At 43.6% G+C, this 144,179-nt stretch overlaps 1 protein-coding gene across 1 annotated transcript; it reads left to right on the plus strand.

The window, feature by feature from the left end:
- Positions 1–4,017: 4,017 nt before the first annotated feature.
- On the plus strand, positions 4,018–73,462 carry FGF18 (fibroblast growth factor 18). The gene is made up of 4 exons (XM_077824745.1): positions 4,018–4,074; positions 13,145–13,325; positions 42,739–42,845; positions 73,196–73,462. Exons 1-4 carry the CDS (start codon positions 4,018–4,020, stop codon positions 73,460–73,462), a joined length of 612 nt encoding a protein of 203 aa, XP_077680871.1.
- Positions 73,463–144,179: the final 70,717 nt, after the last annotated feature.

A 144,179-nucleotide genomic window follows, 5' to 3' on the forward strand; every position in this document is an offset into this window, starting at 1 on the left:
AGGAGCATTGCTGAGAGGTCACATCCAGCTGGAGAAGAAATACCGAAGAAAGGCACAACAAGCCTTGAAACAAAGTCATTTGTTGTCCAATGATTTTTCAGTATTCTCCCCTGTAAAGTCATTTTAGCCCTAACAATCCCTGAATGCAAAAGTCACATTTTACTTCATAAACTTTCTTTTTTGCTTGACTGAATTTAGTGCTTGTGAGTTACTGGGTTGAAACCCTGGAGAATCAAATTTGTCGACAGGATGGGGAGCAGGGGTACAAGCTGCAAAACCTCTCCTGACCCACAGAGACCACCTATGTAGCTGAGATGGTAGGTCCGTCTCTATGTCCTTTCAGTCCTTGACCCAACTACTGAGACTATCAATAATTCTGTAGATTAGTGCTACAGGTGAAATGGACACCTGTTCTCTAGGCTCATTTTCTATAGACTTCAACAGGCAAGATATAGTGGCATTTGTTTGGTAATTTCATTAATAACTTGGCTTGGATTCAAACCAGTGACTGAAAGATGGAAGCATTTGTAATGTTTTGGCATCATGCAATGTTTTGTTTGCATGGTTATAATCTGTAGGCAGCATGATTTTCAGCCCATGACAAAGAGACAGACTCAGGCAGAGTGATCTAGGCATGGAGAACTGACTTTACTGGTGATATGATCAGCATACAAAGAGAACTGCATCACAGCTGACAATAAGCATTTATCTGAGATTTAACTCCTGTATATTCAGATAAACAGAACAAGCAAAATCATCTGCAATAATTCTATCTGATGACTTCCCAAAGTATTAGAAACTGCTTGACTGACCACAAGTTATATAAACCATCTAAGCCCTGGTTTTCCACAATTTTCATATGAAAAATACTGATTTTTTTTTGAGAATTTGTGAATTCATTCAAGAGTAAAATCTTGTTCTTTCTATTGCTGAACCTTTTCCTTGTATTAAAGGGATAAAGCTAAAATTTCACCCTGTAACAAACTCTGCATTTTCACACGCTTGTCTCTGGTGACAATGAATCCCATTCACAGAGAAACCACCTTTTCATCTGCAACAGTTGCCTCTTTTCTTTGTGGAAAATGGCAAAATAATTGTAGATCAAATCACAAAACATTTCAGTTTCCTGAAAACTGGCACAAATGCCATTTTTTGACATTTTATGTCTGACACCTTCTGATCTCATTTTGACATGATGCTTAATATATCATGTTTTGTAAAATGAACACAGCGGGACATGTTGCTATAATAGAAATAGGATGTAAAGTGTATGGATTGGAAAGTCATGAGGGAACCTAGAGCAGATGCTGGGCTATTTGGCCGAATGCTAACCACATTTCTAAAAAAATTGCCTAATTCAGGGAGACCCAGGGTATCATCTGGGTGCCACATACAGCCCATAGAGTTCTGATATGCAGCCACTCTTAACTTAAATGAGAAGGGGAAATGCACTTAGAATGCAGGTTCCATCATGAAAAGCAGCATCTTAATCCAAGTGTGTGTTATGCAGCTGAGTTGTGTGTCACCTCTTCTGAACCCTAGAATATCCATTGCTGGAATATTTCTGAGGGGAGACAGGTTTGACCCCATAATCAACCTTCTCCCTTTCAGCTCCAGCTCCAAATGCATTTTAGTTAGAATGAATTAGCAAAGAGTTTTTAAGTGAACATCACTGAATTTCACCTTGTGCAGCAACTCAAAGCACTCCAATCAATTCTGTAACTGGTAAGCTGAAAAAGAAATTAGATTCCAACTGTATTTAATTTCAGAAATCATCAACATAAGAGATGTAAAAGCTTGAGGGAAAGGTACACTGCATAGCTGAGCTTCCTCCAGGCTTGTTGTGTCAAGGGCAGACCAGGCAGCACTCCCAAGGCAGATATACTGGGATTCTTCCCAGTGAAGTTGAGTGCTACGATATGCCATATAAAGTGTAGTGCTCATTGTAAGTGGCCTGAGGTTGCAGTGACAGCAGTTACTGTTCCTGTGGCAGGTGAGGCATAGAGCTGTGCCAGCATTTTGCATAGAACCTCACCAAAATATCATTTGGTGCTATCTGAATGGTCCTTGAACACAGACTGATGTTTGGTTCCCAAAGCCACTCTCCTCCCCCACCATCACTGCGCCTCCTCCATACCGTTGTTTTCTCCCCTCTCCACAAGCCCCAGGTCCTTTGCCCCAATACTGCCTTGCATGTCTCTGGTTGCCAGGATGCCTGCTCCCCCTCCTTCTGCCGCATTAGTTCTGAGTAGCTTCCTCTGTGCCTTCAGGAGGTGTTTGGCAGCCTCTCCTGCAGCAGGTTCTTATGGGGACTGCCAGGTAAGGGTCTCTCCCTTGAAATAGCCTAGTGGGAGAAGGGAAACACTTTAGTTGCATACATTGTCTCCTGAACTCAGGAGACATTGACCATATTCCCTGCAGAGGAGGCTAGACTAGGGAACCCCCGAAGGCATGGATAGAGCACCTCTCATCCAAGCATCTCCAAACACCCTGCAAAGGTGGGTAAGCAGCACTGTTATCCCTGGTTGCAAAGATGGGGACCTTGAGGCACAGCGAGATTAAATGACTTATCTAAGATCATGAGGCAAGTGGCACCAAGGGTCAGAAAGAGAAGCCAGGACTTCTGATGACCAGTCTTGCTCTGAACTGCCTGTTTTCTACCTTGGTTTGTTCTACACCTGAAATATTTTGGACCGTTCACCTCATAATAAGAAAAGGAGGACTTGTGGCACCTTAGAGACTAACAAATTTATTTGAGCATAAGATTTCATGAGCTACAGCTCACTTCAAGCTCATGAAAGCTTATGCTCAAATAAATTTGTTAGTCTCTAAGGTGCCATAAGTCCTCCTTTTCTTTTTGCGGATACAGACTAACATGGCTGCTACTCTGAAACCTATCACCTCATAATCTGTTCCATCAATGGAACTAAAAATTACTAGAAAGGTTTGGAAGAATAGAACCCCAGAAAGATTTGAACAAGTGTCTTTAAAATATAAGGCCGATACATTAGCCACCATGCTACACAATCTTTGAATAACAGCCCTGGGAATCCACAGGCATTGTTTTAGCCACCAGAGGGCACCATAAATGTGCTAAACCAACCTTATATGAATGACTATGGCTTTTATTCTAAATGCTTTTAAGGCCAAATAAATGTTCCCCAGTTCAGATCAAGTCCTAGCTGGAAGATACATTTAGTGAAAATGAGACTTTGTTTGCGGTGTGTTTTGTTTCTTCAACAACAGCTAAGTAAGTTGTTGGTGGGAGGGCTATATGGGAATGGGGAGGAGTTATTGTTCTGTTTGCAGGTGGGAAAGGAGGAGACCAAAGTAGGAATGGGCATGGGAAGAGAGAGGAGGAGAGTCACTGGAATTCTGCTCATCCACAAAGTTTGATGGGTTAAAATGACCCTCGGGTGACGTTGAGTAGGGTCTGTGCAAAAGCACTAGAAGAAGAATATCCCACTGCATGGCATTGTCAGAGTAATAATTATAGCAATCTGCATTTGTATAGAGAAGGCAGGGCTGCCTGTTGGCTAGAGCAGGAGGTCTGAGAGTGGACTGCTGGGGCTGGTTTCTCCGTTGTACTCGAGGAATGCTGGCTACGCCTTCAGTGGGGTGTAGAGGAACCCTTTGTGTATTCCTGATGCTGGACCTGGCTCTGTACCAGCCTGATGGCCAGCATAAATTAAAACAAACTCAGGGCTGCTTTTATACCATGTCAGCTCGACATGGCTGTTGGAGGTAGGGATGCACTGACCCTGCCCCCTTTCCCTTGATTTGCACTCACCCCCTTGGCCAGGAGCCGGGTTTGAAGCATTTCCCAACAGAATGAGAATTGGGTGGATCCACAGGCTTCTCAGGGCAGATTTGCACTGACATAGCAGTATAAATCTTCCCTAATAGACCTGAGGACTGGGCCTTAGGGCTGTCTTCCTAGGTCTCCCATTGACTCATTTGGGCAAATAGTTCATCCTTTCTGTGCCTTTAGTTTTTTCCTTTTATCCAATGAGGACGATGCTCCTAATCTGTGGTACTATTAGACGTAGGGCATGCCTATGCTTCGAGCTGGAGGTGTGACTTCCAGCTCTAGGGGACATGCCGGCAGTAGTTCTGATTGAGTCTGCATGTGTAGCCTTGGTGGCATGCGCAGCGGTAAGGGCCAGCCACCCTGTGTACATCCCTAGCATCTTGGATGGGTATGTACTTGGGGATGCCAGCCCCTGCTCCCATTTGCGCTGCCATGGCAACATTTTTATTTTAGGGCACTAGATCGCTCAGAGCTAGTTGTGAGTATGTTTCCTTGATCTGGAAATTATGCCTCTAGCTTGAAGTGCAGATATGCCCTTAGTTAGCTGATATTTGTGAAGAGCTGTGAAATTCTCAGAGGAAAAGTGCCCCAAGTGCTTTTATCAACACACAAGTTGTATTGGTAAAATAAGTTCTAAATAGAGCTGGTTGGAATTTTTTTCTAAGGATAATATTGGCTTTTTGGTGGGGAAAAAAATCAAACCCACCAATATATTTCAGATGAAAAAATGAAATAGTTTGATTTGGAAATGCCTCTGTGATGCCTCATGGGAGTTGGAGCTTGAGTGTCTCATGCTACTTTATAGGCTGGACTCTCTGGTAGAACTTCATCACCCATGATGCACCATGTTCTACCCTCTTGGAGAGGAGAGGCAGTGCATTGTGGGAATATCATGGATGTGACGTATCATGTGAGTTGAAGTCTAGCTGGGGACTTGCCCATACAGGAGAATGGGGACTTGAGTTCACCACAGCAGCCTATCCAAATAGAAATATTACAGGCTTTGGCTGAAAATGCCTCTGTTTTGGGTGTTCGGTTTTTTAACCCTAAAACCAGAAATTCTCCATGGAAGGCAGATATTTTCACTAAAACAACATAGCCTAACCAGAAACCCAGTTTTCCATTGTCAAACAGTTTTGATGGCAGATTTTTGACCAGCCCTAGTTTTTAAATAGATTTACTAAGTGGGTGCAGTTGAGGTACTGCCACCCCATACTTACCATGCAGTATAGACCTGCATAGAGAGTCGCTGAGCAGTGCTCTCGCCTCTGAGCTCCTGCTGTGATTTTGAATACATTTGCTTCTTTCTGTCACATTAATTTCCCAATGTGCTTCCAAGCACAAAGAAGCGAATATGTCATTGTTAGCTCAAGACACATCCAATCCAGTCCCACTTCTAACTAGGTTGTATAACCTGAACCTAACAACATCCTGGCTGGCAACTGACTTTGCAATAAAGAAGAGGAAACAGCAGCAAATAAATGGTGCACTATGTTTCAACATATGCCTAAAATATCCACTCTGGAGGTGGTCTTGCAAATTTTTCTAATTGTAATTGACATAGGGGAATTTTGCCAAAACCATGGAAGCAAAGCAACTATTATTAGCTACCTTTACAAACCTGGGAAAGAGCTATCTTGGATATCCTCTTGTTAACCTTATTAACTTTCATGTCTTTAGAAGGTCACAGAGAAAATCATTAATATTCAGTTGGTTCAGTGGATGAAAGGTAATAAGTATTTCCTGCTTATCAGAGTGGGTTTTGAAAGGACTTTGAATCACTTGATTTGTTTATCTTTTGAAATCAATAAGGCCTTAGTAAGAAGGATTTTGTATTTTTATTTTAAATTTGGGAAAGGCATATGATCTGTTATCTAATGAGGTTCGGGTACTCTGTTAAACTGTATGATAGGAAGCAAAAAGTCAGAAAATTCCGAAGTCCAGCTTCCAACAACAGTGTTAATCTGGCCATCTTGGGTTCTCGTATATCTCCTAACACTTCATGACACCAACAATAGCATTAAGCAGAAAGTTAAAAATAGAAAATTCTATATTTATAGAATATACAGGGTGGTGGATTAAAGACCAGATCTTGTACATGATTGGGCATAGTAAGGACTTCAGTGGCATTACTTACATGCTTAAACATGTGCAGGGGTGTTTGCAGACTTGTGACATAAGTGTGTGCAGGACTGAGCCCCAGCGTTGCCATCAGAATGGTGATTTTGTTGCTCTTCTTGGCTATTTCCTTGATTTTTCTGAACTGTGAAACCTTAATGTTGCATTAACACAGATTTTTTTCATTTAATATGAATGTGATCTAATCCTTAAAAGTATTCTTAAAATTAATTACTAACTCTAAAAGCTACTTAAATAAAAATCCTTTGTTTTTTTTAAAAGTGGACTGTGCAAAGCATGTGAGAAGATACTGTAGAGTACAATCCCTTATTGTCTGGAGATGGATAAGATGTCATCTCTAGTTTCTATGATTGTTTGCTTGAAATCAGGTTTGGGTTGAGTGGCCACAGTCTGGGTCTTTAGACAGGTAAAACAAAAGAAGCAGCTCTACTCATGGGTGAAGAGAGAGATTTCCCATGTTCAGAAATGCACACATTTCTGGTGGAGCATTTGGGATACATCACTCATTTAAAATGCTCACTGGTTTTCTTGCAGGGATATTATTTAATCTCATGCATAAACTTTTATACTGCTAGTTGTATTTTTACAATGGCTTTGTAGCTGTATATCATTATATCTTTCAGTAATAATAGGACTGTTAAATATGTATGGGACTGCTTAAAAAGAAAAAGAATGCAACAATAAAATACGAAATCTGAACTTGATACTGTCCATTTTAGTTACTAAGATTTTATTGAATATAAACAATTATTGATAATACAGTTGGTTGGAAGGATATACTGCTAGTTACTATGAGTGGGTGCAATTCTCCTTCATGGAGAGAATATTAGTAGAAAACTATTATTTTGCACACCAATCTTGCAACATGAAATAAACACAAAATTCACAACACAATGCTAGAGGGGATGTACTGTGGCTACATATTCCCTGTGACATAGAGAATCATCTTGCAGTCTTCTGGAAGCCAAATTGAAAGGTTTCTGGTCTGGTGCTAGAAAATGATGCAAGAGTTATTCCAGTGGCTATCTCCTCACACATTCCTTTTATTACAATGTTCGGAAAATGTCCTGATTTGCCAAAATTAAACAAGGGTTTAGAATTTTTTGTCACTGCAGACAACAGTGCAGTTTGGCCTGATCCTTCAAATACTTACACGTGAACTTACCTTTATGCATGTGAGCAGTCCTACTGAGAGGACTGCTCACTTAACTTTGGGTCTGAGCCAAAGTCCAAAGTGGGAAAGGCTCCCACTGATACCATGGGGTTTGGATCAAGCCCTTTACAATGTTAGCAGGCTCAGGGCCTATGGTTGCCAAAACAAGTAACATCTGTGGAAATGTGGTTGTTGAGAAGAAAAGAGAAATAGCCATCCTTTTGAATGTGATGTTTCGATGTTCAGCAATAATAGATATTAAATAAAAAGGGAAGCTCTGAGTTTTTGTTAGAGGGAGAATAAGATGCTTAAGTTTTCAGGAGTAGCTGGTAACACAGAGATACGTTTTCATTCTCCTGTTTGTTTGTAACTGCAATAAGAATACTTTTTTTGGAAAAAAGACACTTGTCTTTAGGTGACCCGCTGGACTGAGCTTTGGTGAGCAACTGATCATATGTCAGCAGGCAAATATTACTGATTCACTTTTCTGGAGACTTATGAAATGGAATCTCTAGTATGGCATACAAAAATGTACCCTGTTGTCACAATAAAATGTGCTAGATGAGGTAGTACACTTTGTTTTGCTGGGATACTCTGAAAGAGGCTTTCAGCAATGAGTAAAGGTTTTATTTTATTAATGAACAATATGTGACATATTGATTGTTGATTATATTGATAATCAGTGCAATGGGCCAGCTTCAACCCAAACTGGCACAGCTAATAATTCACCCTGGCCTTGATTCAGCAAAGCATCCCTTTTCAATAAAGCAATTAGGCACATGCTTATCTGTAAGCAGATGCTTAAATCCCAGTGATTTCAATGATTAAGTGCTTTGCTGAATGACCGGTGGGGCTATCTCTGCCTACTCTCAGACAGGGCTTCTGCCCCAGGAGAGCAGTTTTAAAGGTATGTCTTCACTGCACTTAATTCGAGTTATCTACAGTCAAATCAACTCCTCTTGAATTAGCTCATGTGAGAATGGCCCCACTGGGAAGCAACACTTCAGCTGCACAGAGTGTGTGTGTAAGATGCTGTAAATTGTGTAGCCCCTCCTCGAGGTGTGGCTCAAGCCTCCTGCCTGGGGCTTGTTGTGTTTATGGGGAGCAGCTTCTCTCCGCACATGTCTTGGGTCCTCATCGGTTCTCTTCAGTGACACCTGGTACCTCCACCCAAGGTGACTCCTTTTCACTGTGCCCATGACACAAGAGGTGCTGACTCTTGGAAAAATGAATAGTGCTACCACTGCTGGCAAGGAGTATAAATCCCCTACACAAGAAACAATGAAGTACATCACCACAAACCCCAGCAAAGAAATGATGCACCCAAAAATAACAATATGACAACAGGGGACTTTACTGGGACCATGAAAATAGGCTCTGGGGAAGGAAAGGGTTAAGGTTAACTAATCTTTAACATCAACAACTCAACATGTTTCCCACCTCCCAATACTCTCAGCGCTTCCCAGCCCCTAACTCCTTCCTGGGCACCTTGCCAGGCTGATGGCACACTGAGATTGAGTCCAGAGATGAGTGCATTGGCCAGCTTACACAAAAAGGGTCCCCTTACAGTGTCTTGGTCTCTGGGTGGGGCAGAATCCTCTCCTGGCTCTCTGGCCTGCAGTCCTGTGGAGGGCACGGCTGGCTCTCAGTAACTGGCACCAGGTTGAATCACTGCCACTCTTGATGCTGGTCTCTGCAGGGCTGGCACTGTCTGACCCATGCACTAGATCCCACAGCAGTTCAAAGATCCCCTTTGTGGGAGTTAATCAGAGACTCCCTTAGCTGTTCTACTTCTCTTGCAGTTCCCAGGCTCAAAACTGAAATGAAATTTACACTATCTGTCTGTATCAGGCTGAGCCATGTCACCCTTGAGGCAGCCTTCCTATTGGCCTCATACGGAGTATTTAGTCCATTCTGTCCCCACCCCGGACTCCAAACATGCATAAAATGGTAGTCCACAGAGCAGGACCCCCCTAGAGGCTCAGCCCAAATGGGGGTTACAGTTGTACTATAACCCACTGTAGCCTATACCCACTGACGGGCAGGCCAACTCAAGATAAAAGCACCAGCCCTCTCAGATTAAGGATTTGTATGTGTGGATGGGACTTAAATTAATCCTGCAATGAAGACAAGTGCTAAGATGTGGTGGAGCCCTGCTGAAGGAGGCTATGGCAGAGGCAAGCCACTTAACTTCTTTCTGTTGCAATTTTCAGGGGTGGCAGGTTTGTATAATTTATGGTGGTGCCCAGAACGGGTCCAAGTCCCACCCCCGCACGTGCATATTGGTGCACATAACAGAATGAATGGGGTAGGGCCGAGGGTTTTGGAGTATGGGAGGAGGCTCAGGGTGGGGCAGGGGGTTGGGGTGCAGGAGGATGAGGGCTCTGGCTGGGGCTGGGGATCAGGGGTTTTGGGTGTGGGAGGGGCTCAGGGCTAGGGCAGAGAGTTCAGGTGTGGGGATGAGGGCTGTGGGGTGGGGATAGGGATGAGCGGTTCACAGTGCAGAAGGGGGCTCAGGGCTGGGGCAGAGCATTGAGGTGCGGAGGGATGAGGGCTCTGATTGGGGGTGCTGACTCTGGGGTGGGGTAGGGCTGTGGATGAGGAGTTTGGGGTGCAGGCAGGCTACCTAGGGTCTGGGGCCAGAGAGGAGGACTCCACAGTCCCCGCAGCCCTCTCCCCGCCAGCTGCACGCTCACCCAGCACCGTCACTGCACGTGCTCTTAGGGGACGTGCCCCTCTCAGGTCCAGGAAGCCCTCTTGCCTCCCTGTGGTGGGTGCCGGGGGTGGGGGAGGGATGCCATCATGTGTGCGCCTCCACAAGTGATGGCTGCCACCGGTACCACTCCCTTTTGTAGCTGGCAGTGGCCGGCGATGGAGCACAGGGTGGAGCAGCAGGACAGACGCCCACTACCCAGGGCACAGGAAGGGATGCTCCCAGGCAGGTGCACAGGGGCAGCAGGCGGGGCCAGGGGAGGTGTGCAGGGGTGGCAGGTAGGGCCAGGGGAGAGACCCAGCCCCGAATATTGGTGGAGGCGGACCCCTGGGCCCTGAATTTGCTAGAGCACGGGCACCAGGGGACAATATAACTTGTTGCCCCTGGCAGTTTCCCCATCATTCCAGGAGTGGAGTGTGAGGGTTAATTAGCTGAAGAGTAGTATGGAAATATTAATTTAAGGCCCCAATCTTGAAATCTACTATATGCAGACTGATCCTTACACCCATGCAGACTCTTATTACAACCAATATGACTCCATACACGCACAAGGGTCTGCCCCTGCAGTTTAGACTACAGGGACAGTGCCCAAGTATTGTCATTATTAGGCATATAGATGATCTTAAATCTGGGTTTAATTCATCTGGTATTTTGTATTTATTAGAAACATCTCCCAGCTTCCTCTTCTAAATTTGAGAGAAGAACTCTGCTGTAAGGGGATAACAACAGAGGCTCTAATCCTTCAAAGATTTATGCATGTACTTACTTTTAAACACAGTGACTAATCCCATTGATTATAGGACTATCAATACGACTACCCACAGTGCATAAAATAACTCATATGTACAAGTCTCTGCAGGATCAGGGCCTATAATGCTCCCAGTGAGCTGTACACATTGTTCAAGGAGACTGGGAAGCAGTTATGGTTTCTCGCCATGTGAGTTTGTGGGCTAGTGAATAGGGAAACACACGACTGATGTAGAAATCAAACTTAGCCAGGGTAAAGTGGGAGTAAAGCTATGCCAACATAATGGGTATTTTTGTGTGATGGTACAGTCCAAATCTGGCTTGACAAATTTGTGGCCTTTGTGAATGGAAGCCTCCCCCACAAATCCCACCTTTTTATTTTTTTCTAGAAAAATCTGCAACTCATTAACATGTGGTGAAAGCAATGCAACAATGCAATCTTGATTGTAAAATCTCATTTAAATCTTAATATTATGGAGCCAAAGTCTTTACTGCAAAGCCCCTTGCTTTTGTGGTGTGAGGCAGAGTGTCAACATTATTTGAACATCTCTCTTTTGGTAGTTTAATTTCCTTTGTTAGAAGTTTCATTTGGGTGAGTGGGGTGGGGAAGAATAAGAAGAAAGGGAAATTGGGCTATTGACAGTGCAGGCCTAATCTTGCTCATTTTACTCTCACACATAGCCCCTATGATTTGGGTGAGTATGATGAGCAGGACTTGATTAGTTCAGGGTGGGAAGATCCTTTAACCTTGTGTACTGTATAGCATGTGGATGAGCCTGATGTTGCTTTTTAATCTGCAGGACGTTGCTTCTCGCTGTTCCGTTTTCTGAGAGTGGGAATTATTGTTATTGTTAGTTGAATAATTCCTTCACTGAGTTTGTCACCTTGAATGGGAATGGGACAGAATTGGGGCTTACCTAACCCTTTTCCTTTGTGAGTGGCATCCCTCTGGTACATACTTGCTCCTTTTCTCTTTGATTTATACATGAATTCTACTGTTTCCAAGCTAGAAGAACCAGATTTTTATGGCCCAAATCTATTAGGCACAGAAGTAGCATTTCTCCGTTGGCTGAAAATCACCCCATTGTAGAGGGACAGCACAATGCCTGACCATCACTAAATTTCCACTTGTGTCCTCTTTTGCTGTAAATTTCACCCCACATGCAGGTGGTCCACAGTTTAGTTCATTAGACCCACTGACACCAGAGAATTTAGCCAATAAACTTTGAACAATGTTTGCCTTGGCCAAACTAAAAGGCACCAATGTAAAGTAGGGTTTTTTAGTGGCTCAAGAGTTCTATGCTTCTTTTGCTTGGTAGATGATAATATGCCAGACTCTCTTAATTTATTCTCATTTGAGGGTAATCTGCCATTGAAATATAGTCTAAGTCTCATGTAGACTCAAACAAAAGGTAAAAAAGGCTCCTCTGGGTATCATTAGATTTAGATACCAGATTGATTCCTATTTTTTGCCAGCTACTTCTCAGGTATTTGAAACTTGAATTAATGCAAGTAATTAATGTCTGGGGCTGAAGTGTTAAAGGGACCTTGATGATACTTCCTCTCTGAAACCCATTCAGAAAGGCCTTCTCAGGAAAGTTCGTGGTTGACTAGTCATCTGATTTATACTGAGTTGGGATGTCTCTAACTGGAGGCAGAAATTGGTCTATGCTTTGACAAATATGGGAAAATGTAAGCTAATGCTGGATGCTAGATCTCCAGAAAGGTGTCTGCTGCCAAAAGGAGCTGTTAGTTCTTTAAAGCTGCAGTTAACTAAGGTTAGTTCTACTCAAAGAGCCAAAGGCCATAAAAATGGTGGAAAATGGCTAAGCAGAGGAATCTTGCTGATAAGAGCTCATTCTGGAAAGCCTGCTCTTGCCCTCTGGTCCAAGTGGCCTTGTTCTCAGATAGCCAGTTGATCTGGGAAGCTTAGGCAGATGCACAGGAATAGACCTTATGCAATCAACTGACTCCACTTTACTTTTAAATTGGCAGAACTGTTTAAAGTGCTACTCTGAAAAGCAGATTTTTCTAACTCAACAGATTTTTCTCCCTGTGTGTATGTAGAGTCAGATCTATTGACTATAGTGACAAAAATAGGGATTTCTCTTCCTTTTTAATTAAGTTGGCATTGCAGAACAAGCACAGCTATTGGAGCTGGAACTGGGATTCTTCCTTGTGCATTATCAGAATTGTTTACTCTGTTCCAATTACAGATCCAATCACTAACACTTGTGTAAGCCCTTTGGCAGTGGTGGAGCCTACCCAGGTGTCAATGAGCACATCATTTGAAGACCGTGGCATTGTGCAGGTTTAAATCAGGACAGAATTGAGACTGCAGGAGCTTTTATTACTGAGAATGATACATGAGAAGAAAGAAGCCCAGTTTCTTTGTCAGCACCTAGGTAGAACTTTACTCGGAGCACCTGATCCTGCAGCCTTTATCCACATGACCACCAATGAAGTCAAGCCACAGTAGACTATTTCTGTGTGATGCGCTGTTTGGCAGGCTTGATTTGTTGTCTTCGTAGGCAAGATGTTGTATCTATTTCATGGTTTATTGTCTCTCTCTTTTAATCAGATGTTCGTTGCCGAGGAGAATGTGGATTTTCGGATACACGTGGAGAATCAGACACGAGCAAGGGACGATGTGAGCAGGAAGCAGCTTAGACTCTACCAGCTGTACAGCAGGACGAGTGGGAAACACATCCAAGTTCTAGGCAGGAGGATCAGTGCCAAGGGGGAAGATGGAGACAAATATGGTAAGAATATTAACTGTGACCTATCCAGGGTTCAGTACAAAGGTTTGAAATGTGTTTGGGTGAGAACAAGTGGGAAGATGGGTCACAGCCTTGCACTAGAATGGGCTACCTGTATCTTAGCTTATGCAAGGGGTGCATCAGAAAAAGGAAGCTGTGAAATTGAATTAGAAAAGCTGTTTGTTCCTGAAACCCTTTGAGATGTCTTTGGCAAAGATGCTTCCAATCATCTTGATGCAGACCCCTCACTAGCAGGAATTTAGAATTGGATACAGTAAAGTACTGAGTGCTGCTCCCAGCTCCCACTCAAATAAACTGGAGTCAAAAGAAATTTAAGCATCTTGTAGGATGAGATCCAGGGAATCAAAGAGCCCATCATTCTAGTTTCCTGTGAGTGCACCACTCAGTCTAGCAAAACACACAACTGCATCCTATCAAAAGGAAAATGGAAGAGTTTTATGAAACTTCATCTGTGTAATCCCATTTCTTTCTCTCTTCTGAACACTGCATGTTGTACCTCATTGACTGTTGCCCTGTGGTTTGGCCCATTGGTTGATATGTCACTGCAGAAATTCATGAGCATATATTGCTTCTGACTGTGTTTGATCTACATACGAGCTTTGGAATGTAGAGTGAAGGGGGAACTTTTTGAAAATAATTCTCTCTCAGGGAACTTTAAACATTAACGTGCAGTACTTGCCTGGCATAGAGGTGTGCCACACAGGGACGGCCTCTGCCAGTGTGCAAGGAGCATATAAAGTGGGGCAGGATAAGGCCTGTGTGCTAATTGTGCCACTGCAGAAATAATTCAGAAATAGCTGATCTGTGTGAAAATGACCCCTCTGGTATTGCCAAAGCCCTAGTTTGTTCTACAGCATGCCCTTTACATAGCTAAGAAAGGCCAGGCGGGTCGGTTGCCCTTTGTTTTTCCAACATTTCTAAGTAATATGGGGTGGAGAAGACCATTTGGTTGCTGATTTTAGGCCATTAGGCTGCTTTTGTCATGTTTCTGTCCCTTTTGTGCCTGCACAGTCATCATAAATACTCCTCCCAGGCCCTAGGATGCGGAATAAATTCCAGAAGAGGAGGATGCTGAGGTCCCATAGGGAACTGGGCAGTGGCCAGGAGGGCCAATCCTGGACCTGCACCAAGTGAATGGCAGCATGGAGCCCTGTCTTTTTTGGGGTCCCCTTCTGTCATGCATTGAGGTGCTTCTCCCTCAATGACTTGCTGCAGCCCAGTCTACTCCCAGTTGCTGAAAAACTCCCTACCACCCTTGTTGTGACCCACCCCCAGTAATGACAGCCCCCCCCCCCGACCCATCTATTCCAGTTGCTAAAACCCTCTTTCATCATCCTAATAACAAGCCTCCCTGACCAGCTCCAAACCCCTCCCACCTCTAGACCGGCTATAAGGGTTGTGAAAACCTGCTCACCATCACACGTGGCGCAGGGACACTTAAAGCATGATAATCCATGTGGCAGTGAGTGGGGCCTTAGATGCAGGATGTGGCCCCTACCAGTAGCTGTGATAATGGAGTGGAGAGATGTCAGAGTCAGGGGTGTGGAGAACCATCTGTGCAGCAGCCAAAGCTGACTACCAAGGCGATGGCATAGAATTAATTATTTTCCATAAACGCTCCCAGAGGCTTTGTTAAGGCGTCACCTCTGATCAGGACCATGGATAGACCTAACGCAGGACCCTGGATCTGAGCACTCTTGAATTTTGGAACCAGATCTGAAAGTTGTTGGTCAGGTGTATCTCTAACACAGAGTCTGGAGAACACTTTTGTCTCATACCCATTGGTTGACCCTTTCTCCTGCTCCACATCCTTTCTTCTTCCTCCTCTGGAGTATAATTTTCATCATCTCTGAATCGGGCCCACTGAGTCAGAATCAGGATTAGATTTTGGGAATCCCAGATTCCCAATCCCATGCTCGTTCCTCTAGGGCATGCTGCCTGTCTTGGACTATGCTGCCTTTCATAGGGTGAAACTCTCTTCCACCTCATGCATTGGTCAACATAGAGAGAGGCAATAACGTTGGCAATGGATGTAAAAGAGAGTCACAGTGTTGCAGGGAGAGTGGGAACCTGTCTGAGAAGTTGCAACAAAGGAAAAGGTGCCCGAGCATATGAAATAGAGTCAGCTCCAAAGGCTGCTGCTGCAGGCACAAGTCTAGAGAAAGGGAAGGAAGTGTGTGGGAATCATATCTGGAACACTGTATAATATGGTGTGTTTTCCACAGGTGCCTCCAAACACTGAAGTATCACTTCAGAGAGGATGCAGGCTGGTGGGTAGGTGGGGGTAGTCTTCCCTAACCTGGGAGTTTGAACCCTTTCATCTGCCTCTTCCAGATAACACTCGAACTCCATAGCTGCTGTGTCACTCTTTAGATGGGAGGGCGGTTTAGGACTTAGTCTTCAAGTGAAGAGATGACCTTTCTTTCTGAATATCCAGCATCCAAATAATGCATTACAATGGTCCGGGGCGGGAAGAGGGGGCGCCGTTATTTGGGTTTTCAGGAAAGGGAGAATTGGCTGATTTATTGTAGGCCGTACTGTCTTGTGCAAACTTTCCTTGCCTCTTGGCTAAAGAGGATGCACAGAAATGGAGTCAAAATGAGGTCCCAGGCAGTGCTGTGGTGGTTTCAGAGCTCATAGACTTGGTGATCACTACAGCACAATTTCATGCAGCTTCAGATCAGTAAAATAACAAACCGTAATGTGTATAAGACAGCTGCTGTAGGAAGAAACCAAGATCTAAATGGAGGAAGTATGGCAGCCCAACCTCCTGATATGGGTGTGCATATGCTCTTTGTGAGGACAAATACAAGTTCTGAGGTCCATAAAATAGCTAATGTAATAATCTGGGGATTCAATTTTGGGTTTGTGCAAAGCGGCCTTAGCTCTGAGGCCAGGATCTGGCCCCATGTGTCTGATTTATTAAACAGAAAATTAAGTCTGTTAATAGAATTAATTGAGTCTGTTTAATCCTTTTAGTTGGATGGATTTTATTATCCCTTCTCAAACGTATGAAAATCCATTTGAACAGATAAGTCAATTATCAGACTAAATTACATCTAATAACGATGCCTACTGCTTTCAGAAACCCTAATTTATCTAAATATACTTACCTATCTCACTGGTGGTGGTGGGGGGGGTGAGGCTTCATTGCTGTTCCTAAAGTGCTCTGATATCCTCAGATAAAAGACGATATATCTATGCAAAAATACTGTCTCTTCTCTTAACCTACCATAAATTAACGGAAAAGACTGACAATCTGTTTACAGATTACACATTCATTTTGGATCCTTTAATCTATTCTGATGTAGTTTGCTCTGGCCCAGAAAAAACAATATTCTTGTTACAACTTATTACTACTTTACCAGGTGTCTAAGTGGTTCTTTTCATTCAGAAAATGAAATGGGCTGGAAGGAGGGGAGGGAAGAAGGACTTGGAACCTTTATATTCTAGCTCAGATAAATGGTACAGATAGGCGAGATAGAGATCAGTGACCTGAAACACTAGAGCCTTTCATTTATTTTCATTTCACAAAAGGCAGAAGACATTCTATACTGTTTGTTCACTATCTTTGTGTCCGGTTCACTTGGCTGGATGGAGCTCTCTAGAATGGGTGAAGGCACTTTGGTTCATTTGTACTTCACAGCTGTGTGATTTTGTTTTAAAGTATATTTGTCACAGTCTAAGGTTGTACCGGATGGGGTGTGTGTGTGTGTTTAAAGTTAATCCAGGAGAAGTGATTTCCCCACCCTTCACTGTTGTGTGGCAAGCTTACCACCAGTTGTCCCCTTGGCTGGTGCGTTCCTCCCCAGAGATGGCAGTATTTCAGTGGTGGGTGACTTCTGGGCGGATCACGGCCTTGCACCACTTAAGACATAAAAATAGAGGCTTAAGTGAGACCTTGTGCTGACCCTCTGACCTGGGATTAATTTTACCCATAGTGAGTAAATTGCTTATTCTTAAGGATGGAAGGTGCTATACGTAGGTTTATTATTACTATTTTATTATAATTTGTTATTAGAGGGTATTTTTCTCTAAAGCACAGTCATGCCAGTATTGTACTAGCGTGACCCTTGTCAAAATATTCCACAGGAATAACCCCAACACTCCAGTTTACAATAGTGTTTTGGGCTAGTGCAGTAATCTCCTTTATAATTGGGGAGAGCACCAGAAGTGAGGAGCCCCCTCATCCTAAACTGTCTTTCAGTTTCCAAGCCCTTCACCTTTAGACTTCCAGCCTCTCTGAGGACCTGATCCCAAGCCCGTTAAAGTCCATTGAAAGACTCTCGCTGACCTCCTTGGGTTTTGGATCAAGCCCTAGATGCCTGTGAGAAAAAGTGGGCTATACATTGTTCACAGAATATTAACAAGTCTGAGCCCTGGCAGATCCTGTCGGGAAGCAAATTCCAGAGACAAGGAGAATACCCCGTGTCAGTAGCTCCCCCGCTTATAAAGGAGGATCATCTCCAGTGTCTCCACTCACATCATCTATGGCATTATGACCCAGGGAGAGAGTCAGTCTCTCCGGTAGTCAGGTCTCGAACCCTAAAGGTTAAATCTGGCACCGGTATACCACCTGGAAACTTATGGGGAGCCAGAGCAACTCTGAGTATAGGTGCTGTATCCCCTGTGTGATGGACCACTCAGCTGTGATCACTGCATTCAGTACTAGCTTGAGCTTCCAGTTGGTGCCGGTGTACAAGCCCATGTAGAGCATCTTATAGCAGTCTAGACATCAGACACAATCCTTCCCTGCTGGAGACTTCATTTGTGGAGTAGGTGGGCTCAGTGCTCGGAGTCGGGGGCGGGGAGGGGGAGGGGGAGGCGGAGGGAAGAGTGTGGAAAGTAGTAGTATGGTAAAATAGCCTCCTGTAATTGTTGAATTCTTTCTTAGGTTTCAGTCAGCCTGTGCTCTCTGAAATTAACGAGCTGATGTAGCAGTTCTTTGGGCTTGGCAGTCTGACAGCTAGCCTAGAACTCTCTCAACTCATTTCACTAATGACTCCCATTTGTTCTCTCTCAAAGCCTGGAAACAATGCAAAATACCAGTGCCATTGTTCCATGTCGAGCAAGTCATTCCTTCCCTTCAATATCTCTGGCACCTTAAAAGCAAGTTGCCTTGGGAAAACCCATTAACCCTTTCCCTTCCTACTGTAGTTTATATTGATTGTGGTTCCCTTGGGAATGGGAGGAAGAAAAACAAACCTCCTTTCAGTGCCTGGCAGGCACAGAGTAAAAGTGTTTACCTATAAGCAAGGGGGAGATATCCCAAGCAGTTACTGTGGCTAGTGAAACATAGACATCTTTCCACAAGCATCAGTTACAAGCATGACATTTAGAAATCTGCTGTTTCCCAGGTATATGCAAAAGGACCTGCCTATCATGGTACAGATCCTCAAATACCCTGAATGAATTGTGATTTGCTCTGTAATTTATTCAGTCAAAACATCAGGATGGCTGTTTCCTATTTAAACTACGTATTGCTGCCCCCAGTCTCTTGCCATTACAGTTTTGACACGACAACAAGACAAATAATTTTTCAGAAAGACCTTTTATCTTCTAAACCATTTATTTTCGTTTACTTGGCCTGGGGGCAGAGCTGACCTCAGTGTAGCGATGATCATTCACCATGGCAGCTGTACAGTCATACAGGGCTGTGTGATTGGGCTAAGCCAGGGACGCCTTCGCTGTCCAGCTGCTGTGTTGTCTCTCCCCATACCCCCCAACATCTCCTTATCATTCTCTGTGTGTGATTGTCTCCCCTTCTAATTTGGGTGGAGCAGGCGTCCAGTGGCAAAGTTTTCCTTTGAAAGCAGGCGAGGATACACCACGAGTGACAGAGCAGCTGGATGAATTAGAAACATTGTGAGCAGACTGGCTGCTTTGTTGAACCACTAATAGTAACTCTGGAGCCAAGCCTCCCAGAGCTGGGTGATAGTCACCTTAGAGTCTATTCTGGAAGGTTCAGCAGCCGTTTGAAATATATTGTAATTGTTTTATTTGAGCCATCTGTACATTGAAGGGGTGTGTGTGCGTGTGTGTACGCATGTGTTTGCTGTGATCTGCATTTGTGCCCAGGTCGTGGGAGCTCTGCTCAGGAAAGATAAGGAATAAAAAAGCAAAACCAAGGCTTTGAAAATCTGTTTCAACCAGTTTCAGAGTAGCAACCAGTGAATTTTCAGCAGGCCCTTCCACAGACATCCACAATATTTGTGACTCCAAAGTCTAGCATACGAGTGCACAATGGTTAATTCCATATCTGACAGCCCAGATGCAGTCCACCTGTTTTGTGTGCAAATGTAGACATGAGCCTTGATTTCCTCTCCCCCGCCCCTGCCTGAAAAGTGACCAATCACTTTGGGTTCCTCACTTCTGAGCTCAACTTGAGAGACCTTAAACAGTCCTGCTTTTCAAAGGGTGGGTGCTCAGCACTTTCTGAAAATCAGGCCCCTTTTAAGGTGTCTCTAGTTGGACATCCAAAAATGGAGGCACACAAAATCACTAGTCACTTCTGAAAATGTAGGCCTTTATGCCTACAGATATATTAGGTCCCCACAAATAATGAAAGTGCAGTGTTTAGAGACCCACTGAGAATTTGGCTGTAAAGTTTTAACATGGGGAGTGTCAATGAAAGATCTTTATTTAAAGGGTTTTCCTGTTGGTTAACTCTGTATGTGTGTGTGTGTGTGTGTGTGTGTTTATAATTCTATACTGTGATTTAAGTGTTCCCATTAGAAATGTAGAATAAGAAACAGGATCCCATCTGTGAGCAATTTAAGAGGAAGTGAGACAATGGAGTCAATTGCTACTCCAGTTTAGATAATCAATACAAATATTATTAGTATAGTGATTTATCTTTCTAGGCACTTTATGAAAATGTGAATGCCAGACCCTGAAGACAAGGCAATATAATATTATCTGTTCCTGCTTTCCTGTGATTAGGCTTTCCTTCCACAGAGTTTGTGCAGCTGCCTTTCTACATGTTTTTCCCTAGCTGTGGTGAAACATTGGAGAAACAAAGTTAGGGTTCTCTCTGTTTTTGCTGATTCTGAGATGAGTTCTGGAAGATTCTGTGTGTGTTGGTACAAAAATGACGTTATCGTTTTATGCAGGAGCTGTACAGTGGTGTGTCAGTCAATTAATGGGAGCCTCCAAAATCTTGGAGACAATCTTTTTCATTGTTTTAAGCTTTGGTATTTTCAGGATCACAAAAGGGTGATTCTCCAGTATAAAGGCAGAAAGCGCTTAAATCTTGTGTTTATCGAGTTCTGGTGAGTCTTTCTACCTAGGTATTTATATCAAGCCCAGAACTGTGTGGTATCTGACTGATTTTCTTTATGCTAAATCATTTGAGACAGTGCTGATTTGAAGTAGGTTCTTGTAATTGCTGGGACATGGCTAAACGTGCCCTGAAAATAGAGCTGGCCAACATTTGTGGAATGAGAAGGTTTTTAGCCCCCAAAATGGCCTTTTTTCCAAAAATGATTTTTTTTCTTAATAAATGATTGATGTCAACATTTTTTATTTTTATGAAACTTGTTGTGCCTTTTTTCTTTAAAAATAAATAAATCAATGGGGGAGGGGAGATTTTTATAGAAAATATTACCTAAGAGGTTATTGAAATGTTCCCTTTACTGAAAACCTGGTCTTCAGTAAATGAAAAATATCATTGATTATTTGGATAACGGTTTCAATAAAGTATCAGGGGGTAGCAGTGTTAGTCTGTATCCACAAAAACAACAGGGAGTCCAGTGGCACCTTAAAGACTAACAGGTTTATTTGGGCATAAGATGCATACTTGTTATACTCAGATGCATCAGAAAAAGTGGGATTTTTACCCAGGAAAGCTTATGCCTAAATAAATCTGTTAGTCTTTAAGGTGCCACCGGATTCCCTGTTGTTTTTGTGGTTTCAATAAAAAATTTCCCCTACAATTTTGCTCAACATTTTAAAAAAATGAAAAATTGTTTCAAATCCTTTCGAAATGAAAGCAACTTTGAAATTCCAACTTTTTTCATGGAAACAGATTTTCATGTTTTAAGAGAGGAAGGATGAGCAGTGGCTGGGATGGTATGCTGGGATCCAAGAGTCCTAAGTTCAATTCCCAGCTTTGAAACAGACTTCCTGTGTGACCTTGGGCAAGTCACTTACTCTTGCTATATCTCAATTCCCCATCTGTGCAGTTATCCTCATTGTGTTGTGAAAATAAATATAAAAAATTATGAGGTGGTCAAATACTCTGGTAATGGGGGACGTGTCATAGTTTAGGTAGAACTAGCTATTTGCTGTTTCTGATGCTGATAGATCAGTCCTATTTTTAGGCCATGATAGTAATAATGTCTTATACTCACAGTGCCTTTCATTCCATAGACTCTCCAGCATTTAATGTGGAAATCTCTACAGCCACCTCTTGGATGAAACACAGCAAATATTTAACAATGCACAGCAACAGTGCACAGCAGTTTGGGACAGGAAGTTAAAAAGAATACTCTTGGAACTGCAAAACAGATTTATCTAGGCAGAAAGGTAAAAAGCATGAAGCCATTCACTGCGGCTCTTAAGGGGAGGAATAACCAATGTGTGTTTCTTAGAAATTTGGAAGAATCCAAAAAGGGAGTTGAAAATACCACCCACCCCCATCCCACCTGCGACTGTCTGTGGTTTGAACTAAATATTGTCCTATCAGCATTCAGCAACCACTAACTTCAGGTCCTTCCAATGCTGGCATTTTCTAGACAGCCTGCCAAGGAGGACACATGTAGGGTGTCTGCAGTCTCCAAAGAGTTCCCAAGACATAGAAGGCAAATCAGAAATAAAGGGGTCAAGAGGGCCTAGAGAACGAACATTTGTTTCTTGTGGCACATGAAGAGGGTCTGAGGGATGGAAGGAGATAACAGGGTGGTCTGCGGCTTGCTCTGTGGGAACATCCTTCTAATGATCTACGTCAGCTGTAGGGGGAAAATACACTCCGGCCATAATGCGTTTTCAGAACTCTTACACTAGACGGTGTGCTTTGAGCTGGGAGCCTCTGAACATGTCTCTAACTGAATGCTCCCAGCTCTGGTTGCAAATGGGTCTCTACTCTACTCTACTCTACTCTACTCTACTCTACTCTACTCTGTGTACACTGTGGCCCAGATCCTTCTGAAATCAATGGGAGTTAGATGCCTAATACATGACTAATAGACACTCTATACTACACTACATAACTAAGCAGAATCCCCACATAATGCATTAGGGAATGGTGTGACTTAGTTTGCAGAATGGCTGTGTATTGCACTAAACTTCTCCTGCCATCCTTTGCAACTAGGAGACTGGAATTAGTGTCAACAGAACTTTCTTCTCCGTTGCATTCCCAGCTGCTAGAAAATAGGGGTGCTCCTGCCTCTCTAATAAAAAGTGGGTCTATGCTATTGACACATACACATTGCACTGCAGCCCTACTTCCCTGTAATTGTAATGAGCTCAGCAGTGTCAGCCTCAGAATCTTCTTTCAGGAAGTAATTCTCAGTACATCGCAACTGGCTGGCAGTTGTTTTGGCTGGAAGGGGATGGGACTATATGGAGCATTGTCCTGCAGCCTCTTTAGTTCTTTATTATCTGTCCAGCAGTGTTTGTTGTTGATCTTAGAACTGGGATTGGGCAAAGGAGGTGGAAGGGATGTTGGGCCTCCAAGGTTGTGGATCAGTATTATGGGTTGATCTAGACAGGAGATTGGCTTAAATGTATGGCCAATGAATATAGTAAATGGGAGGTGAATAAGTTTGGGATCCAGGCTTCAAGATGGCATGGCTGTGTTTTGTTTTGTCTTTAATGGCTTTCAGGAATGGATGGGAGAGGAAACTGGCAGCAGCTGGAGAAGAGTTAGGGTGGGGGAGCTGAAGGAGCAGGTGAGAATTGGCCAGACCTGCCTGTGATCCCATTGAAGATTGGAGAGTAGGTGAGGGACCCTGACAAAGCAGAGGGGAATGGCTAAGTGTAGAACTGGAAGGATGCACAGATAAGGATTAGGAATGAAATCAAGATATAAAAAAGCCTTACTTCTTGGCAGTGTGTCTGCTTGTGCATCAGTGGTGTTGTGAGACCTGTACTGTGGTTCTCACTCCTGAAATATGGGTGTGAGGGGACGTATTGCCACGAGCCACAGAACAGCAGACACTGATATACTGTTCTTGTACCATCTATACACAGAGGTTGGGAAACGTTCCAAAAGATTCCATTTACTGCAACCTACACTGCAACCCAGACTTCCACTTAATTAAAGAAAAGGGTTTCAAAATAGTTGTGGTGAATTATGAAGCAATTTAAAGGCATTTTTAATTCTTAGTTTAAAATGATGTACCCACCTATAGGCAGTGGATCAGATCCTCAGCTAGTGTGAAATGGCCTGGTTCCATTGACTCCAGTGGATCTGTACCAGTTTACATGAGGTGAGACTCTCGCCCAAGCTTTCTTTGCCTATGAAATGATAGTTCTAAGAGTAACAGCAGTGTGGCAGCTCCAAAGTGGAGCATGTGCGAGTTAAAGGCCTTTGGATGCACCTTTTTATCACAACTGAGGTCTGGTTCTCCTCTGACCTCCACCAGTGAAGCTTCATTGACTTCAGTGTTGCAGCTCCTGATTTACACCCATGTGGGCAAGAGACGAGTCAGGCCCCTAGTGCCTAATAGCAATGGTACTTCTTGTATCTTACACCTTGAATAAGACCTTGCATTTCAGACCATTTTACCAAGTGGGAAGCAAATCAACACTATTACATTTTAGCCCGTGGTATAACTCATTGTAGTGGGGTCGCTGTGATTTAGTGCTGGCTTTTAGTCACCCAGTGACATCCGATCAGGAGTTGTCTTTGTTTTATTTGCTTCTCCATCTACATTTTTAATTGATTTTTACAGGTTACGTTTTCACTGGTGACCTGTTAGCAGGCAGCTAGCCAAAAACATATTGATTTTACACCTATTAATTTGGGGATACCGACAATGAAATCTAAAAGCCTTGTAGCCCCTAGGAAAATCAATCCAACCGGGAGGGGGGAATGGCACTGGGAGGTAATTGCGCTTATTTCTCTAGTTGCCTGCCTTGTATGTTATACTTGTCACCCTGAAACACTAAAAGCTTTGCCATTACCTGTCAACAAATAAACAAATACAGCCTATTTATAAGCCTCAGTAGTGGAAAAATGTTCATTTTATGGCTTCCAAATCTTGCTCGTTGGTTTTTACAGCATTTTATTGGTAAATCCGACCAAGTCACGGTGGCACAAGGTGTGATCCCTGACCGACATGGCTGTGTTGGCAAAAGTCCCCCAGGTAGATGCAGTTAGAGCAGCAAACTGAGCTTTTGCCAGGATAGCGTATGTTGCTTGTGGGTGATGGGGTAAGCTATGCCAGCAAAAAATGCAGTTTTGCTGGTATAAGCTGTGTCCACACTGGAAGTGCTTTGCTGGTATTGTATACCTGTATACTAGTATAGAGTACTGTACAAGCGCTCCCACTGTAGACCTCTGTCCTCGGTCTGTGGAACTGAAATCTTTAGCTTCTACTTAAGTAGACCTTGTCCTAGCATAGGGCCCAAGCCTGCTGCCTTTACTCACATGAGTAGCTCCGTTGACTTCAAGCTTTAAGGAGCTGATGCCAATTTATGAACTGTTTTGTTGATATTGTCTGGGATTTTGTTTTGTCTTTTTTTTATTATTACCAGAGGTGCCTTTCCTCAAAAGCAAGACTTCATCAGCTCCTCCCTGTGGGTTCTACTTGGAGGAAGCAGTTTTAAGCTGTGGCAGAAGTCTGTAGGAGCTTCTCTGGTGAAGCTTTCCTAAGCAAGTGCTACAAATTGGCACATGCCAGGGTGTCCTGGCTATGCCCATTCTCCAGCTAGCACTGTCCACCTTGTGGCTTCTCTGCTTAACCTTGAATCTCTTATTTCATCTTAAAGCCCTTTACAGTGAGGACTGTCCACACTAGCACTTAGGTCAGCGTAACTTATGTCACTCAAGGAGGTGGCTTATTCCCACCCCTGAGCGACATAAGTTACACTGACCTAAGTGCTCGTGTGGACAGCACTATGTCGGCGGGAGAGCTTCTCCCGCTGACAGAGCGACTGCCTCATACAGAGGCAGTTTTACTGTGTTGATGGGAGAGCTCTCCCATCAATCAGCATACAGTGTCTTCGCCAGATGTGCTACAGCTGTAGCACTTTTAGTGTAGACTAACCCTGAATGAGAAATCAGTGAGGTCTCACAACATCTTGTGAGGTAGGTAGGGCTGTGTATTCAGGGTTCATCGGCCTCTGAATAAATCTTGTTTATATGCGTTTGTTCTTCCTGGACCATATTTTTCCTCAGAGATCAAAATAATGAGTTCTGGTCCTAGATATTTCCACCACCTAGGAATTGAAATACCATGAGAAGGTCAGCTATCGCGTTCTCTTGGTCCACACATAGCTCCCTGAGGCATAGAATGTGAAAATCATAAACCAATACTTGAAGAAAACAATTGCAAACCTAATTTAGACTGCAACCTGTAGAAGGAAGGGACTTGGTCACGTTCCCTTTCTGTAAGACAGTTAGCATAGCATATCAGTGTATGCTGATCTATAAGAATACTTGTGTGCACCCATACCGTGAGGTATGTAGGTAGGTATTGGTATCCCATTTTACTGATGGCTATCGACTGAGGCCCAGTGGGAGAAGTGACTTGCCTAAAGCTTTGTCTGCATGAGAATGTTGGGAAGGAACAGACTTAAGCTAAATCAATATAGCACTCTTTAACCAATACAAAGGAGCAACTTTCTTGTGTAGACAAGACACACAGTCATATAGTTGTAGGCCATACCGCCTCAGAGTGATGCTTTTCTCCCTCTAGTGGTGACTAGGCCAACTAGACTTTGATAAGCCTGCTACCGCCTGGGCTAACACAGGGGAATCTTTTAGCTCAGGCATCAGAGGCTCACGTGTTAAGATTAAGAGGTCCCAGATTCAATCCCCACTCCTGACAACCCCCCTCCGTACCCCCGTCAGTGTTTCATAGTCATTGGCAGAGCTGGAAATAAGGCTGAGGACTCCCATTCCCCTTCTAACCACCATGATCCAGTGTGTCTTTTCCAACTCTGACTACTATAAGCCTAGGATTCTTTTGTCATAAATTGTCAGCAATACTGTTCCTGCTCCCACTGAAGTCAATAGTGAAACTTTGGCTGACTTAATTGGGGCCACTAGTAGCACTATTATGTTGGTCTGTCCTTTTTTGCACCAGTTTGTCACTTCCTACTGATTTTGCATTTTGTAAACATGGAGGAAAAAAGGGAAAATTCTCCACTTTGTCCTGTACATCTCTGCTGAACATTTTGCCTTTTGCCTGAGCATGGGGTGTGCATTCAAGTCGGTGGATGCTCTTCATGGAAAATGAGTATATAATCTGTAGTAAACAGTGCTTCTCCAGTAGGGATAAAAGGTATGCAATGTGGATTAGAGAGGCAAATTTTACCCAGAGGCACATTGGCTGATGCTTTATAATCTTCATTCATTCCTCAAGGATTTCACTCCTCTACATGGCCCTTTGGGTGATAGACATTTCTTGGCCTGATTGAAACTCTTTGGATCCCTCCCCAAACTCTCTGGGTTGCCTTAGAATTCCCGCTGTGTCTCCTATTGATCCTGCTCTCTCAGAGCTAACTTTGCAAATGTGACTTTCAGCTACAAACCATCTCCTTGCAGTTTGACCCAGCTAAAACCGATATCTGTCTCTCAGTCTCTCAGCAGGAAGAGACTGAGGGAAGACAGCAAATTTCAGCTCCTGCGGCTAAATTGTTGTGCTCTTTAGCTGCAACCTGCGTTAAACTAATTGACGACCGGCTTTAAATATAACCCCTGATCAATCAGATTCATTGATTTATTTCCCCCCTCCCCCTTACCAAGTGCTAAGCAGCTTCCAACCTGGCTCCCTCCCCAAGAATTGCAAACCCCATCCACTGTGTAATAAAAAGGATGGGATATTTTGACAGCACTACAATCTTATCAGCACGCTGGCGGAGAAAGGAATCTCCTATATTCATATGAATGTTTGGCAACTAAGAAAAGCCTCACTCAACAACAACAACAACAAAAGCTGATCCATTTTCTCCGGATGTCTTTGAAAGAGGCTTACCTTAGAGACAGACTAGAGAAAGGCTATTGATTTTGTTTGACCTCCAAACAGACTGCGGTCAGTATGATATTTTCCCTATTGGAAATGAAGCAGGACTGTGAATTTCAGTGTCAGCGTTTGTATTGTATCTGTGCTTTGGAGCTTTGAGTTCTTTCTCAATAAATGTCAAGTGGTGAGGAAAAGTAACACTGGAATACTCTCTGGATCTACTTCTCCTTCCTCTTTCTCTGCCAAATGGCTAGTTAAATATGACACGTGTTGGGACTAGAATAACATTTAGCAGTCCCATCCACTGAGCCCCAATGCAGGGTAGCGGGTTGAGCCATGAACATGAGTGACATTTTGTAATTTCCATCTTACTTTTTCCAGGGCCATGCCAGACTCCTTTTCAAGCTATTAATTTCTCTTCTGCACCAGTGCTCATTATAACACCTGGTGTTAGGAAAGATGCTGCAGATTTATTGATGAGGAGGATGCAACACTGCTGCAATCTTTATTTTTCCCTTTGGTGGAGCCTCACTAGCATTGGCCATATGGTAGATCTTGTATATTTTCCTCTCTCTCTCCCCCTCCTTTGATTATCCCCTTTCTGTATACAATAACAAACTCTCTAAGGAGCACCTCCCTGGTCTTATTAAACTCCCCCTGAGATTCTCTGCCTTTAAATGGGATAGCATTCCTAATTTGCACTTAGTATCCTGCAATTAAACCAAGTATCCCACTTTTACCTCCTGTGGTACAGTGTGAAAATACAGCTAACATTATATTTGTTAAAGAATCACATGGCTTCTTGGTAGATCTTTGCCATGAGAGGTTTCATTAAATCAACATGCTTGTTCCTTGACAACAGCCTATTGAGAGGGAGTGATTTAGAAGAATGGAAATACAGCTTGGACTACAATTCTGCAACAGACCATTAAGTGAAGGTTTTGGTCAACAAAACATTTAGACTTAAAAAGCAGGGGCATTTTTTTAAGGTCACAAGCTCTTGAATGTCAGTTTCAAATTCTCCTCAGACTCTCTTTGAGATGAGGTATATTAATCTACAGATCTAACTGTACTGAGTCCATCCCTATATTATCTCCCCAACAATAATGCCTTATACATGTTATGTGTTTGCTACTTTCCCCAACTCTATGGCAACAGTGACATGCATAAGTTTGCTGATTTCAGCATGGGCCCCAGATCAAAGAATAACCAAGTAAACCAGTGCAGATTGAGTCAGGGTGTTGGCAGAGTGTTTGTGATAGTCAAGCTTCCCCATCCTGAGGACCCCTGTTGGTACTAGCACATGAAGTTTCTAATTGCAGCAGATGCCTCGGTTCCAGTCCAAGTGGACAGCAGTTCAAATCAGCTCCAAAACCTATCCTGTCTCATTTAGAAAAATGAGTGGTCTGCATTGTCAGTGCTCAACTAGCATGCACATTTTGAACTACCTTTTAGGTCAGGGTGAAGGTCGCTGATATGAAAGTGTAAGACAGCCTGCATTGTAACTGCCTGCAGCCTATGTGGTCTGCTGACAATTATATATCGGTTTCCAACTGTAGCGCTTAATTTCCCAGAGTGAAATAGCCCTTCACCTCCCTAAAAAATAATGAATGATGGAATACGTATTCAGATAGTGTGAGCCAAATTAAGCTGAGATTACAGCCTGTGTTATGTATGTAACTATAGTGACTCCCCAGAGGAGGGCTTTAAGGGTCCCACAGAATCTTTGTTTTTAGCCTCAAACTAAACTTTTTTTCATACTTCAGAATATTCAGTGACATCAACCTAATTCCTTTGCAAACACCTCCAATAATTATGGGGAAGAGAGAACAGGGTTGGCTGTAGCCCATGCACAAACATACAGGAAAGCAGCCAACAGAGAGAGATTATGAGAGGTGATTGAATAGCTCTTAAAAAAAAAGTGTGAGTCTGCCCAAAGCTGTGCTGCTTTGCTGGACCGAACAGCATATGCCCTGAGAGATTCCATGAGCTGAGGAGTCAGTTGAGGGTGGCTTCAAGATTCATATTTCCAAACCTCCACCATTGCACAAGCAAGTTTTGGGTATGAACCTCTTTGTGTGTGCAGATGGGCATTTGTATCTGAAAACTGGGTGATAGCATATCTAACTACCCAGTGTGCCCATGTAAAATCTCCAGGCACAGTAACCAAGGGATCTTGGAAATGAGTCCCATATGGTTATATTGTCCTGTCAGACAGAACATGGGAAACACAGGCAAATAAACATACATTTGCTGAAAGTTCACTTCCCCAAGTTGCTCTTCTGAATCCCCACATTATACAGTGCTTAGTAACTATTCATTGTCCATTGTCCTTTGTTTACTGATAATACAGTAAAAAGTATCCATCTAGTGGGAGGAATAAGGGAAAAATTTGCAGTCTGACCTTGGCCAAGTCAGTTGACTTGTTCTTTACCCAAGGGATGTTATGAGATTTCATTAATTAACACACAGAAAGCACTCTAAGATCCTTGAATGACAGGGGATGTGTCCGTACAAAGCGTTATTATGAGGCCCTCTAAAGCACCAATACAGAATATTACTATATTGCAATAGCTTTCACAAGACATCCACAGTAATCAGAATGGTAAAACCTGGGAATAAGATGTTCTTTTCTTTAATTTCTAAATTGAAGACTGAGTAAGTAAAAAGCCAAGATGTTCTTGTGTATTAAATGCTCATAAGCCATTTCTATAAGCTGGGTACCAAAGTCCCTTTGATTCTCAGAGGTAATTGTACTTTTTAATTAGCTGAAAAAATCCTCAGCCCAGGATCTTGCTATATAAATTATAATTAACCCCTTGGCACTGGAAGTTGAGATTTCCTGCCCCGAAGCACTAATGCAAAACGCATTAGCAGCACTTAACGTCAAGCACTCTAGACCACCAGTGCCAAAGGGTCATTTTGCTACCCAATAAATACTGCTTGCACTTGGAAGTCCAGTAGGAAAATGGCAAAAAAGCTGTGGAAACTTGAGGGAATTGCGGAAGACAGGATTTGAGGATGTTTGACCTGCTGCTTTGAGAGCTGCAAATGCCACAGCAGGAAGGACAACATTGAAAAACCTGGTGAGGAGATGAGAGCAAGGAGAGCGACGTGTCACGGAGAGTGGTTTTTGTTAGCGGACATGGCTGGTTGACTCGCCTTGAGAATGGCCCTGGGAACGCACAATTCATACACCTAGAGTGAAATAATTGTGTGTTGCCGAGAAGGAGAAATTGCCAGACACACTTGGCTGTGCCTGTTGTATACAGAGCACACTGGCAGCAGGGGTTTGGCCACCCACTGTTCTCATTCACTGGCATCCTGTCTTTCTGTCTCCTGTTCATCCTTGCACATTTGGGGATGAATTTTAACTTTTCAAATGGGAGGGGGCCTGAAGCAGAACACCAGGTCTGAGGGATTGGGATAAACACCCCAAATATTCTCTGAAATCTTGAGTCTCCAGTTATCTCTCTCCCTTCTGGGTACCCATGCCACCCCCACCTCCAAACAACCTCCGCTCATCTCTCATTAAGAACCGTTCTTGGAGAAGGGAGAGGCCTGGTGGTCTGTTGCTCCCTGTCTTTGGTGAGTCTTCTACTGATTTAGGATGAACTGATGGCCCATCCACTCTTCTTTCAGCATCCCAGTCTCCTCTTCAGGAGCCAATAGTGAACTTTGTGGTTGCTTATTCTTTCAAATTAACTGGTTCATTGGCTTCCCCTGAACTTTCAGGTGGTGAAGTTACTCTTCACTTCCCCCACAAAAGCTCTTGTATAGTGTTGTTGGCATAGATTACCTGCCATGTTCCATCCTCAGAAACAGTTTCATTTCAGCACTGGCTAAAGTGATTTTGACGTAGATACTCTGTAAACCACATAGGGTTCCTAGCGGAACACATTAAAAAATATACAGACTTATTCTATAAGGACTCACTGTTGCTCCATCCTCTGCAGGTTCAGAAGATTGTGACCCAGTTGAACCTGTGCAGTTCCATTATGTTAAAGGCAGAGTGGGATGTGAGGACAGTTGAGTGCAGGTGGTCCACACACTCGCCATAGCATGTGGGTGCATTAGGGAAGATCTGCAGCTGTGAAAATCACCCATCAATTGATCCCACAGAAGTCATCAGTCACCAGTTACCAGCAACAGTAGCAGTTGTGGAGTGTCTCCACTGCTGTTGCATGGCCTGGAAGGAGGATTCCTTCCCCTGCTCTTCTGGAGCAGTCCAGTAAACAGCCCCACTCCTTGGAATTGCAAACTAGGTCAGAGATTTGGCTGTCAGGGCTGCATTTTAAAAATACAACTCGCCTATTTATAAAACCTCCTTGGGGTGGGGAAGAGATGCACAGAGGTGAGCTGAAAGGCACGAGGGGAGTTCCGGAGCAGGGAACCTCCCATGCTTCAGCCACACAGTTTGCCAGTGTGCCCCAGATGTGCACAATAGGAGCAGGTGAAAATGTGATCACAACTCTATCTATAATGCATTCACCCCACAATGCACTCTCACATCTGTTACAGAGATATTTTTACACTGGTAGCCTAAGATACATTTCAGCTGCTGAGGACATCTTCACTCCTCTCTGCTTAAAGATCACAAAAGGGGATAAAATAACCGGAGATAATGAGGTGGCACAATAAAGGAGGAGAGACCTGCTCTGGGGGAGTACAGAAATGAGTGCTGGAGAAGGCATGTATTTCTGAGGTTGCTTTTTAAAGTGAATTATCTGCTGGTGAAAGGTTCTGGGTTGAGAGCCCTAGAGTCTGAAAGAACTGTTTATCCATGGCATTGCCTGGGCCTCAGCATTGCCAGCTTCTCACACCCTGTCTCCCGTTAGTGTGCCTTCCCTTGCTTCGAGGATAATTCCCTCTATGAGGACTCATTTAGGTTCACTTGCACCATCCAAAGGGTCACCTTAGCACCAAACTTTTGCCTAGCAAAAGATCAATAAGCATAAATAATAATAGAACATCAATATTTAGTCAAATGAAAGGGCCACATTTTGCTCTAACTTGCTGCCCATCCAATTGAATTGGTTTCAGCTGGGTCACACCGTGTGTAAAGCAGGGCAGAATTTGGGCCTTTATTGAAAAATCCTTCACCTACAGGTGTCAAGTAGAGCTGAGTCCAAATCAAAACCCTGATCCAATCCCCACCCCACCACCCAGAATGTCAAGGAAGTTCAGATATGAAGGCAGATCTTCTCTGGTTTTGGTGGCTTTGGCCTGTCTCTGGGATAGATAGGATACATAGCAAACAACATAACACAGGTATTGTGCTATCAATGTCCAGCATCTAAACCCAAAGAAAGAACCCTGGAGATCAATGAATTCTTTTACATCTTATGGAGACATTGGTTGTGCCTCGATAGTTAAAGATGGGTTGACTTTTGCACTTAATGGCAGGGATTCACTCTCTGTTATGTACATAGAATATGGTATATCCTCTGCTAAATTTTAGTACTTATTCTTTGAGTATTGAATTAATGTGCTGAGAATTCATAAGATTGAGTTTAAAATTAGATTTAAAAGGGGTCCTTTCAGAAATTTAGCATCCTGTATCAGACCTTTTTTGTCCCAGATGATCTCAGTAATGAAGTAACAGATTCTTCAAAATTTCCATAGTTAAAATTCATCTAAAGACACTCAAACAATCATAACTCTATCTTGTAGTGACATATATATGAAAAAAATGAATGTCTTTAAAAATCAGTGTCCTCTAATGTGGGACCACAGATGCTAAAATACATTAATTGTAATTGTATGGTTATTGTCCAGTGCCAGAGGGCAGAGCTAAGGTTGTTTGTTGTTGTTGCTGTTTTTAGTGTACTGAGAGAGAATTTATTTTTACCAGGTGAATAGAATAGGGCAGCTTCCACTAAAATAAGAGTTTCATTCAGCTGGAAATACCCATAATGTTCCAAACTATGCAAGTCCTTAGAGAAGATGGACCCTATGGACCCTGGCTCTGCAGAGGGGAAACTCCTTGCTCTTCCTTTTCTTCCCTTATCCCCATTTTTTATCTGAAGATTACTGTAGCATACGTAGCACTTCACCACTTTTACTTATAATACGTTATCCTTTACACGGCAGAAGTGTGAAGGTTAAAGATCAAGGCCGAATATATTTTCGTTTACTTTCACATCCATTTGTCATAACAAAGGCTGTTTTTAATTTTAAAAAGTGAAAAAATCCTCCCTGCATTCAGCCCAGGCTGCATTAGATTATGTTACTGCCTTTTCTTTCCTGAGTTCCAGAGCCATAAGAATCCTGTTGAAGATACAGTAGCATAGTGCAACTTTCTTTTCAGCATACTTCTCACTTGCTGGGGGAAAAAAAAGTTACAATGAGCCCTTTTGAGAAAATGTACAAACACACACATATTCCCATCCGTAAAATTAATCATCATAATTTCAACTTTTATTGGAGGGTACCGAGTAATAAAACCTGCTCACCATACAGAGAAAATAACATCTTTTTATATCAGGCACAGCTTGTAGCCTGAATCCAAGCAATACTTTCAATATGCAACAGATTTCTCCTCATTAGCTTCAGTTTGGAGCCTTCACACACACAACAGTGGGAGCTGGGCAGACTGACTTTTTGGAGCATGTAAAGCCATCGTGGTGTTGGCATGCTGAGAAATTCGTGTGTTTGCAACTCCTCGGTAAGAAGATATAGTGGTGCTAACATCACACCTACTTCATAACTGGAGATGAGCAGTCAATCACCAAACTTCCAAAGATAGACAGGCAACGTGGGTCAGAGAAAATCTGATCTGACATGAACCATTGGGCAGAACTAAAATCACTTTGAGGAAGAAGATGCGTGAAGTTTACATCATTGTTGTTCTCTGGTGTTTGTTTATTGTATACATCAGCACTTCTTGGTCTCAGCTGGGACTGGAAACAAGAGAGTCAAAATACCAAGAACAAAGTTGCTCTCATGGTATTTTTCTACCCTCATGGGGAGAAGGAAGTACTGATGAGATTTCCAAACCCAAAAAGTTCAAATAGCTTGCGTACGGTTCTACTAAGCATTTGGGCCCAAATTTTAAGGTCCTTATTTACTGGTCTTTACTGAGTCAATGGGGAGTGTGTGTGAGCAAGGACGTTAGTTTTAGGTGCTTATTGAAGCATAATAGAACTTCTGAACCTTTTGAGGCTCATCCATCACTACTTCCAGACTCTGAAGCTGGCTGCTTTTCAATCAGTTTTCCTGCCTCTGTAGAAATACTGTCCACTTGAGCAGTGTGTGGAGACAGCACGACACCCTGTTGTGATGGAGGAATTTCAGTTTCTAAATTTTACGTTTCACTGTCCAGGCCTGCTTCTTAGTCACAGGACAGTTGGAGGTGCTAAAGCACAGTCCAGAGATTGCTTGTCCCTACTTGCCACGCCGACAGATTTTTACAGCTTGTGGCCTATTGCCTCACTGCCGTTCTACTGGATCTTGTTTAGCAGACTTTTGACACCTGTCTGGTATATTTTTACTTTAGCTGATGGTGAATTAGGTACAAAACATCTGCACGAGTTGCAGGGCTGATTCTCTACTTACTGGCACCATTATGATGCATGTACACCTGTGCAAAATGGGTGCAAAAGGCAATCCACTCATAATGGCAGCATTTTGCATTCACTTTGCACATCAGTAAATGGGCCTGGGGGCTCAAGGCAGTGGACAGTCAGGCCTGTAGCATGTGGCTTATAGCTTGAGCACTATCCTAAAAAAATCACTTTTAAAATTGGACCAAATCCGAAGGGCCTTACTTAGTTATTATTCTATCCTTGCTTTGGTTAAATTAATGAGAATTTTGCCCAAGTAGGGCCTGATTAAAGGCTTCAAGTTTTAGCCCATCATGTTTAAGTTCTTCAGAAGCACTGGGGAATAGTGATCGCTTAATGGATTGGTGGGGGGATAGATCATCCGTTTGAAGATCTATTCCATATTTTGGAAGATGGAGTGAGGTGGTTCTGAAAAAAGTACATCTTTGTTCCATAATTTTGTAGCTCTTCTTCGTGTCCTCACGCTGGGCTGAGATGACAGCTCTCTTGGGGAACACTGAGCCAGATTTATTCCTGGTCTAACACCATTGACATCCAGTAGAGCGACAAGTCAGGTTCATCCCTTGTGTATGTTCTGATAAACTCTTGGTGCTGACATTTTGCATTCTTATGCTTGTATCCCTTTATGTTTGAGCCCAAGTAGGAGAGAACATGTTTGGGACTGAAAAACATTGGTGTGACCGATGTTCATCATAACACTTACTACTCTACTGGAAAGCACTCCGGTACTATGGTGAAGAGGGTGGTATAAGAACCTGAATAAAATAGAATGGAAAGTCTCATGGTAAACATAATAGCATGCCTTGACATACTCCTTTAGAGAACATCTTGCCCTTGGATGAGACCCTTTGAAGACAAGTTCTTGTAAAATATGGTCAATGGTTTTCCCTGAGATGAGCTTAGCGCAGGTCTTATTGGCTTGTTCAGAGGGAAGGTGCCTCAGGTCTCTGCTGAAGCCAATGAGATGTGTTACTTGTGTGTGAAAGTGTGTGCAAGATTGGGCTCTGACTTGATAAGCTCCCACACAAATACAAGTATGAAAAAGTCAAACCTCTTACTTTGCATTGGGATTATGGGTTCTTTTGGGCATCTACAAGAAAATCTCATTGAAACAGAGACCCTTCTTTTTTAGGAATTCTACATCTGATTCAGAATTTCAGGGCCACTCCCTTTACATTCACACAGATACAGAACTGGACAGTATATTATTGGGTAAAGTCATGATAAAAAATAACATCAGCTCAAATCTTGGAGTCAGATGCACATTGTGGTTGCTTTTCACCACTGGAGTGGCACAAATCAGCAGGAACGCACCAGTGGATCTGCCTCTGGTTTTCTAACTTAACATACACTCTGTGTTGATCTTATAATTTAAGATTGCTAAATATAATGGGTGTAGGCAAGGGCTATGCACCCAGTACTTCTCTCGCTTGTAGCAGTTTTACGCCAGGGTCGCTCCACTGACATCACCAGAGTTACTCCTGATTTGTACCGGAGTAAGTGAGATGAGAATCAGGTCATATAGGCTTTACCATCTGGGATGATAATTTTTTGAGAAATATGCAAATGTACAAATATGATTTCAATATGTGCGCAGCATAGATTCTCTCACTTGTTCAGGGCCTGCAGGTTTTAGTGCTCCCCACAGACTTTATATAATGTTGGCATGCTTCCCTCTTCATTATGTCATAAACGTGGAGACAGGGTCATTCTATCATATGTTGTGGTCATGTAATAGGATTCAACTTTTCTTGGGGCAAACTGTGTTTCAACTGTTCTAAGCATGGATGTACATATGAATTCTTCCTTAGCAATACTGGGGTTTTCATCAGAAGATAGGGTCTTACAAGAAAGTAAATCTTATTTTCTACAGCTGTCACAAGGGAGAGCTAGACATGGTAGATGAGGTTTGTGGAAAGCACACTCCACCTCTGCTCTCTGCTTTAGATGAACTGAACTGGAAAGCTGCTCTCCCTTGCTCTCCCTTGCAGAAGTTGTGGTCAAAGTCAGACAGCCTCAACCTGGATTTATCTGTAAATCATTTACATTAGTTAACTGAAAAGGGTTTTGTGTGTTCTCCTCTAAAAATTGTTCACTGAATTAGTAATAATTCAAGATGCTAACCAGAAAAATGTGGGATCAGGGGTCAGATTCTGGTCCCTGCAAGGGACTTTGCTGGTAAAGCCAGTTTAACCTGCCTGCTGAAGACGTGTGTGTGAATCTCTGGGTTGCACAGCTGGCTCCATGCTCCTCTTCCTCATGGCTCCTGATTCAGGGATTGTGACCGGGGAAAGTGGGCATGGCTGCAGCATTCCTGCATTCTGGCCAAATCTGCCAGCCCTTTGGAGGACATTGCAGTGGGTGCTACTCAGAGCTACCTTGAAGCTCAGGTTAAGCTAAAGAGTCCATAAGTCAGGGAGCCACGTTTGCCCCCTGAACTCCAGGTGCTGATCATTTTACTGGGAGGGCCTAATAGAAGATCTGAGGCCAAAAGAGCTAACACAATCCTGGGTTTCAGAAACAGGAGAATCTCAAGTAGGAGTAGAGAGGTTATTTTACCTCTGTATTTGGCACTGATGCAACTACAGCTGGAATCCTGTGTTCAGTTCTGGTGTCCACAGTTCAAGTAGGATATTAATAAATTGAAGAAGGTTCAGAGAAGAGCTGCAAGAATGATTAAAGGAGTAGAAAATGCCTTGCAGCAATAGACTGAAGGAGCTCAATCTATTTAGCTTAACAAAGAGAAGGTTAAGGGGTGACTTGACTACAGTCTGTAAGTACCTACATGGGGAACAAATATTTAATGATGGTCCTCTTCAATCTAAAAGAGAAAAGTATAACATGATCCAGTGCCTGGAAGTTGAAATTAGACAAATTTAGACTCAAAATAAAACATATATTTTTAACTGTGACAGTAATTAGCCATTGGAACAATTTACAAAGGGTCAGGGTGGATTCTCCATCACTGCCACTTTTTAAATCCAAGTGGATGTTTGCATGATTTTCTAAAAGATCTGCTCTAGGAATTATTTTGGGGATGTTCTCTGGCCTGCGATGTACAGGAGGTCAGAATAGATAGTCATAATGGTCACTTCCGGACTTAGAATTTATGAATCTATGAGAGAGACTCCTCAGACATCTGGGTTTGGGGTTATCTTATTCCCATTGAAGTCAATAGGAAAATTGTTGACTTCAGTGAGCAGGTTGAGACCCTTTGTGGGTGCTTAAAATCAGATCTTGATGTGAAACATATTTGCAAGAAGCCAGTCCCCTCACCTCTGCTCCAACCAATCTTTCCCCCCCATATTGCTAAACTTATCTGTATCTCGTTTGCCTTCTCTCAGTGAAACTGGACAGAACTTAAGGTTTTATGATATAGGCAAGCCAAGCCTTGGCCTTTTCCATTGCCCCCTATATCTTCTTTCTACCATTCTGGCTCCCATCCTCCCACTCAAGGGAAATATTTGAAAGATAAGTTGGTATATTTTCTACCACCGTCAAATATCTCCCTGACTTAATGTTTTTTTAGCTGGAAGATAGCTTTTCAACATATATATATATATATATATATATAAATAAAATCCTTTTCACCTAGACATGTGAGGAATTCCACTTTCTTCCAGTGGGAGTTCTCAGGAAGGTTCAGGTTAAATGGGCCAATAAGGGAAAAGCATGTAGCAGAAGATTTTACCCTCTAAAGAATTTTTTTTTAAAATATGTCAGAATATCTAACTGTCAAAGAATTTAAACAATAATACCTGATCTACAGACCGGAGTGCAGTGCTTCGTAATATAAAGATTGCAATCTCCCTACAGCGCACCTAGAGATTAATTGGGTTCAAAGCAATATGTCATGAAAGTCCGTCTAGCTGAAAAGTACAGCAGGGGAGAAACCTACAATCCTCTCTAACTGATTCCCACAGAAAAACTAGGAAAAATTCCCTTACAAATTACCTCCACCTGTTCATGGAGATGTAGAAACTTTATCCAAGAGGTAACTCAAGAAAATTTGCATTCAAGCATTTTGTTGAATGTTTGTGGTGACTGAAAATTGTTACTGTCTCATCCTTGTTCATCTGGCCTATGTGCAATGAGCTGGTAATATCAATCCTGGTTCTGGTGGATATGTGTCCATATCACAGAAACCATCATTGTGACTGGTAGTGTCAGCAGAGAGATCAAGGTTGGAATAGGCCACTGAGACTGAATTGGCCTCTCCACTTCTAGAATTTGGAGGGCCAAATTCTGCCCTTGGTTATACCACGGGAAATCAGGAGTAGCCCCATTGACTTCCATGAGGTTACATCATTGTAACTGAGAACAAGATTTGGTCTGGTGCCCATAGAGAATCATTGAGACACACGGGCAAGATATAGAAGTTTATGCAATTATCTGTGCTTTGTCTGCATGATGGCAAAACTCCCACTGATTTCTGTGGAAGAAGGACAGAGCTTTGGTGGGTTGTCAATCCAGCGTGTGTCATGATCCCTAAAAGTAATACAAATAATGAAAAAACTCAAGCATGAAAAAGAATCATAGCTGTAAATCCACCTGCAGTTAGCTTCCTAAACAATAATTTGTATCTCACCTGGATAAAAGTTTAATTTCAGCTAATAACATTTTAACAACCGAGGAGCACAAGACCAATATTTTCAAAAGTGAGCGCCTCAAGTAAGGCTTCTAAGTCCATATATAGGCACCTAAATAAGTCTGACCTGACTTTTGAAAGTGCTGAACACGTCTTAGCTCCCAGTGAGCTCAATGAGAGTGGCTGAGTGCTTGGCACTTTTGAAAATCAGGCCTCTTATTTAGGGTCCTAAATGTACACTCAGGAGCCTAACTAAGGGCACCCACTTTTGAAAATCTTGGCTGAAATAACTGCTTCTAGAATTTGAGAACCCCTTTGTGGGTTTTGTTGGGGGCCTGTTTTTATTGGTATAAACGTCACTCTTGATGTTTTCCCATCAAGGCTGCTGCTCTCAGTTTCTGTTCTGGGTACTAATGCATGATGATGTGAGGGCACAGACATAACCTTCTGCAGCCCAGGGAGAGTAGGAGGAAAGGTAAGTTCAATTTATTTCTAAAATTATTACATTATTTTACTAGATCTTTAAACTTTATTTAAATTCTTTATTTGGCAAAAAAGAGGGGGTATCATATTTTAATTAGTAGCCGTGTCAAAGGAGAGCTAGATTAATTATTGGAAATTACTCTGTCCAGATGGTTTTAATTTTCACAGCAGGGAACCGGCCTCTTTTGAAGGTGATATTTTTCAAATTAAAATCAGCCTGGATATTACTCATACATGCTGTAGTTTGAAGGTGACGTGGTGTGTCCTCTGATTTCTAACCTACGCTGCGTTCACGTCTGTGTTCTGCCCTAGTGAAACAATCCTTTGGATTAAAAAGGTGCAGGTTGCTTATCTCTAAAATTAAAGCCATCAGAGGGGTAAGAGGTGACTGAAGGAACTGGTAATGGAATATGAAGTCTTTTCATTGTTACGTTGCCCTTTATAATTCTCAAACCAAAGTGACCAAGAGTTGTTACCTGATGGTCAGCATCACACTTAGTAGTTTTAACCGAGGCTCCCAGAACTGAATGGACACGGAGAATGAATTACTCTCTAGCCCATAGAGGCAGTGCTTCCAGAAGAAGGCTGAGGCATGCTGTCAGTGTGGAGGTAACTTGCATTGCTATTGCCTATGCCCTCCCTGGTCTGTAGATAAATGGAGGACTTCAGCCTTCAGAGCTTCCATGTATGCTATTTTCTGGTCCCTTAATTGTTCCAGCTTCTGGGCAGGGTTCCTCTGAGGGGTGTCCAAACTAACTCATTGGACACCTTCTTGAAGCAGTGGGCATTATCTGGGGTTCCCTGCCTGGTGTCGCCTTCTGGATCCCTTGTTTTGACCTGCACCCCTATCCTTGTTTGTTCTTTTTTTGTCTCCCACAATGTCAATTTCTGGTTTCTTTGGCCGCCCCCCCCCGCCCAAATGAAGTGGGTCTTGGTGCCCACCACCTCAGCTGAGGGAGGGTCCAAATAATCAGCAGTAGGTTGACCCACCAGCCCCAGTGGTCAAGTAGGTTGGTACATTTCTTAGACACTGAAATATATATAATACACATACATGTTAAATCCATCTGCTGTTAGACACTTAAACAATAATTTCTCTCTCCCTTGATATAGGTTTAATTTCACGGGATACCCTTTTAACAAATGAAGAATCTAAATAAATGTAAGCATCTGTTGAACATTTGGTAATTGTAAGAATAAAAATACCAAAAATCACATCTCTGTCTGAGCTGCAGAAGGAAATCTCCATTGAGGGTTAAAGTTTTGTGATATTTACACTGCTGAAAAAGCCAAATTCTGACTTTACAAGTGGGAAAAATATTAATGTGCTTAAATGAAACAAACTCGTATTTCTATCCCCTTGGTAAATCCTTACAGTGAACATATTTGCTCTTAGAGGGTTTTACAGTTCTGAAATATGAAGGTCAAAAAGAATGTGACTTTCTGTAGCACAGATCAAACATTCTTCCGTGTTTGGCCATAGCTGTATTTTTAGGGTAAGAATTAATTCGTATGAATTTCCAGTACAGGGCCCGGGTTTCCGTGCACTGACATTTAGACATTCTCAGATTTTATTTCTATCATGTCTGCTTTCTATTCTGAGCTCTAGAGATGGCCTGGGCCGAAAGGCCAGATCTGAACACCCCAAACTTTATGGGAGGATGTTTTGGCTTTAACCTTGGTCCTGAACTGAATGTTGCAGCTGGCCCCTAACTCTGTAATGAGACAAACTGAAATTCTGGGTCCAAATGCCTCCCCATTGTGGGGGTGGTTGTAGCGATGGGTTGCAGACCTGGATGCCAATTTTGGCCCATCTCTGACAACAAACTTGTGACATGGCAAGTGGCATATTAATTTAGAGAAGAAAACCATCCTCCACCATGGAGGCAGGGCCAGGGAAACTCTGCACTCCAACATGGTGACCAGGTTATGTTGTGTAAGGCATTAAATGCCCAGCCATGGGCAGGGTTCTAGGCTCTGCCCCACGGGATTGTCACAATGGTAGTTGGTGGGCTCCTGAGTATGCCAGGGGACACATACAGGACTTTTAAAGAGCCGGCGTCCCCATCAAAAAAGGCACCAAAGCAATGGTACTAATTTGCTCCCTGTTGTCGGTTTCAGTGAAATTGCCACAGCCTGAAGGGGCCATGAGAATCAAGTGCACTTTTGTCTGTTTCGGTTAGGGCTGGCACACCAAACATTGGCCTGTGGTAAAGAATTTAGTTTTCACTTTGCTGTTAATGGCACCATTCCTGAGAACGTAATTCACAAGACGTTTTACAGGGGGACTCCCCTCCCCACACAAAAATATTAATATAGCTTTGTTAATCTGGGCAGTAAAAGTGTGCATGTGTGTATACATTCTCAGTTACACTGATGTAAATCTGGGGTAATCAGATAAAGTTAGTAGCATTATTTTAGATTTATACCTGTGTAACCAAGAGCAGAATTCAGCCTGAGGTAAGGCGTGTGGGTTGGTCGGTTGTGTGGGGTTTTTTTCCATATGGACTGTGTCTACATTCAGTGATCCAGGTGGACACAGGAGAACTTCTTGACTTACCTCATTCATGCCATGACTTGATCTGACTGCGCTGGTAAATGCCTTTTTTTCTTCTTCCTTTTACAAGCCCAGCTTCTAGTGGAAACAGACACATTTGGCAGTCAAGTCCGGATCAAAGGGAAAGAGACAGACTTTTACCTTTGCATGAACAGGAAAGGCAAGCTAGTGGGGAAGGTAAGTGTTTCCTATTAATTCATTTGTAACATGAGCATTACCTTTAGCAGTGACTGCGAAGTCGTAATGATGTGTTCCGAACTTTGCCTGTCAACCCCAAATGAAAAGCAGGACTTGAGGAATGTGGAATTTTTAAAGCAGTCCATCCCTTTACCAACCCTTCCCCCACAATAAAATAAAGCAGCCAACCACCGGGATTTTATTACTGATGCCTTGGGTATGCACAGGTTTCCATTTTACAGTTGCATAGATTGACAAAAGATGTATGCATCTCAAAAACAATCGAGCACTCGCATTACATGATATAAATCTCTTTTACCTTGGTGGTAAAAAAAATAAATAAAATTGTTAGGAACATGTTAGGGAGGTTAGCAGTGTAATGCCTGTTTTAATAACAAGAGTCAGAATATACTGTAGCAAAACTAATATTGGAATCTGAACATCTTATTAGGGCTGGGCCCCACGGTTCTAGCATTACAGGAATATTTTATTACTTTGGATCCCAGCACAATAGAAGCATGTAACAAATTACACATATTTGCCTGTGTAGCTTAACTTCTTTGCTGAAGTCATATTTTTTTTAATGCATTAACTTGTTTTTGTAACTTACATGGGTTCTTTGTATTGCTGGTGAATCCAAAGTTAAATAATTGGGCAGGAGGCTGTCAAAGTTAAATACCACCAAATGCACATAAAAAGCACTCACCCTCTGTACCACATGAATTAAAACACTGGCTATCCCTGTGGCAGTGAAAAAGGGAAGCTGAGTTTTTTGCTTTGAGTCAACAAAGGCACTGAAAGCCACATTCCCAAATAGAAACCAGGTGTCATAGCCACTCTGGTGAGATGTTATGTACTACGGTGGTCCCAGGAGTGGTGCTTGAGGGGATGGGAAAGTCTTTTCATAGGGTGCTCTCCTGTACCTTTACTCATGCAAGTAAAGGCTACCTTAAATACTGATATCTACACTACCTCAGTAAGTTGACCTAAGCTACGGAACTCCGGCTATGTGAATAATGTAGCTGGAGTCGATGTAGCTTAGGTTGACTTACTGCGGGGTCCTCACTACGCTGGGTCGACAGCAGACATTCTCCTATTGACTAACCTTACTCTTCTCGTTCTGGGTAGAGTACCGGTGTCAACTGGAGAGCGATCTGTGGTCAATTTGACAGGTCTTCATTAGACCTGCTAAATCGACCCCAATGCATCAATCCCCAGAGCGTCGATCCGGGGGGTAGTGTAGACATAATTTTCAAAAGCACCCATTAATTTTGGGTGCCCAACCTAAGATGCTGACGACCTGATTCTCTGAAGTGCTGAGCACTGGGATTCCATTTTAAATCAATGGGATTTGCAAATTCTCAGCACCCTGGAAAATCGGACCTAGATGCTGGATTCACCATCACCTTTCATCATGAGAGGAATCATTCACTGGTTAAGGCCCTGGCCCGGAATTTAACAGAAGCACATTTGGTTCTCTGCTCTGTCACAGATGTCTTGTGTGACTTTGGAGAAGTAACATGGGGCCATAGTTTTTAAGGTATTTAATCACCTAAAGATAGGTGAAAAAGATCGTGGGATCTTCAAAAGCTCCTAAGTGCCTAACTCCCAGGGCCAATGGGAGTTAGGCACCTACGTGCTTTTGAAAAACCTACTAGGCACCTATTTGTATCTGTAGGCCAGGGCCGGCTCCAGGCACCAGCATTCCACGCAGGTGCTTGGGGTGGCAGTTGGAAAGGAGCGGCAGTGTTTCCGCAGCCACGGCAATTCGGTGGCAGCTTGTCTGTTCCACTGGCCATGGTGGCAAATTGGTGGCAGTCTCTCCCTTTTGCCGTCCACAGCGGTAGTTTTTTTCACTGCTTGGGGCTGCAAAAACTGTAGAGCTAGCCCTGCTTTAGGTGCCTAAATACCTTTAAAAATCTAGCCCTAAACCTCTCTGTGCCTCCGTTTCCCCTCTGCATGGTGAGGCTAACAACACTGCCCTGCTCACGGGGAGTGTTGTGGGGATAAATATGTTAATGGCTGTGAGGTGCTGAGGTACCACAGCCGTGAGGGCTGTGTAAGAATCTAAGGTAGATACATGTAAAGTGACTGTAAAATGCCACCATTCTGCTTCAGTGGTGTTTACACTGGTGCAAATGACCACAAATGGTGCAGGCAGCAACCAATGAGCCTTAGGAGGCTTAAGCCAGATATCCAGAAACAGGCTTATCAGATGCCACTTTTGAAAATTTAGGCCTAAGTCTTTTTCAGGACGAGTCTCTCAATTTGGCTCATTGGGTGTGAGTCAGGACACTTGTTTAGCTTGTTCTCATCATGCAATGTGATGTTTCAGTTTCTCTCAATGTGCTTTTCATGATGTTAAGCTGGCAAACACCTCATTTTAAAATAAATCTTTTATTGTAAATATCGTATCTGAGCCTTCCTGCCCCACGCCGGTAAAGACCCAGATTGCTGACAAGTTCATAAAACATGCCGCCTTGAGCAGGAGGGGGCATTGAACGTTCTGTTTGGAAGGAAAATGTTCCAGACGCGTTGCCCATATTAACAGCTTCTCAAGAGCACAAATGAAAATAACAGCATGTCTTCTTGATACCAAAGAGTGTGGTTTTAATTAGTATCATAGTTTCAGCTCTTTTTGTGGCAAGAGTTTGAGGGAGTGCTTTTTAGGCTGAATGCTCTAAACAGCTAGTAAACCCCAAGGAAAACGTTAGATAAAAATTCATGCCTGGGCTAATGCAAATCTCGAAGTACATTCTGAGAGGAAATACGAAACACACGATGATCATTTTGCAGTTGCCCCAGCATGTCCATCTGGCAATAGTGGAAATTTGAGGCAAAACTGGTTCTTTTTCTCTGCTCGTTTCCTATTGCCTTACACTGCATAATCCGTAACAATACCAACAGATGCCATCTGGCTTTGTTCTCCTCCTCAGTCAGCATTTTTGGATTCTCCCCAGTTGAAAACCTGCTTTGAATTTAGTTCTTTTTTGTTTCCCATAATCACCTACAAAGGGTATTACAAATCGGAGCAGGTTGTTGTTATTCGCAGCTGGAACGTCTGACGAAAGTGACCATTTCAGAAACTGGGCTCGTTCCCTACCTTGGAGCTAGTTATGTTGAAGGCAAACAGATTAATCCTCAGGGTTCAAAAGAGCAGCCTTCATTTTTCTTTTTCATCGACTCATTTACATCCGTGCCAGTTCTTCTGAGTCAAGGCTTCCAATGGCGCTTTTTCAGCAGCTCAGAATCTGGTGTTTGCAGCAGTGCTCTCCCTTTCTTGTTTCAGAGTGGCAGCTGTGTTAGTCTGTATCAGCAAAAACAATGAGGAGTCCTTGTGGCACCTTAGAGACTAACAGGTTTATTTGGGCATAAGCTTTCCTGGGCTAAACCCCACTTTTAGAACACGAAAGCTTATGCCCAAATAAACCTGTTAGTCTCTAAGGTGCCACAAGGACTCCTCGTTGTTTTTCCTTTCTTGTTAGTTATTCTTTGTGGCTTCACAGCTAACATTGGCCAAAGGTATGAAAAGTGTCAGAGGCAGGATTCTAACTCTGTTGTTACTGCAGGCCGCTTCTGAGTTTTCCTAGATGGGGAAACTGAGGTAGAGAGAGTTTAAGTTATTTGTCCAAGGTTAGAGAGGGAATTAGTGGTGGATCTAGGATTAGAACTTGGAAGCTGCTGGCTCTCGTCCTCAAGTTCCGCATGCTGACCCACTACCTCCCAAGTCCAATGAAAACTGGAGACTAGGCAAGTGCTGGATAGGGAATGACTGTTTTTCTGTTACAAAGTGACCTGTGCAGCCGAAAAGCAAATTGAATTGTGCATGCTCTCAAATTGCTGCTTGATGTTGTGTAAAGAAGGCCTAATTTGGTTTTTATTTGGTGGTTGGTTTCAAATATTTGTTTTCTGCTTTAGTTATTTGTTTATTTTACCTTAGAAACACCATGTCTTAATTTCCCTGTTTTCACTAGCGATGCCTGTGGCCCGCTGATGAACTAAGTGAGATTATGACATCACCAGGAAAGAGACTGAAAACAGCAATTTTGGTGTAAGGGAATTGTTAGTTTTGTTTAAATTTTGTTTTCTGGGTTGGTTTTTTTTTTGTTAATGCTCATTTAACTCAGCCTTCTGACCCACACTTGGGAGAAGAGTGCTTTATGTGAAAGATTTAACACTCTGGCCCATAGAAATGAAAGCTGAGAAAGTTTCAATTCCAGTTCTCTCATCAGCTAATTTTAGTAATCTCTCCTAGCTTTGGGATTTCCATATTAAATAAATCTGGTTTCCTGTGTGTTCCAGACAGGATGATACCCAATGGATACTATCCATTATTCGTTCTGACTGGTTTTCTCTCTCACTGCTGTGTGCACACTGGTGTATGTGCATCTACACGCACACTTTCTCTTTCAGACTGGCTGCTAATTGTAATGACACAATAGCATCAGAGAGACTCTGATTTACATCAGTTGGCAATCTGGCGCAATTATTTTAGATGTTGCTTAATTCCATGCCTCGTGGCTAACCGGACGCGTAAGGGCTCAATGGTTTTGCGAAAGTTGAATTTTTGGTGTGAGAGAGGTGAGGCCTACTTGGTCGTCTTTGTGCAGGATCTCCTGAATTCTAACCCTGATTCGGACAGTGGGTTCATCCACACTGGAGCAGAAGGTGTAATTTTCCCATGTTAGCTTTGATTGACTTTGACTGACTACCTGTGTAGTCCTAGCAGTGTGAGTAGCGGGATGGACTGGCAGCCCCAAATACTTGCCTACTTTTTCAGACAGGACCATCCTGGGGGCAGGTACCCACTCTCACCGCCCATGGGCTCGATCAGAGCTAGCACAGGTATGTCTCCCTGAGCTGGAAATTACACCTCCAGTGACTCCCACTGGGGCCTCAAACAAGTCGCTTTCCTTTCTGCTTCAGCTGTTCTATCTCAGAAATGGGGATAATAATACATATAACGTAGGAGAGTTATGAGACAATGTTGGTAAGGGACTTTGAAGTTAAGAGCTAAGTAATATTCTGTGTGCAATAAGGACTACAAAATCTTTACAGCAGGGAACGGCAGACAGTCATGCAAGCCAATGGCTGTTGGTTTGTACACTGCTAAGCATACTGGAGGTGTGTCGGTTCTGAGAACTTGAATTTTCATTTCAAAACAAGCACTGTAGATGAGGCTCATCATGCCAGGCTCCACAAGCTTGCTACACAGTGTTCCTTCTGTTGCAGAATTAGTTGCTATATAGAATTTGGGGACACTGTGACGTTTCCCCTTTGCTCCCCAATAAGGAGGGTCATGCAGCGGTCCATGGTTATGCAGCATACAAGTGTTTGGTTAGCCATATATGAATGTCACCCTGGGAACAGAATTCATGAGTTGGGCAGTGCATCTCCTGGAACTTGCAGACAAGGTGGGTTCATGTTCTAGTCTCCTGTGAACAACAGCTTGGGTCCATGCGCAGTTTGTGGACCTGGGCTGATTCTATCTGCACCACTGTAAGGCATCCAGTTCCTGCTCCCATCCCACAGGTACCTACCCCCAGCTGGTGCCCTAGCTGCCCTTCCCCCATCCCATCCCATCCCAATCTGAGGTGTCTTCTGGAAGATGGTGGTCTGACTTCCTCTTCCCACTTCCTCTCTGGGACAGAGGCCCCGTCATGTGTTCTTCAGGGGTGATGGGTAGCCCTTCCACCCATTTTACATCTTCCAGAGAGCTGTCAAATGAAAACCACTGTGCTGCCCCGTCCCAAATCTGTAAGAGTCTCTGGGGTGGGACCTCTCCCATCGGGGACTCGTGCTCCAGTGGCAGCTACACTCTACAAAACGCCCATTGATAAAAGCTGCTAAGGGCCTCAGAATTTGGCCCAGTGGGAGTTCTGCCTGAGTAAGGAGTAAGTAGATTCCTCAGGGTTTGGCTCCTTTCAGCAAGTGGGGATTGGGATTGTATGACATTGCGGGCAAAAAGAAAATGTAAGGTCATGTCCTAACAAAATCTCAGCCCCATTACATTAACTCAGCCATTTACTAAGAACACAAAATATAATAAGGTGCAGCATGTCCGTATTGTACAATACGCTGTTGTGCGCCAAACTAGCACTCTAACTTTTACCGGAGCTCTCTGAGTTTTCTTTTAAAAACCACAAGGACTTGAAATTCAAACTCCCCAGGAAATCACCTTAATATTTTCAATATTTCTTGAGATAAGTTTGGAATTGTAAGGGTTTTCTTTTATTCCCCCTTTCTGTATCTTTTATGGACAATTTCCACCTCCTACCCCTGTTCCTATTAAAGGGAATAAAATGCAGCCACTTGAATGGTCTGAACTTAAACTCACTCTACAATAAAAACAGATGAAGCAAAGTTTTACGCTACATTCAGGCCTATACTAGGAAGGCTTTGCCAGTATAGCTTTACTGCAGGGATCAGCAACCTTTGGCCCACGGCCCCCCAGGGGAAGCCCCCTGGCGGGCTGGGCCGGTTTGTTTACCTGCCGTGTCCGCAGGTTCGGCCGATCGCAGCTCCCACTGCCCGCGGTTCGCCGCCCCAGGCCAATGGGGGCTGTGGGAAGCGGCGCAGGCCGAGGGATGTGCTAGCCGCCGCTTCCCGCAGCCCCCATTGGCCCGGAGCGGTGGCTTACCCTGGTGGGCCGCGTGCCAAAGGCTGCCGATCCCTGCTTTACTGGTATATTATACTGCCAAAGTGTTCCTGATGTGGATGCAGTTTTGCTAGTATAGCTTATTCCAGCCCCCTGAGCAAACTAAGCAGTACTAGAAAAAAATCTAGTTTGCTGATCTAACTGTGTCTGCATTAGGGACTTTGCCTGCACAGTTGGTCAGAGATCACACCCCATCATAGCCCTGACCGACACAGCTATGCCGGCAAAAGACGTTTGTAATGTAGACCTGGCCTAAGAAACTTACCATTTCCTTGTGGCTTTCCAAACCAATTTAATGTTACCAGCTTGTTGCTAATACCATATGGTAAGGATCTCTGTATTTTTGCAAACTGTTGCTCAATGCCAAAGACTGTTTTGGCAGAGCTTTATCACTGAATCCTGCCAGCAGTGGTCTTTAGGGGAAAGTAATAATTTGGGGTTGTTTACATTACAGCAAATGTAATGGGGGGTTTCTTGAAGCGTGTGTGGGTATATGTGTGTGTGTGTTAAAACAGGACGGTTGGGGAAAAAGTAAATCCAACAGCATCAAAGAGCAAAGGTGTTGGTTATTGTACATGTATGCAGTCCTCGTTTACAGGAAAAGGGGTGTCTTCTTTTACAAGAACTTCAATGGAATGCTCCATGCAGGGTGGGAAAACCCCTGGAGGACAAAAGGAATGTTTTAAGGGCCAGGACTATCTGGTGGGAAATACGGGGTGGAGTTCTTAAAAGCACTCAGCACTGGCCTAGCTGCACCAGTGGGAGTCTTACTACTGACTTCTTTGGGAGCCTTGGGAAAACCCACCCATAAACCACGGATTAAACAGAAACATTTTAATATTATTTTAAGGTAATATTAAGGGTCTGATTTAAATAGAGATGAAGAAAGATTCCAAGGTAAGGTTGGAACTGTGCCCTTAACTCACATGAATGTGCCTATGCAGCATGCATGGTGCAGCATACAGGGTGCATGATTCCCCTCTGCATGTCTGCACTTCAGATCTCTTCTCTGCATGGGGATTCTCTGTTGCCGGTCAGTGTGAGTTCTGAGCATGGACCAAATGCAGAGGGTGCCACAGAGAGCTGTGTGGCAGTGGAGGTGTGCACGTGGCAGTGGAGAATTCTGCCCGTAGACCTTGAGCTGTATTGAACTCCACCCTTCTGCTTTGCAGGGGTTTGTTGCTCAAACATTTTCCTCCCAGTTCAATGTGCATCAGATTTGCCCCCCTGAGTTTGAGATTAAAACTGACCCCAAACTTCAAAGCGATGCCCAGTGAAAACTATCAGATTTCACTTGGCTTTGGGTCAGAACTGCGAATTTCACAAGGTTTTGACATTAAACAGTCAGTCTTATCAGGCTCACTCAGTCCTGGACCCAGGCTCATTCAAAAGCCCCGTAAACCCTAGCAATTCCTGGGTTTAGCACTGAGTTTACAACAAAACCAGAACCAAGGAATGTTTGATGCAATCTGAGCTTTAATCTCATACATTTTTTCAAAGTTCTCTTTTGTCATGGACTGTCCTGACAGCACTTCCCTCAGAGGCAAGGCTTGTCAGGGTTTTGAATTACCTGGCTTTTGTGAGTTTCAGTCAGGGCGCTTTATGAACTGCAGTGTGATTCTTCATATTCAGTGAGATTTGTTCTTTGTTAAGTGAGCTGCTCCTGGCCCCGCTCCCTCCTCCTTTTCTTTCTACACTTTGTCTTTACACTTCTCTTCCTTTCCCATTTTAATAGTCTATGTAGGCACCCCAAATGCCCTTGAACTCTGAGGAACTTTGGATCTGGAACTCAACTGCGGTATTGCTAACCCCAAGTGTTCAGAGATCATGAATCTGACTTCCCAAAACCATGAGATTGGCTTTAAAATGTTGAGTTTTGAACAACAAATATTTGGGTTTTTTCTTTCTCTTCTTATTTGGGTCACGTTTTCAGACTTTCCTCTGCAGCCATGCAGGCAAGAAATGTGCTCTCTCTCTTTTTGGGGGGGGGGTGTCAAAATAAAAGCGAAATTCTCATGCAACCACTTGATTCCAGAAACTTGTGATAAACTCATGAGAATTGGCAATACTATGAACTTCATAGCTTACCCCATCTAGTATAGACTGAACAGCGTCCCTGAATCCACACGCCTCTGATCTCTGAAGAATCTGGATCTGGGTCTAGCTGCCTCAATCTCTAATCTTTTCAGTGCTTCAATCATGTCCTATGTGTTCTCAAAGGGTGTGTGTGTTGATGTTGCTGTTATACAGTGTGTATGTTGTTACATACACTCAGTTTACTTGGACATGCAATTTCTGCTTGTAGTATTTGTCATCATCTTTTCCTGTATATTTAACATGTAAAATAGTGCGTAAAACATCATTGATTAAAAAAGATTAAAAACAAAGGAACAGCCCCCTCTTCTAAGGCTGTCTAAACACAAAAGTTGTACAATTTTAATTATACTGGTCAAGTCAAGCTACAGCTCCCACCCTAATATGGACACAGCTATACCAGGATAATAGTGCAAACATCGGTTTAGTGTATTCCCATACAGGAAGGGGAATAAGCTATACTGGTGTGAGAAACCTTTTATACTGATATAACTGTGTCCACATTTGGCATTGTACTGGTATAACTATTTCAGTAAAAAAAAATCATCCCCCTAACTAATGTCGTTATACTGGTACGTAAACTGTGTGTAGACCAGGACTAAAGTATCAAGTTACTGGCATGTAGTGACTACACAAGTGAGACATATGATAGAAGGTTAGTGTGAGCTTGACTCTGACAATGCCTGTTTTGCAGCCCCTGAGCAAACGCCACTGTGAACAAATTACTTATAGAATCATAGAATCATAGAATATCAGGGTTGGAAGGGACCTCAGTAGGTCATCTAGTCCAACCCCCTGCTCAAAAGCAGGACCCATCCCCAATTAAATCATCCCAGCCAGGGCTTTGTCAAGCCTGACCTTAAAAACTTCTAAGGAAGGAGATTCCACCACCTCCCTAGGCAACGCATTCCAGTGTTTCACCACCCTCCTAGTGAAAAAGTTTTTCCTAATATCCAACTTCCAGAAGCCTGAGCAGACTCAGTCTGAGCTGAATGCTTGGGCAGTTAACAAGTGCTCTGCCTTCTCTCCAATCAGCCTGTCTTCTGAATGCTTTCTAAACATTACACACCTCCACCCCACCCACGTTCTACTGGAGCATTTTGTGCATCCAGAACAGTCAGAATTAAATTGGAATGTTTCTTTCATTGATCACATGCTACCTCAAGGTACATATAGAGTGCTGAGTGTTGAATGGGTTTTCCAAGAATTCTTACTATGAATAGCATTACATCATGGTACGCTACCAGAACAGTTGCTTATTGCCCTACTGTTAAGGCCCAGTGAAACTACCCTTTGTTATATGGAGGCTGATTCATCACAACGGTGAGGTGACGTAGTACATTGCAGCGACTCCTCCAAAATGGTAGGAGTTTATATAAATAAACTGGATCTTTAGAGTATTAACATTTGCAAGTAGCAGCGGTTCTTGTCATGAGTCTGTGTTTTCAACCATCTTTTTGTCAGAACAGCTCTGATGCAGGACGTACCAAGCCAGGTTTTCCAAAGAGCTCAGCTCCGGTTCAGTCACAGTCAGAAGAAGACATATTTTCCAAAGTACCTGACACATTGAGAGCTGAGTTCTTTTGCAAACCTGGCCCTAAGTGTCACATTGGGAACTGTCAGGTGCTGAGCTCTTTTGAAAATGGGCTCCCTATAGATTCAGGCACAAAATAACTGAGTTTAAAGTACAGGAAGGGATGCTTTTTCAAAGCTGTGTAGGCACTGGGCAAATTATTTTTGCCTGTGCATTATTAATACTATTATTGAGCATGCACAGTGTGTTTGGTGCTGAATAAATATGGAAGAAGATCCAGTCCCTGCCTCCAGGAGCTTGCCATCTGGTTCAGATCTGACAAAATAATTAATTTCTTCTTCTTGATGTTACTATTTATTGAATGGCAACAGTGTGTCTGCTGCTGTACAAACACAGAGGAAGACAAGCACCAATGAGCTCCCATTCTAATTAAGGCACAGATAATAGGTATAGACAAAGCATGGGTTAAGAGCTGTCTCTTTGTGATGCAGTTATTTTTAGTAACTATCCAGGTTATCAGCTCTGAGTGACTGTGAAAAGTTTTGCGGAAGAAGGTGTTTCCAGGAGGAATTTGGATGAAGAGAAGGAGGTTGTTTGAGGCACAAGGAAGTGGAGGACTTCTGAGTGTAAGGGGCAGTGTGGAAAGAGGCATGAAGGTGAGAAGTGAAGGTACAAACAGAGCATGTAAGAGGGATGCTTGTAAGGAAATGAGAGCAGAGATCTAGACAGAGGCAAGGCTGTGCTGAGTCACAGAGGGGAAATCTTTGAGCACTCTGACGCAGAAGCTGAGATGAAGCAGGTGGAAGGATTCCAAGACAGGAGTCGCATTGGCAGACTGTCCGGAGGAAGATGATTCGAACAGCAGCATTTTGTATATGTTTTTTTACGGGGGGAGAAGGAGAGCGGGGGAAAGACAAGGAGAGACCAATATGTGGACAAGGGTTTTAGTGGCCAGGATGTGGGAGAAAGGTTGGATTTTTTGCAAGGATGTAGAGGAAGAAGCAGCAGGACATGGAAGGAGCCCAGATGTGGAGAGAGAGGAGATTGCAGGTCTTGGAGATAGGGAGAGCAGTGGCAATGATGCTGGTAGAAATGGGTGAGGCAGAGCTTGGGAGGAAAGATGAGGAAGTTTGAATCTGAGATGATCAAGGGATTTCTAGGGGGAGGTATCATAGAGGCACTCAGGTACACATGATGATGGTGCAAGTCAGAGGAGATAGTGAAATTTTCTATTCTATGTAATAAACGGACATATTGGCATATGCAGCTAAAAGGTGCTTTAATTCCATTGGGGGCCAGACTCTGCCCTGGGATGAATATCTGTGACTCTCATTTAAAGCAATTGGTGCCAAGCCTCTGATGGCCCAGTTTAGCTGACAATCTATAATAATCATGGCATGGGTTGTGAAAAGAGTAGCATAGGCCCATGCATGCTGGATTTACATATGTAGTCTCACTTGCGTTCACTGATCTATGGAGCATTTAGTCTGTAATATTCAGAGGACATGTATTGTGCACACATTTTTAGTGTTCTTTCTGTCTGGTTTTGGTCACAGATTTCATAAATGGAAGTTATTAAGCATATGTAAACACCCCTTTAGTTGATGCAGTTGGATTCGGATTTGGCTTCTTTGCCAGGTAGAATGTTTTCAATGTTAGACACTGTCAGCCTGACGTGTATAACAATAATGTAAATATTTAAGATCTGAGCAAAGCTGCTTTACATTACATTCAGTTTATATTGCCTTCAAAGCACTCCAGGTTAATACAGATACTCTTGGGCTGACTGAGGGCAGGAATTTTTTTACTTCAGCCAAACTATGGGCAAACTTTTCCTCCTGGTTCCATATTTTGGGTTGCTTATCTGCAGTCTGGATCTCAGCTCTGGGTTCTGTGAATGGGGCTTTCTTTGATTTCAGTGAGAACCCTTCATGTGGAACTGAATTTGCAATATCACAGCGCACAGGGCAACCTACAGGGCAGCTCAATGGTCTAAAGATAGTCTGAATCATATTTTAAGTGCATATCAAAGTCTCTGCCTATCCTAGGTGTTTCAGTAGTTACTACAGTGACAGGCTCTAAGTACTAGAGTACTGGTACCCAAATGCTGTTTTCTTTTTTTTAATTGAGTTTTCGCTCTAAGTTAGAGCTAAGTATTCCTATTGACAGCCATTTACTCTGTTTTTTTTTCTTTTAAAATATTGGCATTGGAATGAGAAGTGACGTACATCAGATTATATAAGAAGGAAACATTTTCATACACTCTGGTTACAGAGTCCGCTTCCCAAAACAAGAGCGGTACAACTGGTCACCAAGCAGAGGGAACTATACAAGTTACTTGGGGCCCAATCCAGATCCTTTGGAAGTCATTAGAAAGACTCCAGATAACTTTGCTGGGAGTTGGATCTAGCACATAGTATGAGTTTTAGGAGATCTTTAATAAAGCAGAAAAAGTAGTAAACTGGAAATAAAACCTAACAGGAATAATAAAAGGTAGGAAGAAGGGGAAGAGAGGGAGAGAGAGAGAGAGAGAGAACTCCTGCAAAACTGTAGCACAGGTCTGAGTTGGGGAGCACAGCCCAGGGAGAGGTGGGGAACTGTTTGTAAAGCTTAGCTTGGAAGCTCAAGAGCCCTTTACCTCTGCCTCTTTTATTGATCTGCAATTGGAAGCTGGCTGAAAACCCTTTTAAGAGAAAATATTTGATCTCAAAACATTTGAGTTATTAATTGACTATCTTCATATGCTCAGGGAGCAACTTTCACTGTAAAACTGCTAATGTCCTGGCCCTTATGTTTTTCTTAGGCAGCAGCTGAGTGTGTTGTACCCTTACCATGGCTGTGATTCTGAAAAGCTTATTCTGAATGCCTCTTCCTTCTGTTGGTGCATGGTTCCTGTTTAATGCAAAAAGTATCTCTGCATCTAGGAGAGCATTGCGGCAGGGTTGGGAGAATATTTTAGCCACTAAGGAAGACTGTTTTTCCCACATTGAAAAAGGATATTCCTGTTCTTTCAGATCAAATATTGAGATTAAATTATTTACTACAAAGTCAATCAATCGCTTTCAGGATGGAGACATTCACCCCTGGGCAATGAGCAGTGCAAGACACAGTTTAAGTGGAATGGGAGTGTTGCGTAAGTCTTGCCTTGGGTCCCTGCACAGATGGGAATTTCACCCACCCAGGCAAGTGGGTTTCCTGACCAGATAATCACCACATTCTCCCAAGTACATTTTTTGTCTCTCTTTTGCATTTAAGCATCTTCTGGGTTTTCTGATTCCCGCTTTCTCCCCCCCCCCCCTCCCCGAACGCAAATGAAACTATTTGGTGACACTTGGTAAACACCATGACGCGTTAACTTGTAGGAAACGGGCCGAGCAGAGCACTTCTCTATCACCTTCTAGAAGAGGCAGCTAATGAGACACGGGTTGTGGTGAACCTCACTGTCGTTCATGGACTGCTTCTGCTTGGCTCTCTGGAATGTTCTTGGAAAGTGAAGTCAGGGTCACTTACAAGAGAGTAATTTAGAAGGGAGGAATTTAATTTACCATCTAACCACTGCAAAAAATAACTCGGTTGGTGAGGCAATTGCAAGGCTACTTTTAAGCGCAGAAGTACAGAAGATTGCTAAAAATAGGATTTGTCCTAGGCCTTTTCCTATGTTATATTTTGTTATGTAAAGAAAGGTGTTAGGTTTTTGCAAAAGGTGATGAAGCCCTTGCATTTGCTATACACCTCCACCTCAACAGAAAGAACCTTGTCATTTCCAGACTGGATCAGCTGTTGACATTACCTTTTAAGAAAGGCTCCCAGTTTGGTTGTGGGATTATTTCCTTTCTTCATCCTTATGAGCTGAAACACAGAGATCTGCATCTGCCCTGCAGACAATCAGTGACTGCCTGTGCTGAAGCTAAACCCTACCTTGATATAAACTCAGGTGCCAATCATGTCACTAGGATGTTAGGCTGTAATTTGTCCCTTTCTGCATAGGATTGTGTTACTGTAAATGGAATCTTATAATGTACAAAGCCAGTTTCTATGTTTATTCAGTATGTAGCCTGGGATTTGCCAGACCAGACCACTGGTCCTCTGAAGCCAATGTTCTGCCTCTGGTCATAATCAATACCTGATGCTTCAACAAAAGCGCAGTCCCCCCTCCCCCCAATATATTTAGCCAAATATGTCATGTTCTATGTGGCTGGGTGGAAATTACTTTCCTACCCTTGAAGGTAATCAATTTACATCCTGAAGCATGAGACTCAGTTAGATCTATTATGTTAGCAAACATAGATACAGATGTTAAGGGTCATGAAATTATCCTCACCTTTTGAAACCCAGCTAGGGTGTTTGATTTGATGGCCTCCTGAAGAAGTGATTTCCACAGTTGACTACACTCAGTATAAAATCAGAAGTATTTCACTTCATTTACTCTTTCTGAATTTTGAATTAATTAATTACATAAATTTTCTATTTATGGAAGAGGGCAAAAGAAGGAAGTGACTGGTCTTATTATTATTGATTATAGGAATCCTTAGCACTCAATTGGAATACCTCCCCTTCATACTTCTGAATTCAGCAATCAAGTTCACCTGCAAGACTCCTTTCCAAGTGAAGCAATTCTAGATTTGCTCTTGTCACATACATACCTCTATCCTATCATACTGCTAATGGTAACCTGCCATGATGTCAGAAAGGATGACCTTGTGATAGAGCTGATGGACTGGGAGGAGGTCCTGACTTTGCTGCAGACTGCTGTGTTACCCTAGGGAAATCACTTCACTGTTGTGTGCCTCAGTTTCTCCATCAATAAAATGGGGTTAATGATACTTACCTACCTCACAAGGGTGCTAGGTGGCTTAATTTGTAAATATTAGTGAAGAAATTTGAGATCTTTGGATCCTCTGAGATGCTTAGGTGAAAGGTGCTAGAAGAGTATTTAAAAAAAAAAAAGTAACCATCTTTTCCTTCTCTGGACCTCTTCAGTTTCTTCTGTACTTTCCTTAAGATGTCGTGATCAAGAGTGGACACAGTACTTCAGTGTTCCTGGTATAGGTGTGTATATCCCCCAATGCATATGCACAAATCAGGAGTATACATGCACACATACAGGTATGCTTGTATGCACTATGAGGGTGTGTGTGTGTAAGTGTGCATGACTATTTAAAAAGTGGGTCCCAAATCAATAAGTGCTCTTGTTCAATATAACATCTTCGCATTATACTTTATATTATTTTCCATTGCCTTTGTAAGGCAATTAGACATCCTATATATATCATTAACTACTGCAGTGCACTGGCAGTCACCTTTATTGAACTGTCTGCCATGACTCCCAAGTATTTTCCTCTGAGGACACTGCAAGTTCAGAGGCCAGTAAGTTGTAGAAAGTGTTCGTGAAATTGAGTAACTCCTGGCATACAGTTACAGATGTATATGGTCTGATTTACAGCTCTGTGAGGCAGCTGAAATTGCATTTGGATCAAGAAGGATCTTTGTGGTTATGGTTTCAGGATTCCTTGGCATACATTCAGAATGCAGAGCACTGGAGATGTTCATGAGAGGTCTATCCCATTACTTCACGTAAAGGGCAAGAACATGTCTTGGGTCTGGTCTGCCTGCAGCCTTTCACTTGGGTTTCTCAAGCTGCTGGAGGGCAAGCCCTTCAAGAGCAGCCTCTGAGCATCCAGTGGTAGGAGCAGCCACAGCGACCTACTTGGAAGCAGTGGTAGATTACTGCACGGGTCAATGGGGCCCAGGTCGACAGGGTCCGTGCCCAGGGACCCCAGCCATTTGCCCCCTCCCCCGCAGGAGCGCCAGAACCTGGGTAGAAGTGGGGGGGTGTACTGGAACTGGGGCCCTGCCCCCTGCTCCAACTCTTCCCCCGAATCAGGAGCCGAGCAGTGGTAAGAGCTTCCCAGGGAGCCCAGGTCGCTGTGAGGAGCCCCAGACACTCCATCTGCCCTGGGTGGGAGCTGGGGTGCTCACGAGCAGGTGCCAGCCCAAGTCCCCGCCCCCCGGGGCATGCCGCTGCCAGTGGGACCCAGGGCGGGGGCTCCAGTCCAGCCTCCTGCCCCCTCCCCAGGGCCAGCAGAACGCTCTGTGAGGAGAGGATGCCCTGCCCCGGCTAGGTCACAGGCAGGAAAGAAACGGGCAGGGAGGACTCCTCCGGCACAGCTCCCAATGCTACTGGCCCAGCCTTAGCAGCTGCTGCACTCTGCCTGGGCTCACTCAGTGCCTGCCCCGGTCCTGCTGCCAGGCTGCCCCTGCCAGGTCCCTCCTGCTCCCAGTGATAGGTTGCCCCTGCTGCTGCCTGGGCTTTGTGCCCAAGGCAGCCACCACATGTGGCATCACTCCTCCTGTTATCTCTGGCCTGAAGCTTGCTGTTTGCGGGGGGGGGGGGGCAATGTTCCCTGCCCCCCAAACTACGCCCATGCCGCCGCCGCTTCGCACCTGCCTGAGACTACTATGCCTATGTTAAAAAGTGGGGGGGCATGGCCCCCCGGAGCCTTCAGTGCTGGCACCTCTGGGCTCCCAGGGTGTGGAGGGCTCAAATGTTCTTTGTGTCCAGGGCCCCAATAAATCTTAATCTGCATCTGCCTGGGAGCTGCTCCACTAACATGCAGCTCTCACCCATCCTGCTTGTCACACTGCTGGGAATTTCCAAGCTGTGAATAAGTTGTGGGGTGAGCCCTTTAAGAGACACCCACTTCCTTTCCTGTCACAGACAGTGGCAGAGTCACAGCCAAGAGATGCTATGGCTCCAACCTGGCCTGGGCCTACCTTTCCCCCACTGAGATTTTCGGCTTTGGGTAGGATGAGCTCTTTGACACCCCTGCAGCTGTTGGTTCCTTCACTAAACTTCTGCTAAAACAACAAAGAGTCCTTGTGGCACCTTAGAGACTAACAAATTTATTTTGGCACAAGCTTTTGGGGCTAGAACCCACTTCATCAGATGCATGGAGTAGAAAACACAGGAGCAGGTACAAATACATGAAAAGATGTGAATTGCCTTACCAAGTTAGAGGTTAGTCTAACGAGACAACTCAAACTTCTGCTAGTGTGCTGAAGAGTGGGACCCTTGCAGAAAACCATGGGTCACTGTGCAGATTCTGTACAGAGAGCCCTATGTTTTCAAAAGTGATGAGTGATTTTGGGTGCCTCAGGTTTTGGTGCTTAACTTGAGACACCTTGGGCCTGGCCGTCAGAAAGTGCTGAGCACCTTTTTAAGGCTTCTCAAATTGGGCACCCAAGAATGGAGACACTGTTTAATTCGTTGCCAATTATTACAATAGCACCCAAAATCACTAGTCACTTTGAAAATGTAGGCCATGTGTGCTCTCTAATTACACTTGGAAGGACTGGATTTTTATCTGTAAATGTCAGTAAACATGGATTTCATTGTGTACACACAAACCTAGGAGAAATATTTATGTTGATAATTGAAATTTACGATAAGCAAAGTAAGAAGGATGCTGCTTGAGAACTCATTAGAGTTTGATTTAAAGATATTAACTTTGTATATGTTGATATGTGATGTGGACAATTTGTGTTCCAACAATTATAAAGCTTTAACTTTTTGAATCTCGAAGTCTACTGTCATTAAATAATTATTGGTTGATCCCATATAATTTCCCACAACTGAAAATGTAAACAGATAAAAATAGACTAAATAATTACAACTAAACATCAATATTATCCATCAAAATTACACAAAAATACAAATCAAATTCTGCCCAGCCGATGTATAATATATAGTATGTTATGAAACCATGTATAATAATGAGGAATCAAAAATACACAATTACAAAGGAAGCCTTTTGAGTAACAGCTAGAAGCAATCATTAACTTACTGACCCTTGCAGTCCCTTCTATCCCTATGAGTCTATGATTCTATAATACTGTACCTGTCACATGGGGATGGCATTAGAACAAGAAGCTCAGTGGCAGAGTCGGTCAGAAAATGGGGACTTTTCTGCAGAAGATTTCAACATTTCTTTGAAAAAACAAAAATGTAAAAACTAAAATGCTTTTGGGTTTCAGACAAAAAGCAAAGAAATGTCAGTTTTCATTTTTTTGACATGCCCATCTTTTCCACAGAAAGCAGGCACTTTCCCTGAACTTTTTTATTTAGTCAACCCCCCCCAATTTTCCGTCAAAAAAAAATTTAGAAAATTTTCACCCAGCTCTGCTCAAGGGTTTTGGGTTCAAAATTTGTGAACCAAAGTTTTCCTCATTTTCAGATGGGTTTGCACCCTCTCAAATATCACTTCGCGATTCAGCTGCAAACAAGCCGCAAGAAGGTGATAATTAATCAAAACGGGCACATCATAGTATTTGTCTTGAAACTGTAAATTGTCCCAGTCTCTCTTGAAGGGTGTGAGTCTCACTGAACCTTTCAACAAACATGTGCTTCTAGGTTGAAAAGAAACCTGCAGGTGGGCAAGTTTCATGTAGCTTGTTGTTTGTTATTAGTTGTGAAGCACCGGCAATGTGCTCAGTTGAACAAGACACAAAATGGAGACCATCCTGAAGAGCTTCCAATCTAAGACGGGTGGGCTGCCTAACAAAAGCTTTGCACAGCTTTACATGTGAGGCTTACTGAATGAGATAATCTTTTTCAAACAGAGAAACCTTCAAACGATGGGGGCCTCTATCGCTGTACCTTGTTATTATCTGAACTGTTCATGCAGGGGTTCTCTTGCTGCAGAAGCCAAGAGAGGTGCAGGATTTGGGGGTCCCACAAAGCCTGTCTGCACAGCTGCATTTCTGAAGCATAAATAAGAATTTGCCTAGCCCTCCCTTTCCCATACAAAGCTGCTCAGGTGGCTTAGTGCCCCAGTTTAATACGGGGGGAGAGGGGTGCTGGTGTTGCACCTGATAATGCTTTCTCTCAGTCCAGTGGCACAGAGGCTCCTGAGAATTGCCTACGAGCAGGAAGCTATTAGTGGAAGTAATGCCTAGCTCGGAGAAGCACTTCTGCTACAACAACAAAGAGCCCTTTGATCCTTTCCATTTGGAGAACTTAAAACAAGAAAACAAAACTCCAATAAGACCAAGTTGGGCTGTAAAAGGAGACGGGGAAAGAAGGAGCACCAAAGAACTCGGGAGTGTAATTGTAGAAGTAGCAAATGTTTTGGCACTTTGATCTGCTTCGTGTCAGTTCAAGATGTTTCATGTTTAATACTGGAGAGCCATTCACCAAATGCTCTGCACAAACAATACAAGGCCGCCTACTGGTAATTCCAGGGCATTTGGGGAGAGACTGGCTCAAACTCAGCCCTTTTAACTCCACTGAGTTCAGTTACATCAGGGGTGACCTTGGCCTGCTGTGCATAAAAGGCTCCATTTACAGAGACACCTCATTGTGAAGTGGTAGCACAGGGCAGATATTACCTCGCTGAGCCCACTGGATAAAGAAGCTGCATCCATATGTGTTCATTATCTCATGACCTGATAGCAATTTTAAAATGTGGGACAGATCTTCAGCTGGTGTGAACTGGAGACGCTCCATTGAAATCAATGGAGCTATGCCAATTTACCCCAGCTGCGGTTCTGGCTCCTTTAGTCCAGCAGGGTTTGTTTTCTCCTCACTGCAGTGCCATCTCTCGCCTTTATACAACCATGAGGGATATATGAGAATTTTCTCTGGGAGCTGGAATATAGATCAAGCTTTTTACACCGTAGTTTATAAGAAACTTATCAAAGAATAGCTAACAGCTACCACATCTTTGTGCCTGGATTAAGGATGTGTTTAAAAAAAAATTCACTGAATTAAAATCCAAGGGGAGAACCGATGTCCCAGGAAAGGGTTTTTCTAGTACCTGGTTGTTCTCCTCACTACTGGACTGGGACACTGTCCCTCCTGTAGCCCCACCTGCAAGGATCCGGGTTGCGATCACTCTTCCCAATGCAGATCACAGAGTGAGTTGGAAGCCGAACCTTCTGACTGGTGCAGACTCCTGCAGATGGATGCATGTGTGCCAGATGCAAGCAAGACGAGGCCTGCTGCAAATAGTCTCTGCTTTGAGAGGGAGAAGGAAAGCAGAGCAACAGCAACTAAAGCATTTATGCTTTAAAGTTTCATTTGCCCACAGGCTCCCCTACAAGAAAATGCCTTTCATGTGGGCATATAGCAATGGGCTGCAGAGAAAATCACATCCTTGGTGTTAGACAGGTGGAGTGTTTGCTTCCAAACCAGCAATGCACTGTAAGATTGGGTGTCTCTTCACTAAATCCTGCCCTGTTGTTTCTGGGAGTTAAGCCACAGCTTTAACTAGTATTGATTGGGAAGATGTGTGTTTTTTTTTTTCCCCACTCATAAAAATTGTACCTGTCTAAGGTAGAATATCTATTCGTGATATAAGAACGGGGCATCTCTCTAGTACCTGATGTATCTATGGGTAGGGTAGGGTAGCTACTGGAACTGGGAAGGTGTTTTGTTTGCATAGCTTATTTTTCCCAACCCTCTTTAATGAGCACTTACTTCCCATATGCATTTTCCTTTGATGGCTTTTGACTGTGTTGTGTAATTACCTGTGATTTGTAGTGATGATGTGATATAGTGCCTAGGTGTCGTGTGGTGGCACTGTGACCGGGTGTTTGTATCAAAGCAGTTATGTCAGGTGGGGGAAAAAACCTCCATAGCTTGCCTAAAAAATGTGTGCTCGACAAGATTTGTTCCAAGGAACTGAGATTGCCTGCCTTCACTCTGGAATGACATTGCCGTTGACGGTTTGTATTAGGAGTTCATTTCTTGCCTTATTTTTACATAAACCTTCAGGCATTTATATTCATGCATGATTGCAAGACTTCTGTCTTATTAATGGGTCCGTGTCAGCAATACAAATGTTTGATAGGATTATGTTTTGAGGAAATATGAGCAAAGGGATGGTCTGGTAGTTTGGACACCAGCTTGGGACTTAGGAGATCTGGGTTTAATTCCCTGCTCCACCACAGATTTCTTGGGCAAGCCACTTAAGGCTAAATTCACAAAGGGACGTAGGTACCTACCTGCCACTTTAGGCACTTGGATCCCAGAATCAGGCCCCACTGGGATTCATAAAACCCCCACTCAGGTGCCCCCGAACCCTGTAGGTGCCTAAACTCTCTTGGCACCTAAATTTTTGCAGTAAAAGTGCTCTAGGTGCCTGTATTTGTGCCTCTGAGTGTGCGCATTGCAGCTCCACACGAGGTGTGTGAATGCCTAAGCTCCAGAGTGATGCACAAACCACAGAAGATGGGCATTCCTCTTCCTAACTCGCCTGCATGACTCAGTCCAGTAGGAACTTATGCACAATGGCTGAGGAGGGGGAGAGGAGGAAGTCCCTTATAACTTTTAGCCCAGTGGCTAGGACTCAGCTAGGATATGGGAGATCCCTGGTTCCAGTCCCCCCTCAGGCAGAGAAGGGATTTAAACTGGGATTTGTCACCTTTCAAGGGAGTGCCCTGACCGCTGGGCTGTGGGATATTCTCATGGGGGACTCTCTCATGTTGAACCTCTTCCACTGTGGACAAATAATGAAAGAATCATTGGCCAGACAGAGAGAGCAAGAATGAAAAGGACCCTGTAGCCTAGTGGTTACAGCACTCACTTGGAAGGTGAAAGATGCTGGGATCCAGTCCCCTGCGCCAATGACTTTTAAAAATTATTTATCCGCAGTGGAACAGTTTCAAGAGGCGAGCTCCACATCAGAGTGTCCCATATCCCTATGGTTAGGACACTTGCCTGAGAGGTGGCAGATCCCTGTTCAGATCCTCTCTCCCACTCAGGTGAAAGGGGGACTTGACCTGGTGGTCTCCCACCTTCCAGGTGAGTGCTCCAGACACTGGGCTCAAAGTTCCAAGACTGCTGCTCGCAGCAGCATCATAGGCACCTAATGCCAAGAGTGTTTGCAACTGAGACTCCCAAGCAGAGGGAAGGGCCTCCCCACACCCGTCTCTGAGGGAGGGGTGGGGCTTAGCATACACCCCTCATCTTGCCTTCTCCCATTGTATGCCTTAGTTGAGGAGCCTCCTAGTTAGTTATTGTGAATCCCATTCCAAGTTTCTCTCTCTCCTTATTCTTTGTATAAGGAACCCACGCACCTAACTCAGAGGTTGTGGATCCCAGAGGTTTTGTAGATGGCTAAAAATTAGGTGGGGTGACACTCAGTTCCCCATCTGTGCAGTGGGGATAAAACCCCTACCTTACAGGGGTTTTATGAGGAGAAATGCAGTAATGATTGTGAGCTGCTCAGTTGTTCCAGTGCTAAGGGCTGTCCATACATTACAGAACACATTGTTTGGTGATGTTTTTGAAGACCCACCCACCCCTTGTAACTCTTTGTGATGCTGAAACAAACACACACAAGTAAGGACCCACTCACCCCCGAATGTGTTACATGATTTATGGACAGCCCCATATACATATCTATGATAGATAATTTTCTTCCTAAGAATTGATGTCTACAGAGCTATGCTGTTTGACACTGGCTCAGGAACCGGCATGATAAATAAGGGAGGATATGATAGAGGTCTATAAAATCATGACTGGTGTGGAGAAAGTAAATAAGGAAGTGTTGTTTACTCCTTTTCATAACACAAGAACTAGGGGTCACCGAATGAAATTAATAGGCAGCAGGTTTAAAACAAACAACAGAAATATTTTTTCACACAATGAACAGTCAACCTGTGGAACTCCTTGCCAGAGGATGTTGTGAAGGCGCAGACTATAACAGAGTTAAAAAAAGAAGTAGATAAGTTCATGGAGGATAGCCATTGATGGACCTATCAGCCAGAAGCTTCTATTTGCCAGAAGCTGGGAATGGGTGACAGGGGATGACTCACTTGATGATTACCTGTTCTGTTCATTCCCTCTGGGGCACCTGGCATTGGCCACTGTTGGAAGACAGGATACTGGGCTAGATGGACCTTTGTCCTGACCCAGTATGGCCATTCTTATGTTCTAAGTATAAAATAGTTTGTCAGTATAACTGAGTTACATTGAATGTGTGAGGATGTAACACATTACATTGAATGTGTGAGGGAGGCAGATCTCCATGAGTTTTTCAGTTACTATCTAAAGATACAGGAGATAACACTCCATCCCAAGTTATTTTGCTGGCTAAGGAATGTGTCTGAGGAAGTAATAAAAGTTGAATGGGGCTAGCTTGAGAAAGTGAAACAGCCATAGAACTTGTGTCAGTTCTTGTGAGGAATCAGCCCCAGTAGCCCAACCGTGCGACTGTTTGATGACTATTGTACTCAGCACATTTCACCTCAAAGGCTCTCCAGTCCCTTATGAGCAATCCACGTACAGCAATAACACAGCCATCTCTGGGGAGGGTGGTGGTGGCCAGCCAGCACACAAGCACTCTGCACAGTATTAGGCAAAGAAGGACAAAGTAGGTTCCTAAGCCTACGTAAAAGGGTGTTGTTTAATGTATAAATGTTATAGATCAAGCTGCCTTTCCTGGAAGTTAAAGTTTGGGACTGGACCAAGATCCTGGATCTGAGCCCTTCCAATTCCAGATCTGGATCCAAACTTCACAAGTGGAACATCTCTCTCTGGTCTTTACCTGCACTTTGTCCTAGAAAGGTGCCAACCCGGCATGAAATTCACTCCTGTGCTGAGGTGTGCACCAGGCTTGTGTTATCACATAAGTCCTATTTTGTGGGCTGAAGTAGAATTGAAGTGGTGGGCAGCTTTGTGCCAGCCCCATGCACTGGTGTGAAGCTCCCGCTCCCTCACTGCACAGCAGTGTCATCATGCAAGGGACACACTGCAGTGTCCATCTCTCATGCTTTCCCGGGATTCTATACGTTTAAAGAATCTTTCTCAGAATACCTTGCTTTAATTAGAGCACGACTACTTTGTATTTAGAGTGCATTTTGCCAGCTAAGTATCTATGAAATTAATACATACTGTAACTTGGCAGGATCTTCCCACTGAAGTCTACTTGAGTAGTGTGCAACCCAATATCAGCAGCGTATGTTTGGACTGAGAATTCTTTGGAAAAGACAGTCAGCTAGAATACAGGGGGGTTTTTTTCTTTACCCTCAAACAGTCAGTTCTTGCATTTGACAGCTAAACCTGGCTGGGGCCATTTCTCTTTTCTTTCTCCTCCTCTTGAATCTTCTTAAGGGGAGTTGCTGTATCAGGAGCTGGAGGACGGGGGTGGGGGGGCGGGGGTGACTGTGTGTGTGTGTGGCGGGTGCGGCAGTGGGAGTTTCAGGACAAACAAGACACCAGGGAGCATTGAAAGCATTTTTAGCTTGGGGATTTACTGCTATTTTCTGCTAGAGGTTTAAATTGGAAGCTGCTTGTGATTTAGGAGCATGAATCTGAGGACTGTGCCACAGTTCAGGAAGGCACTTAACCATGTGCTTTATTTTAAGCCTGCGCTTAATTTTTATTGACTTCAATGAGACTTTGCCAAAGCTAGGGAAGTGCTGAAGTGCCCTGCCTGAACTGGTGCCTGTACCAAATAGCATTTCTTAGAAGCTTGTCTAGGTGTCATAGGAGGCTCAGTCAGTCTGAAGAATACAACGCACTCCAGAAAATCGCCACACTGAGGGGCAAATGCAATGCTGACATAATAACTCTTAGGCCCAAATTCTCTGCTGAGCGCCTTGGTGTAGTAACTTGGCTGGGCACTGAGGTTCTCATTGGAAGAAGGGAAATGGACTCACCTTTCAGACTGAGGATCCTCTCAGCAGATAACTCAGCATAGACTCTTTGGCCCTAGCACCCTTGCCCCCCTCCCCCCCGCACCTCCCCGAAAGACTGGAAGTTCTGTGAACTGGTAGAACTTCTAGCTCTTCTGCTGCACTAATAATCCCCACCAACACAGTGTACTGGGTGGTAAATCTCTCTTTTCTGCCTCCCCAGTTCCTACCCTCTTCTTCTGTGTAAGGGAACTGCATCAATATTGCTGTGTATTGGGCCATTTGCATCCCTGGAGGCAGGTGGTTGGTTGGATGGATTGTCCCTTACACTACAGAATCTGACTGGAATGAGAGGAGAACAGAGGGAGACCAAAATAATTTTTTGTGCACCAGACACCTTAGACTCCTTCAGGACTCCACACTCATGTATTTTACTGCTTTAATTTCGATACTTCAGCTGACTTCCCAGGAGGATGGTGGGATTTTGTTCGGTTGAAGTGCATTGGAATTGAATTTGAGCCAATTCCCTCCCTGTTGTGTCTCCAATGAAGGCAGTGCAGTTACGCTAAGTCAGTTTGGCCCCATATTGATGACATGTTCTGGCTTGACAAGAGACATGCTCATATATTCATACAATGAGAGCCTGATACCAATAAGAGTTTTGTCACTGATTTAAATGGGAACAGAACTGGGCTTTAAATGAGTGGCAACTGTTGAAATTAAGGTGACATTTATAAATTACTTTATTAATAATCCCTAAAGGATGAATAGAAATTGCTTTTTCACTTATAGATTATCTAAGGGACAGATTACATGATGTAGAGACCCTTCTATATAAGTGATTTATGTTCTATATTCCCAGTCTATCAGGGGTTTAAAACAGATGCTATAAAATCATCTGTCTGTCTCTACAACATGCCCTAGCACATATAAGAATGATTTACTTGGAGAAAAGCAATTTCTGTTCATTATCCATGAATTATCTTAAAGTACGTGTACATGTCACCTTAATTTCACATTGTTATATGATTTAGTGCCTTCTTTTCCAGGCTAAATTTATTTTTATGGACCTTATTTGCTTCAAATTAGCCCTGAACCTGGCCTGAAGTAGTATCCTCTCTTCCTACTCTTCATTGCTCTTCCTTAGACTCTGCTGGCAAATTTTGAGACCTAAACACAGAAAATACCTTTAATAATAATTTAACCCCCACCCCAACATTTTCTTCTTTTAATTCCAATCTCATCCTTGTGTATGTCTAAGCGTTCCACAAGAAAATGACATTGTAGTGCAAGCAGAAAGCCCCAAAATGGATATATTAAAAGTGGTCACATTTTCATAGCAACAAGGTCATGGGTCAAATCCAGGACCTTTCTGCAAATGTAGGGGAAATGAGCTTTCCAGTTCCCTGCTATACCTAATAGCTCAGAAGGAATTTGGTTGATTCATCAGCACCTAATTCTGTGTGAACTTGAGACTCAGCCACATTAGTGTTTAAGTTGTATTAATTATTGAAAGATATGTGCCGGGCCCAGTTTTGAGTGAACCAGGGGCTGTTTCTGGTTTCACATTGAAACTTGGTGGAATTCTGCAGTGTCAACTGTTTTCTCACAGTAGTTTTGATCAAACTCTGAACTCGAAGGATGAGCCCTGGTGAACTGAGACCACTGGGTTTTGCACAGCCCTGCCATTCCTCAAAGCATTTGTAAGCTCAAAATTACAGATAATAAAATCATGACCTTTATGTTTCCCCAAGTATGGAGGATGCTAGTTAGTAGCAGAGCTGGCTTCAACCCCTGTCAATGTGCATGGACTCTTGATTATGTAAATTTGGTGGGCAATGTATATTTCTGGGCCTCTTCTCAAACGTTTCCCTCATATGATTCTGTTTTGCTGTTGTAGAATTGTTTATGATCTCCCCTTACCTTCTTAAGGAGACAGGTACTGTACAGTTTGTGTAGCAAACAAAAGGCTTTGACAAGATGATATGTTAATGATTTCAAGTTTAAAATAACATAAATGCATCCATGAATAGAAGATCTAAGGGGGAATGGATAGTTATGGAGATTAGTGGTGAATTATGGAGCCTTTCCCCTTTGGTTGCCTCTTTGAATCCAGCCTGGGTTGGCAGTGACTCTGAGTTACAGCTGATTTTGGGCTCATATAAAATAATTTGGAGATCACAGGTCTAATGAATTCTAAACCAGCTCAGAGTGGCTGTGCTTTGCTCTTGACTCAGATTCTGAGTTTAACAGCATCTGACAAATTGTACCAAGCTCTGCAACGATTTTCTGGACAAGCGTTTAGAAGGGAGCAGACCGAAGAGTACCAGTTTCGCTCTGTGTGCTCATGTCTGTGGAGGTGAACGGCTGGTGCTATTCCCATCTGTTCTACCTGGCCCATTTTCAGACATACATAGCAATGATTCTGCCAGAGCTCTGTGATCAATCCTTTGCTTCCTGTGATCTGCTGCAGCTTCTGTGCCGTGACATGTTAATTTTTCTTGGGCATTTGGGGAATTAGTTTGCTAAGGACTGAAAGCGCTTTGACTGTTTTGTTTGTTCACACTAATAATTCTACATAATAGCTATTCAGTGTAGTATAAGCAACTTATATGGTACTTACCACCTTTGGAAAGCACTTTGAGGGCTACAGATGAAAAGCCCTATATTCTTTATTAATTAGTTGGAGCCTTCTAATCCAGCTCCCTTTGAAGTCAGTGGGAATCTTTCCTTTTGCTTAAGTGAATTGTGGATTAGGCCCTATATAATGTTCCATATTTTGTTTACTATTGTTTCCCCTTTTTGACATGAGAGTTGACGTCTGGGGGCCTGTCGGTGTTAGAACTGAGAGTAGAAAATGATGGTAGTCAGGTATTTCTCTGATGCAGTTTTGTGTATATACAAAGAATGTATGAATCTCTGTGTCTCGGAACACAGAAGGAATAAAATAGCAAGAAACAGCTTCTTTTGCTCACAGCACCAAGAGTGCTTTGTTTTTTGGGTTTTTTTTAGCCTGCACCCTGACCTGAAAAACCTCTACCCAGGGTCAGTGATGCACATTTAGCTGCTCATTCAGGCTGCCTCTCTCACTCTGTCTGTTCTTGTCTGACCTCAGTTTCAGATCTCTCATCCCGGCATCTTCCCCTATCCAAAAGAATAAATAGTCAAAAGCTCCTCAGCAGGTTCACACACACCTTTTGTCTTAGGTGGTACTTACGCTTACAGTTACGTTAATTGAAGGGTGAGTTCACACCTACCAATCTCAATGGGATATTAATTCAGCCCATAACGAGGTTTTACCCAGATCAGAACACTATTGTGAAGGTTCTGGAACTATTCCCAAAGATGGGATGGATAGCTATAGTTTTGATGTATTTAGAAAAGAAAAAGAAGTTAAAGAAAGACTTGATACAGGAGTCATCATCTGACCTGTGATTTGTTCCATAGGCAGTTCCAGTTATTCAGCAGTTGAAGGTAAAATAGCTATATATTCTGGCATAGGATTATAGTGTTTGTAGGATTTCCACTTGGCTGAAATACGTAAATATCCTATTATGTGATGCCATGACTCTTGCAGTGCTGCTGCATGTGTTGTATAAATTAGAGATTTGCCTGAATCTAAACCACAGATCAAAATGCTGCTGGAGTTCCAAATCCAGATCTGGTTTAGAATTTTGTAAATGGTCCCAGTTGTAAACTGGCCTGAACCAAAACCCTCAGTAGCATTAGTCCCAAATGGTGGGATGTTTGACATCTGAATTTCTAGTACAGGGGTGGCCAGCCTGAGCCTGAGAAGGAGCCAGAATTTATCAATGTACATTGCCAAAGAGCCACAGTAATACATAAGCAGCCCCCCATCAGCTCCCCTTGCTCCTAGCACCTGCCACGCACTGGCAGCCCCGCCAATCAGCGCCTTCCCCTCCCTCCTGATCAGCTGTTTCGTGGCGTGCAGGAGGCTCAGGGCGGGGGGGGAAGGGGAAGGAGCGAGGGCATGGCAGGCTCAGGGGAGGGAGTGGGAAGGGGTGGAGTGGAGGCAGGGCCTGTGGCAGAGCGAGGGGTTGAGCAGTGAGCACCCCCTGTCACATTGGAAAGTTGGCACCTGTAGCTCCAGCCCCGGATTCGGTGCCTATACAAGGGGTTGCATATTCACTTCTGAAGAGCTGCATGTGTCTCCGGAGCCACAGTTTGGCCACCCCTGTCTTAATATAAATGCCCCATCCTCCATTATTATGATTGCCCTTGAAAAGGAGGAAATGAGAAAGTGAGCCTAGTGCTCTGGGTACAGACCTAGGAGCTCCAGTTCTGGCTCTGATGATGGCACCATCTGTAGCCTTAGTAGCCATAGTAAAATGATGTAAAGGTAAACTTTTAAAAGTAAGTTCTTTGATGTTTGGGTGTCCATTTTTACTCCAAGATTTAAAAAAAAAAATAGAGGCCAAAAGTTAGATTCCACAGTTCAGCACCGAAATAAAGAGCCTGGGACAAGATTTTGAAAAATGTACCTAAGTAAATGGGTACCTAAGTAAATGGCCAAATTTTCAAAAATGGTAAGCAATCCGGACATCCCACTGATGTCAGTGGGAGATCTAGGTACTCAGCACCTTTTTGTGTCTCAGCTCCCCATCTCTCCAATGAGAATACCAATCTGCACATCCCAGGAATCGTAGGGCTAGTTAATGTTTGGGTTGCCATTGAGCAGCGCACTGGAAATTAAGGATGAAATTTCAAAAGCACCTAACTGGGGGAAGTTCCCCATCTTCCATGGGTGTGGTGGGTTCAATGGCAATTGGGCATCTAACCCCTAAAACATTTTTGAAAAGAGCAGTCTAAATTCTGGGGGCTGGGCTAAATGAATACTTAGTTCGTGGCAAGCTGGGGTGTAAATCTATTCTACACTATCCTGTCGCACACTAAGTGTCCTTGTGGACCCTGCTGCTGTGCATTAAAAGTTCCCAAGTGCTCTTTGATCTATCCCGCTTCGAAATGGTAGATTGACACCCCAGCTTGCTGAGAATTTAGGGTTTCTCTAAACAAACATTAAGTGTTGTTATTTGCCCTGTTCAAGATTCCTACAAGTAGCTCTTCTGATGTATGCTTCACAGAGGGATATGTTTTATTGGGACAGGCCACAATGGGGGAGGTTTATGAAGTTCAGTGACTACTTGCTATTTGTGACTTTGAAAATCTCCCCACAAAAACTAGATCCCTGTGTTAGGAGTGTTTTTAAAAAAAAAAGCACCCTTGAATCAAACAATAATGTTAATGGTTCATTTTGAATATTTCAGCTGGTATTTCTCCCCCCAGCTACTGGACTGAAAGCAGGAGAGAACAGGACCAGATCCTGTAATTGTTCTTTTATGCAAAATTGCTATTTGGCCAAGGGGTTTACAACTGACTGAAATGAATTTTCTTTCCCTTTTGCAGCCTGACGGCACCAGCAAAGAGTGTGTCTTCATTGAAAAAGTCCTAGAAAACAACTACACAGCACTGATGTCTGCGAAATACTCTGGCTGGTACGTTGGATTTACCAAAAAGGGAAGGCCACGAAAGGGGCCCAAGACCCAGGAAAACCAACAAGATGTGCATTTTATGAAAAGGTACCCAAAGGGTCAAGTGGAGTTACAGAAACCTTTCAAGTACACCACAGTGACCAAGAGGACTAAGAGAATACGACCTACCAACCCCAGTTAAAAGATAGACAAAAACAGTGTCACAATAATAAACCACAAAAAAACTGCACCAGAGGAATATTTTTACATTAAAAATAAGGAAGAAGCTCTATTTTTGTACATTGTGTTTAAAAAAATAATTAAAAATTTTTTTAAAAAAATAAAAGACTGGATGGCAAATGCTGGGGGAAGCTGTTAGGGATTTATTGTGACTTGAAAAACAAAATGAACTGCTCTATTTAAATTGACTTCTTGTTGTTGACACATAGGTGCTTATTTCTCTTTTTGGAACGGACAACTTTTCAAGCAGATCCCCAGAGGAAAAACAATTAATATTAAATAAAATAAAACCAAAGAAAACCAAAGTTCTTTCCCAAAGTTACTGAGACCCTGCCCCGAAAAATCACCAGTTTTGCAGTAATCTATTTATTGTCTGCTGCAAACTGTCCCGAGACAAGATGGTGTGTGCGGCAGTGATTGAGTTTCCGTGGAGTTCTCAATGCATCGATCTTCTGTAACCTTTCTGATGACATAAGGTGTCACGGCTCTGTGATCCTGCATTATGCTCAGTTCTGGAGAATGCTGCTAAATACATTCAAGTGACTAAAAATGACCTAATACACCAATGATAAGGGAATATTTTAAAACCAGCTATATTATATATATTATATATATATAAGCTATTTATTTCACCTCTCTGTATATTGCAGTTCCATGAACCAAGTATTACTGCCTCAACAATTAAAAAAATTATTTAAAACACATGTAAATATTGCTGTAATTCACACTTTTTGATTATTGCTATGAACTTTTATCCTTATGTCACAGCGATAGCCACTCTGTAGTTAAGATCAGAACTAGCTTCCCATTATACGCTTGATTTTCAATCCTCCCCCAGTTTTCCCCAGTAGAAATCAGTCTTTCATGGCATAATGGGCTGAGCACTATGTTGGGAACCAGGAATTCCCAGAGTTCTTCCACCACTGAACCTTTGTCCAGACTAAGATTGAAAGCTGTGTTGTTAGATCTAATGGACACTTTCTAAAACTCTAGTTTTATGCTAATCTGCCCCATAGACTTTGATGTGACCAGTTTAACATATGTTAAAGTACAGCTTGTCTTGTCTTGACTAGAGTTTTAGAAGGCATTATTTGTTTCAGGCTAGCCGATATAGTTTAATATCATACCTTTAAACCCTAGAACCTTGACTTTGTTCATGACCTTGGGTAAGTCACTTAACATTTCTGGAACCCAGTTTCTCCACATGTAAAATGAGAATACCAACCACTTATCTACCTTACAGGGTGTTGTGAGTATGAACTAGTTCATGGTTTTGTACTGTTTTTGGACAATGAAAACCCGTATGTAAATGATAAATATTAATGAGAAACATTTAACTGCAGAACAGCATACATCAACTAGGGCTGTCAAGCGATGAAAAAAATTAATCATGATTAATCATCCATTTAAACTATACTAGAATACCATTTATTTAAATATTTTGTATGTTTTCTACATTTTCAAATATATTGATTTCAATTAAAACACAGAATACAAAGTGTACAGTGCTCATTTTATGTTTATTTTTATTAACAATATTTGCACTGTAAAAAACAAAAGAACTAGTATATTTCAATTCACCTAATACAAATACTATAGTGTGATCTCTTTATTGTGAAAGTGGAACTTACAAATGTAGAATTATGTACAAAAAATAGCTGCATTCAAAAATAAAACAATGTAAAACTAGAGCCTACAAGTCCACTCAGTCCTACTTCTTGTTCAGCCAATTGCTCAGACAAACACATTTGTTTACATTTGCAGGAGATAATGCTGCCCGCTTCTTATTTAAAATGTCTCCTGAAAGTGAGAACAGGTGTTCGCATGGCACCATTGTAGCTGGTATTGCAAGATATTTACATGCCAGATGTGCTAAAGATTCATATTTCCCGTCATGCTTCAACCACCATTCCAGAGGACATGCGTCCATGCTGATGATGGGTTTTGCATGATAACGATCCAAAGCAGTGCAGCCCGATGCATGTTCATGTTCATCATCTGAGTCAGATGATGCCACCAGCAGAAGATTGATTTTCTTTTTTGGTGGTTTGGGTTCTGTAGTTTCCGTATCATAGTGTTGCTCTTTTAAGACTTCTGAAAGCATGCTCCACGCCTTATTCCTCTCAGATTTTTGAAAGACACTTCAGATTCTTAAACCTTGGGTCGAGTGCTGTAGCTATCTTTAGAAATCTCACATTGGTACCTTCTTTGCGTTTTGTCAAATCTGCAGTAAAAGTGTTCTTAAAACAAACAACATGTGCTGGGTCATCATCCAAGAGTGCTATAACAGGAAATATATGGCAGAATGTGGGTAAAACAGAGCAGGAGACATACAATTCTCCCCAAGGAGTTCAGTCACAAATTTCATTAACACATTTTTTTTTAACGAGCATCATCAGCATGGAAGCATGTCCTCTGGAATGGTGGTTGAAGCATGACGGGACATATGAATCTGTAGCACATCTGGCACATAAATATCTTGAGACACTGGCTACAGAAGTGCCATATGAATGCCTGTTCTCACTTTCAGGAGACATTTAAAATAAGAAGTGGGCAGCATTATCTCCTGCAAATGTAAACAAACGTGTTTGTCTTAGCAATTGGCTGAACAAGAAGTAGGACTGAGTGGACTTCTAGGCTCTGAAGTTTTACCTTGTTTTGTTTTTAAGTGCAGTTATGTAACAAAAAAATCTACATTTGTAAGTTGCACTTTCACGATAAAGAGATTGCACTACAGTACTTGCATGAGGTGAATTGAAACATACTATTTCTTTTATAATTTTTACAATGAAAATATTTATAATAAAAATAATAAAAAGTGAGCACTGTACACTTTGCATTCTGCATTGCAATTTAAATCAATATATTTGAAAAGGTAGAAAAACATTCAAAAAATTTAATACATTTCAATTAGTATTTTATTGTTTAACAGTGTGATTAAAACTGCACTTAATCACGATTAATTTTTTTGAGTTAATTGCATGAGTTAACTGCTATTAATTGACAGCCCTAGTATCAACCTGTTCAACTCCTGTCAGAGTAGACGGGAACCATAAATATTAGGATTCCAAGCCAATACTAGTTGATCCAAACCTTTGGCCAAAATCTCAACCAAACCAGAATGACCTGACAACCCATCTTCCAATGAATCTGCTATGCATTGTTGGTAGGACAGTAGGACCTCCGACCCTCAACAGTGCCTACCTTGAAGAGCTTCAAGTCTACATAGATGAGACAGAAAAAGGGTAGGAAGGGAAGCAGAGAGACAAGGTGATTTGCTCCAGGTCATACAGTAAATCAGAGCTGGGACTAGAACAGAGGTCTTCTGTCTCCCAATCTACTGCATTGTACTACCAAGCCTGTTGTTTGCATATAACTATGTACTAAGCACCATACAGCTAACAGTTTCTTTACTCTAGCAAGCACCTGGGTTTGTACTCCAACCGTTCATGTGTGTTTTGGGGAGGGTGAGAGTCCCATTAAAACAAACAAGTGGGAGCTGGATCTAGGGGTTGCTGCATCAATGTGGGTCCAGCCCACCTGACCAGTCCAGCAGCTAGAACTGCCTCGAGGGGTTGAGAGCCCCCTGAAAACCTCACCCCATATCTCTACTAGCAGCAGCTGAAGGCATCTGTGTAGTAGAAGTACATCTCTGCACTGCGGAGGAAAACTGAATCCAGTATTGCCAACCCCAAATGTTCAAAAATCACAAGATTGCCTTAAAATCATTAGATTTTTAAAAAGGCTAAATTCAGGCTTCTTTTGTCTTGGTGGTCTGGCGTTGGAACTATTGGGTTCACAATTCCCGGCTTTTCTTCACTGCCAAGAGCACTCGAATCTTTCTTTTTTTAAAATGGAAGCTGATATTCTCACGTGTTTCACAGAGCCGCTGGGGCTATCAGCAAATAGCATGAGGCCCGCAAGAGCTGGCAAACCGATGTACATCTGCCAGGAAGAGGAGTTCTGAAGGAAGGCGCTGAAACAGCTTTCTCTGGGGTTGTGCGGGACAGAGCTATCACAGAGGTGAAGTATAGGTGGCAGCAGCACTGGGGCCAGGACTGGAGCTGCTGCTGCCCCATAGCTCTAGCCCACCCCCGGCAGCCTCAGTTTCTGTTGAGGAGGGGAATGAGTCTCTCCCGTGTAGCAGCAGTAGCATACTTGCAGATTGGTCAAAGAGTGTATGTCGGGGTCCTTTTGGATTTGGCGTCAGTTGTTGTTTGTGTGGTGAAGGAGTTGGGGAAGGTTCAGTGGGGTTTTTTGACAAGTGCTGGGTGTAAATTTGTGTGGGTTGGTTTATCCAGGGAGATGGGTAGGATAAACAGAGAATTATAATTGTCTTGTCCTTGAGGCTTGGTCATGTCACCCAGTATTTGGGTTCTGGGGGCAGGGAGGAAATGGATGGGACCCCCACTTCCTAGGAGAAAATCATAAGGGGGAAAGTTAAAACCATTTGGAGGCTCTAGTCTTGGGCAGGAGGAATATCTTATGGGGCTGAGAGGATGGGGGGGAGGAGCAGAACTCCATTAGGATAAGGAGTGCCATGATGGGGTCTGGAAAGAGGTTTTTAACTCTTTGTATGAGGGTAAAAGGAACTTCAGCACGAACCTCTACCACTTGAGCTAAAGGGCTAGGTTCTTTAGATGGTAGCAGTAGGAGGTGATTAATCATATGGACCAGCCACTAGTGAGGAGGCTGACACACACTTTGCCATTGGCTACAAAGCTATTTGGCAGACAGTAGTGAATTAGGATTCCTGGGCTCTCTTCCTGGCTCTGGGAGGGGAGTGTGGTCTAGTGGTCACAGCACTAATTTAGAACTCCTGGAAGCTATTTGCCTGTTCATAATGGCATGTTAATAATATGCACTTATGTCCTTATTAATGTGTATGTCTAGAAGGTGGGAATGCAGGAGGAGCCTCACTTTACCAACTCTATGGACATGCACATGGACTTGGCATAGTCATGAGTTCTATTCATAGCTCTACCAAAAGTGACCATGGGTAACCTCTCAAATGATCAGTTACCTATCCCTAAAAAGGAGGGAATAATGCTTACCTTTCTCCTATGATACGTTCATGAGGCCTTGTTCAGTAAGAAAGTTTGTGACATACACAGGATTATTAACACCAGTCAGCGTAAGAGATGAGACAAAATCTCATAGGTTTCTGCTTCCCAGTCCGGTGCACCTTAGGGGAGAGGGCATTCTGATGGCAGGAGAAAGCAGCAAGAAAATGGAGGTGGAGGAAACACTCCAAAAATTGGGAGCCATAGGAGCTGCTGGCTTCCAAATATTTTTGAAAATCTGGCCAGTGGGGAACACTCAACTAGATCTTCATACTCCTCCTAAGCAGCAATTCTGCTGTAGACATCTGGCTCGCTGCATGTCAGGTTGCTCTGTATTTCTGTACAATCTATGGCAACTGATTTCCTTCTGGGTCAGAGGTTTGCAAACAGCCTTGGCAAACTTGATTAAAACATTCTATTTCCCCACTGGCTTGAGGATTATACCATGGAAGAAAATCTGTGCTTAACATTTCTCTTAACATTTCAGAAATTCTTCCAATGCCCTGTATGTGAGCTGAGGTTCGCTGTGTAGACTGTTACTTTTTAATTTACTTTGTGAATTGTGATGTGAGTACTGCTGTTGAAATAACCTTGATAGGAAAGGCAACCACAAGCCATTTGCTGAAGTAATTGATGACCGTAATGTGCCCAGAGCTTCAGGTGGGCACCTTGTAAATAAATACATTAATTAATTTAATTTAATAATAATAATAATAATAGCATATCACAGGTATTATTCTGAAGATACTGTTGTATCAAAAGCAACATTTTTCTGTCCAGAGTCAGGTAAAGGAATGCAGTGGTGGATGCAATGGTACAATGTGGGTTATGTCTGGGTTTTTTTCTCATGAATTTAGCAAGTAACTCAGGATGCTATAGCATTTTCAATGTGTACATCCATCCCAGGCCCCCAGGAGAGAACTCTGAGCCTTTGTTTGGTTCAGACAAATCCCTGACAAGTTTCTCGACCACGTTGAACAAACCTGTATTGCAGTTCAGTTGGAACGACCTGATGGTGAGTGCCACCTATGGTGTATACACCAGAGATGGATGGGTTGGAAGGAAAACCTCACATCCCGGCATCTGCCAGCTCAGGATTTGAACTTTGTAGTTGTCCCTTATCTTTATGATGTGGTAAGCTAAACCCAAAGATCCAAACACCCCAAAGACTTTGGGAAAATTTTGGATCTCAGTCCAGATTTGAACTCTGTAGCTTGGACTCACTCCTTACACTATGTTTAAAAAAAAGTCATCACAAAGGCAAAGAAGGGTAACATGTGGGTCAGCTAGTTTTGCAGTCTTTGGCTGTCCTCTAGGCAGGTAAAATCAAATATTGGTTCCCTTCCACTGCCTTGAACTATTCTGTAGGCCCAGGACCAAGATCCATACTACTAGAGGAATCATTTTAACTCCTCTTCCAAGCAGGTACCGATTATTGGCCAAGGTAGATGAGGAAAGCCATTCACAACAACATTATCATGTCCTGGCTTGTACTTCGTTATCCTTTAAAAGGCAGACAGTAGCCTAGCCATTGCACAATGTGTGTTCAAGCTCATAGACAAAATGTTGCTGGCACATGTGACCAACTTGCCAGGTAAGTTTGCAACCCCAAAGCTGGGGTTTTCAGTTCCCCAGGCACAAGCTAGTACAGTGCTTCCTGTTCAACAACACGGTATTCTTGTTTGGCCTTAGGGTTGTTGATGCAAATACAGCTCTCACCTCACTTCTCAGCATGTGCCTGCTGCACCTGGTCTATAGTTGGATTGTTGAGTCTAATTTGCCAACTTTGCAAACAGTGGGCTTTTAGCAACTCCTTCCTTCAAGCATAAAACCCATCCCTATCTAGAGTAGAATTTGTCAATACTAAAAGAACGAGGAGGACTTGTGGCACCTTAGAGACCACCAAAGCTTATGCTCAAATAAATTGGTTAGTCTCTAAGGTGCCACAAGTCCTCCTCGTTCTTTTTGCTGATACAAACTAACACGGTGACCACTCTGAAACTTGTCAATACTAAGTTTCAAACCAGCTTCATGACTGATGCCTTTCTTCCTTCAATATCATCCACTTAGTCACAGGCTGGCCTTTCGAGATGTACCCATTATTCATTTGTAGGTTAAATCAGTGAGAAGGCCCATAACAAGATCAGGGTTGCTGGTTTTCGCACTACAGAACTCTGCAGCTAACTGTGTTATATTTTATTAAAGTGGAAAGCCACCCATGCACAGAGACAGATGCCTTTAAGGTAATCACCTGCATAGAATAGTGTCTGAATCTGATAAGATTCAGGCAGAAGAAATACCGTCTGGTAGGAGTGTGGCTGTCCCCCAGGCATAAAAATGTCAACACAGCAAAGTAGTTTATAAACAGGGTGAGGAACCCCACAGTATATAATAAAGACAGAAATATCAGGGCCTGTGACAGTGACGCTGGGAGTTTTGCCATTGGTTTTACTGGGAGTATAACCATGAGACCATGACTTCATATACATAGCTTCTGGAGTCAGGACTACAGCATCCTTTGGCAAAATATTTGATCTTTTCATGCCACTGACAGTGGGTATCTTTTCGGGGCATCATATGTAGCTGAGCACAATGGAAGCATAACTTTGTGGTGAATACCGTGATGTGTTATGCTTCATAGCTGTAAGGACTGCGTTCAATACATCACCATCTTGTCTGTCACTCTTGGAATTATTTTAGCTGATTCAATCTTGCTAAAAATAAGTAGAACTTGATGTAAACCTAGTTCTGATTTAAGCAAATACACAGTCTTCATGAGCTGTCTCAGATTGCCTTGCTGGGCATACAACTATACAGGCATGTATAGAGTCTACCACAGAATAATAGTGATGTATTGCTCAGTAGATGGTCACTGATTTTCTGGGCATGTTGGTACATTCTTTGTCTCTCTGCTACTAAATGTACTTTTAGGCTAAACTAATGAAACTGAAACAGCGTTAGCAGACAGGTTAGCTTCTTTAATCCAAGAAGGTTTTGTCACCACCAATTCCCAACAATTACATTAGTGCAGCAGTACACAAATATGCTCAACAGGGGCTCTCAGTCTTTTCCATAACATGACCTGTCCAGCATCCCCACCCCTCTAACTGGGACACTCCTCCCGTTTACTAATATGGGAAGAGCTGGATGGTCATGACCCCGACAGCTGTCGGTGACTTCTGTCACCAAATTACAAACCTCTGTTCTACCATTAGTTCATTGCCTTTTTTCCCCCCATGTTCATATTCAGATCCTGGAGGCAGGAAGATCCCTGATAAAAATTAGTAACCTGTGCAGATCATATTATTTCAAGCAATATTGAGGTGAGACATTTAGCAATACACGTAATAAATAATACTACCAATGGTCGGAAGTAGCAGGTGATGGTATGGTGATGGAAGATGGCCCTAAATTTTGTTTTGCTGCAAAGCAAAACCTATGTTGCTCAAAGATGGAGACTCCTAAAGTGAAATGCTAGTAATTGTTAATTGCAAGTCTCATATAACTAAAACTCAGCTCTTCACTTATTTTCTTCCTGGGTCAGTATGAGTGTTCCTTTCATAAATAATTTACATATGTATGCTTCTATGCAGACACGGAGGGACGCCTATTAGTAATGAGAAGGTAGCTCAGACTCTTTATCTAGTCCCTCCTTGGCCTGCATGCAAACACTGTCACCAAGGGTTCTGATAAGTGCAAATAATGAGGAAAATTGTGGACATCTGTCTAATAGAAACCGCAAGGAGATCCACCAACACATTTCATGTAGGCCTCCCCGACAACCATTGGATGATTTTCAGTCTGTCCCGGTTATAGGTATACATGGGCTGGGTTCCAAATGGTGACATCAAAGGGGGGAAAATTGAATACTCTATCTTCAGCTTAAAAAAACCCCAGGAAAATCAAGTCTGAGTTTGCTGGAAGCCCTATTGGATATCTCAGGGTATTGCTTTTCGTAGTCTCTCCCAGTTGGGTTAAAGGGATTGGGGTGTTGAACCTTTAAGAGAAGTTTCCTTTTTTCATAAAGTTACCTAGTCTTTGAAGCTAAATAGGAGTTAACAAAATCAATACAGAATTTTAAACAGTCTAACTAAAACTCTTTTCCTTTCTCAGTTCCTCAACACTCACTCTCTTGAGATACCCTTATTTCACTAATTCTCCAGTCACCCTGGGATCCTCCAAGGTAGACAAAGCCTGCATTTTTAAAGGAAAAAGAAGCAGAATCATCTCAACCTCCCCCCATCCCTCTTGGCAAGTAACTTCTGGCTCAACACTAGTTTGATTTTCAGAGGTGGTGAGCACCCTGCAGTCCCGTTGAAGTCAACGGGAGTTGCATGTGCTCAACACCTTTGATAATTAGGCCACTGGACTGTGACTCCAACAGTCCCTCATTGGAGCAATGTTGGGATTGCAATGACCAGCTCTATTTAGGGTGAAACAGTGACCAGATGACATCTTGTTGGTTGCACTCTGTCACTTCTCTGATGCCATCGCAACTGGGCTGACACTAGTGAGGATGATGTTTCTTCAGCAAAGGCAGCTGGGTGAAAGCAACTGGAACCTCCTCTCGCTTCTCCTGTGATAAAGCACATGGTAGGATCAGGTACTAGTTAAATGATATGTGTGTGTTAGGGTGCAAAATGCAAGCAGAAAGACTATGGGTTGGGTAATAAGTAGCCACTCTGCAATGTTCCCTTTAATTTTTGACAGGCCGTGTGCGCAAAAAATTTCTTCTGTGCAAATTGTTTTGCTTCTGTGCAAATTTTTGTGCTCATGGTGTTTCACCGTGCGCGCGGGGTTTAGGATCTGTGTGCACGCACACATGCGCACAGCTTAGAGGGAACAGTGCCACTCTGTGTCTTCTCCTATAGTGAGGGATGGGTTGCAACTTGTTTGAGGGTATTGAGGTTGTCCTGTGCCATAGTTGAACAAACATTGCTTTAGTCTTAATGGGAGTAAAGTATAAGGTATATTTAACAGTTACATTTAGAGATGAGCCAAGCTATGAAGTCCTGTATCAAGATAGACACTTCCATCGTGTTCAGATATGTTGCTTCCAGTGTTGTGGCTGGATCCATTTCTAGGCACAATGTTACAGAAAATCAAAGTGAAAGGTTAGGAAAATGACAACTTTGTTTATAAAGCAATATCTGAAGACCTCTCCTGATGCATCCCACCATGTTACATTCATTAATGTTAGTTTCTCACTGAGACAAACACAGAGGTGGTGTGTGATTTGTAGGGCTGTTTATAACCCATTTTGAGGTAGATCACTATTAAGGCGGGGGTAGCATAACCAGAGATGGGTAAAATGTTGCAGATAAATAAAAAACACCCTGAGCCTTCATCCCCAACTGGAATCAAAAGACTTTTCTTTCCCAGGTTTTCATTTTTATTTGTGCAGTCCCTGGTGCTGCCCAGGACAGCAGTGGAAGTGTCATTTCACATCAGAGTATTAGTTTCTCGGGGGTCGCAGGTGCTGCTTGGATCATATGACTGCATTTGCACCAATCAGAAAGTATAAAAATGGTGGCTGGGATTTCTGAAGGACCCGAAGAGAATAACCTGTCTACCCAGCAGACAAACAGTGCAAACCTTTCCACTCCTTCAGGGACCTGTTTCCTGCTGAAAGCCTGCTATGTGGAGCTTAAATGTTCTTTACAGTAGTGGCAGGCTGTGGGGCTATGACCATCTTTGCTTAAGAGTGTTTTAAAGGATAAAAGCAGCCTCCTATCATAAGGGTCAAAAATAATATTAAATTAATAACATACTTGCAACTTTCGCAGGCACATGTCCTTGAGGAGCTAGAAATTCTGGTGCGTGCAAACAGATGAAAACACATGTCCTTGGGTGACTGTTTTTCATTGATTCCTTCATGCCATGCCATGTTCTGGATGGCACTGCCAGCAGCTAATGCTCCTGATTCTAAAGGGTTGGCTCGCACAGCCGGCTCTGTGGCACAAGAGCTCAAGCGAGGCTTTTGCTCTCTGGGCAGTGGCTTTCAGACCAGGCTTCTGTTCAGACAGGCAGCTTGGGGGACCTTGGACTCCAAGCACCCCCTGCTGGCTCTTGAGGAACAAGAGTAGCATTGAATGTGCAGGAACAGCTTCCTCACTCTTTGTCTGGATAAAGATTCCAGGGAAATAGCTGGGTCTGTACAGGGAACAAGGGGAGACATGAGGGTTGAGCTTTTCAAAGCACTTCAGGGGACTTAAGCCACCCATCTTCCATTAAAGCCAAAGGATGATGGATGGTTAAATTTCTTGCACTGTCTTGAAAGTTTCAGCCAAGTTTATAGCAGAAAATGGCCACGGAAGCTTTGAGCAGAAATCTTTGGAGAGTTTTGTTAACATGGCTTCATCCATCAAGCTGATCCTTGTTTTTGCTGGGGTGGTTCCTAATGTTACAGGAAAAGGAAAAATAGCTAAATCAGTGATTTCCATTGAGAAATGGTTGCAGCAAACATTGCCGAAGGTGCTCACTCTGTTAGGGTGCATTAATCCCTAGATCTGGCTACGTTTGAATCAGACATACCACTCCATGGAAGGTAAAATGCCATTTCCTCTGGGTTCAGACAGTTTGGAGAGGGAAGAATGCAATACGTGGCTGGGCTGTCTGCATGATCAAAAGTGTTACCGGACTCTGCCACACAATGTGCAATCTTTAAACCAGCTCCCAATTAGCCTTCCTTGCTAATACCATGTTCATTCCTGGGAGACTGCCCTTTGAGAGCTGTTATGACTTTGTGATTGTGCACATACCTTTATGCGCTTTCATTCTTAATCCCCTTTTCTCAGAAGCCAAAAGGTCTCCCAGCCAAAAAGGAAATCAAAACCTTTTGTTGGCTGGTTCGTAAGAAATAGGGGTGGGATGAGGGTTGTAGCAGGATCTTAATTAACCATTGTAAATAACAAGAGCAGTAGTGCCTACCACCATATTCCGCTGTGGGTTGTGATATTGTCAGACCACACAACGGTAGGTGAATGGGCAGCACAATGGCAGATGAAATTTGCTGTTGACATATACAAGGCAATGCATACGGGAAGGGGTCCTTTGAATTAGGCATACACATTGTTGGGTTCTAAATGAACTGTAATCACTTAGGAAAAAGACCTGGGGGTTACATGAGACAGCTCAACAAAAACCACGGCGCAGTCAGAAAAGCAAACAAACTATTTGGATGGATAAAGAATGGGATCTAAAAATACTGAAAAGGTTATAATGCCATTGTATACATCAATAGTACATCCTCACTAAAATACTGTGTTCTGCTCTGGATGCCTGAGCTCAGAAAGGAAATAGTGGAAAGAGGAGTTCAGACACTGACAATGAAAATGATTATAGGCCTAGAAAGACTGCCATATGAAGAGGTATTGAAAAGATTGGGGCTGTGTAGTTTAGAGAGGAGAAAGTACGGAATGGTCTAGAAAAAGTAAATTGGGGCTCCTATTCAACCTCTGTTCTAATACACAGACGAGAGGAAATTCAATGAAACAGAAAGGCAGCAAACTTTCAAAACTGACAAAAGAGAGTAGTTTTTAACATCATTATAATTAATCCATGGAACTCATTGCCACAAGGTATCATTGAGGCCAAGAATTTAGTAGGACACAAACAAGAAACAGACTTTTATGGGGCCAGGATTTTCCCCCTTCTGTCTTCAGGCCCTGGTAATATGATCATTGCAATATAGCACAGAATTTGGAGAATTCATCTTAGGCATTAATCAAATGCCAAGAGTATTAGGAGGAAGGGACATTGTAGCAGGGTTGATGGCCCCTTAAATGAAATCAGGCTCATCTCTCCTGCTCCAGTTCAGGTTTGCCCCAGTTTGGCGTAATGAGGAGGTCAAGGCTGCCCTGGGAGAATTAAATGATACAGCCCAACAGCAAAGAAGGGTCCACAATTCAGAGATCCAGAGTCCTGTGAGAGCTTTCAGGAGAGCAAAGCAGAGCTGGGCTGAGAGCTTCAGGGAGGTGAATGCCCCCGAAGGAGGGAGCAGGGGAACCAGATCAGACTGGTGAAAGTAGAAGCCAGGAAGTCAACTGGGGGATCACCTACAAACTTCCCCAGACTAAATAGTCATGGCCAGAGGGGGCTGAAGGCTATGAGCAGAAGTGGGAGATGTCTACTGGCTCTCGGAGGTGGACAGATGAAACTGGAGGGCCATAGAGGGTGGAAGATTGGGGAACGATGGAGGGGTGAGCCTGCAGATGTCTCCAGGGAAGAACTAGAACCATAACTGGGAAGGAAACAGGTCAGAAAAACAACCCCACTGGACAGACTGAGGAGAGACATGCTGAGAGATGCTGGGGCCATGCCAGACAGCTGGGGTCATGGCAAGAGATGCTGGAGCTGTACTTGGGGTTGATGGACTGTTGGGACTTGAAAGAGTGAGTGTTCTTGTTAGACTATGCTGGGGAATTGTGGTATTGTTGTGGGAATTTTTGTCATAAATTAACTCCTCAAAGGGCTATTTACATTCAGTGAAAATGTATGTGGAGTTACTGAGGAGTCCAGTAGAAAGGGGAAGCTAAGGCAGGTGCATCAGTTGTGCCATGGTCTGCCACAGCAGGGTGTCCCGGAAAGGGGCCAGTGTATCACAGGCATAATAGGGAAAGATTAATGGGGAAAAGTTTCTGGGGTGAATTTAGCACCAGCTCTCTGACAAGGAAGAGTTAGTATTACCAGGGTCTAAAGACAGACGGCATGTGAACCTGGCCCCATACGCTTCAAAGGAAAGCTTTGCTATTGATTTCCACATAGCCAGGATGTCCCCCAAGGTTTGTATTTAGGGTGGATGTTCCTCAGCACCACATTTGCCATGTGAATAGATTCATTCCTCCTTGTTCTACCTCTGCGATGTTGCATATGAATTGGCACTGCAGTACATTCTCGTGGATCAAACCCATGTAAAACTGGACTGAAGAAAGCACTGGACTGTGTCTAGCTGGAAACAATCCTGCTCCAGGAGATGAGGACTGACTGACCTAGGAGATCTTTTCTATTTCTACTTTCTATGACCTAGTCATTTCCAGAACAGCAGCCACAATGTAAAAGTCACAAATTGTGAAGTTCAGCATAAGGTGCCGACCACGGCCTCTCAGTGCTATTCTCCTGCAGGACAGTAATCCCACAAAGCAAAATGCAATGTCTCTGCTCAGATGGAATTTCTTTCCTTGAGAATTTGAAACCCCCACATAGCAGATTCCACACCACATACTTCCAGTCTCCCTCTGGTAGCTGTTTTTTCCTCAGTGAGAGCTCCATTCTATCTTTATGAACCACATCTTACATTTCTATTAGCACCTTTATGAGGAAGGACCCCAAAGCACTTTGCGCCCACAATGTACACAAGGCAGTTCCCTTGCCTTTGAAAGGCAGCTGGCTCTGGGGCATGGCGCTGTTCAGGTGACACGCCATAATGCTGCACAATAGTTTAGGACTGGAGGCAAACATTGGCACTTGCATAGCCCACTGCAGCTTGGGGTCTCCAAGTTCTTCTCCAACAGCGATTTATTCAGCACCTAGGCCAGGCAGAGCAATATAATTAGCACCATGGCATGGGTAGGTAAATTGAAGGTGTGCTTCTCTGTGGATGGCTAACATTTGCTGGAAAGCTTTTGTTTAAAAAACATAAAGCATTTGCAGCCTGATGCTGCAAACGCCTCACACTGGGAAGCTGGGCTTTTGAGTCAGCCGGAGGAAGTGCATGCCCAACTCCTATTCAAAAGAGCTTAAACCAAGTTCCCAGAAGGAATCAGACCCTTTGTTAAGGACCTCCAAGTGAGTGCCATGTGATTCTCGAGTACGCATCAAGAAAATCTGCTGTAGTGTGTGAGTCTGAGGTGAGTGAGAGTCCTTGGAGGCCCTCGGGGAAAGGGCAAAGTGCACGGATCTGGGATCCAGTGCAGGAAACAACATATACACCTCTGCATTGTATCTGGTGTAATCATTTTATTGCTGTTATTGATGACGTGGTTAGTTGTATTATTGCAGCACCTAGGAGTCCCCAGCACGGATCAGGACTGTTGCGTTTACTTTCTACCATTTAAAGGTGTGAAATCCGAATATTAAAAACATTAGAGAAACATAATATTGAAATAAACACATACCCCCCCAAAAAATAAATACCGCTCCCCAACTGGCCTTGCTCATCTAAGGTGGATGCTGGCCCTGCTCTTTGCTGGGTGACAGGTGCAACCTGGGTCTGACACCGAGGGTCAGCTGACAGCTCGCAGGGACTCTGTGCTGCAGTGAGCTGTTTGAAAAAGTAAGTCAACTTGGTGAATAAACTGAAATCCTCCCCTTAAGGTGTGGGGCCAAAAATCCTGAAGTCTTCACTCCACTTTTCCTGAGTCCGTTGAAATCCATTGGACCTTTACCTCAGTAAGGACGAAGCAAAATCTGAAAAAGGGCCACAGGATCCATCCCTTTCCTAAATACAAACTTTGCTGTTTCTTTTGGTTTTAGTCCTTTGCAGGTCACCTGGAAAGTGGGTCACATATTCCAGTGGGATGGCTCCATTTCCTAACTACTCATCACTCTCCCCTTTTTAATGTAGAGGGGGCTTCTGTGTAGCAGTGTATTGTGAAGAAGCCAGGAACAGGATTTTGTGACAGTATGTGCTTCATTAAACACCTTTCCAAGAAAGCCAAGAGGTTTGCAGACCAGAACGGAAATCAAAGCCTGTTTTGGCTCCTTCACAACCAGACAAAACAGGGCTGTGCTGTCCTTCTATGCACCAAAGAAAACCTTTGGCAACAAGTGTCAGTTAAGCTTGAAGCACCTGGAATAGCCTCAATGTAAGTGGCAATCATTTATAAAGATAGCTTGCTCCCTATTCTGGTAAAGAGTTAATAAGTCACTTCTGTAGCCGTTGCCCGATGTCCTGGGGAATGTCAGTGAGAACAGAACCAGAGTTATCTGGTCTAGAGGCTTATGAGAACACCTTCTGGACAAGATGTAAGATAATGAGCATGACCGGTTATGATCATTAAATGCTCCATGAGCGTGGTAACTCAGGTATCCAGAACCCAGCCTAATTTGAGTAATCTTTACGTTCTATCTGCTTGACATTTCCCCTGCAGTTTCACTTAGATGCAGTATTGTTTGCATCAATTGTTATGTAGCCTCACTATCATGTTTCGTTCCAGAGGTAGCTGTATTTTAGTGGCAAGTCAAGTCATACCTATATTGGGGGGCTGATCCTGCAGTCAGAAGTGTCTAGGTGGACTTTTGCACTCACAGGAAGCCTATTGACCATCCACTTACATGGAGTCAATTGCAGGATCTGGACCACAGTGCGTAAAGTACTTAGGCAACCTTTGGAGTTACATACAGGTAAGTCACTGGGCCAAATTCAACCTAGTTTAACATCAGTGAGGTCAATGGAGTTACACCACGCCTGAATTTGGCCCATTATCTTTAACCAGCTATCTTGCAAGTGATGCTTAATCCTTTCTCTCTAAACCTTTTCTCCAATAGTAAATACCTTTTTAAAAAATTTATTTATAGACAAGCCAAATCTTTCTTCAACTGCTGGCAAAACCTAAACAATTTCAGCAAAGTATGTACTGGGGATGAGTATGGATCACATTGTCTTAGGGCACAAACCAAAACCGTGGTGAGTTTTGTGCTAATTATTTTTCTGGGCAAACAAATTAAACAAACAAGCAGCGCTGTCGATTTGTAAATTGCAGTCACATTGTGATGTTTACTATTAGGCCTTACTGGAAATTTCCTGAGTTACATTTTCATTACAATCCGTTACACAGTGCAGGCGGAGATCTGTGCCAGGCATTAAAAATGGTCCCATTTGTCAGATGACTGTTCCCAAATATGACCCCTAAACTTCTTTGGTACGTCCAGGAACTCCCACTAAGAACAGAGAGACAGGCTTGAGGCATGTGGAATGATCACCATAGGGACCTGCGGAGATGGCCAAGAGAGGCAGTCAGTGGGGTGACAGCAGGAGTGAGCTGCTGGTCTTCCTTTCCCACTTCCCTAGGCTCTGAAATGGGACCTTTGCATCAGTAGCTATTTTCACTGTTACCCAAACAAGGAATGAACGGGACCTTGTTCCTGACTGGAGAAAGGGAAGGTCTGACCCAGGGAGCCCTCTGGGAATAGACGATCAGTGAAGCAATCAAGAGTACCATGCACAGAGGGATTTCAGGCTCAGGCCTGTACATTTCTGCTGAAGACCTTGATACCTTGGCCTAAAAACAGCACTGAGGGGGCCTGATCTTGCAAGGTACTGAGCATCTTCAGTCCCTGAGTATGATGGGAATCGAGGGTATGCAGCCCCTCACAGGATGAGGTCCTAAATGAGAAGCAGTTTTGTAACAGTCCTATTCAGGAAGGACCAAATCCTGGCCCTTCCTTTGTGGTTCCATCCCATGCACAGAGCTCTCCTATCATGGATCTGATGCAGTGTGGACCACCTGTGCACCAAGGAGCATAGATCCATAGATACTCCGTGTACATTCTTGTGCATAGGGGTGAAGAGTGGGCCAGGAGGGCAGAGAGAGGAAGTGACAGTGGAGGGCCTGCTTCTGAGACAGGTTCTTTAATCCATCTACCAGCATGTCTGTATGTGTATGGGGAAAGGCTGCAGAGGCCACCTCATACACTAGAGTGGAGTAGTAGCCGTGAGTGGCATTTACCCTTCCCTTGGGAAGTTCCCCAGCACAAGTCCCAGTAACTTGGCCTAGGTCCTGGAAGGAGGATTTTGGTTTAGCTGAACATGGATGACAGGCTTCTATACCCTTGCCCCAACCACTGAGCCCTTAAGGACAAGCCCTATGGAAGTTAACAGGGAGGAAATGAAGAGGGTTCTCGAGAGATTAATAGGGTTCTCTAGAAATGTACAGAATTTAATACTGATTTAATGAGGTCCTTTTCTATAGGTTTTTTTTTGAACCACCTTATAGAATTCGATAGCAGGGATGGAATTGTCTCGTCGGTTCTACAGGATGGTCCCCAAACCCTGGAAAACAGATCATATCATATGAAATCCTCTGGGAGTCAGCCAGAAGGACATGGCCATATCATAATTTCTATAGCTAGATTTCTGGAGTCCCTAGTAAAGCTAAAGGCAAGTAGAAATTTCTCTGGGTGGACTCTTCCAGCTTGCCCTCCCTCTGCACACTCAGGATAGCCTCCCCCAGCCTCCAGAGATGTCTGCCCATCAGAACTCTCTGTCGGAAACTCCTCTGGCTCAGAGGTGCAGCCGTAGCAACAGCATTGCTGCTAAAGCGTGTGTTGTGAAAGCTCAGGCCCGCCATCCCTTCCTGCCTTGTCAGACGTCCCGCCCGTCACCAAACACACCTGCAGCATCTCAATGGCTGTGCTCAGACCCATCTGTGTACATATGGCTTTAATGCCTCCCAAAAGTGGGTTTTTGGCTTCACGGAAGTATGGCTGCCAACCAGCGAATGGGGTTTGGTGGGCAGCTACCATAACATTGCTTCTGCTTCCTCTACCATCAGAAGTCCCTCCAGTATGACAGCAATAACACACGGCTGCTACAGTCCTTACACATGGTCACCCTATTGATGTTTTGCTGTGCTGTGTTCCAGGAGCGAATACCTGAAGAGCGGTGAAAAGGAAGACACAGAATTTGTGGGCAGCTGAGCTGGCAAGGAGCAGCCCAGCAGAGGGTCAGTACATTAAAAAAATGTTTCCTAATGTACACAATGTGCAATGACTGTGACGGATGAATCCATTCATTCTCATTCACCTTCTTTCTTACCTCATCACGGCAGCTCAAGCACTTTTGCCTGAACTGTGGTTTAAAAATAAACCAAGGGCTATGTCCACTTGGTTCAGAAATACTTACAAACAGCCAGGGTTCTACCTCAGTCACGCTGGTGTAAATCTGGAGTAGTCCCTCAGGTGTCATTGGAGTTACTCCAGATTTACACTGGTTTTACTAACCATGGATGTCAATCGAGTTTTTCCACGTGTGCAAGTATGTAACAGAGCTCAGACTCTGGCCCTAATTGATCTTTCAACATATTTGTAAAACATAAAGTAGTTTTGAATCCCAGTGGCACAAAGTGAAATACCTGGGCAACTGTAATGCAGGAGTGAATAAGCAAACATGTGGGATTTGCATGAGAAACAGAGAGCAAGAGAGTTAAGAAGTAGTTATAGGAGGGTGTCAGGACACCTGGGTTCTGTCTCTGATTCATTGGGTGACCTTGGAGAAATCATTGTTGGCCACTGAAGTGAGAGGCTAAAGCCTAACCCACACAAACCAGGCCTCTTGTGCTGTAGCGAACCTAATTACTGCTCAGCCCCCAGGCCGTCTTACCAGTTATATTTAGTAGGAACATGGCATCTGTTATAATGTCCTGGTCTGCGGTTTGATGTTGTTGTCAGCCTCAGATGAAGCCTCTAGGCCAGGTGAATCCATGGGTTGACCTTTGCAGGTGTTCATGATTAAACTACTGTTCAAAACACATGAATGACCTTGGTAAAACCAAACTCCAAATGGCAAATAACTAGTTAAGTGGCTGTGGATTACAGCTGGTTTGGAAATGATTCTTTCTGCCCAGAAAAAAAAAAATGTAGCAATTTTTTTTGGTCACATATTTTCTTTGAAAGGTTTCAGATTTAAAAAAAAAAAAAATCTTTTCAGTTTAAAACAACAACAAAAAATCAGTTTTCAGTTACTGACGACTGGGAAAAAACCCTGATGAAAATGAACTGTGTTCATAAGCAGGTCTGTTTAATAGAAAAATAGATGGAAAATGTTCAAGCAGCTTTAGTGTGGATTAACTTTTGCAGTTAGCTCCTGAACTGTGAACTAAGTTTCATCAACCTATTCATATCTTGTGAAATATCTATGGCTTAACATTGCTGCAATCACTGGCTGACAGAAAAACAAATGTGATATAACTCTGGGGGCAGGAACCTTTGCTTCTGTATATCAGTGTAGATCCACTGAAGTCAACAGAGAGGCAGTGATATGCACCAGCTGAAGGTCTGATCCTTAATGTCCATACTAATAAAGCAGTTCTCTACAGCAGGGGTTCTCTACCTTTTTCTTTCTGAGGCCCCTCAAACATGCTATAAAAACTCCATGGCCCACCTGTGCCAGAACAACTGATTTTCTTCATATAAAAGCCTGGGCCAGTGTTAAGAGATACCAAGCATGGCAATTGCCTGGGGCCCCCAGGACACAGGTGCCCCCGCGAAACTACATTGCTCGGGCTTCGGCTTCCGTCCCAAGTGGCGGGGCTCAGGGCCCTGGGCTTCAGCACCATGCAATGGGGCTTTGGCTTTCTGCTCTGGACCCCAGTGAGTCTAATGCTGGCCCTGCTTGACAGAACCCCTGAAACCTGCTCGCGGGGCCCTGGACCCCTGGTTGAGAATCACTGCTCTACAGGTGTCAGAGTAGCAGCCGTTTTACTCTGTATTCGCAAAAAGAAAAGGAGGACTTGTGCACCTTAGAGACTAACAAATTTATTTGAGCATAAGCTTTCGTGAGCTACAGCCCACTTCATCGGATGTATTCAGGGAAGGTATCTGATGAAGTGAGCTGTAGTTCACGAAAGCTTATGCTCAAATAAATTAGTTAGTCTCTAAGGTGCCACAAGTACTCCTTTTCTTACTGCTCTACAGGGAGAACACAGTTAAAACTGTGAGATGGCCTGTGTGTTTAAGCTGTTCATACTTAACAGAGGTACATCTACGACAGTATATATAGGTAGATAGATAGGTGAGTATACAAGTATTTGGTATGATGTACACAGTTATGCAATCTATTCTAAAGCTTGCCTTCAGTATACAGATAGGTAGTTAACACATACCTATTGTGCAAAGGCAGTTTTAAGAAGTCCAGTGTTTGCTATTGTAGTAGGGAACATAGTGTGTTTTCATGCTATTATGTTGAGTAGCCTCTACTCACAATCTGGATTTTATAGGTAGGTGTGAGTTCACGGGTGTTCAAGAAGAACCAAGGCACTGGACCAGTACACTTATTACCCCCTCGTGGTACTAACTGCCTCCCCCCCCCGCCTCAGCAATAAATTAATAAAATCTAAAAAATCAAACCCCAAATTCCCTCCCCAAGCAGAGTTTTAAACCCAAAAAGGGAGAAAAGCCAGAGACTCCATGAAATCCACTAGGGACTTCCCTAATTGCAGTTTTATGTGGAAGGTGCTCAGATACTGTGGTGATAGGAGGCAGTATAAAACCCCTTAAGTAGACAGATCAGTAGATAGACAGCTATGCACCTGAGCTGGATCACTTCTGCTCCATTAGAAGGCCCTGAAGCTCTACTGGAGCTGACAATCCCATCCTCCACCCTGCTATGCTCAGAGGTCAGGGGTGAAATCCCATCCCCATTGAAGTCAATGGGAGTTTTGCCCTAGAATTTTAGACGGTGCCCTGTAACTTGCCTTAATTCTATACATGCTGGATGTTTCCAGAAATTCACTCTCTGTGTTGTGGCTATCCGGGGGATGCCCACTGAAGTCCACTTGCTGGTGCCCCCTACAGGAACGTGTACTTCAAAGTCAACGGGGCTATTTACATTTGTACTTACTGCCCCCTGTAGTAAGGGAGCTGGCTGGTTTGGGTCCTTATTTTGGATAGTGCCTTTCAGACAAAGTCTATCCCAAAATGTTTTACAGAATTAAATAACAAATACTAGCAATGGCGTGGAGAAATTCAGAGCCCCAGGCAAGGGAGAAAGGAGATAGTGAGTCACTGGACCGGAGATACGCTAAGGCTATTCAAAACAATGGAAGATGCAGAGGAGAGGGGAAGAAATTGAGAGACTTTCTTGTTAACAGTGCAATTCTGCAGACACTTCAGAGGGCATAGCTAAACTTTTAAACATGAAAAAAGCATGAATGAACAAACACAGCATAATACTGCTGGGCTGAGGGGCCCAGTGGCTAGGTCACTGGCTTGAAACACAGGAGCCCTGGTTCTAGATCCAGCTATACTACCAACCTGCTGGCAAATCGCCTCACCCCCTGTGCTAAGATTTCCCTTCCAATCTTTTGTCTCGCTTGTCTATTTAGACTGCAAACTTCTTGGGGAGGGACTGTCTCTTACTAATTGTTTGTACAGCTCCTAGAACAGGGCCTTCATCTCAGTTGGGATTTCTGTGTGCTACCACAAGGTAAATAATATATATTTTTTAAATGTGGAATGAAATTCCAAAGAAATGAATTACAAAGAAAGTGCTGGAATCTGTATTCTGTAAGAAGGCAAAACTCCCCAGACTTGACGCCTGCATAAAATGTATCTGGGTGTTTGCTGTCTGCCCGATTCATTTCTGCTGCTGAACAGCCTCTAGTCCAAATGCAGCCAGAGCTCAGCATTGGCACACTCCGAATGAATATTTGCACAAATATTCACCAGCAAATTATCTCGCAGCAACCTCACTCTAGGTAGCAAGCGTGGGTGCGGTGAGCATGGTGTATGTTTGGGAACGTGTCCCTTTTGAACTCCTAAGCAAGGAGGCTAAAGGGTGGGGGAAGGTTTTCCAACCAAGAGAAAATCATCTGAACAGGCTCCAGCATGCATTGTTTTGTTGTTAACCAAAAGTTTAGTGAAGCCTGGGAAAAGAGGGACATGTGAAACAAATGAGAAAGGAAATTTGAGGGGAAATGAAACCTAAAATAAAAGACCTTAATCATGATTGCAATTTTGTTGATATGAAAATTAGACATGTACAAATTAGCTAGGAAATATCCAGTTTCTTTAAGGGGAGTGTTGGAGTCTGTCCTAACCTTATAAAGGGAACTCTGAGGTCACCCCAGGGAGAGTGTGAAGTAACTGTTCAGTGATGTGTTGACTTTAATGCAGGAAAGAAGTCTGCTGCTGAGAGCAATATTAATTCTGTTGTCTGCATTTGGTCTCTAGTCGTTTCTCAGTGTCTTCCCTTGTCTGTGACTTGCAAAGGCTGGATTTGAAGTGGTAGGTGGACGACAAAGTGTCATGCAAGGCAGGACCTACATGCTCTTCTGCATGGGAATTAGTTGGTGGACAACCAGTCTTGTGGCGAAAGGGATTCATTTTGCTTTGTTGGTTGTTGAGCTCTGACAGCGTGCTCGGTGTTGTACAAAACAGAGACATGGTCCCTCTTGAAAGGATTTACAGTCTAAGGAGAAGTTTTACAATTTAAAAACTGAAATCTGTTTGCCCTGAGTTAGTGATCTGGGCTGCAAGAACAGCCTTAAAGAAAAAGTAGATGTGGAACATACATTTCTTAAAATATCATGTATTTAGCAATCTCAGTACCTTTTTCATGCATTTTTATAGTTCTCAATAGGTCCAAAGCAGTGCAGACAGTAAGTAATGAATTTTCACAAGATTCCTGTGAAGTTAGCTGGAAATGTACTTTATCCCTATTTAGCAGATGGAGAACCAGAGACAGAAAGGTGAAGTAAGTCACCCAACTCTGCACAATGAGCTATTGTCAAAGTCAGCCCAGAACTTCTTGACTCCCAGGTGCATATGCTTTCCTGTAGACCACAGGGACTCCATAATGTAGACTTATTGGTACAAAAAGATATCTGAAAGTATATAGCCAGTTTTTTAAAAATGGCCTTTAATTTTGATTGCACCAAAACTGGGTCATATATGTGTCTAAATATAGATCCAGGGGCTCATGTTAAAAAAAAAATGGCTTCACCTTCAGAAGTTGAGCACCCAAAGCCAGAGGTCCCTGAACTTATGGCCAGATTCTGGTTCACTTACTTTCCTAGCCAAGCACCTTACTTCATATGAAGTCCCTTTGACTGGAAGGGGCCACTCAGCTTGAATAAAGATATCAGAGACTGAAACTTCAAGGCCACTTTTGAAAATTAGGCCCTGAACTTCTAATTATCCTTTCCATTATATCAGTGGTGCTTTTATTAGGTTTGGAGAACCTTTCAAGATTTTTGGGGAGAAGACCATTGAGATGGGAACACTAAAGTCATTCTAGGCACTCTGTCATCACTGAAAACAGCAGTCGTGAGGCTGTGTGGCCTCCTGGCTAGTGCATTAAACTGGGATGCAAGAGACCTGGGTCACTGGCCACTGGCTGACCTTGGACAAGTCGCTTGCCCTGTCTATGCCTCAGCTTCCCCACCTGTAAAATGGGGTAGTGACCTCCTTTCTAAAGTACTTAGTGATCTGCTATTACAGTTAAGAATTATTACTATTGAAAATTAGAGTTCCTATCAGCCTCCCCTTAACAAAATCCGGCTGAAGCCAAATGGTAAATGAGCTGGTACCCCATACCTGCTGCCTGTCATTTGCTATTAGAGTTTGGCTTTGCTCAATCTGTGGCACTGGCATGGGACACTGTGTGGTGTGCCAGTGTTATAGGACATGGATCATGGTTACGTGAGTGTGCTGCAGAAGCCTCTTATCTGGTGTACATTCCACTTCTGCAACTTCTGCCAAAGCGCCCAGGGCACTTGCATGCCCAAAGCAGAGGCCAGATTTCAAATGTCCTGCTCTGCCTACTCATAGCTTTGAATGTTCCCCCGATTGCCAGAGAGCCACAATGTGCGAATCCATCAGAAACATCTCTGGAGGCAGCGTGAGCAACGAAGCACTCTGACATAATTTTCACTGAAAGTACCAATCTAGCAAGTGGGACTCAGAAACTAATTAGCCCCAAAGCCTATAAAGGTACAGTGGTGGGGATAAAACTCTGGAGCTGGGCCATGAGGCAAAGTCACTTTAAAGATAATCGCTTTTGCTAGTAGATCAATGTACAAAAATAGAAAAAGGAAATGCCTCTGGACGGTTCAAGCAGATCTGGAATTACATTGCCATTGAAAAGATGGCTGTCAGGCTGGGAAGCAGAGAGCACTCTTTAAGATCTGTGTGATCCAAGGACCTTTTGATGCCAACTGGCAGAGGGTTGCAGGGATTCCCTGGGTCTGGTATTTACACTCTAGTTCACCTAAGAGTGTTGTGTGAGGTGTCTGTTGAAAGCCTGTGTCACACCGATCATCATAGCCTTTGCGAAATATATGTGCAGACAACATGTAAAGAGATAGGTACATATGTTCCGAAGACCTTGTAGTTAGAGGCAGGTTACCCAGAAGTAACATGCCTTAAGTCAGGTCCCACCAAACAGGACATGGGAGGCACTAATCTCCCTGGCTGACCTTTGTGTCTTGCAATAGAAGTCTATTTGCACACTGATTGTGGGGACTTCAGGGAAAGAGATTAATAGGATGGGGTTGAACTGTGGGGGAGGGAGAGCCTATTTACAGGTGAAGAACAAAGACCTGGTCTGTTATATCTAGGAGTGCAGAAAAATGCCCTGACATCCTTCATTTGGGGAGACAAGTTGCCAGCGGGCTTGGTCTCATGAAAAGAGGATTTCAGCTGTCCTGGCTGAAAAACCCTGTGAGGATTTGAGGTAAGTAGTGCTGTATTAGACAAGAGGGCATCTTGTTAAATTTAAGCTCTAGAAGCGTATGATTTTATATGCAACCTTTGTTTCCATTAATCCTCCTTGCTATCGTTTGAATCTCTGTTCTTTGTTAAATGGTAGTGAGGTACCTCACAACTCTGGGTACCCCCGGGGAGCGTCACAACCCGATTATATCATTGGGGAAAGAGAGGAAGGCCTGGAATATTCTAGGAAATCTGTATTTGGTTTCCCCTTGCAGTGTATCCTCAAGTGGGGCTCGATTAGGCCCTCAATTCCTCATTAATGGTACAAACCCCTCAAACCACACAAACAGCATCAAAATCAGCCAAACCAAACCCCAAATCAGCTCTGCATTTTGGGAGACATTAATAGCAAACATCACACAAAGCTGTTGCTCCATGAGAATGGGGCTCTTCTTCAAAGCATCTACATTGTTAACTCACCTTTGCTGGAAGAGCCCCCAAAGTGGGGCATTATATCACCTGTTAGGCACTCAGAAGTTCATCATTTATGGTGCTGCTTAGAATAAACGGACTGGCTCCAGTCTCATTTTTGCTACTGACTTTCTGTATGATCCTGGTTAAGACATTTAGCTTCTTTGTGCTAGAGTTTCCCCCTGTGTGAAATGGGGACACTAATAGTTACAGTCCATTGTGAAGTGCTTTGATTTTTCCAGATTAAAGGGTTCTATAAGGATAAAATATTTTTATCCTCCTATTTTAAAATAGTATGTCATTTCCTGTGTACCATGTATTCCACGCCCTTGCTGTAATAAATAAGACGCACAAGTCTCTTCATACGCCTAGTCAATAGAGAGCTGTCTGCTTACATGTGATTTCACACAGTTTTTGTCAGCTAGCTCAGCAATCCAAATGCAAAATCCTACAACCAGGGACCTAGGGTTTATTTCTGACAATCCCCAAAGAGGTTTTTATCCATAAACCAATGAATGGATTACACTCATCCATAGATGACAGGTGTTTTTTCCATCTGTGACAGACATAGTATGGAAAACCTCCATTTAATAAGTGATCCAAGAATAATTCAATACAAGTGAGTAATAAAAGTTTAGTAAAATGAAGAATATTTAACTGTTTCAGGGAAGCATGTGCAAGAAGAGAGCTAAAGCCAATGGGTATTGCTTATACAATATTGTGAGGAGGAGAGAGTAGCATTTTGTGGCATGCATCTTAAGTGACAGATACATCATATTTTATCTAACATTGTGGCCTGCAATTCCTGAGAATTCAGCTGGTAATATATGCATCTGGCTTTCCCCTCACTGAAACGCATGCTGCAAACCTGACTGCAAAATGTTGGCCAAGGGTTAGAGATGGATTTTGAGCTTCAGATGTCACAGGCAGATCTGATCTTCCCTGTGGTAAATCAGATGTAAGTCCCCCAAAACGAAGGGGAGATCTGGGGGTGCTCCAGGGAGAGAAAGGGGAGCTGTCCCTGTATCATTAGCAGAGGAAATGAAGCTGTCCTTCACTCTACTCCCCCACAATTTAACCCCTGATTGGATCATCCAGGGGTTTGGTTTGGGCCCATATCTCCACAACAACAACAGTAAAAACCAATTAACAATTATTGTGTGATCATTGATACACAGCCTGGTTGGGTTGCCTGACATTTGTCAGGAGTTTTACCCTGTTGTGTGTTTATCAATGTACTGCTGGTGTGAGGTACAGAAGGACAGCCCTGGAGACCAAAGAGGGCACAGGCATTGACAGCACAAGATTCTGTCTTGATCCTGAAGGGTAGGGGCTCAGCTACCAGAAAAAGAGACAGAGAGAGAGACTGCCCACAAGAGGATTGTGATGCAGAAACAGCTCCATTAGGAGCTGGCTGGTAACCACCAGTTCTCTTCATATGGGCCACCAAACAGCTATACCAGGGCAACAATAACTTGCAGTAACTATTCGCCTGGCCTGCACTGAAGGAGGTGGTCTATAAGTTTTTGACAATAATGGAGTCCTTCTGGATTTATACCAGAGCAAATGAGCTCAGAATCTGGCCCATTGTGTTTCTGAGTCACGCAGTATATTAGCAAAGATCTTTGGATCCTGTAGTTTTCTGCCAAAGGTAGTTTATTCCTAATATTCTGGCATAGGCTGGAGGGCTAAGCCAAGACAGAGTTTGGGTCATTATGCTAACCACAATAGCTGTGTAATAAAGAAGTGACTAGGAAACCATTCTGGGATGACAGCCACAACGAGGCACATAGCAGACAAAAGCTGTGTCAATGGAGAGCCCTGCATGAGCATAGGTTTGGGTGAAGCAATGAGCAGAGTTGCCAGGAGCCTGGATCTGGGAACCCCACCCAGAGGCAGAATCATACACGCAGATCTGCCAAGACAAATGGAGCAGTAGCCAATGTAAATCATGCTGCCATTGTCGGGGCCGTTCTCCCAGTCTTTACACAGGCAAAACTCACGCTGAAAACAAGGGGAGTTTCGCCTGACTAAGAACTTCAGGACTGGCCCCTTTGGGCTAGATTTTCTAAAGAGCTCAGGGCCTTATCTTCTAGAGCATTCAGTCAACAGCAAATCCCATTGAGGCCAGATTTTCAGAAGTGCTCAGGGCACAACGTGCTGGCCTCTTATTTTGGTGCTGAAGTGGCCGTGAGCTTTTGACAATCTGGCCCTTGGTATGCAAAGCAGTACTTGCTATTTTGAGTTCAGTTATGTTGAAGAAAAGGCAGAATCCAGCCCTTCCTTACATGTCTGATCCACTCTCCTGCCTCCATATATGACACTGATAATGATGGGGCCACTAGAAGAAAGCAGATATCCTTCCTGCCCCAGAGCTAGTCTACACTGCTGTGCTACTGGTATGGCAGCTCTTAGGTTGATGTAACTTGTGTCACTTAAGGGGGTGGCTTTTTCACACCCCTGAGTGATGTAAGTTACACTGACTTACACAGTAGTGTAGACAAGCCCACAGGTCTGACCCTAATGTTGGGAACAGAGCCCGGAATCTCCATCCAGCAGATAATTCCAATATTGCTATATTTGTTTGGGACAAAGGCTGGAAATATCAAAACTTTTCATTGAACAAAGTTCAGAAAAGTTTCAATTTGGAAATGTCAAACTGTTTTGTGCTAGGGCAGGTTGTCATTAAACTCTGTGTCTGCCTAATCCACTGCAGTGATCCATGTTGTTCCAGGTTCCTCGTTCCCCCATTTTCTCCTATGGGATCTGCTTCCCCTGCTAAACTACATCTCTTATAATACATTGCTGCCTATCCCTGTTGCTGAGCCACTGCAGTGCATCCTGGGAGGCCTATGATACACCACGATGGCACAGGCAGAAGCAGAAATATATATTGACCTGACCTGAAAAGAAAGGTTTTGATTTTCCTGATGGAAAATTCTTCTCAGATTGATCTCATCCTGCAGAAATTTAGATGTTGGTGAAACCCCATTTTCTGATGGGAAACTGATTTGTTCAGAATTGTTCATCAAGTCCTCGCAGGGATGTAGCATAAACTGCTTGCTGATGGCCAGACCCTATTTCCATTGAGCACATGGGTACTCAAGGGATCTGCTTGCATGAATAGGCAGAGCAGGATCTGTACCTGTATTTTGTGCTGGAGTTTGATCTTGCAAATTCTTGAACAGGTGGATAGTCCTTGCTCATGTAAATACTCCCATTGACTTTCCTGGAACTACTTGAATTAGTTAGGGGTGGTTGGGGGCTGGTTCTGCTCCCACTGAGTTCAATGAGAAGTTGAAACTGACTGGGATCCTGCCCCTTAATGAGCACACGATGAGGATGTAAGTGATATTAGGATAGTTTTTATGGTTCATCCATTTGCGCTGTAATAACAGCTTTGTAACTTTCATCGACAGTTCCAGCCCCTCCTTCCCTCCTGCTCCCAAGCAGAGCCAGCTGGCCGTGGGAGAACTCATGCTGCCACTCACCTGTTGCTAGGAAACGGCAGTGCTTCCGGAAAATAAATGCAACAGTACAGCCAAGGTGACACGCATGAAAATTAACAGGTGCAACGTTTTCCATCATCACAGCATTTAATATTATAAATAGGGCAGAAGGCTCTGCACTGGTGAGGGATACAGGAAAAACTCCACCTGACTTCTAGACACGTTACCTTCCTCTGCATTTGCTTATAATAGAGGGAAAAGTGTGACTTGGAGTTTTCAAAAGATGGCATTGAGAAGAAACATCAGAGGAAAGAAGTAACATGGAGGCAGGGCACTTTATATCTATGGACTTTAGCATGAAGTGTATTTATTTTAGGACAATCATAGCATGAATATATTGTTTTGCTGATTGTAATTCTTATATTATGCACTGGTTTATATAAATATGGATTGATCCGTGTCTGTATATGCAGTATATTGTAGGTGTTTAAAAAAAGATCCTAGCACTGTGTGAACATACCACTGTTTAATGCTGCAATTCACCCCTGTGTAGCTAGACATCATCTACAAAGACTCAAATCTTACTTGACTCTTCAAAATAGGGTTAAGTGAGACTTAAGCAGTGCCTTAGCTTTTGCAACAGCTCCGCACAATGGTGAATTTCACCATAAATGCAAAAATAATACAAGCCACTATAACAGTCATACAGATTATATAGTTAAGCCTTCAACAAAAAAGTTCAGATAATTTTAACTCATCCTCCTCATGCATGTGCATCATTACATAGTGTTTAATTTATGCTCACACAAACAATACAAGGTTGTACAGAGCCCTGGGCCCTTTGTACCCTTGAAAAGATTCTGAACCCAAAAGCCATTTTAAGCCCAGCTTTCCTGGAGGGGACGGCCAGTGCCTGATGCCAATGCAGCAGCGTCAGGATTCTAGCTCCTCTCACACTTCTAACACTGCATTTCAGTGAACCACGAGGAGAGGAACGCAGTGTCTGGACCGGAGGAGAGGGGGCTAGAGGCAGAAAACCAGGAGGGAAGTGAAAGAAGGAAGAAGAGAGAGAACATAAAGAGTAGTAAGAGAAATCAAGAAAAATAGAAAGTAGCAAAGATGTGGACAGGAAACACAGGGCACCTGCAATCAAACTTCCTTCTTCTCCCTCCTCAACTGGAATCTCACATTTATCCCAGTTGTCAGGAACCTTAACCCCAAACTCCTTCTCTTTGGTCTGTAGGCCTCCCTCTATCATTCTTGTTAGTCACTATCTGAGCCAATCCGCTGCCAAATTCTTTATTCCTGTCACTTCATCTCTTGTGTTGACTCCTTCAACACCAGCCTTTTTCATATCCCTTGATTCCAGTGCTCTGGCCTTTAGCTCTTCCAAAATGTGTAACCCATCTCACCCCCTGTTCCTGGAAATGGGATCATCTGTGCCTCCCCCGCCCCCTCGGCAACCTTAATTTGCTCATCTTCAAGATCTGCCAGGATTTCCACACTGTCCCACCCCCATCTCTCTTACCTCCATTCTGCAGCCCATTCCCTTCCGACTTCTGGAACATACCCTCTGGCTGCCTCTCAAAGGAGGACGGGAGAGTCTTTTCCCACATTGCCCCAGTCCTTTTGGAAGAACTTCTCTGGCCCTGGTTCAGCAAAGCACACCAGTGCATGCTTAAGTATAAGAACCTTCTAAAGTCCCATTGAAGCCAATTTGATTTGAACATGTGCTTAAGTGTTTTCCTGAACTGGGGTCTCTGGACTCTTTTTCACTTCCTATCCCAAGAGCCATCTCTTTTCCTAGGCATATAGATTCATAGATTCCAAGGCCAGAAGGGACCATTGTGATCACCTAGTCTGACCTCTTATACAGCACAGGCCACAGAACTCCTCCAAAATAAATCCTAGAGCAGATCTTTTAGCAAATCATCCCATCTTGATTTAAAAATGGTCAGTGATGGGTGAATCCACCATGACCCTTGGTAAATTGTTCCTGTGGATAGTTACTGTCACCGTTAAAAACTTGCGTCTTACTTCCAGTTTGAATGTGTTTAGCTTCAACTTTCAGCCATTGGACCATGTTCTACCTTACTCCACTAGACTGTGACGATCCCATTACAAAATATATGTTCCTTAGGTAGGTAAGTATAGCCTGTCATCAAGTCACCCTTAACAGTCTCTTTGCTAAGCTAAATAGTCTGAGCTCCTTGAGTGTCATTATACGGCATGTTTTTTAATCCTTCAGTCATTCTTGGGGGTTTTCTCTGAACCTTCTCTAACTAATCTCTTTCTAAAAACAATCAAATACCCTTCCCAGAGTCTTCCAAGTTCCATTGTGCTTAGATATTTGCAATGAATTTGGTCACAGGACCTCTTTCCATCCTGCCCCACCACATTTACAATCTTGCCAGGATGATAGATTGCATCTTATTTCCTTGCAGTTGTAGACTCCAATTGCTATGAGTCCTTCAGTGATATTTTTGTAGGGACATCAAGAAAACCTTTACGTTTTTATTGTGAGGGGCTCAGAACACAGGGGAGAAAGAAATAGCACTGGGAAAGGCTCACAGTCTTTTCTTAGGGAGCTCCCCAAACTCACTTTTGTCCTTGTTAGTTCACTGAAGGGCTTTGCATTAAACAGTTTGCTAATTTTGCCCAACGATACCTGGGAACTTTACAAAAGGGACTCTGACGTTACATGAACCTTTCAATCCAGCGATCAAAGTGTTTTCTATTGTTTGTATTACAGTAGTATTTAGAGGCTCCAAGCAGGATCTGGACCGCATTGTGCTACTGTACAGACACAAATTAAGAGACGGTCTTCTGCCCCAAATAGCTTCCAATCTAAATAGGTAAATGATCGGGAGCAGAAACGAACAGGTCATTTCACCTCTCTAAGGTCATGCAGCAAGTTAGTGGCATGTCCAGAAATAGAATCCAATTTGGCTGGGTCACAGGCCAGCGCCTGGTTAACTGGACCACATGCTTTTAGTTTCTAGTTGTGGTTCCCCCCCCTAGGTGCCACCATTGTGAACAATGAACATCAGAGCATTTGAAAAATAAAACACATCTTTGATTTGTTGGCTGTGATCAATTCTGGTTTAGGTTCTGTATTGTGAGCAAAAAAATCTGAGGGAATTTCTGCAATATCTTGCTTCAGGGAAAACCTACTCTATTCCTAGGGATGTTTATATGTAACTAGAGAGCTCCTAACTCTTGGAAGGTGAGTATTGTATTGTATTTGTGTGTGTTCTTATTATACCATTCAATCAGTAAGGGGAGTAAAGGTAATTGTAACCAGTAAAGCAGTATACAATAGCTATTAAAATAGGGTAATTACATAATTAGCACAGTAGTGGTAACTCACCCAGCATGAGCAACAATAAAACCAGACCCATGTTTTCCTTGGTCGGATTCTAGCAGGGACCCTAACTAGGCCTCAGGAATGGTTACTTCAGTTGAAACACACACGAAAAACTTAAAAGCCATCATAAAACTGAAAAAGGAGGCACAAAAACCACAGGGAAGCCAAACACTTTCAAAGAAACAATAGTAAATTAGGTGTTAAAGATATAAAAGCCTGTTCCCTAACAATTTAATTAGGTAGCATGTCTGTTACAGACATTATGCTGCTAGTTTTGAAACATATGGTAGGGCCTCACAGTTCTAAATTCACACCAGCCCCCAAGAGAGGAATTTGTTATCAAGGGCTGATATTTTTGCTGTATAGGAAAGTGTGATGGTAATCAAGTGAAAATGGGAGGTAGCACAAGAAATTATTTTTTCTTTGCAAATTTGCTTTACATTTTTTACAATAATTAAAGTCCAGTTTGAAGAACGTGCATGGTCTTAATTAGCGCCTGCTATGATTGCTTCGGAGCTCATTCCCTTTAAGAAAGAACAAAACAACAAAACTCCCAGTGAATGTATTTGAATGTTACAAACTCAAGATAAAGCCTGATCTGGTGTCCAGGACAGAAGTTGGAGGCGAGTTTAACGGCCAAAGGCCTGTTAGATGCACAGCTCAGACGGTGAGTGTGTGGTGCGTAGCACTTGTGCTCTGGTGTTCTGAAGGTTTGCTTGATTTCTTTCATTCTACCCAGATCTGAGCTTTTTTACCCCCTCTGGTAACTGGCATGTTCCCCACTTGAAAACCCAGCACATTAGGGTGAAAGCCTGGCTGCAGGGAACTTAATGGCAAAACTCCTGCTGTTTTCAATAGGGCTAGGATTCCATGTAGAATGACTAGAGATAATAGCAGTGATGTGCTGGAGGGACCTGACAGGATTAAGGGCAGGGGAGGGGGTATTCCTGGTCAAGATTCCACCATTAAATGGAAGGGAGAGTTCAGGTGTCTCCTCTGCTTCAGATGTAGTCACCTCTCTGGTATTGCTAATGGTCCCTGCTGTGGGTGAGTTTTATCTCCGAGGCTCCAAAGAGCCATTGCTCCTGCTTTGGAAGGGAGCTGACTGGGTTTAAAGCCTGGGGTTTAAAGAAAGAGACCCTGGCAGTGGGATCTCCCAGACTGCCCTTTAAAGGCTGGATACAGTGCTAGACTGCATGTTCAGGGGCAATGTTTTCAGCAAAAAGTGCAGCTTGATATGGGCTTGTTCACCCAGAGGGTGCTGACTCCTCTCTGTAGCACACAAGTCCAAGGAGCAGGGAATTTATCACAATCTAAGGGGTCATGTTTTGGTGGGATCCCGTTACTAAAATAATGGCAGCACAGCTCTGCAAGATTAAGAGACAGAGGTGTGCCACTGTACCCTTTTCTTTTGCTTTCAGAATGCACCATAGTCTGAATACTCAGTAGGAACCTCAAGGGATTATCTATCTCTATATGTGCTATGCACACACAGTCCATGCGATATTTGCAAAGCCAGGTGATAAACTGCATTTAACATGCATTTTTGACTGCCTCCCCAGGCCTCTGCCCCACTAATCAATCTCCACTCCACGCTGCTTCTGACGCTGCAAACCCTGAATCAGCTTCCCACTACTGCCATTCCAAACAAACCAAAACCCACCAGGGAAATAGCTCCTTTTCTCCCCCGATATGTGGAATTTCTTCTCCAGATCTACACAGGCCTAAGTTTCAGAATGGACAATGTGCAGTCTTGGACCAGAGAAAGGAGTAAGGACTGATCTTGTACAATCCAGCTGTGGTAGAAATGGGAGCTGTATACCATTAGAAAACAGGGATTGCCAGGATTTGCTTCCAGCCTTGGAAGGTCCAGAGAACATTGGATCTTAAAAACGCAACATCATTATGTGTGAAAAAGCTATTTTAGGTCATTTGTAGAGGCTTCTAATCTTTGTAATAGTTTTACTCAGGGCCTGTACCTTTCAGCTCAGGTGGAAGGACATGAAAAGTAGTACCAATTAATTATTTTTTCCCCCTAAAATGTTTGTAAAACACTTATTCTAAAATATGCAGCATATTCAGAATGCCATTTATAAGTAAAGCAACCATGCCCAATGTATGCAGATACAACCTTTATGCCACACCACATCATCATGCAGTCCCTAGCTAGCTGGCTAGTTTGCTAGCTCAGGCTTCGGCATCCTCTCATAAAATGATATTGCTTATCTATATCCTGCTGGTGAGCAGCATACATGGTTTCTGCCATGCGTGCGGAATGATGTTACAGTATTTAAGGGATGTTTTTTCTATCTGGTGTAAAAGTTGTAAGCAGTTAAAATCTGGCACAGCATGCCGTGCTTCTGGGGTATCTCAATGGTTGCATCAGGCAAGAGGTTGAAGGCTGTCAGGGATGGGACAGTGTGGTCAGAACAAGCATCAGGTTCAGTGGTTGAAACAGAAGTCAGTAGCCAAGAATTAGAGCCCAGGATCACAGCCCAAGCCCAGGGTCAGGACTGGAGTTAGAGGTCAGTGACAGGAGCCAAGGATCAGACCCAGGTTCCCTGGAGTGCGAGAAGCAGAGCTGGGAGAGGCGCTTTCGCAGCCACGAGCAAATGCTTTGAGCAGCCACTGAACTGCTGCTGGGCTTAGGAGTTGGACTGTTGAATCTTCCAACCAATCAGGCGGTGTAGCCAATCAGGCGGCCTACTACAGGCCAGCTGCTCTCATCAGTTGCCCAGAGACTGGCTCTGGTGCAGGCCCTGATTCCCGACAAAGAGTGAGTGCTGTAGTTAGGTGAGTGGTGGTGGGAGCTCACCATGAGGCATCATTAGAAGAGTTTTATGGAGTTTATAAAATGGCCTTTATCATAGGTGGGAGGACAGGATAAATTAACGATTGGTCACAGGGCTGCATGTTTTTGCATTGCAGTAGCACTGTGGTTGAGGAAACACATGTTGCAGTGTTGTATCTGCCTCCTCCACAGTAGTGTCACCCATGCATGGAGTGTGGCTGATGTTCCGAGTTAGTGGCTGGTCCACATAAATGTTTCATGGGTCTGCTCCAGCTGATGGGCAATGGAAGTTGCCTATAGGCTCAAGTGGTGGTGGCTCTTCGTGTTGGGACAGAAGGTCCCCTCTGCAAAGCCTGCTGCTGACTCAAGCAAGGTCAAGGACAGAAGAACTAGTAAGGGGAAGATGCTCCCGTGCATGGGAGGAAACGGTGCTCCTGATTTGCTGCCCACCGATCATTGAAAACAGGGTGTTAACAGAGTAGGTCACCGATCCATATTGACCAGCTGAGCAGGACCCATGTCAGGTGCTCAGGTACCACAATGATGGATGCATTAGAAGGATCAGACTAGAAACACAGCTGTGAGGCACAGAGATGAGAATTAAAGACTCCAAGGCATTTCTTGCTCTGTTGTCCTTGTCCAAAATTCCCTCCTAAAGCCACCAGAATGACCCTTCTCCTCCCAGAGCCACTGGCTGCTGCTCTTGCCCAGAGCACAGAGGTGGTCACATTTGCACCTCGGTGTTGTAAGTGTGCCGTTTGGAAAGTGCTTTGGGGTAGAGTCTGCTTCCTCACACTTTTTTAAAAGCATTTTGATGTCTTTTGCAGAGCTGGAAACACAACCCCAGCCAGCTTAGTGCTATGTTGGACCTTATACTTATACTCACGTCAACATGAGCAGAGACAGCTGCAAAACTACAAACAGCAACAGCAATAATTTAAACACTCTGATGAATGAAGTCTAACAACACCTGTGAGGTGCATTTGATTAATTATATGTTTCCATGCAGTATATTTTTCAGTCACTAGATGTCTCTTTGTGTTGTGCAGCATTCCAGGCAGGATTTAGTTGCTGGTAAACAAAGGAGACAAAGCTGGGACTCAAGCTGTGTGGAAGCCTGTTTGTTTTTATCTATAGTTATAGCTGTTTCCTTTATTAAATATGTCCTATTTAAGATGGACTGCAATTTTATATATCATGACAATGCAGGTAAGTATTATTCCTATATCTACAGATGGAGAAAATAAGGCTAAAAAGAGGAGTGACTTGTTCAAGGTCACACATAAGTCCAGGGAAGAAGAGGGAATAGCCCCTCCTAAATCTAGACTCTCACATTCTCCTCTAGGTACAAGACCATCCTTAAAAACATATTTTCTATGAGGTTTGGCGAAAAAGTACTTCTTTTTGGTGGAACAGTAAGTGTCCAACACATGTTACCGTCTTATTCTAGCTGAACCTTGATTGTCACTCTCAGGCTTTGAAATTTTGCTAGAGTGAGATGAGAAAAACAAACAACTCAAACCATGCAAAGAGAAGGCTATATATTTTTGTTCTGCTTTCCAAGCTCTTCTGGCATAAACAGCAAGTTCCCCCATCATAATTCATCCTCTTTTCCAGCTCATTCGTTTGCAGCCACAGCTATTTGTGACATCATCCCACATCTATTGCTCTGGGAGTTACAAATTGCTACCACTCCTTCAGCCCCAAGTGCCAAGGTGGGGGTGGGGGTCAGTATGAGAAGGGGCAGAATAAGAGATAAACACATAACAAACAGGGCTGCCACTTTCTAAGAGAAATCCCGTGCCAGCCTTCTCAGTATTGCATATAACCATAATCACTGTAATTGTGGAATGAGCTATGACCAGAGAGCTAGATCACAGCTAGATGTAGTGTAGACATAGCCTTTGGCTATGCAAGGGCATACAGGGCTCTGGGACTGACAAAGGGTAAAGGGAACCTTCTCCGATGTGCTGTTGGGGGTGGAAGGAGAGAGGTGTGTCCATGACAGCTCCCAGGGGATGTAGTTTGAGGGCTAGGGTGCATGTCTAATGCCTCCACTCTGAACCCTGCATGACGGGGTAACACCTGCTATCTGGAAGTGCATACTGCCCCTTTGCAGAGCAGCAGTGGGGTGGGTGCCATCATGTTTCTCAGTCCCAACTGGTGGATTCTTGCCCTGGCCAGCAGGATTCCTAGTGCACATGGGAGAACATGCCGGAGTCCCTGTTCCCCCTTGCAGAGCCAGATGGGGTAGGATATGTCCAACAGAGTGGTTGGCCTTCACAGGCAAGTACAGAATGTCATCAGTGTTTTGTCACAGAGCGAAGGCTACTGATAGAAAAGGCCAAATCTACCTCTTGGTTACATGTATGTGTGTAAATCCAGAGGAACGCCACTAAATCAAAGAAGTCACTTTGGATTTACACTGGAGTAACTGAGAACAGGGTTTGGCCTGTTGGCTTCAAAGTGTATCTATGGTCAGAGAAGTGAATTGTGAAAAAATGGCAACTTCTTATTCAACTAAACTGCTCCCTGTTTGGTCCTTACTTCAGTGACCAACGTTAGAGCCAGTGGAGCTGTGCGGGAGTGCGCTGGGCTCCCTTCTCCTTTGCTTGCCAGCAGCACATGGTCAGCTAAATTTGCACTGCAGAATCTTCTAACAACCTCTAATTTGGGAGGCTTGTTTCCTGGGTGGCCAAGTTGAGACCCGAAGGGCCTGATCTTCAGACTGCTCAGCTCTGGGGATGTGGCTGCTCAGTACCATGGATGTAATTATAAGGGAGGATGGAGACAACACTATGCTTCTCCCCTACCCCTAAATTTTCAAGTCTCACTTAAAAGGAAGTGAAGGAGGGAGCAGCGAGGGGGCTGAGGCTTCTTAGTACAGCTCAGGACTCTCCGCATTCCAACGTGGCTGGCATTTACCCCATTTTTCAGTGCCTCTGAACAGAGGCCAGAGCTTTCTCAGGTCATGAACCAAAACCAGAGGCAGCCACTTTTGAAAATGTTAGCCTGACTTGCCAAGGGCATGGGCAAGTCAGTGGCAAAACTGAGAAGAGATCTCAGGAAGAATCTCAGGTCCATTTGCTCACTAAGTCTTCTTTCTAGCAATCATGCTTAATCCTCAAGCAACTAAAAGTTATAAATTAGATGAGCCTTTGTTTAAGCATTTCTGGGCCGTTTTTGAGCTAGTTGTAATGCAGAGTAAACTGAGAGTTAAAAGGTGATTTGCTCTTTCACACAAAGCTAATGCAGTGTGTCTATATCGCTTGCCTAGCATGTCGGATTATAACAGAGTTTAACTTTTTGTGGTAATTACATACGCCAGGTTTTCTCTGACTGGTCACGTTTGAAGCCAAATTTGCTGCCGATATTTATATTTTCAGCCATTGCATTCTGGATGGGTCTCCATCGTTTTTCTGCTCCCAAAGAGGAGGCTTTGCGGGCTGTCTTTCTCCCCTTTACCTTTGTTCTTCCCCTTTTTAGCTTTGACAGATCAGATTTGAGGTGCAACCTGCTGCATATAGATAAAGCTGTTTGTCTCACTAATCTGTCAGTATCTCTTTCCCTTACTCCAGTCACCAACCGGTTGGCTGTCAGGAGGCTTAGTCCTTCTTGTTTTAACAGAATAAAAGTTTGCTATTTTACATGGATCACTACTATTGGGCCGCTGCACAAGCAGGTCCCCTTCATTTGTCTAGCTAATCCACGGTATCTATCAGTATCATCTGTGTGCCTGGCTAGGCCAGATAAATCTATGGGTGCCATGACAGGGGCATGCCACAGGCAGCATCAACCTGGGCTAGCCACACTGAGCACATACCAAAGGGGTTCAGGTGCGTTTGTACTCAGGGCAGCCAGCCTGGGTCCTGCTGCTGTTGCCTGTGGCAACATGGCTGCAGGACTATTTTTAGTGTGCTAGCTCAGCTGACTGCCTGCGAGAGTATGTTTGTGTGAGCTGGGAGTCACATCACTAATTCCTCGCAGCCTTGAAGGAAGGCCAGGAAAGCTGTCCTACGGCATACGCACTGTAGGTACAACTGCACTTCAATGTAGAAGAACTGTAGAAGAAAAAGCATCTCAGGCACTGAGATCGTTTTGGCATCAGGAACCAGAAGCAGAGTAAATGCTGAGGATATAAGATCTCAGCCTGGCAACTGACCTCTCCCCCATTTCTCTCCCCCCTGGAGTCTGACAGATGCCTCTGACACCCTGTTCCACTGTCATACGTGGCCATCTGCTCTCTCTGTTACTGCAGTGCCACCTGATCACCAGCGAAATAGGTGGGAACTAAAACACCCGAGATGGGTAAAATCTAGCAAAGGGTGGCTGGGTTTCAGCAATCAAGAGGGCAGGTTGAGTAGGTTAGGCTTTGCTCCAGGTGATAGCTGTGTCACTTCTGTTCCCCAGATTGCTCTGTGAAACCGTTACAAACAAGACGGGAGAGATCGGGGAAAGCGGAGATTCAGACAGAATCAGGTAGGGACAGTCTCCCATCCTTTCCTCACCCGGAGCAGTTCCTCCTTCTGTGAGCAGTCCCAGCAGAACTAGCTGTGGGAAGGCACTACTCACTTCCAGTAAAGCTGGAGGGATCTGGCCCTCAGTGTCAGGAGTGCAAAAGCGCTATCATTTAAAATGGTGGTGGTGTGGGGGAGGCAGCGACACTTCATGTTGCTAGGTCGTACCCTGGGCCCAGTTTCATTTGACGCCAACTACAAGTCAGAAGGAGTTTTGCCTGACCAAGAGCCTCAGAATTGGGCCCACTATAACTAGTCTTCCCGGAAACATTGCATAAACTATTTCAAACAGCATCTGATTTTATTTAAGATATTATTTATGCTTATGAGGTACATTTTCCCTGCAAGGGGGACCGGCTACATCAAAGCCATGATGAGTCATTGAGTTACAAAGAGGGACGGTTTGCCAGTTGTCTTCTTTCAGAGCAGTGCTAGGCCTGGGAATCAGATTTACCTTGCATATTCGCAAAGGCAGTGATTTCAATGGAAGCTTTGCCTGGGGAAGGACTGAATAAAAACTAGAGCCGGCTAGGAACCAGAATTTCTGTCGTATTTACGACACTCTATTGCATTGGCCTCTGCTGAAGGAGAAAATGTCAATGATGAAGACTAATAGGGTAATAAAATTACTATTAATCCTAAAATAAATTCTTCAGATGTAGCCAATGCACAAGCTTACAGTGCATTTTAACTATCTGGGAAGTTTAGAGAGTCTGTATTGTTCTGTTATTAAGATCATCTTGGACAAAACAGAAGTCTGATATCAGGTGCTAAATTTCATAAATTGCCTGTTTTTAAAATCAATTTCAACTCATAACAATTTACATGCAAGTGCTCAGAAATTTCACTCTATACTTGTGGAGCAAGAGCTGTAACTAGGGAGAGGACACACTCTCTTTTTCATACACAACCAGGGGGCTGAATCCCTCCTTTCAGTGCAAAACTCTGCTCAACATTAACTCCATAACGAAGTTCTGAGTGGCCCTGGTTTGCTGCGTAGAGACAACTCTGAAGTTCTAGGTGGCCACAGATTCCATACAATACTTAATGCACTGGGCTGCTCAGCCCTGCCAGGTATATGTATTATACATTGGGCCTATTAGACATGAGCTCTAGTCTTGCAAATTTACCAATACACTTTTATAGCTATGTTTATGGTTGGAATTGCTGCATGTGATGTTTACGGCAGCAGCAAAGACAGCTTTTCTTTTCATTCTTTTTTGTGTGAATTTAAATAAAGTCGGATAGAGATACAGACAAACAAACCCAAACCAAAAGTGTTAGAAACCACACTAGCCATGTTGTTTTGTAGATTCCAGATTAATTTAGCTGCTGTTGCTACCATGATGGTTTGTGTTTATGTGTGAACTATTTCATGTCCCATCCTGTCAGCTGGCACCTATGCATGCTGAAAATACAATGAGATGTCAGTAACTACATGTTGATCTGCGGCAGAGCCCCTTCGAGGGCACTAAAGCGAAGGAGTAATCATGGAGTTCACTGTGAGGGCTCTATTTATTTTCTGTTACTGACTTTGGCAGCGGCAGTGTGACGAGCACTGCTTGCAGATGCCCTGTGTTTCATGGAGAAAAATGAACAGAAATCACTGCCCTATTTTACAATAAAATCCTATTGTTTTCCAAGGCAGACTGATCTTTGTGCAGCCCCGACAAGCAGGATCGAGATGCTTAATCTTCTGCTTTGACACTATCAGCTCTTTTATTGTTCACCCCCTATAATGATGTGATGACAGCTGCTGGAATCATTCCAGTTATGAGCTCTTGTAGGCACAGACCTACAGGTCTTGAAGGATGTGGCGGTAGGGTATAGATCACTTGTTTATACAAAAGAAAACCATTGCATGTTGCTATAGCCTCCGTGCTTATTAAAGAGTGGACTAGAGGATCACAGGGCGTGGTGAATGGTTAGGATGCTGCTAGAAGCAAACTCAAGCGGGAAGAATGAAACGATTGGCATCTTTGTACATGCTGGGAGCGGTGTGATGTCCCAATCAATAATATGGGGCTCTTGTCTCTAGGAGGGTCTGGGGTTATGATCCTTTTATGAAAGGCATCATTTTTCTGGGGCTCTCAATTCCCCTTCCACTTCTGGAATATTGGGACTCTATCATTCAGGATGGGTAGACTGTCTCCCTTCATCCTGAACCTTCACCCCATCTTGAACTGAACCTAAACTAAAAAAACAATGAGGAGTCTTTGTGGCAAATTAGATCCTAACCAATTTATTTGGGTATAAGCTTTTGTAGGCTAAAACCCATCAGATGCCTGGAGTGAAAAATACAGTAAGAGTATATATATTGAAGCACATGAAAAGATGGGAGTTGCCTTACCAAGTGGGGGTCAGTGCTAACGAGGCCAATTCAATCAAGATGAAAGTGGCCTCAACAGTTGACTGTATTCTCAACAGTTGACAAGAAGGAATGAATATCAACAGAGGGAAAATTACTTTTTGTAATGATCCAGCCACTCCCAGTCTTTATTCAGGCCTAATTTGATTGTGTCCAGTTTGCAAATTAATTCCAGTTCTGCAGTTTCTTGTTGCAGTCTGTTTTTGAAGTTTTTTCGTTGAAGAATTGCCACTTTTAAGTCTGTTATTGAGTGTCCAGGGTGATTGAAGACATCAAATCAGACATCAAGAATTGTAACATTCAAAAACCAGTATCAGTGTGTTTTCCAGATTGGGCATTTTCTGCTGTTAGTGATGGTGCAATTAGAATATCTGGCAGAAATCACTGATATGATGATTTTACTAGCATTGTGCCATGACTTGAGCTGGCCCTCTGAAATCTGCAGGACATGGAATGAGCCCTGAGTTCTCTGTAGTGTTAAACCGTTAACTTACTTGTCAGCCTGCAAGAATTTGCCTTCTCCTGCCAATGTTATCATATTGTTTAATGATCTTCTTTGCTCCAACAGGCTGCCCAGTAGAGCTAAGATACCTCATTACCTTGTTAACCCCCATTTGCTTCCACGTGGTAGAAAAGGGCAAGGACATTCATTGGCAGCCAGCCTGCTTCATCTTTTGAGTCCATTTCAGAGGGTCACAGAAATCCACTTCAAGTTATTCCCCTCCTGATCCCAGTCATGTGACTCAAATGAGCCCTCTGTCTGAAGCTAATCTAACCCATTTCACTGTTTACAGCTACAGAGCAGGGACATCGGGAAGCATCAGTGTGTATGAGAGCTGGGTGAGTAATTTGAAACGAATAATTTTGGAGAGTATGTTGCCTCTTTTGTGGTGTCATCTGTGTGACTAGACTGGACTTTTCTTGTAATTTAGAAACATTTTTGCTGAATAAGTTCTGAAATAATTCATGGTCTGTAGCTCATTCATGTGTTGTTTGTCACGAGTGTTTGATTGTGCATAAAAAAACAGCTGGAATCTGAACTAAGTGGTCACCTGGGCCTGATTCAGAGCCCAGTGGAAGTCAATGGAAGGATTCCCATTGACTTCAGTGAATCAGGCCACAAAATGTTTCTGTCTGCTGATTGGATGACTCTAATAACTCTTAGGAAGAGGTTCCTTCTGTGAATGATCACAAATTCATACCTTGCTTTTGGTAATATTCTTCAGTGTTCACTTAAAATTGGCTGTTTCAGTGAACAGTCTTGCTAATAAACTCACGTGCAGGAATTTTTCTAGAGAATGAACATAAAAGCAGCATGGACAACATCGTAAAAGCTAAAACACAAGGGAAGCTGCATTTGCTTGTAAGTCATCAGGAAATGCCAAGTGTGGGGGTGCGAGAGGAATGTGAAATCAGCATGGAAAGACACTGTAGACTAAAATCATAGAGGGGTTGTCTTGCGTCTGGGGTCAAAACAGTGAGTTTTGGGGGAATTTAAGGAAAAGCAAAAAGACATTATCCATCACTGAAGGAGCAAGGAAGACATCACTTTTTGCATCCCTGAAAGCTGGATCCTGGCCATGAGGGCGGGTGATGCTGAGAGGCTGCTTTAGGTGAGAAACTTACCTCAGATAACAATTTTAGCATGTTGAAAGTTGTGGTTAGTCTCTTAGAAGTGTTATACTTTTGTTTTATTTGTTTCCGTTATTCTTACTCAATGCTCACTTGAATTTGGGAATCTTTGTTCTTTGCTAATAAATGTATGTTTTTTGCTATAAATTCATCTCAGTGCTGTGATACTAAATTCAGTGTAAATCTTCAGCTGAACCAAACAGGCTGGTGTGTACATTGTCTCTCTGGAGACAGTGAACGTACTAATTTCTGTGAGTTTCTAATGACAGAGGCTGGATACTACAGGGGAATACTCTTTAAGGGGGCTCAGGGATTGGGCTGCACCTAAGGTTAATGTGCAAGGCAGAGTAAAGGCTGGCAGAACTTCTGAGGAGATTGTGTAGATTGCTAAGTGACTGGAGTGACAGCGAGTTGACACCTCATTTAGCCCCAGTAAGGTTGTCTCTTGCAGAGTCAGAGAGTAACAAGGCAACTCGTAGTTCAGCGTGCCCTGAGAAAGTGTCACAAAGATCAAACCCACAATGCTGCTAACAAAGGAATATTTCATGCTTGCTCCTGAATTGGAGACTTAGAATTGTCCTATTCAATGACTGGGTCTCATTCCAGTGCTTCCTTTCAATCTGTCTTCTAGACAGGAAATACTGATAAAAACGGCACACAGATACTATACTCTATCCTGGCTCCCTCCCTAGCTCTGGATCCATTTCAGGATCCTCTTCTTGATTCTTCCTTCTCTGGAGACTGCACCTTGCCATGGTGGGAAGGCTTGTGTCTACCAGTGACTTATGCTGGCAGGACCACTCAAGTTGGACAGATCAGAGGATGGGGATCAGAAGAAATGCAGTGCACTGGGCCTCCAGTGTCGGTGTTAAGCGAGAGGCCAAAAACCTATCCTCGCAAAAGAGTTAAGTTATAGAAACACAACTTAGTAGCTATTCTGGCGAATAGTATGATAGACAAGGATGGCAGAACCTCATTCATTCTGTAAGCAACATCTGATGGCACAGGAACTCAATCTCTTTTGCTTAGCAAAGAGAAGGCTTAGACTGTGATTTGATCAGAGTCCATAAGTACCTACACGGGGAAAATATTTAATAAGGGACTCTTTAGTCTATCAGTCAAAAGTCTACCATGATCCAATGGCTGGAACAAGAAAAATTCAGATTGGAAATAAGGGCATACCATTTTAACAGGGAGGGTAATTAACATTGGAACAATTTACCAAGGGTCGTGGTGGATTGTCTGTCACTGACTATTTTTAAATCAAGATTGAATGTTTTTCTAAAAGATCTAGTCTGGGAATTATTTTGGGGCAGTTCTATGGCCTGTGTTATATAGGAAATCAGCCTAGATGATCACAATGGTCCCTTCCTGCTTTGGAATCTATAAGGATTCAGATTCCTTGTTCTTATACTTGTAGCCATTATCTGACCTATCTGCCACATCCATCACCATAGCATTTGAGTATCTAGCAAACTTCAAAGTTTATTAAAAAAATAGCCGTGTCTCCTTCCCTCTTCTCTATTGGCAGGAACGATAGGCTAACACTTGGCTACCTTACACAACAGCTGTGTTTGGCACAAGGATGTGGAATCTGCTGGAGCCCAGGTGGGAGCTGAGGCCAGAGTGTCTCCAGACAGAGCTGGGCAAAATTTTTTGTCTAACTTTTTTCAGCAAAAAAATGAAGCTGAGGGGAGACTGAAATGTTTTGCAAATTCATGCCTGTTTCTTCAAATTGCTCATTTAGAAAACAAAACGAAAATACCCTCCCCTCCCCCGCCCCAAAACGGAAACATTTCCTTTTAACATGTTCACAATGATTGGGTGCCTAGCCTGATTAGGTGCTGTTGAAAATCCCACTACGTGCCAATCAGTATTGTTAGATGCCTAAATACCTTTGGCAAGTTGGTCGTAGGAGCACAAAACCCATTGATTTTCAGTGACACTTGTGCTCCTAAAAAATTTAGGTGCCTCTGAATCTCTCTCCCAATGACACTGACCTGCTTTTGCTGCAGTCCTGATCTGATTCCTCCCAAACCAAACTAACTATAGGAATATTTTATAACAGCTCCTATGGAGAAGAGTCTGTAACGATATACAAGACACGACAAATCCCAGCAGTCCATGCTCAGTGTTATTCTGAAGTTAATGAACCCTGTGTGTGTCAGGGAGGGAGAGATGGAGTGGGCCAAATAGACAGTGTTCTTGGGAAACACAAGACATACCTGAAAGCAACAACTCTGAGTAGGATGAACAGGAAAGGGCTATTATTTTCGATGTTATGATTTGGTGGTATTGAAAATTGGGTTGGGGCGGACATGTCACTGTCTGGAGAGCACCTACCACATGATAATACTAACTGATAGTCATGTCATCTCCAATTAGGAGTTGTTCTTCTCTTATAAGCTACACAGACTTGCAAATGGTCAGTTCCTAGATGGGAAATCCCTTAAGGAAACTGCAACCATGGAGAAAAGTAAGATGGTGATCGTGAAAGTCTGGGTTGATGCTAGCAGAGCCACTGCTTGATGCAGTCCTTTAGCTCAAGCGGTAGAGGCATGTACTTTTAGATCTGGACATCTGAGGTTTGGTCCCCCCAGATGTCCCATTTGGAACATTGCTATAGATGGGTGACTTTGTTATGGTTGTTAGGCTTTTACGTTCTTGTTTAAAGTGTTTCTTGTGAACTAGTGCCCAGCACGATCAGATTGCTTGAATCTTTGCTCAGCATTCCATTCAGATTATAATACACAACAGTTCATACCCTGCTGGGTCCTATTACACAATTATGAAATTGCTTGAGAACTCTGGAGCTTTCTGGTTGGCTGTGAATGATTTCAGACCTGTCAGCAACCCCTGTTTCTGTGTGTGTTTGTGTACAGGGGCCAACTGCTTAGTCTAGTTGGCTAAAGACACTTGCCTTCTGTTTCATGCATTGTAACACATTTTGTACCCCCCAAGTCCCCCAAAATGCATCATTTGATGTGCTTTACTGCTATGAATCATGGACTGGATATGCATATATATTGGCATGTTTCAGAACCCCCTATGGCTTCACAAGTTCTCTCTCCAAAGCACACATAAGGGCTAGGAGACATGCTAGGGCATGACAGCCAGAGAGGAATTACAATCAGAGGGCAAAATTCTTCTCTCAGACCCATTCTGCTCTCCTGACCTGTGTAGAACTCCCAATGACATTTCTGTGTATGTGGTGGGAACAGAATATTGGAACTGCAACTCAATGCAATGTGATGTGATCCAATACAATGCTACTCCGTACAACGACTTTCACACAAGTAGAATCCCGAAGCATTTAAGTTAAATCCGACAATCATAATAAACAACCTGCTTATGATTTTTGCTTTGCTTTCTAATGACTATATGAAAGTGGGCAAAACCAGGAAGCTGTAGCAATATCATATGGATTCGGCTTTCTGTGTACTGCCACTTTAAATGCTGCTTTGGGGGCAGGCATTTTTCAAAGATGGAAGATCTTACAGATTGAGTGACATGGTCTATTTCCTTTTTGATGGAGATTTTATATTTACTTGAAATAAAACCCACCAGGAATAAAAGTACATGTTTTGCTTTCTATCGATGAGGCAGACTATCAGTATCTTCAACAAAAACAAAGTAACCACAGATAGAAAAAGAATGAGTGATTGAAGAAAAGACAAGGCAACACAACATGGTAAAAGAGATCTTGGTTAGTGAAATTGAAACTTGTATCAATAAAGATTAGAGTCCTCCATAAGAAATATGCTAGAAGAGTCTAAAAACAAAATGCATTGGCCAACTGGTTGTGTGTGGATCTCATTCTCCAGTTTGTGCATCTGTAATAAGTTCAATGCTGTTTACACTAACTCATCCAAGAATTGAAGCAAGGTCCTTTTTAAATTAAAAATAATATTACGTATGCTATTTTGGCTGGCTAAATTAAACTCATGTTCTTTGAACCTTTCCGTACTAACTCCTAGTGACTGCACTGGGCACCTACTGGTCAGTGTACAGCTAATCAACTGCAGACACATTCTCTTCTCATAAAACAATCACTTTTGATTCCAGGAGATGTTAATGCCAATGTCAGCTTCATGGAACTCTTTGTACCACCAAAAAAAAACTGGAGGTTATTCTGAGGCTCATAGTCAGATACCAAACTGTACCACCAGGGCTTTGGTTATGGGAATAGCTGTTAAAATCAGACCATTGACATTCTCTAAGGACATACTGAGTGCATTGTAAATTTGTATATGAGACTTCCCTTGGTGTTCAGTGCAATAGTTGCACCCTATTCCATTAAAAGGAGGAAATATGACTTAGTGGGTAGCACAAAGGACTAGGAGTTGCATATCCTAGGTTGTATTCCCAGCTTTGTCATTGACTTGGGTCTTGCTCCTGCAACTGCTGGTATGGCGAAAGACCAGACAAATATGAAGAGAATCTATACATGGTCGTAAGTCATATTATGGAATAGCAGTTGAGAGCTTCCAGGCCCTTGCTGGCCTTCTCCTTTACTCACAGCAGTGTGCAATAAAATAGAGGTAGAGTCAGAGCGAAGATGGATGTGTCTGAAGTTGCACAGACTTATGTGGGGAGACAAGCTCAGTCTTCATGCTAATGAGATGCTTAGTTAAGCAATATCTTTTTAGGCCTCACTCCTCTATTATTAGGTGGAGGTAACATGGCAGTTCCACAGTGCTTCCACTGATGAAAGACTGTGTTCCCTGCTCATCCTTATGCTTATATGTGCAACATTTTTTGTTGTGTGCCCCTGGGCAAGTCACATGACCTCATGAGGCCTCAGTTCACCCATTGTGAAATGGGCATCATAATACCTCTCTATTGGGGTGCTGGGAGGCTTAATTAATGTTTATAAAGTGCTTTGAGATCCTCCAACAAAAGGGCAAAATATTCCCGATGTCTTTCAGGGAGGACTATTCCAGTGCAACCTTTGAGCCCTGGGGGAGATGACTACCAACTGACAATTCCAAAATTCTCTCTTCCGTTTCTTAGGGCCTGAGAGGTGCAGGTCCTTAACTTGTGATGATTTTCCCACCCACACTCTGTCCACACTAAGTTTATTTCTATGACATTTCCCACCGGTGCTACCACTCTTTTGGTTCCAGTGATGGGAGCAATAGTGGGACCGATAATGTAGACATAGCATTGGGATCCACCAACATTTTAATCACTGTCAGTTGAGAGGCACTAGGATCTAGTGGCTAGGGTGCCAGATGGGGAGTCAAGAAGCTTGACTACTATTTCCAGGGATGCATCTGACTGGCTGTGTGACTTTTGAAAAGTCACTTCAACCCTTTGTTTCCTTTCTTACACTTTGGTTGTCTTGCCTAGTTAGATTGTCTAGCACAGGGACTCTTTCTCACAGTGTGGTAGTGAACAATGCAGCCCTGATCTTGGCTGGGACAATGGTAATGCAAATCAGTTTAATCATATAGACCTACTCTGAGAAGGGGTTGTTTAAGCATGGTGCATAAAATGTCAGTAGTGACCTAGGCCCAGATTCTCAAAGGAATTTAAGCACCTAACTCCCATTTAAATCAACAGGAGTGTGGCATCTAAATGTGTGAGGATCTCCGTCCCCAGAACGGTGTCTATGCTAGCTGTGTCATAGCTCTGATGGGGCTAAGGCAATGGTAGCAAGAATAGGGATTATTTGGCAGGAAAGCCAAAGTGTAGCTGTTCCCTAAAGATTTTGCTTGGGGCCAAATGTTGAAGTCCTCACTTTGTCAGCTCTCTCACTGAAGTCAATGGGAAAGAGTGATGGGCTGTACCAGGCCTTCTGAGGCCCCCTGCTGGAAGCCTTGTGGTCCTACCATACCCCACCCCAGAAAAGGAACAGTGGGTCCTCCAGGCCTGCCTAGAAAGGCTGCAGCCAATCAGAGTGAAGCAGGCTCAGTTAAAAGGAGCTGCAGGGGCTGAGGGGGTCAGTTGTTGGTGAGGAAGCCTATGAGACTCTCCTGGCAAGGAGGCCTAGGCAAGACCCTGCTCAAGCAGGGAACAGACAGAGAACCCTGAGGTAGGGAAGAAGAGGCAATTACATGGGAAGAGGGCCAGGGAATAGCAGCAGCAACAGAGTTAAAGGAAGCAGCACATGGCTCCTATTTGTAGGGTCCCTCAGTTGGGACCCAGAGTAGTGGAAGGTCACAGGACTCCCAACCAGCCATTGGCAGGGTGGCCAAAGCCCCAAGAAGGGGACTGCAGTGATGCAACAACTCACCAGTACAATGCCTCCTGCTGGTCATCTTGAGAATTAGATCTTTCCAGCCCAGAGCACCCCCTGCAGGCCAGTGTCTCACCTGCTGATGGCCCCCATGTCCCTCCCAGAGCCTGGTACCCTTTACCCTGGGGATCTGCCCCAGCAGTACCCCCCACACTCTGGGCCTCCCCTCCCTGGGGAACCCCCAACCCTCTAAACCCACCTTGCCTCAACAGCTACTGCCAGTCATCATCTAACCCCCACTCACTGGGGCAAACTGCAGTGTAATGGCCACTCATCATTAGCAAGGGGTTAGGACCTGCTGGCTTTGCCTTTTCTCAGGCTGCCCTTCTGCAGCCCCAGTCTCTTTTGGCCTTCAACAAAGCCTGCAGCCTGGGGGTTTACCAGTCTGGAGCCCCACAACTCCCTTTGGCCTTCCCTAGCACTGCTCAACTTCAGGTACCTTGCTCCTAGGCAGCTAACACTTCCCACTCCAGGGCTAGAGGGGAACTCCTCCAGCTTCTGGCCCCCAGCCCTCTTATAAGGGCCAGGTGTGGCCCCAGCTGTGGCTGCTTCCCCCAATCAGCCTAGCTGTTCCCAGCCGCAGCCCTCTCCAGGGCTGTTTTTACTATTGACTCCCCAGGGAAGCGCTCCCCCAGGATTATTTTAACCCCTTCAGGGCCGGAGCGGGGTGATCACCCCGCTACAGGGACAAGTTTCATTTAGAAGCCCATGCACAGGGCTGGAGTATAAAGAGCTCAGAAATGGGGCTGAAGACCCTGCAGACACCAACAAGGGCACAGGGACAGGAATTTGTTTGTTCATTCACATATTGTCTGGGTGTGATCTGGCCAGAGGACTGGGCCACTGAAGACCCACCTGAGGGGGTTAACAACCGACCAGGGGCACTAAGAGCAGAGAGAGAAGGTGCAAGTTCACACTCAACTGACAGGGGGCTCACGAGAGGTGAGTGTTTCCTTTCACAGAAACTTACCTGGGTCAAAACTAAATAAGGACTTCAGGATTCGGCTCATTTTACAGAATCAGCCTTTTTTTCTCTTTGTCCCAGAATCAGCCATTTCAGAAATCTTTCTTCTTCTTCAGGTCAGACCACCAGCAGATACATTTCATCCTCTAGGTGTTTCCAGAGAATTATTGGAAAGCATCATGGCTTCGCATGGCTTTGATGCTGTTAAAATGATAGTCCCTGGCTGCCTGCATAGGGATGCAGCTAGAAAGTCTGTAGAAGGTTTCAGTTCGCATTTCCAAAGAAAACATCATTTTTTTTTTCATGAACGAGTTAGGACTTTGGCAGCTACACCTGGATTCTATCAACTGCCAGCAGATAAGAATCGTCATAAATGTGTGTCATGACTGGTTACATTAATTAGCCAATTGAAATCTGAAAATAAAAGAGATTCCAGTCTTGTTACATCTAAATCTCCATTTCAGAATTTCCACTGAAAGTGTCGCTTTTGATAATCTGCCATGCCACGAGTATGGAGAGGTATTTATCTTGCAAAGCTATTTCATGTATTTATTAACTCATTGTGTTTACTTATTTAAATATTCTCTGAAGATGAGACATATGGCAAATGCTGGCAGGCTTAGCCTCAGCTGCTTCTAAGATCCAGATGCTAATATCATTTCATAACTTGGCTTATGCAGCTCAGCTCTATCCCAAAAAGATTCTGTTTTGAATTACCATTATATTTGATATTAATACTAAGCATACTCACAGCTGTCCTGAATTGCTATTTCCACCCTCCGTGGGATTCAGCTCTCAGACAGAGGACATAACACTCTTGTATGTCTGCATCTCTCAAGTTTTTAGATCTATCCAGGGCTCAGAATGTATTGTCTACGATGGAGTGGATGTGCTAATTGCTTGCGCATTACACTCAAGTTTTAAGCTTGACAACTTTTCCAAGGTCAGGCCTGATTTGAAAAGTTTTTCCATGAGAATCATAATGACCCTGGCTGGTGCATTTTCAGAATGGATTGGGCTGGCCTTTCAAAGGAGCTGGATTTTTCAATGGATTTAGTCACCTATTGATCCAGATTGGGCAATCCCAGTAGGTGCCTAAGTGCCCCATTGAAGTTAGCTAGTTGCCTATCTGCACCTAAATACCATTACAAATCTGGTCCTCGCTGCCCCTCAATGGGAGTTGGGTGACGTCTCCCTACCCAAGCTGGCTGATGAGTGTAAAGGCTAAAGAGGTCACGCACTTGGAGTCTCTGGTGAGTTTTACTCCTTCAAATGGAATCTCTGTCTGCCTAGAGGGCTGTTAAAGGATTTGTAATCTGGGAAGGAACAAAGCCTGCAAAGGGCTAATACCAGTGCCCCAGGAGCTGAGGTGCAATAAACAGGCCCCAGTTAGAAGGAATGTCACTTTGGTCAGTTTTATTTTCTTTTCCCCAGAGAGTTGGGGCTGTTGGGGTGAGGAAAGGAGGCGAAGGATCTGATTCCTTGTGCACTCAGGCTGTCTTCCACACTCACATGTTAAAAGACTGATCTGATTTTTGTCCAGCGACAAAGCACTTCTATCTTTACTGCACAAAACAGTCAGCAAAATCTGGAGCTCTTTACTAGGTTTTTGCTCCCCAAATTCCCATTGAAGCCTGTGGGTGTTTGCCTGAGTAAACACTGAGCAAGGAATTCAGGATTTGGTTCAATGAAGTTAGGACAAAGCTTAAAGGGCATCTGGGTCACTTTCAGATTTTTGGCTGCCTGTGACATATGGCACCAAATCCATCCCTGGCACAAGCCCATTAAAATCAATGGCATTGTCCCAGGCATGAATTTGGCCCCTGGTTATGAAATGTTCCATGCAGAATCAGATCTGAGATGCACCTTGTTTGGGTGTTTTCCAAGGAACACGGCAATGCATGCTGAGATCCTGTTCCCCTCCCTTCGTCTTCTGCTTTCTCCTCTAAGAGGACTTGAATTTATTTAATCTCAGATTTCTTGCTGAAAACCGGCAAACTGAACATGAATGCCTTTGAACTCCTGAAGTATCACTACTGCTTATAATAAGGCTGGATATCAGGAGATAGACACATCTCAACCTATTGCAAACACATCCGCATATTGCAACTTAAGAGGCATCTAAATGCCTGCGCGTTTCCTGGGCACTTCATAATGGCATTTGGAAACAAGACAAAGGCAGTTTACAATAAGCAAACCCAGCTCACTGTATAAAAGTATTTCCAAGCCAGACAACAATCAGCTGGAAGAGACTTGGAATATGTTAGAAATGGATAGCCAGGAAACCCTTTCCATGAAGTGCAGAAAGGATTTAGTTGCTGAGTGCTGCAAAGATGCATATATTTTCCTAAAAAAATATTCTCAGTGCCAGCATGAAGACTCAGTGCATTGTCAAAACAAGCCAAAACATTTACTAAAATCAATTGCTTTGGTTTGTGAGGCTACTTTATTTATGGTGCCATTAAGCCAATGTGTATTTGAGTTTAGAAGAGCAGTACCAGCCATACCTTAGGTGGCTGGGAATGAATGTGATCTGAACCTATACATGTCATGATTTGCCCACTGCCATCTTTCTGAGGTACCAAGAATTCAACTGTGCTGCATCTTACATACACGCAGGGGTGGGTCAGATCCTGGCTATTCCTCCTGTGATAGTATGCAGTTTTGTGATATTACTGTGCAAAATAAATGTAATAGAATTACAAGAGGTGCTTTCAAGAGCCCTATACGTAACTAATCCATGTCTATTTTTTCTTCTTTTAATCCTGACTTCATCAGGCTGAATTTCAGAAATGAATTTTGAATGCATCTGAATTGTGAAACTGTCCTTAGTTGCAGCAATGCCGATCATGAGTTATTCCACTGATGTCGATGGAGTTGAGTCGGGGTAAGTGAAACTGGAATCAAGCCTGGTGTGTCTCTGGTGGATACACTAGTAAAAGTTATACAGCTAACCCAGCAAACTTAAAAACAAACAAAACCCTCTCAAATGTTTATGCAAATCCAAAACTGTTAAATTTCATCTGCGTTTGAATTTTGGCTCTGCTCTAGTAATCTGAGGCAAAGAAAGGTTAAACCACCAGCTCTAAGCATTAAAAAATCAGGAGTCAGGTCCCAAAAATCTGGAGACTGGCTTAAAAACCATGAGATTTTTAAATATAATAGAATTATTTTTATTTGCTTTCTGGATTTTGCTCTCAGGACAGAGTTTCAAACTTTTATCCACAACCACAAGGACTAGAAACTTCTTTTCATTTAAAAAAAAAAAAAAAACTGAGATTCTCCTGAAAGCCCCTAGATTTCTGGAGCTCTGGGGCTTAATGAAAAACTCTCAATACTTGTGGAAAAACTCATGATGAAATCAGGAGAATAGAGACACTGGAGCTGGTAATAGAACACAGGAGTCCGAACTTTCAGGCTGCACGGTAACTACTAGAGACTAATTCTCCCATGCCGGCCTTCCATGGTGGAAGTGAAGATCCACTCATATCCTTCAGTTTTTCCACACCTTTTAAATTACAGTTCAGTACTGTGACATCACATTGCTAGTATTTGCTACTTAGTAGATCATGTTGCCAGATTCTGGTCTCAGTTACTGCAGTGTAATTCCTAAGTAACTCCAGTGATGTGCAGTAGATCTCAATCTGGCCCTCTGTTTAATAGCACATGTGTTTGTGTGCCTGAAATAACAACTCTCATTAAAAATACTCCAGTATTCTAGATTCATTGCTCAGAACACTGCAGTAACATTCATGTAAAATATAAAGTATTTTGGACTATTACTCTGGAATACTACAAGTGTCTATTTATTCAGGGTGTACTGCAAGTAATTTTATTTTAACTGTTTATTTACATTTTTTAGGGACAGGTAAGTACAAAAGTAAATATACAGGTAAAGTACAAAGGCCAATGTTTGAAAAAGTGACTAGTGAGTTTGTGTCCCTAAAATGAGACACCTTAGAGGGGAAGTGCTGACTACCCACCCTTTGGAAATGGGCTGTCTCAAGCTGGGCCCCCAAAAAGAGAGGGACCCAATCTCACCAGTCACTGCTGAAAATCTTGGCCGCAGACTTGAGATAGGGTGGTGTTACATGTGCAGATAAAAACATCCATCAGCATCCTTCTTTTGTAGTATTAGTAGCCAGATCACCGGGAATGTGTCCTATGTAGGTGCCTTGAAGAGAAGAATTTAGCCTCTTGTCAATGAGTGAAGTTCCAGCTATAGGTCCGTGTCCTCACAGACAGAGGGGAAAAAGCAGCAACAGCAGCCTGTGGAAACTGCTTCTGAAAAAGGAACAAAATGCCAGATGTTGTGGCAGTGTCTCAAATCGAGCAACAAATGTGTGTATGTTAAAGATCTGCTAACAATCTAATATCCCTGATAAAGCAGAGGGACAGCCTCAGACTCACTCTACCCATTCCTCTCTCTTATCCTTTTGTCACCCCAGACAGAGCAAGAATGCAAACCCAAAGCACCCACAGGGGAAGAGATGTCTGATAACAGAGGGCTCTTTAATAGAAAAAGGCATAGTGCGATCTAGAGGTTGGAACAACAAATTCAGACGAGCAATAAGGCACACATTTCTAACAGGGAGAGTAACAATTGGAACAACTTACCTAGGAACTTGATGGATTCTCCACCACTTGAAATCTGTAAATCGAGACTAGAGTCTTCTTAAAAGATATAGCTCAGTTGAAGTTATGGACTTGATGCAGAAATTAGTGGGTGAGATTCTCAGGCCCATGTTGTACAGAAGGTCAGACTAGATGATCATAATGGACAATTTGGACCTTAAAATCGGAGTCTAGGAAAATGGAAAATCAGCACAGCGGTTCGATTGTCAGGGCAGAGCTGTGCACTTGCTTTATGTTCCAGGTGGACAGTTGGTTTTGCCTGATGAATGTGGGGAACCTAGACTTCTGACAAGAGGTCACTTCAGGCTCTGAAATTACTGAATGCTGCCAGGCAACACAAATTGGCACTTAATGTTGCTTGAAAAGGTTTGTACAACAGAGCCACAAAAATTGTGGGGTTTCTCATGTTCTGTGCAAGTCCCACGTGGGCCTTGATCCTTACCAAACAGTTGTGGAGTGCTGCACTTTGCAGGGCAAGCTACAATGTGATGAGCAGGTCTAGATGCGCAGAGAAACCCAGAACTGTGTTAATGAATGTGTTATTAGCTGGGGTCCAGTAACTCCTTTGTAATAACAGGAAGGAGGCCAAATATGTCATCCTCCAGCTAAATGGCTCATCAACATGATGAGGATCATGCTTAAGTCCCTGTTACAATATGCCCATTCTCTGCCGTACCTACCTGTTTTTACCCTGGCCATTTTTGAGTTGGAGAGTGGGTGTGCCAGGGGCTTCAATGTTTTTTCCATTGAAATTATTCAGGGGAAAGGGGCGGCTTCCCTGAATCTCCTGATTAAAATTGTCAAAACTTGCCATTTGCCACCATGCCTCCTCTGCTATTTTGAGCCATGCTAGTGTGGGTAAAGGCTAGGCCGGTATAGCTATCCATGCTGCAATCACACCTCAGACTGGAGTGTAGACGTACCCTTAGGTTCTATCCCTGCTCCTGCTGCTGTGAAGTTCCAGGTGGGCCTGGTATGCATCCTCGTGACCAGCCATGCAACTGTAAGTGGCTATGGCTTTGTTACAGCACTTATCTCCCTGACAGGGCTGTCCTGAGGCCCAGTTGAAAAGCAGCACAGAAGCAGCATTATTAAAAATTAAGACTGCCCGACTCCTGTAATTGCAATGGCCTCCCTGATGTGATGCGCTGTTATCACCTGCTGTCGCCAGCAATTGCTTATGTACACTCAGATGCAACCCTATCTATTTGAAAAGAAAGAGGGACACACAGCAGGCAGGCCCCAGATTCCCAGGATCCAAGCAAAGCTCGAATTCAGCCCACTGTCAATAAAGCTTTATTCTCAGCATCTGAGCCTGAATGAGAGCTCCTAGACTAAGCACCAAACTCTTGGCAGTATCTTATTAGTTTGTTGTATTTGGATTCAAGATTCCCCTTGACCCCAGAAGTCACAGTAAAATGCTAAAAGTGTTTTCTTTACTTGCTAAAGAAAACACACAAGACTTTATTTAGTTATTCTGAGTTCCTCAGCCACTCATCAGTCACTTCATGACTGCTAGAGATTGTATCTGTGCTGTTGTCTCTTTGCTGGGGTCACCCTTCAGGGGAGGAAGAATGGCTGCTACATTTCATTGTCCTCAAAAGAGGAGAAGAAAGAAAAAAAATTCCATTCACACTCCCAATCCAAACAACTCCACCACTTTGTGCATTCTTGAGACACTCGATAGCCAGTGAGGCTTCACTGAAAAGAGAATGGAGCTTTAATTCCTACTAACGTGCTGGCCATTTCTTCAGAGAAGATTTTCTTCTGCGGATTTATGGGCCTCCATTTATATGCAAGCCTAGAATACATGCTCTAGGAATAGATCTCTCCTGGGCCAAGCCAGCACCAAAATGTAGAGTAAGGGCTTGTCTACACTTACCGGGGATCAACGCTGCGGTGATCGATGCATCAGCGGTTGATTTAGCCGGTCTAGTGAAGACCCGCTAAATCAACTGCAGATCGCTCTCCCATCGACTCCTGTACTCCACCGGAACGAGAAGAGTAAGGGGAGTCAATGGGAGAGTGTCTCCTGTCGATATAGCATAGTTTAGACCCCGCGGTAAGTAGACCTCAGCTATGTCAACTTGAGTTACGCTATTAATGTAACTCAAATTGCGTAGCTTAGATTGGCTTCTCCCTGCAGTGCAGACAAGACCTAAGTCTCATGGGATGTCCTGTATTTTCAGGACTGTCCAATCTGTAGTGAGGGAAAAAAACAATCCTGAATTGGGGATGGACCTGATTCTGGGAGGCTCTGAGCACTCACAGCTCCCGTGGAACCTGTCCACACAGAGTAAAAAGGTACTTTATTCAATCATGTCAGTTTAGCATGATTGGAAAGCTCCCTTATTACCCATAACACTTTGCTGAAGGCTCCCATGTAGGCTATAACATGACCAGTTAACATGGCTGAAAAAGTGTTAGCTGATGTCCACCATCAGTGAAAATAGAGCTTTCTACTCCTGAGTTAACTCAATGGCTCCCCTACGTATGAGGGGCCATGCTGGCCATTGACTTCCTAAGGAGTTGTCGGTGTTCTGCCTGCCTCCGGAACAAGTCATGAGGAGCAGGCTCGGCCCCTACCATTCCTTCCTTAGGTTTGTTGCAGTCACTTGTTGGATTTTGTTTCAAATTATATATTTAAAATATGATATTATTTTAAATATAATTGTATTCAAATTATGCAAGCCCTTTGGAGCATGTACCAGTCCCAGCTGGGGATCTTTGGGTACTACTCTAATAATAATAATAATAATAATTAATTAATAATAATTAATCATTAACAGACAAATCTCCTTTTACTGATTTTGGATTATGAACTTTTTCTTAGAGCAAAAAGTACTTTAAAGATCACCTTCAGCCTACATCAGGGATCGGCAACATTTGGCATGCGGCCCGCCAGGGTAAGACCCCTGGCAGGCCGGGCCAGTTTGTTTACCTGCCACGTCCACTGGTTTGGCTGATCGCAGCTCCCACTGGCCACGGTTCACTGCTCCAGGCCAACTGGGGCTGTGGGAAGCGGTGTGGGCTGAGGGATGTAATGACTGTGGCTTCCTGCAGCTCCCATTGGCCTACGATAATGAACCGTGGCCACTGGGAGCTGCGATCAGCTGGACCTGTGGATGCAGCAGGTAAACAAACTTGCCTGGCCCGCCGGGGGCTTACCCTGGCGGGCTGCATGCCAAACGTTGCCGATCCCTGGTCTACATTTTGCTAGGTATAAATGATCATCACTGGCTTTAATGTCTGAATTAATCATTATGATCTATTGCTTTTAATCTGTAGTTTTCAAAGCACTCTACAAGGGTAAGTATCTTTATAACCATTTCACAGCAGGAGCAGTTGAAACACATGAAGTTTATGAAGTACTTGAAAAAGATTTGGGGGTTTGTGATGGGATGTTCACGCCACACTTGCCCTGAAAGGGCTGAGGCAGACTGAGAAGGGGGCTAATTAACAAAATAGGCCACAGCTCAGGGAAATCAGGTGGCTAACTAATCCCCTGACTGAATGAGGAAGCCCAGCTGAGGCAGAACAAGCTGGGCTGGGACTATAAAGGCAGGATATTGGCAGCAGAAAGGGGCTTCTGGGAAAGTCTGCAGTCATTCCCTGGGAGAAGGGAGGTGTGTTTAGGCTGGCAAACTTGGGGAACCAGGAAGGTAGGACAGGGCTCAGAGAAAGGCAGTAAAATCTAGAAGGGAACAGATTTTGACTGTTGGCTAGAAGGTCCCTGAGCTGGAACCTGGAGTAGAGAGCAGGGCTGTGTCCCCCTGCCAGCCACTGAGGGAGTGGTACTATGAGGCAGAGAAACCATTTGGTACCATGGAAGGGGAAAATGCATGTAGGGACCTGCCCAGAGGGCTGAGTCAGAGAGAGGCAGCAGCAGCTTGTGGATTGAGGGAGGGGCTACAGACCCGGAGAGATGGTGTGCAACAGTGGGAAGAGGCATCAACCTTGGGAGCAATTCCCCAGAATGACCAAGAGGAGGCGCTGTCCTAGTGGTGAGTGGAACACTACATACCAGGGTTATGATGGATAATCAGCTGAATAGTGTGACGCTATGGCCAGAGGAGTGAATGTGATCCTGGGATGCATAAACTGGAGAATCTTGAGTGGGAGTGGAAAGGTTATTTTACCTCTGTATTTGGCACTGGTGCAACTGCTGCTGGAATACTGTGTCCAGTTCTGGTGCCCGCAGTTCAAGAAGGCTGTTGATAAATTGGAGAGGGCTCAGAAAAGAGCCACAAGAATGATTAGAGGATTAGAAAACATACCTTATAGTGATAGACTCAAAGAGCTCCATGTATTTAGTTTAACAAAGAGAAGCTTACAGGTGGATTGATCAGTCTAGAAGTATCTACACGGGCAACAATTATGCAATAATGGGCTCTTCAACCTAGCGGAGGAAGATATAATGGGATCCAATGACTGGAAGTTGATGCTAGACAAATTTAGATTGGAAATAAGGAGTAAAGTTTTAACAGTGAGAGGAATGAACTGGTGGAACAATTTATGCAGGGTCATGGTGCATTCTCCATCATGGACAATTTTAAAATCAAGATTGAAGGTTTTTTTTTCTAAAAGATCTGCTCTAAGAATTATTTGGGGGTGTGTGTGGCGGGGGGGGAAGCAGTTCTCTGGCCTGTGTGATGCAGGAGGTCAGACTAGATTATCATAATGGTCTCATCTGGACTTCGAAGCTCTGAATATATCAGTGGGGACAGCGAGAATTAGAACGCAGGAATCTCAGCTGGGTGATGCTAGTGCATCAGAGGACCCCTGGTGCATGTATTTCTGACACTGTCAAAGCAGTCCCCGTTGCATCGCCGCCTGTAAGTATGGTCCTGGCCCTGTTTGTATTGCACTGGTTGCTGCATGAATGAAGAGAGCAGAGTAGCTCAAACCTGTAACAAGGAAACTTTTTTTTTCTCCTTTCAAAGAGAAGTTAGTGTTAATGAAATGTGCTGTGTGGACAATACTGTAGATAAGTGGTTCTCAACTGATTACACATGGTGGGCTGCATATGCAGCCCATGATGAGTTACCTGGGCTGCAGGGGCCGGGTGGCAGGGCAGCAGCAGAACTGATGCCCACCATGTGGGGCAGTTGGCTCCCTGCTCTAGACCCCGCGGGGCCGACTGGCTGCCCCAGGCCTGAACCCCGGAGCTTGCGGGGCCAGGTAGCTGCCCTGGATCCCATGGAGCCAGCTGGCAGCCCTAACCCCTGCTATGTGGGGTGGGCTGGCTGCCTCAGACCAGGGCCCCAGAGTGGGCCAGCTGACCTGCCCCACAGAGCACGTGGGGTGGGCCAGCTGCCTGGAACCTGGAGCGGGCCAGCTGCCCCGGACCCCGGAGCTCACAGGGCTGGCTGGGAGCCCCAATCCCTGACTCTACAGGGCCCGCCAGCAGTCCTGACCCAGACTCCCGCCACATGGGGCAGGCAGTCCAGTTGGACCTGTCCGCGCCAGACAGCGGGGCAGCTCAGACCCCTGCTCGCCAGGCAGCTGGAACCCAGAAGACCCCAGGTACTTGGGTCAGCCTTTATCACACAGCTGAGCTAACTGGGCCACATGTGCCCAGCAGGTTGAGAACCGTTGCTGTAGATTTAAAGTCATTTGTCCGCAGAACAGGTACGAGCTCCCCACAGCACCAATGGGCCTTCTGTGGAGCTGCATTCTCTGCAGGTCAAAGAACCGTCTTTGGGGTCACTCTTTGGACTCTCTGCTGAGACTGCCAGCTGCTCTGATGTGACCAGCTGGCTATTTGGAACAGAACTGAGCACCACAAGCTCATTTTACAGGGGACACCCAAAGGTTTAACCACTACCTACCTAGGCCAAATTTGTACCAGGAGCTGCGTCAAAGCACCTGGCAAGCAAGTCAGGAAAGTGTGTGTGCCTGTCAATAAAAGCCTCTGCTCAGCAAAAAAAACTTAAGAACATGCTTAAAGTTAGTACCTGTTTAAGTGCTTGGCTGAATTGGGCCTAAGTGTTTAAAGATTTGATCTAGTAACCACTGAAGTCAAAAGAGAGATTCCAGTTAGCTTCACTGGGCATTGGCTCCAGCCCTAACACATAGATTCACAGGGCTTGAGCAGGGAAATATAATTTACACCTCCCTTTGCTTGTGAGGCCCCATGTTCCAGGGAAGCACTGACCCCAAATGAGGGAAGGAAGAGTGTGACCCCTCTCTGTTTATACAGTACTGCTTGTATACTGTGCCTTGCACACTTCTACATTATCATTAATGGCAGATGTGCATTGGAAGCATCATGATGCTTTGCAGAATGACAAACCATATACATAGAGGAATGATTTTACCCACTTTATTCACTACTAAATGCAGCCTCCTCTGAGGTGGAACTGTTTACCCAAAGAGTTGGGTCAGGTGATGAAGGATATTTTAACCCATTGAAACAATGGGAGGAATTCAAGTAGGCAGATTGTAAACTCTTTGGGGCAAGGCCTGTCTTTTTGTTTTGTGTTTGTACAGCACCTAGCACAATGGGCTTTTGGTCCATGACTAGGGCTCCTGGGTGCAACTGCAATGCAACTAGCCTGAATTTGGTGGTGATATTGGAGCTACTGTACTATTCTTGGAAAAGTGCCTTAGGACTTTTAGTGACTAGAAGTGCCCAGGACCTACACACTGTTTCTCATCTGAAAGATGGCAGCTCCAGCTACACAATAACACAGAAACATGAGGGTCAATAGTAATTAAGAGGGAAGGGTGCCACCTAATGAACCACCACAAACTTGTCTTTCAGCCTCTGGGGATTTTTCTTGGAGCTCTCTGCTTATGGTTCATCAAAACCTCAGACCTGAATTTGGGGCAGTCGGCGTTTGGGGTCCAAAGCTGGAGATGGAGCTGAATTTTACAGTTAGCTCATGAATATGCCGAACACAGCTGGAGTTGAGGAGTTTGAAATCTGGATCCAAGCGCTGAGGCTTGCTCCCATCCTTACGGTTAGCAGACTCTAGGGCATTTCACCATTCGTGTCACGTTTGGCTGTAGATAGTAAAATGAAGGGTGTTAGTTCAAGTCCCTAAATATAAGACAGTTGAAGAGAGTGCCTGTGACTCCATAGCTATTATGTGCATTGCACTAAGTAGCATCCATTCCTGGCTCTCTGTAAGCTATTTAAAATTGCACACTTGGATTTTAAGTCTCTCCAGGGACTTCCTTCTCCCTCCAGTACCTCTCTGACATCATAGCCTCCTCTTCCTCCTCCATCTGCAGACTGTGCTCCTGCAGGTTTGGCCTCCTTGCTCTTTCCCCTCCTGGCAGCTCTCCACAGTAGTGGGTTGTGCTCTCACTTGTACTGCCCCGTCTTTAACGCTCTTCCTCTCCCACTGCTTCCCACCTGAGCTCCTGAGTCATTTTCCCTCTTCAGCTCTCCCTCTGGACAACTTCCTGACTCTGTCTGTGAAGGATGCACTCTGAACATAGACTGTGTTGAAAAGCCACAACAGAAGGTTGGAGGGTTTCAGATGCTTTTTCTCTCTCTTATAATGATGAATCATGGTTAACCTAAAGACCTCCTATGAATGAATTAAGCCTTACAACACAAGACGCATTAACCCCATTTTAGAGATGGGGAAACTGAGGCACAGTGACATGCTCAAGGATGCGAGAAGTCATTGTCCATAGGGTTAAGCAAAGAATGGTGAAGTGAGATCCACTGAGTCATTGTCACCTTGGGCAAATCATGTAACCTCCCAACGTCTCGGTTCCCCAGTTGTGAAATGGAGATGATAGTCCCAGATACCACCTTGTGAGAGGGAAGCTCTTTCAGAACATTGGCTGGAAAATGCTATAGATCTGCAAGCTAGGTAAAATTTCACAGTGGCTCACAGGGATTCACTGTATGGCTTCAATGGGAATTATGCAGTGAAATCCTCCCACATCCTCTACAATATCCCTGCCCTGGATTTCATGGTTCTGGTTTTGTTTTTTTTAAAGTTTATGATGTTTGAAAATTATTTACTGTTGTTGAGGATTTTAAAATGGTCATTAAAATACCCATGAACTGAAGTCATATTTATGTATGGTATATACACCATTACATCAACAATTCATATTATAGGGGAAAAAACCCACTAAAAATAAAAAGAATACTTAAAGGAAATCTGAGAATTACAGCTTTTTTGGCTGGCTTGATCTCCAGGGGACAGATTCCTTGGCAATCTCTCTAGCTTCAGCTCGCTTGCTTTCTGCTACCAGAGGTGGGCGTGTGTATGCGTAGCTCTAGATTTCAATAACTTTGTTTGCATGGCAAGGTATACAAGTGTTGCCAAAGCAAATGCATTAGGTGTCTGTGCATAGCATGGGATTTCACAGTGGGACTAAAGGTCGATGTGTTTTGTTTCATGGGCTAAATCCTGCTTGCCTCAGTTACACTAGTGAGTGAAGAAGGATTTGGCCCACAAGATCATTTTGCAATTGCTGTCCATGTCTGATTCAAAGTGGCTGGTTGCCACATATTGTGAAGCTATTTCTGCTGCCTCTTTCTCTTCGCCAGAAGTTCTACAATGTTTTTTCTTCCTTGCTTTTTACTGAAGTTTTTGCTCTATGTGAACTCCCAGATGTAGCTGCGTAACAGTCATACTTGGGTACTGCTCCTTTAAATTTCTAAAGGCACTTCTGCCTGCAAGAGCCAGGAAGCCATTTTGGGTCCCTCTACATGGGGATTAAAAACCCCGCAGCTGGCCCACATTAGCTGACGTGGGCTTGGGCTGCAGGGCTGAAAAATTGTGTTCAGACTCCAAACTCTGGGACCCTGCAAGGCTGGAAGATCCCAGAGCTCAGACTTGAGCCCGTACATCTACACACAATTATTATGCCCTAAGTCTGAGCCCCACAAGCCCAAGTTAGCTGACCTGGGCCATCCACAGCCATGCCGCAGGGCATTAATCCCTGTGCAGATGTACCCTTTGTGCTCAAGTCAAACACTTTCCCTAAGACTCTGAGGCCTTTTCTAAAATTGGAAGTTTTACTGGTATAACTATTTCAGTTAGGGGTGTCATTTTTTTAACCAATAGTTTTATTGGTACAACCTCTGTGTGGATTGTAGCTCACGAAATCTTATGTTCAAATAAATTTGTTAGTCTCTAAGGTGCCACAAGTCCTCCTTTTTCTTTTTGCAGATACAGACTAACACGGCTGCTACTCTGAAACCTGTCATTGGTAAAAAAAATGCCTTATACCGGTATGACTTATTCCCTTCCCATATAAGAATAATCTATACTGGTATAAACACATTTGTATTGGTATAATTACATCCACACTACACTACTTGACCTATAATGGCATAGTTAAAGTGATACAACTTTTATTCATAGTAAAGCTTTCAAATATAGAGCAGGCCTCAATTTTTTACAGTAAACATACACACTGTGTTGTCTCCTGTGGAGTCTCTACTTTTGTTCATTCTTTTGTTGTTAACCTAAAAGAGAAAACACTTTTTTGCTGAAAGTATCTATTTCCTCTTTGTGGAAGGGAAGCCTTAATGCTAAGGGATGGCTTTCTAAAAGTTATGCTCTAGTCCAGGCAAGAGTTATGGGCTTGATACGGGAATGATGGGGTGCTATTCTCTGGCCTGCATTATGGAGGAAATCAGACATGATGATGGTATCACTTCCTTTGTAAAGTGCTTTGAGCTCAACTGATGGAAGTGCTGTAAAAAAGCTAGGCCTTAGTATTATTTATTATGATCCTTTCTGCTCCTACAATCTATGAAATTATGAAATATAATTATTTGCATTTTATAGAAGTAAAAAAGTCTCCATTTCAGTGTCCTGCTTCAACTCTTTCCTTCTCTGCCTCATGGTCCTGTTTCTTTATCCATTCTCACAAGAGCTGAATTCTATCAGGTTTCAGAGTAACAGCTGTGTTAGTCTGTATTTGCAAAAAGAAAAGGAGTACTTGTGGCACCTTAGAGACTAACCAATTTATTTGAGCATAAGCTTTCGTGAGCTACAGCTCACTTCATCGGATGCATACTGTGGAAAGTATAGAAGATCTTTTTATACACACAAAGCATGGAAAAAAATGGGTGTTCACCACTACAAAAGGTTTTCTCTCCCCCCACCCCACTCTCCTGCTGGTAATAGCTTATCTAAAGTAATCACTCTCCTTACAATTTGTATGATAATCAAGGTGGGCCATTTCCAACACAAATCCAGGGTTAAACGAGAACGTCTGGGGGGGGGGAGGGGGAGGTAAGGAAAAAACAAGGGGAAATAGGTTACCTTGCATAATGACTTAGCCACTCCCAGTCTCTATTCAAGCCTAAGTTAATTGTATCCAATTTGCAAACGAATTCCAATTCAACAGTTTCTCGCTGGAGTCTGGTTTTGAAGTTTTTCTGTTGTAATATCGCAACTTTCATGTCTGTAATCGCGTGACCAGAGAGATTGAAGTATTCTCCGACTGGTTTATGAATGTTATAATTCTTGACATCTGATTTGTGTCCATTTAGTCTTTTACGTAGAGACTGTCCAGTTTGACCAATGTACATGGCAGAGGGGCATTGCTGGCACATGATGGCATATATCACATTAGTGGATGTGCAGGTGAACGAGCCTCTGATAGTGTGGCTGATGTTATTAGGCCCTGTGATGGTGTCCCCTGAATAGATATGTGGGCACAGTTGGGAACGGGCTTTGCTGCAATTCTATCAGCAGCTAACCTAAGCCTGAGCAACTCCAGCACAGACGCTTTGTAATCAGTGGCAAGCAAGTCATTTCTGATGGACATGTACAAAATCTTAAAAACTGCCGAAAGTGGGCAAAAAATGAAGCAAGAGTAAGAGAAATGGGGCTCCAAGTAAACCCCAGGCTTCTTTTCTAATTAGAAAAACATTTTTTAACAAGCTGCATCAACCTATGTGCAGAAAAAACCTCATAGGCCAAATTCATCCCTGGGTCCCTTGACTTTATTGTATTTACATTAGAATAAATTTTACTCAGGGGATTTAAGAGCAGGTTAGACGAACACCTGTCAGGGATGGTCTAGATAATACTTAGTCCTGCCATGAGTGCAGGGGACTGGACTAGATGACCTCTTGAGGTTCCTTCCAGTCCTATGACTCTATGAAATTGCAGGGGGAAACTCAAACTAGTTTTGCAATCATCCCAAAATAGTATGAGAGTTTTGCCACACCTCCTACTCCATGAGGTTTCCCCTTCCCTGTCTGTTTCTGAATCTGCCTTAAGATGAACGATATATAGAGAAACACAAATAATTCCTAACAAATGGGAACATACCTTTGCTTCCCAGCTATATGTCCAGCTATGCTATCTTTTCAGCTTGGGACTCTACAATACTAGAATGCCATTAAAGGGAAGGATTGTTCTAATGTCATTTAGTCTCAGTGAGAGCCATTGTATGCTTCCTTGCACACTTAAGGCAAAATTCTTCTTTTTGGGCTGCACCAGCTGCACCTCTATTGCATATGACTACCTTGCCATCAGTGGATGTGTTTGTTAGTGTAATACCTGTGAAATGCCCAGCACAGTTGAACTATAAAATATTAACCTGAACATTGATAATCCAGAGAAACTATGAAGATACAAAAAGAACTGAGATAAAAAAGGGTTAACCATTTAACTTGTCAAGTTAAACAAAACCTATCTATGCAGCTGCCTTCCCAAGGAAGTGATGGAAACCACGTAGCTTGGATCATTTAAAATCGGACTGTATGAAGTACTTGAGAATATACTGCAGGGAACTATCCTTCACTGACAGGTGGGGATGGACTTAATGACCTAATACGCCTTTTCCATCTCTCAATCTATGAAATGATTCTATAACTTGTGCAGTATGTTTTTGCCCAGAACTCCCATGTGTGGGTTTATGAATATAGCCAAGTTAGACCAAACTGTCTTTTTTTTTTTTTTAAGTTAACTATTTAAATGGTTAACCTTCTCAGAGGCTGGCTTCCTGTAGCATATCCCATCTCCCTACAGATGATCTTTTCATGCTTGTTTGGCTGTGTGCCTGTAAATTATGTTTTAACTCATGCATCACTTCATTTTTAAGAAAAACAAGTAAAGCGAATTCACTGATCTCTGTTGCACTAAGCAAACAGACCCGTTTCACAAACAGAATTTGAACTAGCAAACTTCTATACCAAAGCCAGTTTCCCATTCAACCAGGTTATACTGACTCTTTGGTTACCTAGAGAAAGACATTCCCCAAATGTTCATGTATTAAATTAGCCACTAGAGGGAACCATTAGTTTTTTATGAGTGTAGCAATTGTAGCAGAAACATGTTTGCACTGACAACATAGTTAATTTCTATAAGGGCTGCAGAGATCAAAGTTTGTTTGTTCTGGTTTTTATATCAAATGAGATATATTAGGGATGAGTGAACCAGTCTGGATAAACTCAGACTCAAGCCAACCTTTAAATTTGCTATGGCCACATTTGAAAGACATGAAGAGTTGCAGTTGGCAGATCTTGGATCTGTGAAGGCAGCACCGCCTAAACAGGAACGCAACCCTAGTGGGAAGGAAACTTCAAACACTGTGTCTTTCCAGGGTTTTCTGGCCATGCCATCTCCGCAGCCAGCCCTACCTGCTTTGTTGGCTGTATTGGCTGGCTCACAATGCCAGGCTGGAGTAGGGGCTGGGAATGTCATGTTTTGCTCCAGGTGGATTTTCCACCACAGGAAAATTGCAGTCTGCTAGCGGAACCCAGGTAGTGAGCCTGTCTTAAAGTTTATTGTATGGACTGCTAGATGATGGGACAACTAAGACTGACAGAACTGATCAAAGAGATGGTTCTGTAGAACTTTAGGGCTATGAATTCCATTCAATCTATGCATCCACAGTAGCTGTAGCTATTTGAGGTGCAGACCCTAGACTACTCTGGCAACTGGAAGGTCTGTCAGAGAGATCTAGGCCTGGTCTACATTTATAATTTAGGTTGACATAGCTACAGCAGTCTGGGATTGAAAAATCCACACTCCTGAATGGTGGAGATATGCTGACTTAACTCCAAATGTAGATACAGGGCGGTCAAAGGGAGAATGCTTCTGTGAACCAACCTACCTTAACCTGGGGAGGTGGTGTTCCTACAGCAATGGAAAAACCTCTTCTATCAGTGTAGGTTGTGACTACGCTACAGGGTTATGCTGGCATAGCTATAACACTGTGGCTATGCCCATTTGATTCCTGGAGTGTAGATAGACACCTAGAAACCAGCACTAAGCAGAGCAACTTTGTCAGATTTTGGTGGGTTCCCAGTTCATGGTGCTGCAGCCGGTTTAAAACGAACAAAAGGAAGTATTTTTTCGCACAGTCAACCTGTGGAACACCTTGCCAGAGGATGTTGTGAAGGCCAAAACCCTGACAGGGTTCAAAAAAGAACCAGATAAAATCATGGAGGATAGGTCCATCAATGGCTATTAGGCGGGATGGACAGGGATGGCGTCCCTAGTCTCAGTTTTGCCAGAAACTGGGAGTGGGTGACAGGGAATGGATCACTTGATTACCTGTTCTGTTCATGCCCTTTGGGGCATCTGGCATTGGCCACTGTCGGAAGACAGGATACTGGGCTAGATGGACCTTTGGTCTGACCCAGTGTGGCCGTTCTTCTGTTCTTATGCTCACTGGAAAGAATGGTGAAAATGACAAAAGGAAGAAGTTTACCATATTAAACTCCTTGCAGAATCTAGTGGCAATCTCTGCTTCTGCAGATGGGGGCTCAATCCAAGCAATCAAAAGCCAAGCCTCCAACCAATTGAGCCAAAGCCTCCAACCACTGAAATCAGTGGGAGTTGGCTTGGGGCTCTTCTTTACACACAGAAGAGCCTTTCCAGTACTCATTTCCCTACTACAGCATCATTTGGCCTTTCCAAGCTGCAGGACTCTAGGAGCTTTCCTTAAGTAGCTTATTCACTGACATTCTGAAAATATGGAGTTGACGTTGTTTCCCCCATTATTTGCCCAGCTCTTCCTGAGAGTGATCTGGCCATGCTGCTTATAGTGACAAAGGGACACATTCTTATAGTGCTATAAGGGACAAATTCTGCCCTCAGCTCAAGATCTATCTGAAGTACTTGTATGGCCTACCTTGCCATAGTACCTGAGCACCTCCCAGTTGCTAACCTGTTGATCCTCATAATACCTCATCCCTGCTACTATCCCCATTGCATAGCTGGGGAACTTGGGCAAATCATTCAGCCTCTCTATGCTTCAAGGTGTGGGAGGCTGGAACAGGGAATTGAACCTGGGCTAGTACTGTAAGCACAGGACTGCCTCTCTGTAGAAGCTGTAGCTCACAGCCCTAGGTTTCAGAGTAGCAGCCATGTTAGTCTGTATCTCGAAAAAAAAAAAAAAAAGAGGATTTGTGGCACCTTGGAGACTAACACATTTATTTGAGCATAAATTTGTTAGTCTCCAAGGTGCCACAAGTCCTCCTTTTCTGTTAGCCCTGATTTAAGAGGATGGTTTGTATGCTGCAACTCCCCAGGAGGAGCATCAGGAAGGAGTGTGCTTCAAAGCACCCCTGTGAGCCATATATCCCTCTTTCTCCTCCTGGCTCTGGGGTGGCAGTAGCTAGCTTTTAGTAGCAGCAAATGATGACACCCTCCATACTAGCTCAGCTGCAGTGGCCAGCAAATGGGGAATAAAGAGTGATGTGAAGGCTTCACTGCTTCCGCGCTCTTCCTCACCCACCTGGTTTGAGGAGGCAGTAAGTAGGTGTGCAACATACACTTACTCCTACTTGCCCACCCCAAAGGTTCAGATAGTCTCATTTGGGGAGGGAGGGGTGTGTGTGTGAGAGAGAGAGTGGGGAGTAAT

This window comes from Eretmochelys imbricata, chromosome 8 (assembly GCF_965152235.1).
Source record: "Eretmochelys imbricata isolate rEreImb1 chromosome 8, rEreImb1.hap1, whole genome shotgun sequence".
Lineage (NCBI taxonomy): Eukaryota > Metazoa > Chordata > Testudines > Cheloniidae > Eretmochelys > Eretmochelys imbricata.

Coding starts and splice junctions, on each gene's coding strand:
- FGF18 (XM_077824745.1), top strand. CDS start 4,018: ATGCTCCTAATCTGTGGTACTATTAGACGTAGGGCATGCCTATGCTTC. Junction 13,326..42,738: donor GGAAGATGGAGACAAATATG/GTAAGAATATTA, acceptor TCCTTTTACAAG/CCCAGCTTCTAGTGGAAACA. Junction 42,846..73,195: donor AAGGCAAGCTAGTGGGGAAG/GTAAGTGTTTCC, acceptor TCCCTTTTGCAG/CCTGACGGCACCAGCAAAGA.